Source organism: Coregonus lavaretus (genome assembly GCF_964263955.1).
Source record: "Coregonus lavaretus genome assembly, chromosome: 18".
NCBI classification, from domain to species: Eukaryota; Metazoa; Chordata; class Actinopteri; order Salmoniformes; family Salmonidae; genus Coregonus; species Coregonus lavaretus.
This window is the reverse complement of record NC_140005.1, coordinates 47,003,896-47,148,074: the sequence shown is the minus strand read 5'-3', so window position 1 is coordinate 47,148,074 and position 144,179 is coordinate 47,003,896. Positions and strand designations below refer to the sequence as shown.

The following is a 144,179-nucleotide window of genomic DNA, read 5'->3' as shown; positions in this document are numbered from 1 at the left end:
TAATAAGCATTTACCTGTGAAAGTAGACATTGATCTTGAAGCCTGTTTCAACAATCATCAGCTGATTCATAAGATAATTTTCAGAATGACAGTAAAGTGAACAGCTGTTGTGATAGCGTGCAAGGTTTTTCTAGAATGATTTGATGTCTTATACCTTATGAAAAGGATAGTCCAAACTATACAGGGTAAAGATGTAGACCTATAGCATTTTTTAAACAGGTTCAAAAGCTTAAAAGCGTTATTTCCTTGTAATTCAATTTATTCAATGGATTCGCCTGAGTGTCTCGCCAGCCAGGGTTAGGCAGCACTTTACAACATTCCAATGTTATAGTCTTGTGAATCTCTAATGCATATTTTTTTATTGAAAATAGGAACAAATCGGAGAGATGGACAAATACTGATTTCAAAACAAAATGGACTACATTCTCATTCATATTATAAAGACATGAGATGAGTATCAAAATTGTTTAAAAAAGTTGAACCTCGGATAGATCTTTAGTATAATAGCCTATACAGTAAACCAAAAATATTATTCTGTTCTTTTAAAATAGCCAACATTTTAAAAATCATAATGAGACTAAATTAAACGACATATGCCAAATGGATTTTGTGATTTTTTCCTATATTAAATGGACTTATTAGACTGTTAAAATGTAGGGTATTTTTTTATTTCTGTTTTCAGTTGGTAGGCCTACCCATGTGTCTCTCCTCACTCGGAAAGCCTGCCCACTGATGTCAATACCAAAGCTGATAATTGTGACATGATTGAATTGGAATGATGTGAATGATGATGATGATGATGATGATGATGGTGAGAGCCCAGTATAGCCTAACCCTTTAAACATAGGCTATTGTTAGTGTCTCTAAAATCACAAATGTCTGCCTTTTACCAGATACATTTATTTTCTCATTAAATGTTTTATTTTCATAACTGATGGAAATGTGGTAAGATAATATTCTGCCCATATTAACACATTTATTTTAGGCCATTTAAAGAACAGCTATGCATAATTTTATGAAAAGGAGCAAACAGAAACAACATTGTTTCACGTTCTTTAATAAAAGACTCAGAAACAGAAACACTATCAGATGCCAGATTTCTGCACCAGTATCACTGGCCTTATGACATCCTATGGTTACATTCAGCTAACGTATAAACCAGAAATAACCACTCTGCACTTGTTTAGATCTGGGATTGGATATAAGTAAGCAATTCCATAGTCTAGGTGGAGAGACTACCATATTGTTTATCCTATCCATTCTTTCAGACCAAGAAGGGCCTGTACTGCCTAGGGAAAAAGGGTTAGGGGTTGTTTTGGGATTCTGGACAAGGCTTCATTCAGGCTGTGAGCTCTACTACCAAGCGTTCACTTAAAATGGAACGGGGAGCCGTTCACATCAGCCACCACCGCTTATCCTGGTGCACCCTCTGGTGGAGAATTGCTCAGGTCTCGCCCAGTCATCTGAAAGGACTGAATCACAATCATTCTCTGGTCTAGTTTGAATCAAGTTTTACCTGGCTAGTGTTCAATGAAGTCAGGCCCTCGTGGAGATTAAAACTGGGGAGGGGACGTATTTAACTTTTTCATTGTTTTGGGATTTTGTGGAGATCTGAAATTGATTGGGGACTTGAGAAAATGAAAGGGGCTATATCATGTGGACAGTCAGGAGATAATCTGTTTGTGCCATTGTAAAGGATGTCACACTACACAATTTTAGCCCCAATTTAGCTGTCCCAGACAAGTTTTGGAGATCGGAGACAAAATCCTTACGTCGCTGCCTACTCGGGGCGCGCGGCTGTCACTGATGCTCGTTTAATGTAAACGGGTCAAAGATGCAATCTGAGGGCTACCAATCCCGTCTTTGAGCAGTCCCAGACCTCCCAATATTTTCAAACGTTTGATTTTATTGGTACAAAATCTGCAATGCTCTTGTAGTGTGAGATGTGTAGCGACAGGTTTTGAGAACGGTGATCAGCAATAGCCAATGAAAGCTCGCCAGAGAAGAAGCCAGTGAGATGATGACGTTGTATCGCATCACCCAGAAAGTGTAGACTCTCGAGCAGGAGCGATAACTACTAGTATGCATTTGTACTTGCTTTTAACCAAAACCAAAGTGACAAATCGTTACAGCTCTGAAGTTCACAAGCAATGTTATTCAATTCAAAATGTTGGCTAGAAATGTCATCTCTGTATGGCAAGTGTGAATGTCTGACTGAAAACTTTTATGAGGCTGCTTTGAGCCACAGCTCGTTCTAGCTACGCTAACAATCACATCATTGTTTTCGCGAGACTGCGTGGTGGTATGGAGAATCCTCACGACCAAGTACGACCAGTACCTTCTAAGATTTAGGCTGCCATGGATCAAATGGAGAGCAAGGTATGTGGTAGTACAGGTGGTGTAGAAATTGGTGGAAAATGAGTGATTGTAGGCTTACTGTTTAATTATTAATCTTAGACTTTAAACAAACTGGGCTGGTTTCCCCGACACAGATTAATCTTATTCAAAGGAGAATATCCCGGGAGTGTCCCAGAAACCAGCCCATTGTGTTTGATAATTTCTCATCTTTGCCTGTCTTCACTGAGCTCCTAAAATGGCCAGATGTGTCTTCCCCATATATAATGATAGAGGCCTCTAGTGGCCAAAAGCCTGTATTAGCATGGGCAGCACCATTGAGAACTTTCAACAGAGATGGTAGAGAAAGCGAGACACCCCACTCCCTAATTTGTTGGGGCAGGGCCACTCTGGTCTACTTATTGCCCCGCCCGTGGATGGGGTGCCTCAAAAGCGCAGACATCTCACTGGCTCATTTTGTCTGGTCGGGGCAGGGTGGGTGGGGAGAGCAGGGAGGGGACAATAAGTAGACCTGAGTTCTGGAGAGAGAGTCCAGAGAGATCTGGACAACAATGAGTACATAGCTGCAAGAGTCATTTTAAAAGCACAAACCTCACTCCTGGTAGCCACTGTCCACCTACAATAACCCCCTCAGAAAAGCTGATCACTGCTCCATCACAAAACAACTTTCACACTATCATCATGGGAGATTTTAATGCCAAACACACCGATTTTAACTGCAACACCACAAACCACTCAGGAAGAGCACTAAGGGCCATCCTTGACAGTACAAACCTCACCATCATCAACAACAACAAACCCACACACATCCACTCCTCCACCTCCACTGCAGACATCCTCAACCTTGTCCTCTGCTCCCCGGATCTGGCTGCCAAACTCCTCAGCTTCTCCGTCAGCCATGACTTCAGAAGTGACCACTTTCCCATCCTTGCCTCCTTTCCACTTCAACTACAACAAGCACCTGCAAAACCAAAGTACATCTACAAGAAAGAAAACTGGGAGAACTAGAGAAAATGCATTGCAAACAAGATAACAAACATTACAGTGACAACAGAGACCACTCAGGTGCTACTGCGGGCAACCTATCCTGCAAATGAAAACCCACAGTCAAGCCATCCGTGCTGTAGAAATTGCATGCACGCATGTACTGCACATTATGGTATCACACGGAATATGCTTGACAGGGAGAGATGCTCCAATGTCTGAATGTCTTTTAAACAGATTTAGTGTCGCCAGTAAATTGTGTGATGATGATGTGATATTTTATACCCAGTAACTTCATTCAAAAAGTGACGCAAATTGTATTGACTTTATTGACTTTCTTTTTTGTTTTCGGTAGCAACACGCATCATACACGGAAGCACATATGCCTCCCAGGCTGTAGTTCAGTTAGACCCTCTTCAGTGATTGAGATTCCACATAACTATGATTGCATTTGGGTATCACGAAATACACTACATGACCAAATGTATGTGGACACCTGCTCATTCCAAAATCATGGGCATTAAGATGGAGTTGGTCCCCCCTTTGCTGCTATAACAGCCTCCACTCTTCTAGGAAGGCTTTCCACCAGATGTTGGAACATTGCTGCGGGGACTTGCTTCCATTCAGCCACAAGAGCATTAGGCAATTAGGCCTGGCTCGCAGTCTGCATTCCAATTCATCCCAAAGATGGTCGATGGGGTTGAGGTCACGGCTCTGTGCAGGCCAGTCAAGTTCTTCCACACCGATCTCGACATAATGGACCTCGCTTTATGAACGGGGGCATTGTCATGCTGAATGTCATTGTATGCATTAAGATTTCCCTTTACTGGAACTAAGGGGCCTAGCCCGAACCATGAAAAACAGCCCCAGACCATAATTCCTCCTCCACCAAACTTTACAGTTGGCACTATGCATTGGGGCAGGTAGTGTTCTCCTGTCATCTGCGAAACCCAGATTCGTCCGTCGGACTGCTAGATAGTAAAGCGGGATTCATCACTCCAGAGAACACGTTTCCAATGCTCCAAAGTCCAATGGCGGCGAGCTTTACACCACTCCAGCCGATGCTTGGCAGTGCGCATTATCTTAGGCTTGTGTGCGGCTGCTCGGCCATGGAAACCCATTTCATGAAGCTCCCGACGCACAGTTCTTGTGCTGACGTTGCTTCCAGAGGCAGTTTGGAACTCGGTTGTGAGTGTTGCAACCGATGAGAAACTATTTTTACGGGCTACGCGCTTCAGCACTCGCCGGTCCCGTTCTGTGAGCTTGTGTGGCCTACCACTTCGCAACTGAGCCACTGTTGCTCCTAGACCTTTCTACTTCACAATAACACCACTTACAGTTGACTGGGGCAGCTCTAGTAGGGCAGAAATTTGACAAACTGACTTGTTGGAAAGGTGGCATCCTATGACGGTGCCACTTTGAAAGTCACTAACAATGTTTGTCTATGGAGAATGCATGGCTGTGTGCTCGATTTTATACACCTGTCAGCAACGGGTGTGGCTGAAATAGTACATACTTTTGTATATAGAGTGTATGTCAGAAATACAGTCTTGAAGCAAAAAAACATCTAAGCACTTTATAAAGGCACATATCTGATTTAAAAGCATATTCTGATTGGATTTTTATAATGATCATAACCTATTGTCAAATGTGATCATGTTTAAGATTTGAATGGTTATGATATTAATTGAAGAGCAAATTCAAATAGATTGGCAAGTAATTACTGGGTTTCATCTCATATTCCATAATATACATTGAGTGTACAAAAGATTACTAGAACACCTTCCTCCATATTGGAGATTCAATTAAAGGACCGTTTCAAATATGTAGTCAGCAAACTCAATGTATTTATGTAGTATAAATACTCAATCAATCCAATTTATTTATAAAGCCCTTTTTACATCAGCAGTTGTCACAAAGTGCTTAAACAGATACCCAGCCTAAAACCCCAAAGAGCAAGCAATGCAGATGTAGAAGCACAGTGGCTATGAAAAACTCTCTAGAAAGGCAGGAACCTAGGAAGAAACCTAGAGAGAAAACAGGCTCTGAGGGGTGGCCAGTCCTCTTCTGGCTGTGCCGGATGGAGATTCTAAAAGTACATAGGCATTAAGGCCAGATTGTTCTTCAAGATGTTTAAACGTTCATAGATGACCAGCAGGGTCAAATAATAATCACAGTGGTTATAGAGGGTGCAACACGTCACCACCTCAGGAGTACATGTCAGTTGGCTTTTCATAGAGAAGCATTCAGAGGTCGAGACAGCAGGTCAGGGACAAGGTAGCACATCCGGTGAACAGGTCAGGGTACCAACCACTCCACTATCTATGTTATGCACCGCCCCTTAACCCCTAAACCACTCATATATATTATTCATGCAGACATTGTAACCTATCAAAAGAGGGTACGCAATACGCAATAATGGCATTTATCCCATAGTAAAGACTCAATTAACCCTTTCCAGCCCATCCTTCAAAATTTGATAGGTTACAATGTCTGCATTCATGATATATGACTGGTTTAGGGGTTAAGTGGTGGGAATTATCTTTTCTCTCAAAAGGAAAAACTCAAAACGAAAATGGTTCATTTGACACTGCTGCCACGGGGAGGCTCCTCTCCCCCACTCAATCTGACAGGTTATGAACAACTTTAGCAGCTCCATCATTCAGATTTGGACAACTATATCAAGGTAACAAACTGTATATCATTTGTTTTTACACTGAACAAACATATAAATGCAACATGTAAAGTGTTTGTCCCATGTTTTATGAGCTGAAATAAAAGATCCTAGAGCACAAAAGCACAAAAAGATTATTTCTCTCAAATTTTGTGCACAAATTTGTTTACATCCCTGTTAGTGAGCATTGCTCCTTTGCCAAGATAATCCATCCACCTGACAGTTGTGGCATATCAAGAAGCTGTTTATACAGCATGATCATTACACAGGTGCACCTTGTGCTGGGGACAATAAAAGGCCACTCGAAAATGTGCAGTTCTGTCACACAACACAATGCTACAGATGTCTCAAGTTTTGAGGGTGCGTGCAAATGGCATGCTGACTGCAGGAATGTACACCAGAGCTGTTGCCAGATAATTGAATGTTAATTTCTCTACCATAAGCCTCCTCCAACGTCGGTTTAGAGAATTTGGCAGTACGCTCAACCGGCCTCACAACTGCAAACTACGTGTATATGGCGTCTTGTGGGCGAGCGGTTTGTTGATGTCAGCATTGTAAACAGAGTGCCCCATGGTGGCGGTAGGGTTATGGTATGGGCAGGCATAAGCTACGGACAATTGTATTTTATCGATGGCAATTTGAATGCACGAGATCCTGAGGCCCATTGTCGTGCCATTCATCCGCCGCAATCATCTCATGTTTCAGCATGATAATGCACGACCCAATGTCGCAAGGATCTGTACACAATTCCTGGAAGCTGAACATTTCCCAGTTTTTCCATGGCCTGCATACTCACCAGACATGTCACCCATTGAGAATGTTTGGGATGCTCTGGATCGACGTGTACGACAGCGTGTTTCAGTTCCCGCCGATATATCCAGCATTCCACAGGTCACAATCAACAGCCTGATCAACTCTATGCAAAGGAGATGTGTCGCGCTGCATGAGGCAAATGGTGGTAACACCAGATACTGACTGGTTTTCTGATCCATGCCCCTACTTATTTATTTTTCTTCTGTGACCAACAGATGCATATCTGTACTCCCAGTCATGTTAAATCCATAGATTAGGGCCCAATGAATTTATTTCAACTGACTGATTTCCTTATATGAACTGTAACTCAATAAAATCGTAGAAATTGTTGCATGTTGCATTTATATTTTTGTTTAGTATAATGTTCATATTTAACACCTTTTTTGGGGTAGGCACAAAACTATTTCCATATTTCCATTCATTTTTTAAAACCGGTACCGGTTACTTTCAGATGAGTCCCGTGACACTTGTGGGGGTTGTAGAGCAAAATGGAATCTCCCATTTCCACAGTGGGGTCACATTAGTTTGTAGCCCAAAAGGTTTGGACACTACAAACAGAAGTTGGCACATCGACGGTACCGACTTCAGACAAGTCCCCTGACACTTGTGGGGGACGTAGAGCAAAACGGAGAACACCATTGTGTTCGTGAGACATTTTCGTGAGAAGACCGATTTTCGGGATGTCTCATGATCTTACAAACATCGTTCTAGCTCTGCCACCTTTCACCGCAGATGTGTACAGTGGGGAAAAAAAGTATTTAGTCAGCCACCAATTGTGCAAGTTCTCCCACTTAAAAAGATGAGAGAGGCCTCTAATTTTCATCATAGGTACACGTCAACTATGACAGACAAATTGAGGGAAAAAAATCCAGAAAATCACATTGTAGGATTTTTAATGAATTTATTTGCAAATGATGGTGGAAAATAAGTATTTGGTCACCTACAAACAAGCAAGATTTCTGGCTCTCACAGACCTGTAACTTCTTCTTTAAGAGGCTCCTCTGTCCTCCACTCGTTACCTGTATTAATGGCACCTGTTTGAACTTGTTATAAGTATAAAAGACACCTGTCCACAACCTCAAACAGTCACACTCCAAACTCCACTATGGCCAAGACCAAAGAGCTGTCAAAGGACACCAGAAACAAAATTGTAGACCTGCACCAGGCTGGGAAGACTGAATCTGCAATAGGTAAGCAGCTTGGTTTGAAGAAATCAACTGTGGGAGCAATTATTAGGAAATGGAAGACATACAAGACCACTGATAATCTCCCTCGATCTGGGGCTCCACGCAAGATCTCACCCTGTGGGGTCAAAATGATCACAAGAACGGTGAGCAAAAATCCCAGAACCACACGGGGGGACCTAGTGAATGACCTGCAGAGAGCTGGGACCAAAGTAACAAAGCCTACCATCAGTAACACACTACGCCGCCATGGACTCAAATCCTGCAGTGCCAGACGTGTCCCCCTGCTTAAGCCAGTACATGTCCAGGCCCGTCTGAAGTTTGCTAGAGTGCATTTGGATGATCCAGAAGAGGATTGGGAGAATGTCATATGGTCAGATGAAACCAAAATATAACTTTTTGGTAAAAACTCAACTCGTCGTGTTTGGAGGACAAAGAATGCTGAGTTGCATTCAAAGAATACCATACCTACTGTGAAGCATGGGGGTGGGAACATCATGTTTTGGGGCTGTTTTTCTGCAAAGGGACCAGGACGACTGATCCGTGTAAAGGAAAGAATGAATGGGGCCATGTATCGTGAGACTTTGAGTGAAAACCTCCTTCCATTAGCAAGGGCATTGAAGATGAAACGTGGCTGGGTCTTTCAGCATGACAATGATCCCAAACACACTGCCCGGGCAACGAAGGAGTGGCTTCGTAAGAAGCATTTCAAGGTCCTGGAGTGGCCTAGCCAGTCTCCAGATCTCAACCCCATAGAAAATCTTTGGAGGGAGTTGAAAGTCTGTGTTGTCCAGCGACAGCCCCAAAACATCACTGCTCTAGAGGAGATCTGCATAGAGGAATGGGCCAAAATACCAGCAACAGTGTGTGAAAACCTTGTGAAGACTTACAGAAAACGTTTGACCTGTGTCATTGCCAACAAAGGGTATATAACAAAGTATTGAGAAACTTTTGTTATTGACCAAATACTTATTTTCCACCATATTTTGCAAATAAATTCATAAAAAATCCTACAATGTGATTTTCTGGAATTTTGTTTCTCATTTTGTCTGTCATAGTTGACGTGTACCTATGATGAAAATTACAGGCCTCTCTCATCTTTTTAAGTGGGAGAACTTGCACAATTGGTGGCTGACTAAATACTTTTTTTCCCCACTGTAAGTGCGACACTGGCAGATCCGATGCAAAAAAACAGATATCTCTACCTTAAACAGAAGGATTTTGAGGGGATTTTTTTAATTATGTAATTTAGATTGACGCACAGATGCGTCAATCGATTCGAGGTGGATTTATATAAATGTATTGAGTCTCCAATATCGGAAAAATGCCCTTATTACGTATGCAATGTATGTGTATTTTCTAAATGGTACGGTTTTGGAAATGTACCACTAAGGACTCAAACTCAATGTAAATGAATCAATCTTTATTTTAATGGCCGGAGTGGTTCACAAACTCAATCCAAGATTGATGAAAACTCTAAAAAGGGCGTTCCCTTTCAGTCTTTATATACTGCTACACAAACAAGTCATATAAGCATGATTTACATGATTCATTATTCACGTTGGTTCCTGCATGTGACTGACGAGGCTTCTTCTCTCAAAGCTGGGACCTAGAAACTGAGACAGTCCTTTTGGTTCCCAAAGCAATGTTCTGGGTGTACTGTCAATTGGTCTGAGGTGGAGGTCACAGTCACCTGCACCAAGATAGAGTGAAAGGAGATGCTGTGTACAATTCAAGGCTATCTCTTCAGACAATAAAAAGTTCCCCTCACAGTACATATTTGAAACAGTATGTTAAACTTCAAATGAGTAACCAATATAGTGCATTCGGAAAGTATTCAGACCCCTTGCCTTATTCTAAAATGGATTAAATTGTTTTTTTTCCTCATCAATCTACACACAATACCCCATAATGACAAAGCAAAAACCCGGAAATATTATATTTACATAAGTATTCAGACCCTTTACTCAGTACTTTGTTGAAGCACCTTTGGCAGCTATTACAGCCTTGACTGTTCTTGGGTATGACGCTACAAGCTTGGCACACCTCTGTCAGGTTGGCTGGGGAGCGTCGCTGCACAGCTATTTTCAGGTCTCTCCAGAGATGTTCGATCGGGTTCAAGTCCGGGCTCTGGCTGGGCCACTCAAGGACATTCAGAGACTTGTCCCGAAGCCACTCCTGCGTTGTTTTGGCTGTGTGCTTAGGGTTGTTGTCCTGTTAGAAGGTGACCCTTCGCCCCAGTCTGAGGTCCTGAGCGCTCTGGAGCAGGTTTTCATGAAGGATCTCTCCGTACTTTGCTCCGTTCATCTTTCCCTTGATCCTGACTAGTCTCCCAGTCCCTGCCGCTGAAAAACATCCCCACAGCATGATACTGCCACCACCATGCTTCACCGTAGGGATGGTGCCTGGTTTCCTCTTGACGTGACGCTTGGCATTCAGGCCAAAGTGTTCAATCTTGGTTTCATCAGACCAGAGAATCTTGTTTTGGAAAACTCTGAGTGGGCTGTCATGTGCCTTTTACTGAGGAGTGGCTTCCGTCTGGCCACTCTACCATAAAGGCCTGATTGGTGGAGTGCTGCAGAGAGGGTTGTCCTTCTGGAAGGTTCTCCCATCTCCTCAGAGGAACTCTGGAGCTCTGTCAGAGTGACCATCGGGTTCTTGGTCACCTCCCTGACTAAGGCCCTTCTCCCCCGATTGCTCAGTTTGGCCAGGCGGCCAGCACTGTCTCTGAGCTCTACGGACAATTCATTCGATATCATGGCTCTGACATGCACTGTCGACTGTGGGATCTTATATAGATAGTTGTGTGCCTTTACAAATCATGTCCAATCAATTGAATGTACCACAGGTGGACTCCAATCAAGTTGTAGAAACATCAAGGATGATCAATGGAAATAGGATGCACCTAAGCTCAATTTTGAGTCTCATAGCAAAGGGTCTGAATACTTATGTAAATAAGGTATTTCTGTTTCTAAAAACCTGTTTTCACTGTGTCATTATGGGGTATTGTGTGTAGATTGATGAGGGAAAATGAAATGTAATCAATTTTAGAATAAAGCTGTAACGTAACAAAATGTGGAAAAAGTGAACAGGTCTGGATACTTTCCGAATGCACTGTATTATGGAATTTGAGATGAAATGCAATAATTACCTGTATTAGCAGTCTATTTGAAAGCTCTTCAATTAAAATCATAACATTTTACATTTTAGTAATTTAGCAGACACTCTTATCCAGAGCGACTTACAGTTAGTTAGTGCATACATTTTCATGCTGGCCCCCCGTGGGAAACGAACCCACAACCCTGGCGTTGCAAGCGCCATGCTCTACCAACTGAGCTACAGGGGACTACATAACCATTCAAATATTATACATTATCATATTTGAAAGGTTATGATCACTATAAAAATCTAATCATGGCTTTATTAATCAAAATATGATTTTAATCAGATCTGTGCCTTTATAAAGGGATTAGATGGTTCTTTGCTGCAAGACTGTATTTCTGACCTATTTCATGACATCCGAAACCAATCATAGTTATGTGGAATCTCAATGAAAAGGGTCTAACTGAGCTACCGCCTGGGAGGCATGTGCTTCCACGTATGATGCATTTTTGGGGACAAAGTAAAAACAATTTGCCTCACTTTTTAAATGAAGTAACTGGGCATAAACATATCACATCATCATCACACAATTCACTGGCGTGTGACAACACTAAATCTGTTTAGAAATAATATAATAATATAATATAATATAATAATATAATATAATATGCCATTTAGCAGACGCTTTTATCCAAAGCGACTTACAGTCGTGCGTGCATACATTTTTTTGTGTATGGGTGGTCCCGGGGATCGAACCCACTACCTTGGCGTTACAAGCGCCGTGCTCTACCAGCTGAGCTACAGAGATCGGATCGTCGCTCCCTGTCAAGCATAAACTCACACAGTGCATATCCAAAATAGAAAACTGATCAAACGTGGTGTGTCAAACTTAAAAAAAAAACACAGTGCATCCTCTTCACAAGAAACACCAACACAAAACTGAAGAAGCCCATCAATGTCACACTGCATGGTGAACAGGTTACTGTTGGTAAAGAAGCAAAGTTCCTTGATTTCACCTTCCAACAAAATATGCACTGGACCACACACATCAGCAACATAGAGAGGAAGGATGTAAAAGAATTAACCACCTCAAAGCCCTCTGTGGAAAGAAAAATGGAGCAGCACCGGAAACAGTTTTAAAAGTTTAAATCAGCTACTTAAATCAATCCTTGAGTATGCATTTCCTGTCTGGATTACAGCCTCCACACATCAAATAAACAGACTACAAAGAATACAGAACCGAGCAATAAAACTGGCATACAAATTACCCCGCTTCATCAACACTCAATACATCCACCACATATCCAGAGTCAAGACCATTGTAGAAAGACAAGCAATAATAGGACAGAAATACTTGAATAGAGCAATCAACAACCCATCACTCAAGAGAACCATACAAGAAGCACAATGGGCCACAGAAACACCACTATGAACCATGCTGCAGATGTCAAAGCCGGACTGAAACCTACACTAAGCCAACACAACCCTATATCCCTAACATAACCCCACCAAGCCAAACATAACTGACTCCAACCACACATGACCATAATTTCCTCTTTTTCTATATAGTTTTCGCTATTTATCCAACGTAACTTCTATTTTAGATAGGTACTAGCCTATCTTTAATTCACCTACTTTAAATGTACTTACAACTTAAACATGCTTTTTATTCCTTTAGCACCAAACTATATGATATTTAATATAACTAACCCTACCCCTTATTCCCTACCCCTACCCTAATTGGTTTCGTATCTTCTACACCAGGGATCAACTATATAGATTCAGCCGCAGTCTGATTTTTTTTCTTGAGCGGATGGTCGGGGAGCCATAACATAATTACAAATCATTTGACTGTAAATTGACCGCAAGAATCCCAAACAGATATAATATTTGACTAAAACATAATCATTTCAAACCTTGCTTACATTTGTTTACGATCACGTGTCTCTCTATTATGCATGGGAATACTTGGGAACAGATTTCTCTATTTAAAATCCCTTGGAGATTATCTCCTGGTGTTTTTACAATCTTTCATGTCCAACAATAAAAAATAGTTGGTGAACACTGTTCTACACCCCCTCCCCGCCTTTATAATCATCTATTATCTTATCTACTTTCTTAGTTATCTCTTATCTTTTAACCTAATATAGTTTGTTTTAAATAAAATCATGTCAGGAAATCACATCAGATGAACGCATACAGGGAAACTACTTGACCCTAGAGCACAAATCACATTTAAAACCACACTTAAGCAGGAAATGCCTTGATCTAACCACCCCCTCCCCTCCTTGATCCTTGTCTGGCTTGCCTCTTCCTCCCAAGATAACTATAGCTCTGAGCTGTCCCATCAGGCCCAGTTAGTCATAGTCTCTCATGCGGGAAAGCATGCTCACGTGAGAGAGGGAACGCCCACTTACACAGACAGGAACCTTTACCATTTTTTCCAATAGTTAACTGCCTGAGTAAGAAATCTTCATTTATCCACCATCTTTGTTTTTATCATTTCGAAGTCATCAACTGGGTGAGACTTCCTATGGGTTAAGGAAGGATCACATGACTCCATCTGGGTCATCAGGAGGGATCAGCCAATGAATAATACTCATGGGCGGCAAACATTCCAAAACTGCAGGTGGCAGTAAATTGCCAACCTTGGCTTTATACCAGTTCAAACAGCACACTACAGGTGGCAGTATGCACCCTTTCAGTTTGTTTGCCAACTCATATAAGTAGTAGAAGAAGTAAATGTACTACTTCCAAATGGAGATTGCCTCAATGGCACTGCCAAACATGATCTATTATATTGACAAGATAGCCGAGTGACTGCTCTAACAATGGAAATACATGCCCTCAATGAAAGCCAATGAGAACAACAGGCACAACTAAGTCTTGCCGGAATGCCACGTGCATCCACTTAAAAATCAGGACATTAGTAACAGCCTAAACATTACAAAATGTATTTCGATCAAATAAGCCTCAAATAATTAAACACTCTCTCATAGACCTCCATACAAAAATGGGTTTATCTCACGCGGACAGATTTTGGACAGAGTAAACCCTCTCTCTTCACCTCTTCCTCTCTGGCGCAGCCCGTGTGCTCACAGACGCCATAATGGAAACGATATGGGATGCTTGCTCTTTCATTCTCTATGGTGTTACCATAGGAACTGACAAAGTGGCATTTAGCTCAGCATTCTTGGAGGATTGGGGAATCAGCTCAATGATATCATTTAGAGTCATAGGGGTTTCCCGGATACATTTTTGGATTTAAATGAATGAATGATATTGTCATGCCCTGGCTCTGGGGACTCTTATATGTTGAGCCAGGGTGTTAGTTTCTATGTTTAGTATTCTATGTTTTGTTCTAGTTCGTGTAGATCTATGTTGGCCAGGGTGGTTCCCAATCAGAGGCAGCTGATTCTCGTTGTCTCTGATTGGGAACCATACTTAGGCAGCCTGTTTGGCACAGTATATTGTGGGATCTTGTTCCGGAGAGGTTTGTGTTTTGTTAACCTTAGGACGTCACGTATCGTTTTGTTATTGTTATAAAGTACTCATTAAAAGATGTACGCATATCACGCTGCGCCTTGGTCCACTTCTTACGACGATCGTGACAGATATACTGTATAGCCATTCATTCCTGAAGAATATAACTTATAAATCCCTCATGAGCTTAGTTCAACTAATGTGCCCCATCAGAACTATTCATTTGTTTTACTCCATTGTTTATGAACTGTATATCTTATAATAATTATTATAATAATATGCCATTTAGCAGACGCTTTTATCCAAAGCGACTTACAGTCATGTGTGCATACATTTTTACGTATGTGTGGTCCCGGGGATCGAACCCACTACCCTGGCGTTACAAGCGCCATGCTCTACCAATTGAGCTACAGAGGACCATCTTTAAAACAGTCCTTGCACCCATAGCTCTGCCTACTAATTTGAGAGTGGTTACATTTCTCCAGCCCCATCCTTCAGCTGATTTCCCCTTTAAGTATAGTCCTGCATGACTAAAAAGCTATTTCAATTTAGTTTTTAATCATTCTTTTTCAGATCTAGAAATGTGATTTGTTGTCAGGTCCACAGGTCATTTCTGTGTGAACTCAATTTCACCTCTTAATTGGTCAACATCACAATGATAGGAGTGTGATGAATCTTGCCATTAAATCACCTGTCAAGTGGTTCGTGTTTCTGAACACGCTGGCAATATGCATGTCAATTTGCATGTTAATGTACAATCAACGTGTGAAACCTGATGGGAATGACTCATTATCAGGAAGGAAGCAACTACAGTGAGGGAAAAAAGTATTTGATCCCCTGCTGATTTTGTATGTTTGCCCACTGACAAAGACATGATCAGTCTATAATTTTAATGGTATGTTTATTTGAACAGTGAGAGACAGAATAACAACAAAAAAATCCAACAAATGTCAAAAATGTTATGAATTGATTTGCATTTTAATGGGGGAAATAAGTATTTGACCCCTCTGCAAAACATGACTTAGTACTTGGTGGCAAAACCTTTGTTGGCAATCACAGAGGTCAGACGTTTCTTGTAGTTGGCCACCAGGTTTGCACACATCTCAGGAGGGATTTTGTTCCACTCCTCTTTGCAGATCTTCTCCAAGTCATTAAGGTTTCGAGGCTGACGTTTGGCAACTCGAACCTTCAGCTCCCTCCACAGATTTTCTATGGGATTAAGGTCTGGAGACTGGCTAGGCCACTCCAGGACCTTAATGTGCTTCTTCTTGAGCCACTCCTTTGTTGCCTTGGGCGTGTGTTTTGGGTCATTGTCATGCTGGAATACCCATCCACAACCCATTTTCAATGCCCTGGCTGAGGGAAGGAGGTTCTCACCCAAGATTTGACGGTACATGGCCCCGTCCATCGTCCCTTTGATGCGGTGAAGTTGTCCTGTCCCCTTAGCAGAAAAACACCCCCAAAGCATAATGTTTCACCTCCATGTTTGACGTTGGGGATGGTGTTCTTGGGGTCATAGGCAGCATTCCTCCTCCTCCAAACACGGCGAGTTGAGTTGATGCCAAAGAGCTCGATTTTGGTCTCATCTGACCACAACACTTTCACCCAGTTCTCCTCTGAATCATTCAGATGTTAATTTGCAAACTTCAGGCGGGCCTGTATATGTGCTTTCTTGAGCAGGGGGACCTTGCGGGTGCTGCAGGATTTCAGTCCTTCACGGCGTAGTGTGTTACCAATTGTTTTCTTGGTGACTATGGTCCCAGCTGCCTTGAGATCATTGACAAGATCCTCCCGTGTATTTCTGGGCTGATTCCTCACCGTTCTCATGATCATTGCAACTCCATGAGGTGAGATCTTGCATGGAGCCCCAGGCCGAGGGAGATTTACAGTTATTTTGTGTTTCTGCCATTTGCGAATAATCGCACCAACTGTTGTCACCTTCTCACCAAGCTGCTTGGCGATGGTCCTGTAGCCCATTCCAGCCTTGTGTAGGTCAACAAACTTGTCCCTGACATCCTTGGAGAGCTCTTTGGTCTTGGCCATGGTGGAGAGTTTGGAATCTGATTGATTGATTGCTTCTGTGGACAGGTGTCTTTTATACAGGTAACAAGCTGAGATTAGGAGCACTCCCTTTAAGAGTGTGCTCCTAATCTCAGCTCTTTACCTGTATAAAAGACACCTGGGAGCCAGAAATCTTTCTGATTGAGAGGGGGTCAAATACTTATTTCCCTCATTAAAATGCAAATCCAATTTATAACATTTTCGACATGCGTTTTTCTGGATTTTTTGTTGTTGTTATTCTGTCTCTCACTGTTCAAATAAACCTACCATTAAAATTATAGACTGATCATTTCTTTGTCAGTGGGCAAACATACAAAATCAGCAGGGGATCAAATACTTTTTTCCCTCACTGTAGATTACCTCATATCTCTTCCCCAACCCTCTTTCCTCAGCCCTCCCTCCTCTTCCTCAGGCTGGATAGGAGTTGGATTTAAGAGTTGTTTAGGGCTCTTTCTTAATTGTCTTTCTTAGAAAAATCTAGTCCCTTTTTCTTCTTTGCCTCCTTCTCAAAACACATTGGAGGAGAAGATCCAAGGTCTCTCCCCTCAGACCTTCTACTCTAATGAGATTTCAGGAGGCAAAGAAAGAGAACGTAAGTAATGGAGGAAAGACAATTCAGAAATATTGTTAATACTAAAGGGACATAGCCAAGTAGGACAACATTGTTATTGTATAAGTAACTGATATACACTACATTACCAAAAGTATGTGGACACCTGCATGTCAAACATCTCATTCCAAAGTCATGGGCATTAATATGGAGTTGGTCCCCCTTTGCTGTTATAACAGCCTACACTCTTCTGGGAAGGCTTTCCACTAGATGTTGGAACATTGCTGCGGGGACTTCCTTCCATTCAGCCATAAGCATTAGTGAGGTCAGGCACTGATGTTGGGCGATTAGGCCTGGCTCGAAGTTGGCGTTCCAATTCATCCCAAATGTGTTTGATAGGGTTGAGGTCAGGGCTCTGTGCAGGCCAGTCAAGTTCTTCCACACAGATCTCGACAAACCATTTCTGTATGGGCCTCGCTTTGTGCACGGGGGCATTGTCCTGCTGAAACAGGAAAGGGCCTTCCCCAAACTGTTGCCACAAAGTTAGAAGCACAAAATCGTCTAGAATGTCAATGTATGCTGTAGTGTTAAGATTTCCCTTCACTGGAACTAAGGGGTCTAGCCCGAACCATGAAAAACAGCCCCAGACCATTATTCCTCCTTCACCAAACTTCACAGTTGGCACTATGCATTTGGGCAGGTAGCGTTCTCCTGGCATCCGCCAAACCCAGATTAGTCCATCAGACTGCCAGATGGTGAAGCATGATTAATCACTCCAGAGAACACATTTCCACTGCTCCTGAATTCAATTGTGGCGAGCTTTACACCACTCCAGCCTACGCTTGGCATTGTGCATGGTGATCTTAGGCTTGTGTGCGGCTGCTCGGCCATGGAAACCCATTTCATGAAGCTCCCAACGAACAGTTATTGTACTGACGTTGCTTCCAGAGGCAGTTTGGAACTCGGTAGTAAGTGTTGCAACCGAGGACAGACCATTTTTACGCGCTTCAGCATTCGGCGGTCCCGTTCTGTGAGCTTGTGTGGCCCACTTCGTGGCTGAGCCGTTGTTGCTCCTAGACGTTTTCACTTCACAATAACAGCACTTACAGTTGACTGGGGCAGCTCTAGTAGGGCAGAGATTTGATGAACTGACTTGTTGGAAAGGTGGCATCCTATGAAGGTGCCACGTTGAAAGTCACTGAGCTCTTCAGTAAAGCCATTCTACTGCCAATGTTTGTATATGGAGATTCCATGGCGGTGTGCTTGATTTCATAAACCTGTCAGCAACCATCTGACTAGTGTTATCAAAGTGAAATATCTGTGAATCATCATGCAGTAATCACCAGCCAAAGTTGCGGGAAATAAATGGCTTTTCTTTTCTTTTTTTTCAAAGTCATTTTATTGAAGTATGGAAGGAGAAAAGTGAGGCATTGGTTTGCTGTAGAGACAGAACACTTCTCGGAGAGCTACTGGCTGCTGGCTTTTGCTCCAGCCCTGTTCTAACATAGATTATTCTACTAATCAGCTGCTCATCTGGACCTTGATTAGCTGAATCAGGTGTGTTAAAGCAGATCCAGTAGCTCTACAGGAGGTTTGGCCAATGAAATGGCAATCTGGGCATGTTGTACAACCTAATGTGAAAGACTTTGGTATTCTGCTGACAACTGTTGTATGAAATAAAGGTACCCATGTATCAGACTCTACCCCGTTTCAAACGGACACAACGCATCTCAGTGTCAACCAATACACTTGTCAATGACCAAAAGTGCCTCAAGATCCTCTCAACAGTGAATTTTCCCTATTAAACAATCAATTTCCGAACACTCAAGTTTATATCTCTGTGTCAACCAATATACTTGTCAATGACCCACCAAGCTCATCTCCTCACACTCCGCATGGCATTTGAAACCAAGTAGGAGAACATTGCTAACTCTCTACAGCTGACCGTGTCCTTGAAAGTGTGTGTGTGTGTGTGTGTGTGTGAGGATGGGGGCAACTACATTTCTTCAAGCTGGTGTAAATGGTTGTTCATCATTGGTCCATCAGGAGATTGTATCTGGAAAAGTATAGGTCTATACTTCCATCAGATGCCTGACAATGAAGTGCTACTGAGAGCAAAGTGTGGACCAACGCATTTACCAGTTTTCTCTTGACGTCTCTCTGTATCAGACCACTACCTGGGGTAACAAGCTAGAAACGTTTTCAGACACAGCCTCTCTCTAGCTGTCACTCCCTTTCCTCCCCCAAGTCCCCCCCCCCCCAACGATAGGTCCCCTGATTACGCTAGCTGTCGGAGACTGGCGGTAATTGCGGCTCTGTGATGGTAGCTGTTTTTGTGTTCTCCTCCATCTTTAATTAAAGTGGCATTATGTTGTCACTCACCAGGCCGCCGCTCTTGATTGACGCGCCGCCTTATTATTTCCCCCTGGAGATAGGACTTTAATGCCATGCTCGTTGGTTCCATCCACTTATAAATCAAAGCTTGAGGAACCGGCATGGCTGTCGTGGAGATTAAAACTGGTGGGAGACGACCTAAAGTTCTGTGTTGTTTTTGATTTTGTGGAGATCTGAAGTTGATTGGGGACTTGAGAAAATGAAAGGGGCTTTAGCTCGTGCACAGCCAGGCGAGAATCTGTTTGTGCCATCTCTTGTTGTCTTGTTGTTGACTTGCTTTGATGGTATTGCATGATAATATTGACCTACAAGGTGACAGAAATTATGATGAACTGAAGGGGAAGATGGCCTCAACCAAGCTCTAAAAGCATTAAAGGGACATTATACTCCAAAATCAAAGGTTGTCAGATGTTTTCAGGCTGCAAAAGTCGCCTAGATGAGTCAAGATGAGTAATAAGGAGTCCACATCCCACAGCATCAGTTGTGTAGATCCAGCTTTAAGCCGCAACTAGCCAGTTAGTAGCCTGGTGCCTGCTAACTTGTTATGCGCCACGCCTCGCATTTGTAACTTGTTAGCAAACGTGTCGGATCAGCAACTGTAAATAATTTTGCTAGCTAGCTATGTAACATATTGACAAGGGTTGACATTGGTTATGATTATGACCTTGGATGCATTTCAATCACAAGATTCAATGACACAAGATAGGATTCCAAACAGATGTAAATAACAAGTATTGCATATCCAGCAAGCTAGCTACATTTACTAGCAAATATTGAGGAGAAACAATAATACAAAAATGTACTGTTGTAAAACTCTAAAACTGAAGCTGGTTTTACTATGCCTGATAGACATGGATGTATGTAGATACTGTCTGCCTACCTACCTAAGCTAATTTGTACAGTCTGGTCACTGTGCAAAGGTTGAGGGTTATGCCCTATTTCTTTCTATTAGGCTAGATATTGTTGTAAATGTAATCTCTGTGCACATTGCACATGTACAGTGCATTCGGAAGTTACAGCCTTATTCTAAAATGGATTAAATTGTGTTTTCCCCTCATCAATCTACACACAATACCCCATAATGACAAAGCAAAAACATATATATATATTTTTTTGTTGCAAAAAAGTATTCAGACCCTTTACTTGGCACACATTTATTTGGGGAGTTTCTCCCATTCTTCTCTGCAGATCCTCTCAAGCTCTGTCAGGTTGGATAGGGAGCGTCGCTGCACAGCTATTTTCAGGTCTCTCCAGAGATGTTCGATCGGGTACAAGTCCGGGCTCTGGCTGGGCCACTCAAGGACATTCAGAGACTTGTCCCGAAGCCACTCCTGCATTGTCTTGGCTGTGTGCTTAGGGTCGTTGTCCTGTTGGAAGGTGAGCCTTCGCCCCAGTCTGAGGTCCTGAGCTCTCTGGAGCAGGTTTTCATCAAGGATCTCTCTGTACTTTGCTCCGTTCATCTTTCCCTCGATCCTGACTAGCCTCCCAGTTCCTGCCGCTGAAAAACATCCCCACAGCATGATGCTGCCACCACCATGCTTCACCATAGGGATGGTGCCAGGTTTCCTCCAAACGTGACGCTTGGCTTTCAGGCCAAAGAGTTCAATCTTGGTTTCATCAGACCAGAGAATCTTGTTTCTCATGGTCTGAGAGTCCTTTAGGTGCCTTTTGGCAAACTCCAAGCGGGCTGTCATGTGCCCTTTACAGAGGAGTGGCTTCCGTCTGGCCAATTGGTGGAATGCTGCAGAGATGGTTGTCCTTCTGGAAGATTCTCCCATCTCCACAGAGGAACTCTGGAGCTCTGTCTGAGTGACCATCGGGTTCTTGGTCACCTCCCTGACCAAGGTCCTTCTCCCCTGATTGCTCAGTTTGGCTGGGCGGCCAGCTCTAGGAAGAGTCCTGGTGGTTCCAAACTTCTTCCATTTAAGAATGATGAAGGACACTGTGGTCTTGGGGACTTTCAATGCTGCAGAAATGTTTTGGTACACTTCCCCAGATCTGTGCCTCGACATAATCCTGTCTCGGAGCTCTACGGACAATTCCTTCAGCCTCATAGCTTGGTTTTTGCTCTGACATGCACTGTCAACTGTGCGACCTTATACAGACAGGTGTGTGCCTTTCCAAATCATGTCCAATCAATTTAATTTACCACAGGTGGACTCCAATGAAGTTGAAGAATCCTCTCAAGGATGATCAATGGAACTGTGATGAGGTGATGTTGAAGGAGTCAGGAGCAGGAGGGTAAATCACAGAATAACAGGCTTTATTCCACAAATCACAAAGTACGCAGTAACGCATCAAAACACTCCAGTGCGCAAAATAGGCGCACTGGATGGGCGGCAGGTAGCTTAGTGGGTAAGAGCGTTGTGCCAGTAACCGAAAGGTCGCTGGTTCTAATCCCCGAGCCGACTAGGTGAAAAATCTGTCGATGTGCCCTTGAGCAAGGCACTTAACCCTAATTGCTTCTGTAAGTCGCTCTGGATAAGAGCGTCTGCTAAATGACTAAAATGTAAATGTAAAAATGAAAATACAAGGCACACAGGGAAATATCCCAGCAATACAAAATACAAGGAGCTCCACCGAGCTTCAGTACTCTCCACAATAAACAATCACACACAAATACAAGGGGGCAGAGGGAACACTTATTCATGTACCAGGTGTGTGTAATCAACAAGACAAAACAAATGGAATGATGAGATGAGGAGCATTAGTGGCTAGAAGGCCGGTGACGACGAACGCCGAAGCCTGCCCGAACAAGGAGAGGAGGCAGCCTCTGAGGAAGTCGTGACAGTACCCCCTGACGCACAGCTCCAGCAGTGCACCGACACTGGCCTCGGGGACAACCAGGAGGATGCAGAGCAGGGCGAGCCGGATGGCGACGGTGGAAATCCCGCAACAGGGAGGGATCGAGGGTATCCCTCACCGGGACCCAGCACCGCTCTTCCGGACCGTACCCCTCCCACTCCACAAGGTACTGAAGTGCCCCCACCCGACGCCTCGAATCCAGGATGGAATGGATGTAGTACGCCGGGGCCCCCTCGATGTCCAGAGGACCTCCCGCACCTCAGACTCCTGGAGTGGACCAACCACCACCGGCCTGAGGAGAGACACATGGAACGAGGGGTTAATGCGGTAATCTGGAGGGAGTAGTAACCTATAAGTAACCTTGTTTATTCTCCTCAGGACCACAAACCGCGGGCTCAGCTTCCGGCAGGGCAGGCAGAGGGGCAGATTCCAGGTCGAGAGCCAGACCCGATCCCCCGGTACAAAGACCGGGGCCTTACTGCGGTGGCGGTCAGCGTTGGCCTTCTGGCAACGCATGGCGCGTTGGAGGTGAACGTGAGCAGCTTTCCACGTCTCCTCCGTGCGCTGAAACCAGTCATCCACCGCAGGAGCCTTGGTCTGGCTCTGATGCCACAGTGCCAGAACCGGCTGATAACCTAAAACACATTGAAATTGCGTTAGGTTAGTGGAGGAGTGGTGGAGAGAGTTCTGGGCATATTCGGCCCATGGCAAGAACACCGACCCCTCCCCCGGTCGGTCCTGGCAGAAGGAACGCAGGAACCTACCACATCCTTATTCACCCGTTCCAACTGCCCATTAGACTCGGGGTGAAAACCAGAGGTCAGGCTGACAGAGACCCCCAGACGTTCCATTAACGCCTTCCAGTCCCTGGATGTGAACTGGGGACCCCGGTCAGACACGATGTCCTCTGGCACCCCGTAGTGCCGGAAGAAGTGTGTAAACAGGGCCTCCGCAGTCTGCAGGGCCGTGGGGAGACCGGGCAGAGGAAGGAGGCGGGCAGGCTTTGGAAAAGCGGTCCACAACGACCAGGGGAAGAGGGGAAGATCAGTAAGGAAGTCAATACACAAGTGGGACCATGGCCATTGTGGAACTGGTAAGGGATGTAACTTACCCGCTAGGAGGTGCCTAGGTGCCTTACTCTGGGCGCACACCGAGCAGGTGGAGACATACACCCTCACGTCCTTAGCCGAGGTAGGCCATCAGTTCTTTCCGGTAAGGCAGCGCACTGTACGACTGATACCTGGGTGACCAGAGGAGGGGGACGTGTGTGCCCAATAGATCAGACGGTCACGGACAAGAGATGGCACGTAATGCAGCCCAGCTGGATACTGAGGTGGAGATGGCTCTGTGCGTAACGCCCGCTCTATGTCCGCGTCAATCGCCCACACTACCGGCACCACAATGCAGGAGGCCGGGAGTATGGGGGTGTTGTCTATGGTTCTCTCCTCTGTGTCATACAGCCGTGACAGTGTGTCTGCCTTCATGTTCTTCGTACCCGGGATATAAGACAGAGTAAAATCAAACAGGGTGAAGAATAGGGCCCACCTGGCCTGGCAAGGGTTCAGCCTCCTCGTTGACCGGATGTACTCCAGGTTATGGTGGTCAGTCCAGACGAGGAAAGTGTGTTTCGCCCTCTCGAGCCAGTGCCTCCACACGGTCAGTGCTCGGACAACAGCCAACAGATCCCGTTATCCCCAACGTCGTAGTTCTGGTCTGCCGGGCTGAGCTTCTTGGAGAAGAAGGCACAGGGGCGGAGCTTGGGTGGTGTGCCCGAGTGTTTTTTATTTATTTATTTTTATTTCACCTTTATTTAACCAGGTAGGCCAGTTGAGAACAAGTTCTCATTTACAACTGCTACCTGGCCAAGATAAAGCAAAGCAGTGCGATAAAAACAACAACACAGAGTTACATATGGGATAAACAAAAACATACAGTCAATAACACAATAGAAAAATAGAAAATATATATACAGTGTGTGCAAATGTAGTAAGTAATGGAGGTAAGGCAATAAACAGGCCATAGTGCAAAATAATTACAATTTAGTATTAACACTGGAGTGATAGATGTGCTGAAGATGATGTGCAAATAAAGATACTGGGATGCAAATGTGCAAAAATAAATAACAATATGGGGATGAGGTAGTTGGGTGGGCTAATTACAGATGGGCTGTGTACAGGTGCAGTGATCGGTAAGCTGCTCTGACAACTGATGCTTAAAGTTAGTGAGGGAGATAAGAGTGGGGATTTGCCTAGCAGTGATTTATAGATGACCTGGAGCCAGTGGGTTTGGCGACGAATATGTAGTGAGGGCCAGCCAACGAGAGCTTACAGGTCACAATGGTGGGTAGTATATGGGGTAGTATATGGGACAGCGTTGAGATAGGACAGCGCCTATCCCTACCTCGGACGCATCCACCTCCACTACGAATGGTAGTGTCGGATCAGGATGGGCCAGTCCCGGGGCTGAAGTGAACAGAACCCTCAGGTTACTGAAGGCGCTGTCAGCCTCAGCAGACCAGCGGAGCCGGGACGGCCCACCCTTCAACAGAGATGTGATGGGAGCTACGATCTTACCAAAGCCCCGGATAAACCTCTGATAGTAGTTGGCAAAGCCAATAAAGCGCTGCACCGCCTTTACCGTTGTTGGAGTCAGCCAATTACGCACGGCTGAAATGCAATCTCCCTCCATCTCCACACCTGAGGTGGTAATGCGGTAACCAAGGAAGGAGACTGACTGTTGGAAAAACAGACACTTTTCTGCATAAAGGTCATGTTCCAACAGTCGGGCCAGCACTTTGCGAACCAGGGACACATGCTCGGTGTGCATAGCGGAATACACCAGAATGTCATCGATGTAGACCACTACACCGCGACCAAGCATGTCCTGAAACACCTTGTTCACAAAGGACTGGAAGACGGATGGAGCATTCATCAAACCGTAAGGCATCACCAGGTATTCATAATGCCCGTGGTTGTGCTGAATGCTGTCTTCCACTCGTCCCCCTCTCGGACATGCACCAGGTTGTACGCAGTTCGGAGATCAAATTTTGTGAAGAAGCACGCCCCATGCATTGACTTGATCACAGATGGAATGAGGGGTAGAGGATAACTATAACGTGTTGTCCCCTTGTTCAGTGCTCAGTAATCAATGCAAGGGCGTAGACCTCCATCTTTCTTCTTCACAAAAAAGAAACTCGAGGAGGCGGGTGAAGTGGAGGGACGTATGAACCCCTGGCGCAGGGACTCGGAGACGTATGTCTCCATAGCCTCCGTTTCAGCCTGCAACAGGGGATACACATGACTCCTGGGAGGCACAGCGTCTACCTGGAGGTTTATCGCGCAATCCCCCGCCCGAAGAGGCGGATGGCCATGTCCACCAGTTGATTGAAAGACAACATGGTGTCCCGGCAGGCTAGCTCCCTTCGGATGTCCTCTCGTAGATGACACCGGAAGTGGTCGATGAGGGCACGCTTGTTCCACTCAGACCCAGCCGCTAGAGTCCAAAACTCCAGGGCGAAGTCCTGCGCGGTCCTCGTCCTCTGCCTCAGGTGGACCAGCCGCTCGCCCGCCTCTCTACCTTCGGGCGGGTGGTCGAAGACTGCCCGGAAGAGGCGAGCGAACTCCCCGTAGTTGTCCAATCTGGCTCCTCCTTCACTCCAAACCCCGTTGACCCACTCCAGGGCTTTCCCCGAGAGACAGTAGACGAGGGCGGACACCTTCTCCCACTCCGATGGAGCGGGCTGACGGTTGTGAAGTAGAGGTCCAGCTGCAGGAGGAATCCCTGGCAGCGGGCAGCTGTCCCATCATACTCCCTTGGTCATGATAGTTGAATCCCTCTGAGTGCTGTGGTGTGGGTGGCTGGATCCGGTCGCTCAGCTGGTCTCGAAGGATCGGGTCCTCTCCTCTCCAGGTTGTCCAATCCATCGTTTCTCCCAAGCTGGCTAGCATATCAGAATGCTCCCGGACCCGTGTCACAACTCCTGGCATGTTCGCTTCTCCTGCTGACTCCATGTTCGGGTGTGTGATTCTGTGATGAGGTGATGTTGAAGGAGTCAGGCGCAGGAGGGTAAATCACAGAATAACAGGCTTTATTCCGCAAACCACAAAGTACGCAGTAACGCGTCAAAACAGGCGCACTGGAAAATACAAGGCACACGGGGAAATATCCCGCCGATTCAAAATACAAGGAGCTCCACCGAGCTTCACTACTCTCCACAATAAACAATCACACACAAAGACAAGGGGGCAGAGGGAACACTTATACAGGTACTGATGAGGGGATATGAACCAGGTGTGTGTAATCAACAAGACAAAACAAATGGAATGATGAGATGAGCCTGCCCGAACAAGGAGAGGAGGCAGCCTCGGAGGAAGTCGTGACAGGAACAGGATGCACCTGATTTAGCTTGTCATTATGGGGTATTGTGTGTAGATTGATGAGGGATTTAAAAAAAAAAATCAATTTTAGAATAAGGCTGTAACGTAAAAAAATGTGGAAAAAGTTTAGGGGTCTAAATACTTTCCGAATGGACTGTATGCATGTTCAACTAGTCTAACTTAATGTTGATGTTATGCTGGCACGGGTTCAACTGTTGTTCAAACTGAGTATAATTTTGTTAGTTTTTTTGTCTTACAGACAACCTGGGCATCTTCATGGAGTGGATTCTAGATACAAAAACAGAATTCCTTTGTCTGCGTGTGTCATTGTAGCTGAACTGTATCCCTCTCGGAGGATTAGACATTATATTCGATTTCAACATGAGGAGCTGAATGGCAGTTTGATCAAAACACTCCTCCCACAGCTTTACAAGTATTCCCTGAACTTACTGTATGTTCCTTTGGAATGGCAATTTCATCATGACCACCTCTCCCATCATCTGCTGATCACCAGTTCTCTTAGCTACAGATTGTTACACCAGATAATGTGATATAACCAAAGATTTTTGGTAGCCATTACTGGAAATTATAGGAGACGTACTGTTTGTTGTAGCACAGAGAATTTTCGACCAACCTTAGCGATGCCGTCTTCGTCCTCGATTCGGGAAACAGGAGTCTCATAAAATGTCTGTGTCCAGTTGCAGGGGGTCATTGTGAAAATAAATAGATTTTTTTTGCTCCGTAAAGTAATCCAACAAATTGTCTATTTCAAGTCTTCTCACTCATTGATCGAGACAGGTCTCTGTCATCATAACATGCAGCACTTTGGGGTGTACACCCACCTGTCTCGATCAATGAGAGAAGACTTTAAATAGACAAGATGCTAAAAACATTGGGTAAATCACATTATCTGGTGTAACAATCTATAGCTACAGTTCTCTGCACTTGTGTGTTTCTACACCTGAGACACACTTGGACACTGTAATGAAGATGCTGTGAGTCGAGAAGCAGGTGAAACGTTAAATAAAACAACAAGCATGGAACGAGACCACATAACAGTAGCTTCTTCGCATAACCACAGGAACAATACTGACTGGAGAAGAACCTAAAGGAGTGCCAGATATAGGGGAGGTAATAATTGAGGTAATGGAGTCCAGGTGTGCCTCATGATGACGTGCAGGTGCACGTAATGATGGATGCCAGGTCTGCGTAATGATGGTCCCAGGACCACTGGTTAGTATACCGGTGACGTCGAAGGGGAGGAGCAGGAGTAGATGTGACAGTACCCCCCTGCCGAGGAGCGGGCCGGTCCGAGCGGTGAAGGTGGAAATCACGTATGATGTTGGGATCCAGAATGACCCCCTCGATGTCCAGGGGGGGCGGAGGGGTGTTGTGGAGGACAGCATCAGCTAGGGGACCAGGAACCACTGGCCTGAGAAGGGAGACATGAACAGAAGGTAAGATATGTTAGTCCCTGTGAAGCTGTAACCTATACGTCACCTCGTTGACCCTCCGGAGAACCTTGAACAGCCCCACAAACCGTGGACTCAGCTTCTTGCAGGGCAGGCGGATTGGGAGGTTCCTGGTAGAGAGCCAGACACAATCCCCAGGGTGGTACATGGGGGTCGCACTGCGGTGGCTGTCTGCCTGCTCCTTTTGACAGTGGATGGCGCGCTGGAGTCACACAGGCATCGCTCCACACTTCTTCTGCACGCCTGAACCACTCATCAACTGCAGCAGCTTCTGACCCCCTTCTAGAACACACTGGAAGTGGGTCAACCCAGTGGAGGAGTGACGTAGCGAGTTCTGGGCGTACTTCACCCATGGAAGGAATCGAGCCCACTCTCCCTGTCGGTCCTGACAATGACTCCTCAGGAACCTCACCAGCTCCTGGTTCATCCTCTCCACCTACCTGTTGGACTGAGGCCTATACCCGGAAATGAGGCTGACCTTGATCCTGAGCTTCTCCATAAAGGCTCTCCATACCCGTGATGTGAATTGGGGGCCATGGTCGGAGACGATGCCGGAAGACCTGCTGGAATAGTGCCTCAGTGACCTGGAAAGCAGTAGGGAGACCAGAAAGAGGGATTAAACGACAGGATTTTGAAAATCTATCCACAACCACCAAAATGGGGGTGAAACCGTCAGAGGAGGGGAGATCAGTAACAAAGTCAATGGATAGATGGGACCAGGGAGCTGAGGCACGGGAAGGGGAAGGAGTTTCCCTGCTGGAGTGTTCCAGGGGGAATTTGGTTTGGGCACATACGGAACAGGAGTTGACGTAGCGAATGACGTCCTGCGCCAAGGTGGGCCACCAGTACTTCTCCTAGATTGATTGGGTAGTGCGAAAAATACATGGATGTCCAGCGACAACAGCTGTATGTGCCCAGGTCAGCAGCCGATCCCTTATCCCCGTGGGAATGTAGATGTGCTCGGGAGGACAGTTAGTGGGTGCGGGCTCCCTCTCCAGAGCTTGGAAAATGTCCACATCTATGTCCCAGACCACAGGAGTTACGACTCGGGAGAATGGGTTTGTAGGTGCACTTAGGACCCTCTCCCGAATCGTAGAGACGGGACAGGGCATCGGCCTTGGAGTTTTTTTAACCTGGGCAATAGGTCAGAGTGAATTCGAACCTTGTGAAGAAAAGGGCCCACCTTGTTTGGCGTGGATTCAGCCCCCTCGCTGTCCGTATGTACTGCAGGTTCCGATGGTCGTTGAGGATGACGAATGGTTCCTTGGCGCCCTCCAGCCAGTGTCTCCACTCCTCTAATGCAAACTTCACCGCCAGGAGCTCTCGGTCACCGACGTCGTAATTCCTCTCTGCAGGGGACAGTTTCTTAGAGTAATATACACACGGATACAATTTCTGTGGATTACCCTGTCGTTGAGACAGAACTGTCCCCACGCCCACCTCTGAAGCGTCCACCTCCACCACAAAGGATATCGTGGGATCTGGGTGTTTGAGCAATGGGGCAGAGGTGAAACGTCCCTTGAGTAGACGTAAGGCCTCGTCGGCTGCTGGGCTCCACACCAACCTACGGGGACCACCCTTGGTGAGAGGGGCGGCAACAGAGCTGAAGTTCCTGATGAACCGGCGGTAGAAGTTGGCAAACCCCAAAAAACGTTGTGACCCCTTTATGGTGGTCAGGACTGGCCATGACTTGACCGAATCTACCTTCTTGTCATCCATCCTCACTCCCTGCGGGCTGATTTGGTAGCCTAAGAAGGAGACAGGCTTCTGATAAATCGGCACTTCTCAGCCTTGACGAACAGGTGGTTAGCCAGGTGGTGTTCCAGGACTGCTCGAACGTGAGTGATGTGTCCTCCAGGGTAGCCGAGTAGACCAGGATGTCATCGATATACAAGACCACCTGGCGTCTGAGCATGTCCCTGAACACCTCGTTAACGAATGCCTGGAACACTGACGGAGCATTGGCTAAACCAAAAGGCATCACCAATTACTCGTAGTGACCAGACATCGTGCTAAACGCAGTCTTCCACTCATCCCCCTTCCGGATGCGGATTAGATTGTATGCACTCCGCAGGTCCAGTTTGGTAAAGAACCGTGCCCCGCGGAGCTGTTCAATGGCTGCCGGCACCAACGGGAGAGGGTAACGGTACTTCATGGTGATTTAATTGAGTCCTCTGTAATCAATACATGGACGTAACACTCCATCGTTCTTGGCCACGAAGAAGAAACCAGCAGACACAGGAGAAGTGGACGTGCGGATTAAACCTTGCTGGAGCGCCTCTTGGATGTAATCCTCCATGGCCTGGGTCTCAGCCACCGACAGAGGGTAGAGGCTTCTGTGCAGAGGCGCAGACCCTGCCAGTAGGTCGATGGCACAATCCCAGGGGCGATGAGGAGGAAGAAAGGTGGCGCGGGTCTTGGAGAATACCTCCAATAGGTCTTGGTATACCTCTGGGATGTTGGGCTGAAGGGCAACTACATGACTCTCAACCGACGTGGAACCACAGGGGATGGGGAAGCAGGTCCTCTGGCATTCGGGTGACCAGTCTGTGAAACGTTTAACAAAACAACAAACATGGATCAAGACCACATAACAGTAGCGTCTACACATAACCACAGGAACAATACTGACTGAGGAAAGAACCTAAGGGAGTGCCAGATATAGGGGAGGTAATAAGTGAGGTAATGGAGTCCAGGTGTGCCTCATGATGACGTGCAGGTGCGTGTAATGATGGATGCCAGGTGTCCGTAATGATGGATCCCAGGACCGGTCGTTAGTATACCGGGCAAAAACTAAAACCTGCACCCCTTGGGGTCCCCAGGTCCGAGTTTGGGAAACGCTGTCTTATGCTGAACCACACTGGCTGTGTTTACACAGGCAGCCCAATTCTGATATTTGTTCCACTAATTGGTCTTAATCACATCAGATATTTTTTTCAGAACTGATCTGGTGAGTCAAAAGACCAGTTAGTGAAAAAAACATCAGAATTGGGCTGCCTGTGTAAACGCAACCATAGTCCTTTATCCGGCTTCGGTACACTGACAATGGTGGGCTGGGGAAGGTGAGACTCTGTGCTAATGGCGATGGTCTTGTCCTGTCTGCGGTGAACTGCCAGCTGGATAAGACTCTGCCGAAAGATTTGCTGGTACTGCACACCTCCTGGAAAGATATGGTTGTGGTCTTAGCATTTTACACTTTTTGTGATGTACTGGGCCATCACCGCCTGGTATGGCAAGGCACTACAGAGAGTAGTGCGTACGGTCCAGTACATCAATAGGGCCAAGCATCCTGCATTCCAGGACCTCTATACCAGGTGTTGTCAGAGGAAGGCCCAAAAAATTGTCAAAGACTCCAGCCACCCTAGTCATAGACTGTTCTCTCTGCTACCGCACGGCAAGCGGTACCAGAGCGCCAAGTCTAGGTCCAAAAGGCTTCTTAACAGCTTCTACCCCCAAGCCATAAGACTCCTGAACAGCTAATCAAATGGTTACCCGGACTATTTGCATTCCCACTATTTGCATTGCCCACTGACAAAGAAATGACAAGTCTATATTTTTAAAGGTAGGTTTATTTGAACAGTGAGAGACAGAATAACAACAAAAAAATCCAGAAAAACGCATGTCAAAAATGTTATAAATTGATTTGCATTTTAATGAGGGAAATAAGTATTTGATCCCCTCTCAATCAGAAAGATTTCTGGCTCCCAGGTGTCTTTTATACAGGTAACGAGCTGAGATTAGGAGCACACTCTTAAAGGGAGTGCTCCTAATCTCAGCTTGTTACCTGTATAAAAGACACCTGTCCACAGAAGCAATCAATCAATCAGATTCCAAACTCTCCACCATGGCCAAGACCAAAGAGCTCTCCAAGGATGTCAGGGACAAGATTGTAGACCTACACATGGCTGGAATGGGCTACAAGACCTTCACCAAGCAGCTTGGTGAGAAGGTGACAACAGTTGGTGCGATTATTCACAAATGGAAGAAACACAAAAGACCTGTCAATCTCCCTCGGCCTGGGGCTCCATGCAAGATCTCACCTCGTGGAGTTGCAATGATCATGAGAACGGTGAGGAATCAGCCCAGAACTACACGGGAGGATCTTGTCAATGATCTCAAGGCAGCTGGGACCATAGTCACCAAGAAAACAATTGGTAACACACTACGCCGTGAAGGACTGAAATCCTGCAGCGCCCGCAAGGTCCCCCTGCTCAAGAAAGCACATATACAGGGCCATCTGAAGTTTGCCAATGAACATCTGAATGTTTCAGAGGAGAACTGGGTGAAAGTGTTGTGGTCAGATGAGACCAAAATGGAGCTCTTTGGCATCAACTCAACTTGCCGTGTTTGGAGGAGGAGGAATGCTGCCTATGACCCCAAGAACACCATCCCCACCGTCAAACATGGAGGTGGAAACATTATGCTTTGGGAGTGTTTTTCTGCTAAGGGGATAGGACAACTTCACCGCATCAAAGGGACGATGGACGGGGCGATGTACCATCAAATCTTGGGTGAGAACCTCCTTCCCTCAGCCAGGGCATTGAAAATGGGTCGTGGATGGGTATTACAGCATGACAATGACCCAAAACACACGGCCAAGGCAACAAAGGAGTGGCTCAAGAAGAAGCACATTAAGGTCCTGGAATGGCCTAGCCAGTCTCCAGACCTTAATCCCATAGAACATTTGTGGATGGAGCTGAAGGTTTGAGTTGCCAAACGTCAGCCTCAAAACCTTAATGACTTGGAGAAGATCTGCAAAGAGGAGTGGGACAAAATCCCTCCTGAGATGTGCGCAAACCTGGTGGTCAACTACAAGAAACGTCTGACCTCTGTGATTGCCAACAAGGGTTTTGCCACCAAGTACTAAGTCATGTTTTGCAGAGGGGTCAAATACTTATTTCCCTCATTAAAATGCAAATCAATTCATAACATTTTTGACATGCGTTTTTCTGGATGTTTTGTTGTTATTCTGTCTCTCAATGTTCAAATAAACCTACCATTAAAATTATAGACTGATCATGTCTTTGTCAGTGGGCAAACGTACAAAATCAGCAGGGGATCAAATACTTTTTTCCCTCACTGTATAAGAAATCCCGCTATGCCCCCAGACTAACCATCAAACAGGCAAAGCGTCAATACAGGACTAAGATTGAATCCTACTGCACCGGCTCTGATGCTCATCGGATGTGGCAGGGCTTGCAAACTATTACGGACAACAAAGGGAAACCTAGCCGCGAGCTGCATAGGCTAAATGCCTTTTATGGTCGCTTCGAGGCAAGCAACACTGAAGCATGCACGAGAGCGCCAGCTGTTCCGGATGACTGTGTGATCATGCTCTCCGTAGCCGATGTGAGCAAGACCTTTAAACAGGTCAACATTCACAAGGCCACTGGGCCAGACGGATTACCAGGACGTGTACTCAGAGCATGCGCGGACCAACTGGCAAGTGTCTTCACTGATATTTTCAACCTCTCCCTGACCGAGTCTGTAATACCTACATGTTTGAAGCAGACCACCATAGTCCCTTTCCCCAAGAAAGCACTGGGAACCTGCCTAAATGACTACCGCCCCGTAGCACTCACATCGGGAGCCATGAAGTGCTTTGAAAGGCTGGTCATGGCTCAAATCAACACCATCATCCCGGAAACCCTAGACCCACTCCAATTAGCATACCGCCCCAACAGATCCACAGATGACACAATCTCAATCGCACTCCACACTGCCCTTTCCCACCTGGACAAAAGGAACACCTATAGAGCATTCGGAAAGTATTCAGACCCCTTGGATTTTTCCACATTTTGTTACGTTACAGCCTTATTCTAAAATTGATTAAATAAATAAATATCCTCATCAATCTACACATAATACCCCATAATGGCAAAGCGAAAACAGGTTTTTAGAAATGTTAGCAAATGTATTAAAAATAAAAAACTGAAAACCTTACTTAAATAAGTATTCAGACTTGAGATGTTTCTACAACTTGATTGAGTCCACCTGTGGTAAATTCAATTGATTGGACATGATTTGGAAAGGCACACACCTGTCTATATATGGTGCCACGGTTGACAGTGCATGTCAGAGCAAACACCAAGCCATGAGGTTGAAGGAATTGTCCGAAGAGCTCTGAGACAGGATTGTGTCGAGGCACAGATCTGGGGAAGGGTACCAAAACATTTCTGCAGCATTGAAGGTCCCCAAGAACACAGTGTCCTCCATCATTCTTAAATGGAAGAAGTTTGGAACCACCTAGACTCTTCCTAGAGCTGGCCGCCTGGCCAAACTGAGCAATCAGGGGAGAAGGGCCTTGGTCAGGGAGGTGACCAAGAACCCGATGGTCACTCTGACAGAGCTCGAGAGGTCCTCTGTGGAGATGGGAGAACCTTCCAGAAGGACCACCATTTCTGCACCAATCAGGTCTTTATGGTAGAGTGAACAGATGGAAGCCACTCCTCAGTAAAGGGCACAAGACATCCCGCTTGGAGTTTGCCAAAAGGCACCTAAAGGACACTCAGACCATGAGAAACAAAATTCTCTGGTCTGATGAAACCAAGATTGGCCTGAATGCCAAGTGTCACATCTGGAGGAACCCTTGCACCATCCCTACGGTGAAGCATGGTGCTGTGAGGATCATTCTGTGGGGATGTTTTTCAGTGGCAGGGACTGAGAGACTAGTCAGGATCGAGGGAAAGATGAACGGAGCAAAGTACAGAGAGATCCTTGATGAAAAGCTGCTCCAGAGTGCTCAAGACTTCAGATTGGTGAAAAGGTTCACCTTCCAACAGGACAATGAACCTAAGCACACAGCCAAGACATGCAGGAGTGGCTTCGGGACAAGTCTCTGAATGTCCTTCAGTGGCCCAGCCAAAGCCCGGACTTGAACCCGATCGAACATCTCTGGAGAGACCTGAAAATAGCTGTGCAGCGACGCTCCACATCAAACCTGACAGAGCTTGAGAGGATCTGCAGAGAAGAATGGGAGAAACTCCCCAACTACAGGTGTTGCAAGCTTGTAGTGTCATACCCAAGAAGACTTGAGGCTGTAATCGCTGCCAAAGGTGCTTCAACAAAGTACTCAGTAAAGGGTCTGAATACTTACAGTACCAGTATCAAAACTATGAAATAACACATCTGGGATCATGTAGTAACCAAAACAGTGTTAAACAAATCAAAATGTATTTTATATTTGAGATTCATCAAATAGCCACCCTTTGCCTTGATGACAGCTTTGCAAACTCTTGGCATTCTCTCAACCAGCTTCACCTGGAATGCTTTTCCAACAGTCTTGATGGAGTTCCCACATATGCTGAGCAATTGTTGGCTGCTTTTCCTTCACTCTGCGGCCCGACTCATCCTAAACCATCTCAATTGGGTTGAGGTCGGGGGATTGTGAAGGCCAGGTCATCTGATGCAGCACTCCATCACTCTCCTTGTTAAAATTGCCCTTACACAGCCTGGAGGTGTGTTGGGTCATTGTCCTGTTGAAAAACAAATGATAGTCCCACTAAGCCCAAACCAGATGGGATGGCGTATCGCTGCAGAATGCTGTGGTAGCCATACTGGTTAAGTGTGCCTTGAATTCTAAATAAATCAGTGTCACCAGCAAAGCACCCCCACAACATAACACCTCCTCCTCCATGCTTTACGGTGGGAAATACACATACAGAGATCATCCATTCACCCACAACACATCTCACAAAGACATGGCGGTTGGAACCAAAAATCTCCAACTTGGACTCCAGACCAAAGGACACATTTCCACCGGTCTAATGTCCATTGCTCATGCTTCTTGGCCCAAGCAAGTATCTTCTTCTTAATTGTGTCGTTTAGTAGTGGTTTCTTTGCAGCAATTCGACCATGAATAACTTATCCTCTGCAGTAGAGGGAACTCTGGGTCTTCCATTCCTGTGGCGGTCCTCATGAGAGCCAGTTTCATCATAGCGCTTGATGATTTTTGCGACTGCACTTGAAGAAACTTACGAAGTTCTTGAAATGTTACGCATTGACTGACCTTCATGTCTTAAAGTAATGACGGACTGTGTAATTTCTCTTTGCTTGTTTGAGCTGGTCTTTTTTAGTTACTACAGTGGGGGAAAAAAGTATTTAGTCAGCCACCAATTGCGCAAGTTCTCCCACTTAAAAAGATGAGAGAGGCCTGTAATTTTCATCATAGGTACACGTCAACTATGACAGACAAAATGAGATTTTTTTTCTCCAGAAAATCACATTGTAGGATTTTTAATGAATTTATTTGCAAATTATGGTGGAAAATAAGTATTTGGTCAATAACAAAAGTTTCTCAATACTTTGTTATATACCCTTTGTTGGCAATGACACAGGTCAAACGTTTTCTGTAAGTCTTCACAAGGTTTTCACACACTGTTGCTGGTATTTTGGCCCATTCCTCCATGCAGATCTCCTCTAGAGCAGTGATGTTTTGGGGCTGTCGCTGGGCAACACAGACTTTCAACTCCCTCCAAAGATTTTCTATGGGGTTGAGATCTGGAGACTGGCTAGGCCACTCCAGGACCTTGAAATGCTTCTTACGAAGCCACTCCTTCGTTGCCCAGGCGGTGTGTTTGGGATCATTGTCATGCTGAAAGACCCAGCCACGTTTCATCTTCAATGCCCTTGCTGATGGAAGGAGGTTTTCACTCAAAATCTCACGATACATGGCCCCATTCATTCTTTCCTTTACACGGATCAGTAGTCCTGGTCCCTTTGCAGAAAAACAGCCCCAAAGCATGATGTTTCCACCCCCATGCTTATAATAATATAATAATATGCCATTTAGCAGACGCTTTTATCCAAAGCGACTTACAGTCATGCGTGCATACATTTTTGTGTATGGGTGGTCCCGGGGATCGAACCCACTACCTTGGCGTTACAAGCGCCGTGCTCTACCAGCTGAGCTACAGAGGACCAGTAGGTATGGTGTTCTTTGGATGCAACTCAGCATTCTTTGTCCTCCAAACACGACGAGTTGAGTTTTTACCAAAAAGTTATATTTTGGTTTCATCTGACCATATGACATTCTCCCAATCCTCTTCTGGATCATCCAAATGCACTCTAGCAAACTTCAGACGGGCCTGGACATGTACTGGCTTAAGCAGGGGGACATGTCTGGCACTGCAGGATTTGAGTCCCTGGCGGCGTAGTGTGTTACTGATGGTAGGCTTTGTTACGTTGGTCCCAGCTCTCTGCAGGTCATTCACTACGTCCCCCTGTGTGGTTCTGGGATTTTTACTCACCGTTCTTGTGATCATTTTGACCCCACGGGGTGAGATCTTGCGTGGAGCCCCAGATCGAGGGAGATTATCAGTGGTCTTGTATGTCTTCCATTTCCTAATAATTGCTCCCACAGTTGATTTCTTCAAACCAAGCTGCTTACCTATTGCAGATTCAGTCTTCCCAGCCTGGTGCAGGTCTACAATTTTGTTTCTGGTGTCCTTTGACAGCTCTTTGGTCTTGGCCATAGTGGAATTTGGAGTGTGACTGTTTGAGGTTGTGGACAGGTGTCTTTTATACTGATAACAAGTTCAAACAGGTGCCATTAATACAGGTAACGAGTGGAGGACAGAGGAGCCTCTTATAGAAGAAGTTACAGGTCTGTGAGAGCCAGAAATCTTGCTTGTTTGTAGGTGACCAAATACTTATTTTCCACCATAATTTGCAAATAAATTCATAAAAAATCCTACAATGTGATTTTCTGGAGAAAAAAAATCTCAATTTGTCTGTCATAGTTGACGTGTACCTATGATGAATTACAGGCCTCTCTCATCTTTTTAAGTGGGAGAACTTGCACAATTGGTGGCTGACTAAATACATTTTTTCCCCACTGTACATGAGGCCATGTGTTATTTCATAGTTTTGATGTCTTCACTATTATTCTGCAATGTAAAAAATTGTAAAAATAAAGAAAAACCCTTGAATTTAAAAACATTTTTATTTCACCTTTATTTAACCAGGTAAGCCAGTTGAGAACAAGTTCTCATTTACAACTGCGACCTGGCCAAGATAAAGCAAAGCAGTGCGATAAAAACAACAACACAGAGTTACATATAAAAACAAAGTAAAAAAAAATACAACAGAAAATATATATACAGTGTGTGCAAATGTAGCAAGTTATGGAGGTAAGGCAATAAATAGGCTATAGTGCAAAATAATTACAATTAGTATTAACACTGGAATGCTAGATGTGCAAGAGATTATGTGCAAATAGAGATACTGGGGTGCAAAAGAGCAAAATAAATAACAATATAGGGATGAGGTAGTTGGGTGGGCTAATTTCAGATGGGCTGTGTACAGGTGCAGTGATTGGTAAGGTGCTCTGACAACTGATGCTTAAAGTTAGTGAGGGAGATAAGAGTCTCCAGCTTCAGAGATTTTTGCAATTTGTTCCAGTCATTGGCAGCAGAGAACTGGAAGGAATGGCGGCCAAAGGAGGTGTTGGCTTTGGGGATGACCAGTGAGATATACCTGCTGGAGCGCAGACTACGGGTGGGTGCTGCTATTGTGACCAATGAGCTAAGATAAGGCTGGGATTTGCCTAGCAGTGATTTATAGATGGCCTGGAGCCAGTGGGTTTGACGACGAACATGTAGTGAGGACCAGCCAACAAGAGCGTACAGGTCACAGTGGTGGGTAGTGTATGGGGCTTTGGAGACAAAACGGATGGCACTGTGATAGACTACATCCAATTTGCTGAGTAGAGTGTTGGAGGCTATTTTGTAAATGACATCGCCGAAGTCAAGGATCGGTAGGATAGTCAGTTTTACGAGGGCATGTTTGGCAGCATGAGTGAAGGAGGCTTTGTTGCGAAATAGGATTGAGTAGGTGTGTCCAAACGTTTTACTTGTAGCGTATGGAAATGTTATATTTCAGTTTTTTTTTGTATAAAAACATGGTTTTGCTTTGTCATTATAGGGTGTTTTGTGTAGATTGATGAGGGGAAAAAACTGAATCCATTTTAGAATAAGGCTGTAATGTAACAAAATGTGGAAAAAGTAAAGGTGTCTGAATACTTTCCGAATGCACTGTATGTGAGAATGCTGTTCATTGACTTCAGCTCAGGGTCCAACACTCCAGTGCCCACAAAGCTCATCACTAAGCTAAGGACCCTGGGACTAAACACCTCCCTCTGCAACTTGATCCTGGACCTCCTGACGGGCCGCCCCCAGGTGGTAAGGGTAGGCAACAACCCTTCTGCCACACTGATCCTCAACACGGGGGCCCCTCAGGGGTGTTTGCTTAGTCCCCTCCTGTACTCCCTGTTCACCCACGACTGCGTAGCCAAGCACAACTCCAACACCATCATTAAGTTTTCTGACGACACAACGGTAGGTGGTAGGCCTGATCACCGACGACGATGAGACAGCCTATAGGGAGGAGGTCAGAGACCTGACAGTGTGGTGCCAGGACAACAACCTCTAACTCAACGTGAGCAAGACAAAGGAGATGATCGTGGACTACAGGAAAAGGAGGGCCGAACACGCCCCCATTCACATCGACAGGGCTGTAGTGGAGCGGGTCGACAGTTTCAAGTTCCTTGGTGTCCACATCACCAACAAACTATCATTGTCCAAACACACCAAGAAAGTCGTGAAGAGGGCACGACAATGCCTTTTCCCCCTCAGGAGACTGAAAAGATTTCTGAAAAGTTAGACTGAAAAGTTATACAGCTGCACCATCAAGAGCATCCTGACCGGTTGCATCACTGCCTGATATGGCAACTGCTCGGCATCCGACTGTAAGGCGTTACAGAGGGTATTACATACGGCCCAGTACATCACTGGGGCCAAGCTTCCTGCCATCCAGGACCTATATACTCGCAGTGTCAGAGGATGGCCCAAAAAATTGTCAAAGACTCCAGTCACCCAAGTCATAGACTGTTCTCTCTGCTACCGCACGGCAAGTGGTACCAGAGCGCAAAGTCTAGGTCCAAAAGGCTCCTTAGCAGATTCTACCCCCAAGCCATAAGACTGCTGAACAATTAATCAAATGGCCACCCGGATTATTTGCATTGACCCCCCCCCCCCCCTCTTTGTTTTTACACTGCTACTACTTGCTGTTTCTTATCTATGCATAGTCACTTTACCCCTACCTACATGTACAAATTACCTCAACTAACCTGTACCCCCGCACATTGACTCGGTACCGGTACCCAGTAATACAATGTAAGGGCCATGTGAGAATCTCTGGTAATTTAACCGATTTCTGAAGTTATTTTTGCACATTTGACATTGTCTGTAGGGAGCAAAATTGCTGGGACCATGGCTGGCAAGTGAGCTGCATCACGTACGCCTAAAATAACATTGCGGGACTGTGGTTGGGTTTGGGACCAGTTCTTGCGGTAGCGGGTGGGAGTCGGACAGAAAGCCAGTGGGTGCGTCCACTGGCTGGAACGACCAGGCCCTGTTGACGGTTTTCCGCAGCGGGCTAAAGGCGGACGTCCAGACTGAGCTGGCCTGTCGCGATGAGGACCTCACGCTGGACCAGCTCATCGCCATGGCCATCCAGGCGGCCATGGCGATGAGCTGGTCCAGCGTGAGGTCCTCATCGCGACAGGCCAGCTCGGTCTGGACGTCCGCCTTTAGCCCGCTGCGGAAAACCGTCAACAGGGCCTGGTCGTTCCAGCCAGTGGACGCACCCACTGGCTTTCTGTAATCTCCTGCGTGCCTGCGTGCCCTTTCTGTAATCTCCTGCGTGCCCGTCGTCACTCATCCCGGGGGTTCGGATCTCTCCCAGGAACCTCCAGCGAGACTGAGCCCATGAAGGTGGGCACTACGCACCTTCCCCCTGCGGAACATCAACGCCGCCGTCTACAGGGTCTCTGCTCCTACTGCAGTTGACCACCCCTGGAACACCTGTCCCAGAAGGAGAACCAGGCGAGGAAGCGACAGGCCGAGGAAGGTGTAGATGTGCCTTGCTCCTCTCTGTCCACCCAGCCCATCCTTCTCCCTTTCACCTTCCCTGACTATCCTGGTCCCCCACTGAGTCCTGGCCTAGTGGACTCAGGTGCTGCAGGCAATTTCCTAGACCAGTCAGTGGCCTTATCATTACGCATTTCTCTACTCCCTTTACAACCCCCTATCCCAGTCCATGCCCTAGACAACCGTCCCCTAGGAACAGGACTGGTGTGCCAGACCACGATTCCCATTTCCCTCATAGTTGATCACAACCACCATGAACGCATCACTTTCCTCATCTTAGACTCTCCTGCACACCCCGTAGTTTTAGGTTTCCCCTGGCTACAGTTGCATAACCCCAGTATATCGTGGACAGCGAGGAGGTTGTTGGGTTGGTCGCAGGAGTGTCTGGGGGGGGGGGGGGGGGGGGTCTCTCTGTGTCAATCTGTGCCACCTCCGTGGAAATTCCAGACCAGGCCACCCATGTCCCCATCCTGGAGGAATACCCGGGACCTGACACCCATTATTCCCCTGTCCCGCATTGTGGCTCCTGTCGGGTGGAATGTGGACGCAGACATCCGTCGAGCAGTGCGACAGGAGCCCTCACCTGCCCACTGTCCCGAGGGACGTATCTACGTGCCCTCTGATGTGCGGGACCGTCTCCTCACCTGGGCACAAACAGCACCTGTGTCGGGGCACCCGGGTATAGCCTGTACTATCGACTGTCTCTCCGCCAAATACTGGTAGACCACCTTGGCCCGGGACGTCCGGGTTTACATCTCTTCCTGCTCCACCTGCGCAAAGAGCAAGACACCTAGACACCTCCCCTATGGCAAACTCCACCTGCTGCCGGTTCCACAATGACCCTGGTCCCATCTCTCCATGGACTTTGTCATAGACAAAGTTGTGGATCGGTTTTCCAAAGCCTGTCATTTGATTCCTCTGCCTGGTCTCCCTACGGCCCTGCAGACCGCAGAGGCTCTCTTCTCTCACGTCTTCCGGCACTACAGGATCCCAGAGGACATCGTGTCTGACCATGGTCCTCAGTTCCCCTCCTGTGTCTGGAAGGCCTTCATGGAACGACTGGGGGTCACGGTCAGCCTCACCTCCAGGTACCATCCGCAATCTAATGGGCAGGGTAGGTACCTTCGTAGTTACTGTCAGGACCGGCCGGGGGAGTGGGCTCCGTTTCTGCCTTGGGCAGAACACGCACAAAACTCCCTCCGTCACTCCTCCACTAACCTCACACCCTTTCAGTGTCTTCTAGGCTATCAGCCGGCCCTGGCACCAGAGTCAGATTGAGGCTCCTGCGGTGGAAGATTGGTTCTGGTACGCCGAGGAGGTATTGAACACAGCACACACCCGTCTCCAGCACGTCGTCCTCCGACAGAAGGCGCAGGCCAATCGTCACCACAGTGTGGCCCCAGTGAAAGGGTCTGGCTTTCTACGACGGACCTGCCCCTCCGCCTGGCTGAGCCCGTGGTTTGTGGGGCCGTTCAAAGTCCTCAGGAGAGTCAATGAGGTCACGTACAGATTACAGCTCCCCGTCAATTACCGTAATTCACCCTCATTTCATGTATCTCTCCTCAAGCCGGTGGCATCTGGTCCCTTGGCTAGTGCTGGACGCCACGACGCACCACCCCCTCCCTTGGACATCGAGGGGGCCCCGGCGTACTCCGTCCGCAGCCTGTTGGACTCACGGCGTCGTGGGGGGCTTCTCCAGTACCTGGTCGACTGGGAGGGGTACGGTCCTGAAGAGCGTTGCTGGGTTCCGGCAGGTCCTGGATCGTTCTCTCATTCGGGACTTCCACAGGCGTCGTCCCGACCTACCCGCACCGCGTTTCCGGGGTCATCCCCAAGGTCGGCGGGGGGGGGGGAATGTCACACCAGCCTTCACTTTGGCTCCCCCTCCTGTCCAGCTCAGGTGTTCGGCATTGCCGTCCTTCTAGCTGCTGCCGAACCTATTGCTGGCAAACGCCCTTCAACCCCGGACCCTATGCCATTTGTCTTTGTCGGTCATTGTAAATGTTACTTGTTTTCCTGAGAGGAATCTCTCCTACTATTTCCTGAGTACTTTATATTTTGCACTTTGTATTCGCCCTGTGCCTTTTTGTTTATGAAGATATATTTTGAGCACAACAACGTTTGATCTATGTTGCTTAAATAAATTCAGTAGTTCTAAACTTGCGACTGCCTACTCCTCTCTACACCAGTGACAGCGGGAGCGGGATGAAGAAATCGGTCCCGCACAGACCTCTACTGTGCATCATGACAGTGAAGCCTGTAAAGTTAGAGCTGTTTATTACTGTGTCAGTGTGAAAAGTAGGGAATTAGCTAGCGAAACTGACAGAGCAATAACATTACATTGACATACTGACTAATACAACTAACATTGTACTTAAAAAAATGTCAGAATATCAATCTTCAATCGTTTGGCCGATGGTTTCATTGTTTGATTCAGGTCTAGTTTGATTGAGGCCAAAATAATAGCTAATGTTAGCCAACTTTTGGCCAGCTCTCTCTAAGGCGGCAGGTAGCTTAGTGGCTAAGAGCGTTGTGCCAGTAACCGAAAGGTCGCTGGTTCTAATTCCCGAGCCGACTAGGTGAAAAATCTGTCGATGTGCCCTTGAGCAAGGCACTTAACCCCAATTGCTCATGTAAGTCGCTCTGGATAAGAGCGTCTGCTAAAATGACTTAAATGTAAATAACAGTACATCAACTGGCGAAAGCTTGCCAAGTTAATTTACTTCTAAAACATGACAAAACAAAGGCTACAAAACATTTCCATGCTGTTAGATAGTAATAATAGCCACCTCATATTGCTATCTGACAGATAACTAGAGGCTAGAGCTGACCTGGCTGTGGTAGCTACTCACTAGTGTAGCTTATTCATTCACCTCAGTCGAGATGGGATGAAACATTAGCTAATGTTACACGTCAGTTACAATACTAGCTCAGCACTGCGAATAAACACTAGGTTCGTTTTTTTTTCTGTTAAGTTAAACAGCAGCTACCTTGCCAGCAACATCAGTCAACTAAAGAGTAGCCAGTTTCTTTTCAGTACCTTTTACAACAAGGTGAAAGAGCGCAACACGTACAAACTGAACTATACTCAACTCTCCCGTGCTCAGTGGTGGCTGTGTGGTCCTAAATCCAGTCGTTTAAACAGGTTAACATGCAGTGAGGCCACCTCTCACTTAAATTATATTGGACCATTCCCAATGAAATCTTCATTCACATCATGGTGGGAACGGGTGAAGACCCATTACAACACGTATAGTCTTGAAATACGAGATGTATGGCAAGTACTTTTGCTCTCAATTCCAAGTGAAATTGCCCACAGAGCCACGGATGATTTTTAAGGAGGGCACTATTGTCAACCAGCTGTTTGACAATGAAACCAATGCAGACATCTTAGAGCGGCTCAAAGCAAACTTGCTCACTCATCTCATGCAGACTGGACTAGGGTCATGGCCTGTAAGCACGGCACAAGATAACCTTTCGAACAGTACGCAGAGCGACTGTGGAAACTTTTCTATGAATATTCTGGCCATGAAACCCCAGCATGTGACAATGACATGCTACGGACAATGCTAACACGCAACTCAGGCTCTCACCTGAGTAAAGCGTTAGATTTGGGGGGTCCTGCAGATAACACATTCCAAGGAATTGTTACATGGGCCACTAATATTGAATCCAGGACAGAATATCCTAACCAGGCATGTTACGTTGCATTTAACTATGTTATCCCTAAACAGCACACTAAACAGTGTACTCACTGCAAATGAACAGGACATGTAGCAAAAACTTGTTGGGATCTGGGGTGGGGCCGTGCCCCCATTTCAGCCAAGCTGTAGACTTACACTTCCAGTCAATGTACTGCCTGTTACAGGATGGGTCATCTAGCATCGAAGTGTTGGAACCTTGGATTCGGGAATCCACCTTCTTTATGCGTCTTAAAGTAGACACAGAGCAAATGTTTCAGACTTGAATAGGACTCGTCTGTCCCTGGTGGTGGCCGAATCTGTGCCTCTCTCCAGCAAGCAGACAGGCCAAGCTACAGAGCTCAGCCATTTTTCTTATTCATTGAAACTCTAATTTGTGAAGAATTCCTTATTTTTTTTACATTTTTAATCGACAACGCGATCGTTGAACGGACCGCAGTGGTTTTTGGAAACGTGGGAGTTTATTATGCTACGGTTGTGCATACAGTCGTGGTCAAAAGTTTTGAGAATTACACAAATACTCATTTTCACAAAGTCTGCTGCCTCAGTTTTGATGATGGCAATTTGCATAGATTCCAGAATGTCATGAAGAGTGATCAGATGAATTGCAATTAATTGCAAAGTCCCTCTTTGCATGAAAATGAACTTAATCCCCAAAAAACATTTCCACTGCATTTCAGCCCTGCCACAAAAGGAGCAGCTGCCATCATGTCAGTAATTATCTCGTTAACACAGGTAAGAGTGTTGATGAGGACAAGGCTGGAGATCACTCTGTCATGCTGATTGAGTTAGAATAACAGACTGGAAGCTTTAAAAGGAGGGTGGTGCTTGAAATCATTGTTCTTCCTCTGTTAACCATGGTTACCTTCAAGGAAACACGTGTCGTCATCATTGCTTTGCACAAAAAGGGCTTCACAGGCAAGGATATTGCTGCTAGTAAGATTGCACCTAAATCAACCATTTATCAGATCATCAAGCACTTCAAGGAGAGAGGTTCAATTGTTGTGAAGAAGGCGTCAGGGCACCCAAGAAAGTCCAGCAAGCGCCAAGACCGTCTCCTAAAGTTGATTCAGCTGCGGGATCGGGGCACCACCAGTGCAGAGCTTGCTCAGGAATGGCAGCAGGCAGGTGTGAGTGCATCTGCACGCACAGTGAGGCGAAGACTTTTGGAGGATGGCCTGGTGTCAAGAAGGGCAGCGAGGAAGCCATTTCTCTCCAGGAAAAACATCAGGGACAGACTGATATTCTGCAAAAGGTACAGGGATTAGACTGCTGAGGACTGGGGTAAAGTCATTTTCTCTGATGAATCCCCTTTCCGATTGTTTGGGGCATCCGGAAAACACCTTGTCCGGAGAAGACAAGGTGAGTGCTACCATCAGTCCTGTGTCATGCCAACAGTAAACCATCCTGAGACCATTCATGTGTGGGGTTGCTTCTCAGCCAAGGGAGTGGGCACACTCACAATTTTGCCTAAGAACACAGCCATGAATAAAGAATGGTACCAACACATCCTCCTATAGCAACTTCTCCCAACCATCCAAAAACAGTTTGGTGACGACCAATGCCTTTTCCAGCATGATGGAGCACCTTGCCATAAGGCAAAAGTGATAACTAAGTGGCTCGGGGAACAAAACATCTACATTTTGGGTCCATGGCCAGGAAACTCCCCAGACCTTAATCCCATTGAGAACATGTGGTCGATCCTCAAGAGGCGGGTGGACAAACAAAAACCCACAAATGCTGACAAACTCCAAGCATTGATTATGCAAGAATGGGCTGCCATCAGTCAGGATGTGGCCCAGAAGTTAATTGACAGCATGCCAGGGCAGATTGCAGAGGTCTTGAAAAAGAAGGGTCAACACTGCAAATATTGACTCTTTGCAATAACTTAATGTAATTGTCAATAAAAGCCTTTGACACTTATGGAATGCTTGTAATTATACTTCAGTATACCATAGTAACATCTGACAAAAATATCTCATAACACTGAAGCAGCGAACTTTGTAAAGACTAATACTTGTGTCATTCTCAAAACTTTTGACCACGACTGTAGGACAGGTTTCAACTTTAGCGATTACAATATATTAACATCCTCTCAATGGGTGGTGTGAGCGGGTAATTATAGAGCAAATGATCCTGCAAACCCTCTCTGATAAATATCCGGACTAGTTTGAGAAACAGTGCAGACTCTACCCCAATGTTTTAAACTCAAAATGTAGTTTCTTGGAGTTTAGACGCTCGGACTAACTCTAATTCTAACATAGGCGGGTAGGCTTGCGTCAATGTAATCCCAAACATACAGTACCAGTCAAAAGTTTGGACACACCTACTCATTGAAGGGTTTTTCTTTATTTTTACTATTTTCTACATTGTAGAATAATAGTGAAGACATCAAAACTATGAAATAACACATATGGAGTCATGTAGTAACCAAAAAAGTGTTAAACATATCAAAATATATTTGATATTCTTCAAAGTAGCCACCCTTTGCATTGATGACAGCTTTGCAGACTCTTGGTATTCTCTCAACCAGCTTGATGAGGTAGTCACCTGGAATGCATTTCAATTAACAAGTGTGTCTTGTTAAAAGTGAATTTGTGGAATTTTTTTCCTTCTTAATACGTTTGAGCCAATCAGTTGTGTTATGACAAGGTAGGGGTGGTATACAGATTATACATTTACATTTACGTCATTTAGCAGACGCTCTTATCCAGAGCGACTTACAAATTGGTGCATTCACCCTATAGCCAGTGGGATAACCACTTTACAATATGTTTTTTTTGTTTTGTTTTTTTTTAGGGGGGGGGGGGCGGGGGGGTAGAAGGATTACTTTATCCTATCCCAGGTATTCCTTAAAGAGGTGGGGTTTCAAATGTCTCCGGAAGGTGGTGAGTGACTCCGCTGTCCTGGCGTCGTGAGGGAGCGTGTTCCACCATTGGGGTGCCAGAGCAGCGAACAGTTTTGACTGGGCTGAGCAGGAACTATGCTTCCGCAGAGGAAGGGGAGCCAGCAGGCCAGAGGTGGATGAACGCAATGCCCTCGGTTGGGTGTAGGGACTGATCAGAGCCTGAAGGTACAGAGGTGCCGATCCCCTCACAGCTCCATAGGCAAGCACCATGGTCTTGTAACAGATGCGAGCTTCAACTGGAAGCCAGTGGAGTGTGCGGAGGAGCGGGGTGACGTGAGAGAACTTGGGAAGGTTGAACACCAGACGGGCTGCGGCATTCTGGATGAGTTGTAGGGGTTTAATGGCACAGGCAGGGAGCCCAGCCAACAGCGAGTTGCAGTAATCCAGACGGGAGATGACAAGTGCCTGGATAAGGACCTGTGCCGCTTCCTGTGTAAGGCAGGGTCGTACTCTCCGAATGTTGTAGAGCATGAACCTGCAGGATCGGGTCACCGCCTTGATGTTAGCGGAGAACGACAGGGTGTTGTCTAGGGTCACGCCAAGGCTCTTCGCACTCTGGGAGGAGGACACAACGGAGTTGTCAACCGTGATGGCGAGATCATGGAACGGGCAGTCCTTCCCCGGGAGGAAGAGCAGCTCCGTCTTGCCAAGGTTCAGCTTGAGGTGGTGATCCGTCATCCATACTGATATGTCTGCCAGACATGCAGTATAGCCCTATTTGGTAAAAGACCAAGTCCATTTTATGGCAAGAACAGCTCAAACAAGCAAAGAGAAGTCCATCATTACTTTAAGACATTAAGGTCAGTCAATCCTGAAAATGTCAAGAACTTTAAAAGTTTCTTCAAGTGCAGTCGCAAAAACCATCAAGCGCTATGATGAAACTGGCTCTCATTAGGACCGCCACAGGAAAGGAAGACCCAGAGTTACCTCTGCTGCAGGGGATAAGTTCATTAGCGTTACCAGCCTCAGAAATTGTAGCCCAAATAAATGCTTCACAGAGTTCAAGTAACAGACACATCTCAACATCAACTGTTCAGAGGAGACTGAATCAGGCCTTCATGGTTAAATTGATGCAAAGAAACCACTACTAAAGGACACCAATAATAAGAAGAGATTTGCTTGGGCCAAGAAACACGAGCAATTTTCATTAGACCGGTGCAAATCTGTCCTTTCATCTGATGAGTCCAAATTTGAGATTTTTGGTTCCAACCGCTGTGTCTTTGTGAGACGCAGAGTAGGTGAACGGATGATCTCCGCATGTGTGGTTCCCACCGTGAAGCATGGAGGAGGAAGGTGTGATGGTGTGGGGTGCTTTGCTGGTGACACTGTCTGTGATTTATTTAGAATTCAAGGCACACTTAACCAGCATGGCTACCACAGCATTCTGCAGCGATACGCCATCCCATCTGGTTTGCACTTGATGGGACTATCATTTGTTTTTCAACAGGACAATGACCCAAAACACACCTTCAGCTGTGTAAGGGCTATTTGACCAAGGAGAGTGACGGAGTGCTGCATCAGATGACCTGGCATCCACAATCACCCGACCTCAACCCAATTGAGATGGTTTGGGATGAGTTGGACCGCAGAGAGAAGGAAAAGCAGCCAACAATTGCTCAGCATATGTGGGAACTCCTTCAAGACTGTTGGAAAAGCATTCCAGGTGAAGCTGGTTGAGAGAATGCCAAGAGTGTGCAAAACTGTCATCAAGGCAAAGGGTGGCTACTTTGAAGAATATCAAATATATAAGGTATTGATAGGAGTTTCCTATGTTTACATTTATTTGCTTGTTGTTATAATGATGATTAACTCTACCCTTACACAGCAAATATGGCATGTCCGACCGATTCGATTTCAGATTTTTCTAACATTTTTGCTAATCACTTACACTATGGAAAGCCGATTCCTTGGATGAATTTTGTAGCTCTAGATCGACGTGCCTTCCATTTGCACGGTAAGGGGGAATCACATTAGCCCGGCTGGTTTTCCATACAAAACTCAGCTCTCATTATGAAAGTGGATTTTATTGAATTTTTAATGGGAGATTATGATTATCCCACTTTTGAACTGACATTGATAGAAGTCCTTGGCCAAGGCAACGCCTTCACTTTGTCCCATATAGGTCAATGTTTGTCTACGTTATATGTTCCATGTCTTGTTGAATGTTTTTATCCTGTCTTGAGAATAACACAACGTTTTGCTTAAGAATATACTGACAAGTTAGCCACTGATTCCTTCCAAACCACTCATTATTGAATTTGCAATTTCCAACTTGTTGTGTAATGTTTATGTCCAATGGCCGATGAGCACTGATATGTTTTATCTATAATTTATCTTCATATGACAAGGATTGAAAAGGATTTGCCAGTAGATTGTCGACATGATTCATGATGATGACTGCTTTTCTAGATTGCTAATTAAGATTGAGAATATGATGTTGACATGATCAGTCCAATCAAAGTTACCATAGATATAACGTGATTTGACTTAATTTTATCTGTGGCCAATGACCTTGAGCCTTCTTGGATGGGCACTTCTAATGTAACTATGGCAGCATCCAAGGGGCTTGAATTTTCGAGCTCTCCCTGTAGATTTTGCAGTGACGTAGTGTCCCCATGAGTGACAGAACACTGAGCCAATCACGGTGCAACTACAAAACATTACCAACCCCTACCCTCCGTATTTTCTGCTGGCTGCCCCACCACCACAGAAAGCACTGAGCTAGGCTGAAACACCTGCATTTTGGAGCTGCTATATTAACTAAAACTTTTTTTTTTTTTTTTACATCATTTGCAAACTGATATGTGACGTATTAATGCCAAAATAACATGCACTTTTTATTTATTTATTGCTAAACAGGTGGGGCTCTGCCCCCTGAATGACGGGTCGCCACTGTGTGATAACCAGAATGCATTGTATGATGTCAACAAACATGGCGCCATACATAGCTGGCAAATAGCTTAGCATTAGCTCATCATACTCAGTACAACCTTCAAAAAAGTATTTTACACACATTATATGTGTCCATTAAAATCTATGCAAGAATCGGAATGCATGATTTGTCACCAGTACATGAAAACATTGGAATAAAACAGTAAATACATTATGCTCCATACATACATATGGTTTGCTAAAGTAAAAACGACAACACGATATACAGAAAGTAAGGCACTTACTTTGATAGGAACACACACGTCCAAAGTTATTATTTGTAAGGAAAACAATAATGAAGGCAATGCAGGTGCCAGCCAGAAAATGTGCCAGGGGGAAAACATTTGCGCAAGGCCTGTTCTGACTAGAGATGCACAATGTCTTCATACTTGATCTGGGGAAGTGCTTGGGCTCTCAGTAAAGCCTCAAACATAAATTGTCCGCCACAGTGAAATGGCCTACTTCTTATGCGAATTAATGAGGAGGCAGAACACACCTCAATTCAAACAGTTAGAAAATAATTGGAAATTGACAAGTTGAAACATAGCCTATAGATAACTAGCAGGCAGCATGCTTTGGTTTGAGGGCAGCGCGGGTTAACTGTCCTGTTGCGTAACAATCACATTTTGGAACAGTGAGTGCATTGTGACATCACGCACATAAAGAAACTCACGCTGGGGCAACTGTTAGAGATATTTGGAACTCGCATGAAAAGGTTAAAATACTTTCCTCTGTGCGGTAAACGTGGCCTTTCATTTGGTGCGTTAATTCAGCAAGTGCAACACAGAATCAGAATGTTGGTATTTCAGTATTCCACAGGAGAATATCATAGCAGGCGAGTTCCGAGTTGATGTCACAATGCCTGCGGTGTCATGTAAAAATCTTCCCAGCAGGAAATAGTTCCCAATCATTCTGATTGTGTTGTGATTGTGACGTCATGTTGTAACATTTCTCACAGCGTGAAAATGTTCCCAGTTCAATAATTGCACACTTTGTGTGGATGGCCAAGCTCGTGTGGATGTCTCTCTCACCCTTCCTCACCCTTGATTTAGCTGTCTAGCATAATTAGCTGTCAATTGGTTGAGATGGCTTGTTCTCAGAGGTGTGCAGTTTTAGCTTGTTTGTATAGCTAAATAAACAAATATAAAAGCTAGGTTTTAGCCAAAGTATAAACACCTGTTTCACATCTCCACTAGTTACTTTTTATAACCAAAATGTATTGAGCTAGCTCTCTGCCATTCCTTGCATCACATGATTTGCTACATTAGCTAACTAGCACAACTTTACCCACCATCTCTCACAATCCTTGAGTGGAAAGTAAATGGCAGCATTGCAAATAAATACAATGCTAATTTGTAGTAAAACCAAATCAACTATCAACACTACTGCCAAAGATCTATATAACTAACCCATGGTACTGCAATTTCTCCAAAATAATCTGTTTTTGCTGTCATTTGTCACTTGAGTGGCCTCTACTGTCGTAATGTGGAACTGAAGACTCGACTGTGTTGCGAGTGTGTCTTCCAAGTTTGTTGCCAGAATATTGTCAAGGAGAAAGCAAGTCTTTGATGTCATTTATGGCCATATGCTTAATTAGTAGGTTGATAACAGAAATTGACAGTGAAATATTTGAGTGAACAGATTTTATTCCAGGGTATAAGGGGAAAATACATTACAGGCTATCCAAAAGAAAACTATCATCCTCCCCCCTGGCAGTTATCAGACCAAAAGCATGAGATGTTAAATCTGCATAAACAAGTCTTAGCAATCTGCTGTCTTATAGCAGATGTTTGACTCTTTAAAAAGCCAATAAAATGAGTAGGTACGACCCCCACCCCACCAAATTGAGATGCTGACCAACAAAAATAAAAGTCATACTTTTCTGTATACTTCCAACCATTTAGGGAAATAGAATGAACCAAGGTCAGCACTATGGCTGTATTTACACAGGCAGCCCAATTCTGAACTATTGGCATAAACATTCATTGGGAAAATAATCAGAATTGGGCTAGACAACATTTATTCCCCATGCTAATAGCCAAGCATTTGGTTTGGTACAGCAGGGGTTAATATAAGCCTGTGTGCCTATCCGACCTATGTTGCAGTCTTTTTGTTTGTCATCTCCACCGTGCTATACATATGAACGTGACAAGACTGACAGCTTCTCAGATCCAGGCAAATTCATTTTTCAGGATCATTATTATAATGGATATATCCAAAGAATTTGCAATAGAAACTAAGGTAAAACAAATGATAATGCACAGTTTGCTGTCATTTCAGCTGCTTGATGTGATTGTGTTACACTGCAACTCTGAATTTCCGCGATATGGATTTAATTGGCTAGCTAGCAAAGGAGAAGTAACGTTAGCTTGTCATTACTTGAGACTGAGGAAGATAGAAAAATAGAATTTACCTAGTAGGTACACTATATATACAAAAGTATGTGGATACCCCTTCAAATTAGTGTATTCGGTTATTTCAGCCAGACCCGTTGCTGACGTGTATAAAATCGAGCACACCGCCATGCAATCTCCATAGACAAACATTGGCAGTAGAATGGCCTTACTGAAGGGCTCAGTGACTCAACGTGGCACCGTCATTGGATGCCACCTTTACATCAAGTCAGTTCGTCAAATTTCTGCCCTGCTAGAGGTGCCCCGGTCAACTGTAAGTGCTGTTATTGCGAAGTGGAAACGTCTATGAGCAACAACGGCTCAGCCACACAAGCTCACAGAAAGGGACTGCCAAGTGCTGAAGCGTGTAAAAATCGTCAGTCCTCGGTTGCAACACTCACTACCGAGTTCCAAACTGCCTCTGGAAGCAACATCAGCACAATAACAGTTTGTCGGGAGCTTCATGAAATTGATTTTCCATGGCCGAGCAGCCGCACACAAGCATAAGATCACCATGTGCAATGCCAGGCGTGGGCTGGAGTGGTGTGGTGTAAAGCTCACCGCCATTGGACTCTGGAGCAGTGGAAATGTGTTCTCTGGAGTGATTAATCACTCTTCACCATCTGGCAGTCCGATTGATGAATCTGGGTTTGGCGGATGCCAGGAGAACGCTACCTGCCCCAATGCATAGTGCCAACTGTAAAGTTTGGTGGAGGAGGAATAATGGTCTGGGGCTGCTTTTCCATGGTTGGGCTATGCCCCTTAGTTCCAGTGAAGGGAAATCTTAACACTACAGCATACATTGACATTCTAGACGATTCTGTGCTTCCAACTTTGTGGCAGCAGTTTGGGGAAGGCCCTTTCCTGTTTCAGCATGACAATGCCCCAGTGCACAAAGCAAGGTCCATACAGAAATGGTTTATCGGTGTGGATGAACTTGACTGGCCTGCACAGAGCCCTGACCTCAACCCCATCGAACACCTTTGGGATGAATTGGAACACCTACTGCGAGCCAGGCCTAATCGCCCAACATCAGTGCCCGACCTCACTAATGCTCTTGTGGCTGAATGGAAGAAAGTCCCCGCAGCAATGTTCCAACATCTAGTGGAAAGCCTTCCCAGAAGAGTGGATTTCAAAACTTCACGCCAGGGTAAGCCCTACACGAAACACAGCTCTTATTAAGTGTTACTAAAATCTCCTATGGGAAAAACAAATGGTGGAAGAACTATTGGAAACGTTTCCTTGTTTGACTGCTAGGTTTTATGACTCATACTGTGGTACTCTATTGCACCTGTCAACTTCTATCAGATCTCCACAAGCATAGAATTACATACAGAATCAAAAGTAATTTAGTAGGATCTACAGTATGTCCACAAGTGCATATGGTGTGGTGTCTAGGGGTCCGTTCCGGATTGGCCAGAAGCTCGCCACCATCTCTATACCTACCATTTAGGGTTCATCATTTGATCTAAAGTCTTGCCCAGTTTGTGAATCTGATTCCATTAAATGTACATTTAATTGCATAAATGCTTTATTAATTCATGCGTCGGTTATTGAATTCTGTCTTGTCATCAAATCTAAAACGCTGGAGTAGAGAGCTGAAAGTAAAATTTTAGCTTTAGAGTCCAAACACATGGAGAAAGTACTGTAAATGGAGTGAATATGGATGGGATGGTTAAATATGTAATTAAATCAGAGGAATCAGCTGCTTCTTGAAAAGTAAAAAGAAATGTCGGCCTTTACCTTGTCAGGTGCGACATCATCATCAACTTAAACATCACATTCAACAACAAGGGTTTAATTTCGTATAAATATATATTTATTTCACTTGAGCAGCATATTATGTAGAGTAACCTTCGGGGGACATCACAAAATAAACTTGTGTGCATTGAGATGCCTAGGATAGTCTCTGTGGTTTTCCCCTGTAGTCTGAGGGGGGAGGTTGGGGTTGGCATACCCCTTAGTGGGGGTGGGAGTGTGAGGGCGAGGAGGAAGGCCGGGCCGGGAGTTGAAGCTGGGACTGTGAGGGGGACTGGGGCTGTAGCGGAGGGGACTTGGAGTTCGGGCTGCCCTCCTTGACCTCTGTGTCGAGCTGGGCGGGGCACTCGAGGTGGACGCAGTGGAACACCTGACGGACAGAGAGAGGTTATAGTACATTTTACATTTTAGTCATTTAGCAGACGCTCTTATCCAGAGCGACTTACAGGAGCAATTAGGGTTAAGTGCCTTGCTCAAGGGCACCGACAGATTTTTCACCTAGTCGGCCCTGGGATTAGAGCCAGCGACCTTTCGGTTACTGGCACAACGCTCTTAACCACTAAGCTACCTGCCGCCCCATAGTACAGATAAAAATAATAAAAAATACAGTGCTGTGATTTTCATTGTGTTACATAGACAGTATGTTTACATTTGGTTACATTTAAAGCTATGCATGTTAGATTGTTAAATGCTTTTCTACATGGTTGTGGTCAGACAGCATATTCAAATGACCTGAGAAAGAAAGGCAGGTGTGTTACTTTGTTTGATATTGATGAAAAATTAGGTGGTATGTAGAAGGGAGAAAGGGTGAGAGCAAGAAAGAGAGAGGGGGACAAATGGAAGAGGGAAAAAGAAAATAAGGAAAGAGACAGCTATGGGACACCATTAGGGGTGTGTGAGAGTCATCGAGGTTCAGCTCACTTCCCGAGCCTGCTCGTCTCTCCCCACCTCGTTGGATGTGTTGTGGGTCCCCACGATGCGTACAAAGGAGGCGGGCTGCTTGTCAAACACCAGCGTCTGCCAAGACCTTCAAAACCAAGACAAACAGTGTTGATATTTTGATACTTTTGTCCTGCGAAGAGGATGGACCAATAAATAAATAAAATGTTGATATGTCTATGGTTATGTCCCGATTTGCACCCTATTCCCTACAGGACCTGGTCAAAGGTAGTGCACTATGTAGGAAATAGGATGCCACTTGGGATGCATCTTGTCATTTTATATTTGACAAAGTGTCCAATTTAATGAGAGCAGAGTAGCTGGAGTTTGAACAAATCTTTGTTCAATCAATGGAAACAAAAAGTTTAGTCGTTAAATATACACTCCCGTTCAAAAGTTTGGGGTCACTTAGAAATTGCCTGTTTTCCATGAAAACATAGATGAAATGAGTTTGAATAGGAAATATAGCTAAATGAATAGGAAATGTAGTCATTGACAACGTTAGAAATAATGATTTTTAATTGAAATAATTGTGTCCTTCAAACTTTGCTTTCGTCAAAGAATCCTCCATTTGCAGCAATTCCAGCCTTGTAGAACTTTGGCATTCTAGTTGTCAATTTGTTGAGGTAATCTGAAGAGATTTCACCCCATGCTTCCTGAAGCACCTCCCACAAGTTGGATTGCCTTGATGGGCACTTCTTACATACCATACGGTGAAGCTGCTCCCACAACAGCTCAATAGGGTTGCGATCCGGTGACTGTGCTGGCCACTCCATTATATACAGAATACCAGCTGACTACTTCTTCCCTAAATACACTGCTCAAAAAAATAAAGGGAACACTTACACAACACAATGTAACTCCAAGTCAATCACACTTCTGTGAAATCAAACTGTCCACTTAGGAAGCAACACTGATTGACAATACATTTCACATGCTGTTGTGCAAATGGAAGACACAACAGGTGGAAATTATAGGCAATTAGCAAGACACCCCCAATAAAGGACTGGTTTTGCAGTTGGTGACCACAGACCACTTCTCAGTTCTTATGCTTCCTGGCTGATGTTTTGGTCACTTTTGAATGATGGCGGTGCTTTCACTCTAGTGGTAGCATGAGACGGAGTCTACAACCCACACAAGTGGCTCAGATAGTGCAGCTCATCCAGGATGGCACATCAATGCGAGCTGTGGCAAGAAGGTTTGCTGTGTCTGTCAGCGTAGTGTCCAGAGCATGGAGGCGCTACCAGGAGACAGGCCAGTACATCAGGAGACGTGGAGGAGGCCGTAGGAGGGCAACAACCCAGCAGCAGGACTGCTACCTCCGCCTTTGTGCAAGGAGGAGCACCGCCAGAGCCCTGCAAAATGACCTCCAGCAGGTCACAAATGTGCATGTGTCTGCTCAAACGGTCAGAAACAGACTCCATGAGGGTGGTATGAGGGCCCGATGTCCACAGGTGGGGGTTGTGCTTACAGCCCAACACCATGCAGGACGTTTGGCATTTGCCAGAGAACACCAAGATTGGCAAATTCGCCACTGGCGCCCTGTGCTCTTCACAGATGAAAGCAGGTTCATTCTGAGCACATGTGACAGACGTGACAGAGTCTGGAGATGCCGTGGATAACGTTCTGCTGCCTGCAACATCCTCCAGCATGACCGGTTTGGCGGTGGGTCAGTCATGGTGTGGGGTGGCATTTCTTTGGGGGGCCGCACAGCCCTCCATGTGCTCGCCAGAGGTAGCCTGACTGCCATTAGGTACCGAGATGAGATCCTCAGACCCCTTGTGAGACCATATGCTGGTGCGGTTGGTCCTGGTTTCCTCCTAATGCAAGACAATGCTAGACCTCATGTGGCTGGAGTGTGTCAGCAGTTCCTGCAAGAGGAAGGCATTGATGCTATGGACTGATCCGCCCGTTCCCCAGACCTGAATCCAATTGAGCACATCATGTCTCGCTCCATCCACCAACGCCACGTTGCACCACAGACTGTCCAGGAGTTGGCGGATGCTTTAGTCCAGGTCTGGGAGGAGATCCCTCAGGAGACCATCCGCCACCTCATCAGGAGCACGCCCAGGAGTTGTAGGGAGGTCATACAGGCACGTGGAGGCCACACACACTACTGAGCCTCATTTTAACTTGTTTTAAGGACATTACATCAAAGTTGGATCAGCCTGTAGTGTGGTTTTCCACTTTAATTTTGAGGGTGACTCCAAATCCAGACCTCCATGGGTTGATACATTTGATTTCCATTGATAATTTGTGTGTGTTTTGTTGTCAGCACATTCAACTATGTAAAGAAAAAAGTATTTAATAAGATGATTTCATTCATTCAGATCTAGGATGTGTTATTTTAGTGTTCCTTAATTTTTTTGAGCAGTGTAGTTCTTGCATAGTTTGGAGCTGTGCTTTGGGTCATTGTCCTGTTGTAGGAGGAAATTGGCTCCAATCAAGCGCCGTCCACAGGGTATGACATGGCGTTGCAAAACGGAGTGATAGCCTTCCTTCTTCAAGATCCCTTTTATCCTGTACAAACCTCCCACTTCACCACCACCAAAGCACCCCCAGACCATCACATTGCCTCCACCATGCTTGACAGATGGGATCAAGCACTCCTCCAGCATCTTTTCATTTGGTCTGCGTCTCACAAATGTTATTCTTTGTGATCCGAACACCTCAAACTTCGATTTGTCTGTCCATAACACTTTTTTTTCCAATCTTCCTCTGTCCAGTGTTTGTGTTCTTTTGCCCATCTTAATATTTTCTTTTTATTGGTCTGAGATATGGCTTTTTCTTTGCAACTCTTCCTAGAAGGTCTGCATCCCGGAGTCGCCTCTTCACTGTTGACGTTGAGACTGGTGTTTTGCGGGTGAGGCGTCTGTTTCTCAAACTAGACACTAATGTATTTGTCCTCTTGCTCAGTTGTGCACCGGGGCCTCCCACTCTTTCTATTCTGGTTAGAGCTAGTTTGCGCTGTTCTATGAAGGGAGTATTACACAGCGTTGTACGAGATCTTCAGTTTCTTGGCAATTTCTCGCATGGAATAGCCTTCATTTCTCAGAACAAGAATAGACTGACGAGTTTCAGAAGAAAGTTATTCGTTTCTGGCCATTTTGAGCCTGTAATCGAACCCACAATTGCTGATGCTCCAGATACTCAACTAGTCTCAAGAAGGCCAGTTTTATTGCTTCTTTAATCAGCACAACAGTTTTCTGCTGTGATAACATAATTGCAAAAGGGTTTTCTAACGATCAATTAGCCTTTTAAAATTATCAACTTGGATTAGCAAACACAACGTGCCATTGGAACACAGGACTGATGGTTGCTGATAATGGGCCTCTGTACGCCCTATGTAGATATTCAATTTTTTTTTTTTATCAGCCGTTTCCAGCTACAATAGACATTTACAACATTAACAATGTCTACACTGGATTTCTGATCAATTTGATGTTATTTTACTGGACAAAAAATTGCTTTTCTTTCTAAAACAAGGACATTTCTAAGTAAACCAAAACTTTTGAACGGTAGTGTATATCAGTGACTGACTCATCGTTGTCTTTTCTTGTTACATTCTAGAGTAATTGTATGACCGACAGATCTTTAGTTTGATCGATGGAAACAAACATGGTCATAAAAACTTAAGTGACTGTCTTTTCTTTTTTAAGGCCAATCTAAAATTGTTAGATAGTATGCTACTCCTGCAACATTTAAGTAGTTGTAGAGCAACCAAAACCTTGACAGTCAAAAATGTAGGCTTGTGATGATGCCAGTATCAAGGAAACCAAAGAGGTCATAAGAAAATAAAAAACATGAAGCAGATTTAATTTCTTGAGGAAAGCAGACCTAATGTTGGAAACTAACATCATGTTGAGTCACATTTGTTTACTTTCCAAGCTATAGCACATACCATTTGACATAAAGCAGGTTTTTAAAAGGACCAAATAGTTTGGTCTGCTTCAAGTTCTTTTTTTGGTAACGAGATACTGGTATCTTCACAACCCTATAAAAAAGGCTCCATTATTTTTTCTTGTCCATGTTTCCCTACAGTGGAAACTTACATTTTACAGTTGTCCACAAAAAAAACATAACAGTAAGCAAATAACAGAGAGAAAGACAGGAGAAGACTACATTGAAACAGGGGGATTCGCATTCTCACCTGCAAGCCACTTTGGTACGGTCCACCACCTTGGTCCACTGCTGCTGGTTGGTGGACAGCTCGATATAGTAACTGTAATTGCGGTTATCACAGTCCCAGAGCAGCAGTCTGTCCAGAAACACACACAACAAACCATTGAACTGATATTGAGTGCAGGGTCTCTGTCACTCCCCCTACCTGAGGGAGCCCACCATGTAGGGCTGGGCCAGCTGGATGACAATGGACTCAACTCTGGCTAAAGTAGTGCACTATATAGGGTGCCATTTCAGGCACAGCCCCCTTACCTGAGTGAGCCCAACATGTAGGGTTGGGCCAGTTGGATGACGATGGCCCCTGAGCCAAGCTGGTGGCAGGTGTAGCCCGAGTCCCAGTCGTAGTTGGAGGTGTCCCCGTTGAGCAGGGCATTGCGGCTCCGGCTCACACCCTCGATCACACTGGCCCCGCACGCGATGGTGGCCACGTTATGGTCGGGGACTTGAGTAGGGGGTGGAGAGGGGAATGGAGGAAAAGAGGTGAGTGAGTGATTTGGCTAGTAGCTTAATCACCTTGGGCTGCTAAGGTCCAAAAGAGGTTTCTTACATAAAATAGGTCCAGTTTCCCAGACCCCAGATTAAGCCTAGTACTGGGACCATATTCACAAAGTAACAGAGTAGGAGTGCTGATATTGGATACATTTTTTCCTTTTAGATCATAATGAATAAGATTATATGGACAAGGAGGACCAGATACTTGATCAGCACTCCAACCCTGAGACATTTTGAAAACAGGTGCTGACTAGAAAGCATGCTCAATTATATGTGCTTTTTAGTCCAGGAATAGGCTCAACATATACTGAACAAAGATATAAACGCAACATGTAAAGCGTTGTTCCCATGTTTCATGAGCTGAAATAAAAAGATCCCAGATCTGTTCCATACACACAAAAAGTTTATTTCGCTCAATTTTTGGGCATAAAATTGTTTATGTCCCTATTAGCGAGCATTTCTCCTGTGCCACCACCTGACTGGTGTGGCATATTGTCGTGACGTGACTTTCATTATTCTGATGACTATTATTTATCGAATAATTACCTACTATGTTTAATTGTTACTAGATTAAATTAAATCATGTAACAATTAACTCATTAGGAATTTGCGGCACCGCAGGAAAAGTTGTTTAACGAGTTACTGTTTCCCAAATTAACTCTAAAGATACCTAGATATCTATCATTTCTTAGTCATTTATTAATCATTAACTTAATATCAGTCTCATTCTGAAAGTCGTAGACTCTTTAAATCTGCACAAACCCGGGTCTTACTGATCATTCTGTACCACACAAATGTATTAAATTATTTATTTACTAACTAATTAAAAATTATAACACAAGATAAACACGTATAGGTTAGGGATTACAATTTAATACAATGAAAATGGGTCCCTAGCGGACTAACCCAATATGACACTTGTTACAACAGATGGCAAGTGAGTGAGTGAGAGTGAGTGTGAGAGAGACAACACTTGACTACACATCGAACTACGCTCACAGTAATCCTAATACCTTGCCCCGAACTGACACAAGAGGTCACAATGTCCTTCTTAGCTGTCTGATTACTTTCACTCGTTCTGGAAGTGGTCTTCTGAGGATGGCTAATCAGCCGTGTCGATGATCCCCAGTGGAGTGATGAGAGCAGTGTAGTAGACGATGGTTTGAAGAGAGTAACAGGACGGTCCCACTTAAATTCACCTTCTTAGATACAGTACTTAGAACAGCTACTCAGCCATAACATTGATTGTTAGAGAGGCGACTTTGTAGTTTTCACCTCGTGTTGATTTTCAGGGTCGGGACCAATATGAACCTCCCTGTAGCTTGAGGTCTGTCTAGTCTCCCTGGTCTGTAGCGTTTAAACCATTTTGCCATATTCAGCTCGCGCTGCATGTCGGCTGGTCTGGTTTGTTAATTCTTAACTCAGTCTTTTATGCACTCAGGTAAGCTCCCGTGGGCGTGGCTAGTTACTGGGGCAAAGTATTTTGAACACTATGATTTCATTGGAGAAACAAAATCATCAAAAATATTATCTTCTTCCTGGATATTTCCTACACATTGTAACGGATGCAAACTTGAAATGCACAGTATGAAAGCTCATCAAGGTACAATATTTTCATTGTAAAGTTTTAATGACATCACAAAATAGACATTAATCTTCCAAATTCCCTCTCTCATCATTCCCAACATTCGGATGTTGAAATATACTGTTCCAGTGTCCACCTTTGGACGTTTAGAGTTTTGGGCGGCAATTCAGAGACATTCAGATCGCCAATACCAGGGACCAACTAGGAGTCATTTGCTCCAAACCATTTGGCGAAGGGGTGATAAACACCAACCCCCCTATCAATCCCTCCTTTGTTCTGCGAGAGATCTGTAGACTGTTGCTTCTCTGTATTCTGATCTTGGGCTTCACACGTGGAACCATCACATGAGTCATGACAATATCAAGAAGCTGATTAAACAGCATGACCAATACACAACTCTTCTGCCTATGGAACCCAGATGTGCCTGTACGCCTCTCTCGCTCTCTACCTACCTCTATTTCAACCTCTAAATGCCCGGCTATGAAAAGCCAAGTGACATTTACTCCTGATGTACTGACCTGTTGCAACCTCTACAGCCACTGTGATTATTATTTGACCCTGCTGGTCATCTATGAAAGTTTGAAAATCTTTGAGAAAAATCTGCCCTTAATGGCGATGTACTGTTATAATCTCCACCCGGCACAGCCAGAAGGGGACTGGCCACCCCTCAGAGCCTGGTTCCTCTCTAGGTTTCTGCCTTTCTAGGGAGTTTTTCCTAACCACTGTGCTTCTACATCTGCATTGCTTGCTGTTTGGGGTTTAAGGCTGAGTTTCTGTATAGCACTTTGTGACATCTGCTGATGTAAAAAGGGCTTTATAAATACATTTGATTGATTGATTGATTGACAGGTGCACCTTGTGCTGGGGCAATAAAAGGTCACTAAAATGTGCAGTTGTCACAACACAGATGCCTCAAGTTAAGGGAGCGTGCAATTGGCATGCTGACTGCAGGAATGTCCACCAAAGCTGTTGCCAGATAATGTAATGTTCATTTCCCTACCATAAGCCGCCTCCAATGTCATTTGAAAGAATTTGGTAGTACATTCAACCGACCTCACAACCGTAGACCAAGTGTAACCACGCCAGCCTAGGACCTCCACATCAGTCTTCTTCACCTGTGGGATCGTCTGAGACCAGTCACCCAGACAGCTGATGAAACTGTGGGTTTGCACAACCGAATAATTTCTGCACAAACTGTCAGAAAAGTCTCAGGGAAGCTCATCTGCGTGCTCGTCATTCCTCACCCGGGTCTTGACCCGACTGCAGTTCGGCGTCGTAACCGACTTCAGTGGGCAAATGCTCACCTTCGATGGCCACTGGCACGCTGGAGAAGTGTGCTCTTCAAGGATGAATCCCGGTTTCAACTTTACCGGGCAGATGGCAGATGGCACCGTATGGGCGAGCGGTTTGCTGATGTCAACGTTGTGAACAGAGTGCCCCATGGTGGCGGTGGGGTTATGGTATGGGCAGGCATAAGCTACGGACAATGAACATAATTCCATTTTATCGATGGCAATTTGAATGCGCAGAGATACCGTGACAAGATCCTGAGGCCCATTGTCGTGCCATTCCTCCACCGCCATCACCTCATATTTCAGCATGATAACGCACGCCCCCATGTCGCAAGGATCTGTACACAATTCCTGGAAGCTGAAAATGTCCCAGTTCTTCCATGGCCTGCATACTCACCAGACATGTCAACCACTGAGCATGTTTGGGATGCTCTGGATGGACGTGTACGACAGTGTGTTCCAGTTCCCGCCAATATCCAGCAACTTCGCACAGCCATTGAAGAGCAGTGGGACAACATTCTACAGGCCACAATCAACAGCCTGATCAACTCTATGCGAAGGAGATGTGTCGTGCTGCATGCTGCAAATGGTGGTCACACCAGATACTGACTGGCTTTCTGATACACGCCCAATCTTTAGTTTTTTTAAGGTATCTGTATTCCCAGTCATGTGAAATCCATAGATTAAGGCCTAATGCATTTACTTAAATTGCCTGAGTTCCTTATATGAACTATAACTCAGTCAAATCTTTAGAATTTTTGCATGTTGCGTTTATATTTTTGTTCCGTATAGGTTCAGTAAACCAGCCCTTAATATCTCTATGGACGTTCAGTATTGCCGTACCTAAACAAACAAAACTATCTCCAGATCAGTTTTCATCGAAATCCTTAATAGAAAAGCTATGAAAATATCCCCAACAACTGACAGAAAAACGTCCTCACCCAGGAGTCCTTTCTCCAGAATGTATCGTCGCTGTGTGAACATGCACTCGAAGGCCACCAGGTGGAACACCTTGTTCACGGTGTTGTGTGTCCCCACGATGCGTACATACCTGTGAGACACAAAACAGCTCATGAGTCAAGAAGCGGAACTGTATCTACGTAAAGACACCATATCATACAACAAGTCTATAGGTGCATTATGCTAGATCCTCATATTTAACCAAATACATCCACAGTTGTCATTTTACCCCCCATTGAAAAAATTCAACTTCATTAATTTAACCAGGCAATTCAGTTAAATACACATTCTTATTTACAATGATTTTCAAAATTCTAATTCATAACAGAGGGGGAAGCAAGGTTTTGCTTTGCGGTCCTGTCTCTGTGTGTTAGTTTACCTGCAGACACGCGCTGTGAAGAATAGACTCTGCCAGGAACGACAGAGGAACTTGGAGTGGTCCACAACACGCACCCAGTCCAGCTCATCCATAGACACCTCTACATAGTAAGAGTACGACCTAGATAGAGAGAAAGAGTGATGTACAATATCACAAATGTATGCTTAGGGCCATACTAATTTCTTGTCACAATCCAACAGATGCATTAATATATGGAAATAGAATCCATCAAAATCAATTTCAAAAGAAGAAAATACTAGCAGAATAGTGAGCATTCAGACTGCCTAACATGAATGAAGCATTTCACCCAGGTTTGAAAGGTGTTACGGGGTCGTCTTTTTTTGCAGTTGCAATGCATAGATCAGATCTAGAACCGGCTGAAGTGTTCATCTCAGGAACTGCATTAATATCATATAGCAATATTATGGGGATGCGCAATTGCAATAAAAAAACTTCACCACCAACTATTTTTGTCTAAAAACTTCACAATCCCCCTCCCCGATTCCCAATGGTGTTGTTACCGGTTGTCGCGGTCCCACAGCAGCAAGCGTACGTGGTTGACGATGTAGGGTTGGCCCAGCTTGACCTGGATGCCTGCGCGCCCGTGGCCGTCCTCCTCGATGGGGTGCCGGGAGAAGCCGTGGTCCAGGTCATAGTTCTGCGTGTCTCCGTCCAGCAGCGCTGACTTCAGCTCACCCTTCACCACCTGGGCGCCGTGCTTCATGGTGGCAATGTTCTCCTCAGGGACTGGTGGGGGGGGGTGGGGGGGAGGGGGTTGGTCAAGGGGCACAGTTTAGGTCACTTTTGGTATCAACGAGTGGTGCATTCAAAAGCATAGGAAAGCGGTGAAAAGGGGAAGCATAACCCCATCCTCACTGCAGATACCATCAGTTTCCATTAGCATTGCAAAATGCTACCCAGTTAATGCTGGACAAAGGAAAATCTTGTCAAATGTGAACTCGTCACGTTTACTAATCAATCTCTTTTCCATTTATACAATCAATTTATACAGAACAAAAATAAACGCAACATGTGATTTTCAATACAGGTGCTGACTAGAAAGCATGCTCAATTATATATGTGCTTTTTAGTCCAGGAATAGGCTCAACATATACTGAACAAAAATATAAAAACGCAACATGTTGTTCCCATGTTTCATGCGCTGAAATAAAAGATCCCAGAAATGTTCCATACACACAAAGCTTATTTCGCTCAATTTCTTTGCACAAAATTGTTTACGTCCCTGTTAGTGAGCATTTCTCCTTTGCCAAGATAATCCATCCACCTTACTGGTGTGGCATATCAAGGTGGTGATTAAACAGCATGATCATTACACAGGTACACCTTGTGCTGGGGACAATAAAAGGCCACTAAAATGTGCAGTTCTGTCACACAACGCCACAGATGTCTCAAGTTTTGAGAGCGTACGCAATAGGCCTGCTGACTGCAGGAATGTCCACCAGAGCTGTTGCAAGAGAATGTAATGTTAATTTCTCTACCATAAGCCACCTCCAACGTATGGCCAGCAGGCCACACAACCGCAGACCACGTGTAACCACGCCAGCCCAGGACCTCCACATCCGGCTTCTTCACCTGCGGGATCGTCCAAGACCAGCCACCCGGACAGCTGATGAAACTGTGTGTTTGCACAACCGAAGAATTTCTGCACAACCTGTCAGAAACCGTCTCAGGGAAGCTCATCTGTGTGCTTGTTGTCTTCCCCAGGGTCTTGACCTGACTGCAGTTCTGCGTCGTAACCGACTTCAGTGGGCAAATGCTCACCTTCGATGGCCACTGGCGAAGTGTGTTCTTCACGGATGAATCCCGGTTTCAACTGTCCCGGGCAGATGTCAGATAGCATGTATGGTGTCGTGTGTGCGAGCGGTTTGCTGATGTCAACATTGTGAACAGAGTGCCCCATGGTGGCGGTGGGGTTATGGTACGGGCAGGCATAAGTTACGGACAACGAACACAATTGCATTTTAAATCGATGGCATTTTGAATACACAGAGATACCGTGACGAGATCCTGTGGTCCATTGTCGTGCCATTCATCTGCCGCCATCACTTCCTGTTTCAGCATGATAATGCACGGCCATGGCGCAAGGATGTGTACACAATTTCTTCTATGGCCTGCATACTCAGATGTCACCCATTGAGCATGTTTGGGATGCTCTGGATTGACGTGTACGACAGCGTGTTCCAGTTCCCGCCAATATTCAGCAACGTCGCACAGCCATTGAAGAGGAGTGGGACAACATTCCACAGGCCACATTCAACAAACAGCCTGACCAACTCTATGTGAAGGAGATGTGTCGCGCTGCATGAGGCAAATGGTGGTCACAACAGATACTGACTGGTTTTCTGATCAACGCCCCTATCTTTTTTTTAAGGAATCTGTGACCAACAGATGCATATCTGTATTCCCAGTCATGTGAAATCCATAGATTAGGGCCTAATGAATTTATTTCAATTGACTGATTTCCTTCTATGAACTGTAACTCAGTAAAAATTCTTTGAAATTGTTGCATGTTTTTTAAATATTTTTGTTCAGTGTACTTTCAACAAGTAGACACACCACCACAGTTTTACCAAAGATTTTGATATCCACGTTCATTAGTGTTATTATGGCTGGATAGTTGGCCGGTTACTCACTGAGCATGCCTCGGTAGTTAAGGTCCATGTCGCGGCTCTCAGAGCGTGTCTGGATGGCGTCGAGCAAGTTGTCGGGACTGACGAGGCCAGAAGGACGCACCACGTTTAGCATCTCCATCAGGCTCATGAGGGGCAGGCGCACTGCCGACATCACTTCCTGTGCTGCCACCTCGTTGTTGCCGTTGTGCCGGCACCAGCGGCACAGCGCCTGGAAGATCTCCCGCTCGGTGGCGGCGAACGAGTCCCGCCGCACCACGGCCAGAAGAGCAGTCTGCACGGAGGGGGAGAAAGGACATGGACCTGTTTCATCTAAATCCATCAGACCTGCTTTCATCCATCCACCATAACATAGTGTCATCTTTTATACATCCATGAATCATACTTTCTTTCATCCATCCATCCTACCATACCTTCATCATAACGTCTTTCAACTGTTCATTCGTCCAGCCATCCAATCTCATCATACCTTTTCAACTTCTTTCATACATCATACAGTTTTACCTTTTATCCACCTATCCATATACTTTATTACTAGGTGTTTCTACATCATCCTTCCATTCCACTGTCTCACCTTAGAGAGAGTGAGGAAGCAGTCTGACGCCAGCACCTCAGGCGCCTTCCGGTCCATATAGGCAAGGCACGCCTGCGCCAGGCCCCCCAGGCAGTAGAGGCTGGCCACATCGTACACCATGCATACGTTCTGCGTGTGCAGCGCCGTGCGCAGGAACTCACAGGTGCTGTCCTCTAGTGGCTGGAGGCCATAGCGGTGCGCCAGGCCCAGGAAGTCCAGTAAAACGTCCTCGCGGGCTGTACTCAGGCTGGCACGGCCCGTGTACAGGTACTGCAGGAGCATGGAGAACGCCTCGGCCTGCGTGTCCTCCAGGGGCACCTCGGCCTGGGGCTGGGACTCCTTCATGCCATTAAAGAGCATGGCTCTGCGGAGGGATGGAAGAGGGATGGACGCTTGTCAGGTTTGTGTAAATTAGTGGTAGGGAGCTGGGTGCACCTTCAAGCACTGCAGCACCTGATTCAAATAGGCTAGTTGGGTCAATCCCATATGGATATATTGGTTATGATACAAGGACCAGGGTTGTGTTCATTAGGCACCAAACAGGGAGGGATTACCTTGACCAATAGGCTAGAATGCGCTAATCTTTGTGCCCTAATGAACACGACCCAGCCTTGCCTACTCATGGTTTAGACTTCAGAGACAATGACTAAAGTAACCTGTATTCACTAGTAGGGTTGGCACAATTACTGTATAACTGTGTAACCAACGGTTATGGATGAAGACCGTCATGAAAACAAAATAACCCTCATAACAGCTGACAAACGGGACGGCCGGGGATTAGTGCGGTTGAGTCAGTTTCTGCTGCAACATGGACTCTACACTAACATGGACATGAAACTTTATTGCTCCTTACTGAAACAAGCAAGATGTTGAACCAAACAAGTCTTCAGTTGCCTAGGCAATGCCCCCTCCTGCAGCAGCAGCACATGCAGTCAGGAACCGAGGAGAGGATAAAATGTGGGTCTTAAAAATATAATCTTTAAAAACATATGACCTTGACCGTGGTAATTTGGCTGACCAATAACCATCACAGCGCTAGTTACCTGAAATATTGGCACCGTGACGCCAGGATGACCCGGTGGGCAGGGAAGCGCTTCCCCTCGACGACAAAGGTGACATCGCTGTACTCCTCGCCGGACACCAGGGCGCCCAGGTGCTCTGACAGCAGGTGCAGGTGGTCTATCTCTGACACGGAGGTCAGTGACCGCAGGGGGTGGCTGTTACTCATGGCACGCAGCAAGACGGCACCTTCACATCTGGAGCGAGCGAGAGAGAGGAGTAATTTTACATTCACTTATTGTTTTTCCAATGCATTTCAGTTTAATCAAAGCCAAGTGTGACTGAGTGGGTTAGAGAATGTTATTGAACACATTCTTGGCATTGGCTACAAAGTGATCAGAATTCTTGAATGAATCACGGATTATTCAGAATCACAACTGCAATTTGAATTTCATGAACTTGAAATACAGTATGGCCATTTCCTGCAAAGTAACAATTAGGATAGGTTAATACAGGCCTTTAAGACACCACATTTAATAATTACAGTGTGTCAAGGGCTCCAGAAAGTCAAAGGCTCAAGTCAAGAAAGTAACCTTGTTATTGAGGAAGTAGCTACCGTTAACACAATTCACTTGTCAAATGTACTGTAGGTAATGCTACTCGTGACGTCCAAGTACTGATCAATTGGCATTTGGCAATGAAACAAGGGGTGTGAGATGGCAATGATGACATAGCTATCTGATGGAGAACGTACAGTAAACTCTTATCACAGCCATACCACAGATAGAACAATGACGCAGATATTTCACAGGATGTATAAATGTGAAGCATCCGCTTGGCGTTTCCACTCACTACCAAATATGGTGATGCAAAGAAGCCCAGAAGATGGATTTTGGCCAACATTCTGCTAATTTTCCATCTATGAAACATTTGATCTCCATACAGTTTTCTGTTTCCCAAAACTAAAATCTGTAACAGAGTGGAACGCGTTTTGTAAACTTCACCCTTTGCCAGTAAAAAAAAAAAAAATTGTTTAGAAGGAGTGCAAGGCTAATTGATTTATTGCACACGCGCACTTCAGAGTAGGGGTTCCCTAACGGAAATATGCAAATAAATGCTAGAATGCACCAATGGGATCTCACAAGCTCGTGCTTGGCTCTGCCCACCTCCTTGCTTGTTCTGCCACCTATGATTAATTTGCTACCAATGGAAACGAAAGGCTATAGTCTATCTTGGGTTAGTTATAAATATCTTTGGCCATACCACAACTGTTAGCTAACTAGCTATCAAATTGTTGACAACATTACATTAGCTACCTGATACTGTACTAGATAACATAACTTGTACAAGTTGTTGTTTTTGTATTACATCTCACAAACATTGTGCAAAACAATATACAACAAAAAGACCCCCAAAAAAGTACATTACACTATAGACAAGTTACATTGACAAACACTAGACACTTCATTGATAATTTGCTATTTATACCTTTTAGGGATGTTATATAAAATCAATGAGAAAAATATGTGACGTTTTTTTCTTTTTTTCTCTCCCATGAACTTCATTTTATGGATGAAAAATGTTCCCACGAAAATTTTTACAAATTAACCATGTATTGGCAGTCAAAAGTTTGGACACACCTACTCATTCAATGGTTTTTCTTTATTTTCCCTATTTTTACATTGTAGATTAATAGTGAAGACCTCAACACTATGAAATAACACACATGGAATCATGTAGTAACCAAAAAAAGTGTATATTTTATATTTGAGATTCTTCAAATAGCCAACATTTGCCTTGATGACAGCTTTGCACACTTGGCATTCTCTCAACCAGCTTCACCTGGAATGCGTTTCCAACAGTCTTGAAGGAGTTCCCACATATGCTGAGCACTTGTTGGCTGCTTTTCCTTCACTCTGCGGTCCGACTCATCCCAAACCATCTCTATTGCGTTAAGGTCGGGGGATTGTGGAGGCCAGGTCATCTGATGCAGCAGTCCATCACTCTCCTTCTTGGTAAAATAGCCCTTACACAGCCTGGAGGTGTGTTGGGTCATTGTCCTGTTGAAAAACAAATGATAGTGGGACTAAGACCAAACCAGATGGGATTGCATATCTCAGCAGAATGCTGTGGTAGCCATACTGGTTAAGTGTGCCTTGAATTCTAACTAAATCACAGACAGTGTCACCAGCAAAGCACCCCCACACCATAACATCTCCTCCTCCATGCTTTACGGTGGGAAATACACATGCAGAGCTCATCCGTTCACCCACACCGCGTCTCACAAAGACACAGATGTTGGAACCAAAAATCTCCAATTTGGACTCCAGACCAAAGGACAAATTTCCACCGGTCTAATGTCCATTGCTCATGTTTCTTGGCCCAAGCAAGTCTCTTCTTCTTAGTGGTGTCCTTTAGTAGTGGTTTCTTTGCAGCAATTTAACCATGAAGGCCTGATTCACACAATCTCCTATGAACAGTTGATGTTCAGATGTGTGTTACTTGAACTCTGTGAAGAATTTATTTGGGCTGCAATTTCTGAGGCTGGTAACGCTAATGAACTTATCCTCTGCAGCAAAGGTAACTCTGGGTCTTCCTTTCCTGTGGCGGTCCTCATGAGACCCAGCTTCATCATATCGCGTGATGGTTTTTGCAACTGCACTTGAAGAAACTTTCAAAGTTCTTGAAATGTTCAGGATTGACTGACCTTCATGTCTTAAAGTAATGATGGACTGTCGTTTCTCTTTGCTTGTTTGAGCTGTTCTTGCCATAATATGGACTTGGTATTTTACCAAATAGGGATATATTCTGTATACCACCCCTACCTTGTCATAACACAACTTATTGGCTCAAACGTATTAAGAAGGAAAGAAATTCCACAAATTAACTTTTAACAAGACACACTTGTTAATTGAAATTCATTCCAGGTGACTACCTCATGAAGCTGGTTGAGAGAATGCCAAGAGTGTGCAAAGCTGTCATCAAAGCAAAGGGTGGCTACTTTGAAGAATATCAAATATCAAATATATTTTGATATGTTTAACATTTTTTTGGTTACTACATGATTCCATGTGTTATTTCATAGTTTTGATGTCTTCACTATTATTCTACAATGTAAAAACTAGTAAAAATAAAGAACCCTTGAATGAGTAGGTGTGTTCAAACTTTTGACTGGTACTGTACCTCTTAATCCAGTTCACCTTTGTAGTCTGATTAAACAGCGTAAATTCTAAAACTTTAAGACCACCACTACAAATATTGTTGATAATGACATCATTCTTGAATTTGTGTGGCTTATTTTTCCAAATGAAATTGAATAATTTGTTGAGTGTTGTACACGTAGACTTGGGAATCTCTAAAGTTGTAAAAAGATAAGAAGCTCGAGATAAATCCTCTTGCCTTTGAGAGGAGAGCTCTACCCTGAAGAGATAAATCACTTGCCAACCATGAATTAATTATTTTTTATAGATTCAATAAAGGGATTTACAGTGCATTCGGAAAGTATTCAGACCACTTCCCTTTTTCCAAATTTTTGCCAAAAGGCACCTAAAGGACTCTCAGACCATGAGAAACAAGATTCTCCGGTCTGATGAAACCAAGATTGAACTCTTTGAACTGAATGCCAAGCATCACATCTGGAGGAAACCTGGCACCATCCCTACGGTGAAGCATGGTGGTGGCAGCATCATGCTGTGGGGATGTTTTTCAGCAGCAGGGACTGGGAAACTAGTCAGGATCAAGGTAAAGATTAACGGCGCAAAGTACAGAGAGATCCTTTATGAAAACCTGCTCCAGAGTGCTCAGGGTCTCAGACTGAGGCGATGGTTCACTTTCCAACAGGACAACGATTCTAAGCACACAGCCAAGACAACGCAGGAGTGACTTCGGGACACATCTCTGAATGTCCTTGAGTGGCCCAGCCAGAGCCCGGACTTGAACCCGATCGAACATCTCTGGAGAGACCTGAAAATAGCTATGCAGCGACGCTCCCCATCCAACCTGACAGAGAATCTGCAGAGAAGAATGGGTCTGCCAAGCGTCACACCCAAGAAGACTCGAGGCTGTAATCGCTGCCAAAAGGTGCTTAAACAAAGTACTGAGTAAATTTCATCAATTTTAGAAAAGACTAACAAAATGTGGAAAAAGTCAAGGGGTTTGAATACTTTCCGAATGCACTTTACATTAATTTATTTCATTAGTATTTTGGGTAATCTTGACACCTAAATAGGTTACAACATCCTTGACAGAACTTTAACATATTCTAGGACACTGCTTCTTTAAATGCTAACATTTCACATTTTGCAATATTCAATACCAAACCTGCCACTTGAGAGAATTGCTCTACTGTATGTAGGGCTACTGGAAACTGATTTTCATTTTTCAAAAAGAGTGCTGTATCGTCAGCTAACTGGGAAATCTTCACCTCTTCATCACATACAATTCTTTCAAATTGACTCTTGGTGACCATTGAATAAACCATTTCTGAGATCTTGACAGCCCTGACGAATCCTTCTATGAATATCAAATCTAGGTGAGGTTCCACAGGAAAGTTTAACACAACTATTACCACCATTAAAGAGTTTTACTATATACCAGTATCAATGCATGGACCAGTTTGGGTTTTTACTTTACCTTCTATAACGGTATTTCAATGTTTGTTTTGTTAAAGGTGATACGCAACTCAGGCGGGTGTAATGTCCATTTTTATAGTTCACTCTGTTTGCTACTCGTCTTTCTCTCTCCTCCTGCTGCTGCTTCCCACACCCTATCACTCAAGGAGAGAGCAGTTGCTCGACCACAGAGTCAAACACTTTATTGCCGTTCACTCTTCAGTAAGCATGGTCAGATAGATGCAGAAAGATGGTGAAAACAATGCTGCTTTCCACAAGTGTTCTACAATTACAATATTAGTTTGAGTATCTTACTGTCTGCAAACTACGGTCTGCTAGTTTTATTTTTCTTAGCAAGTTGTGACTAAAATAAATCTTGTTAGTACATTTAGCTAGCTAGCTAAGAGTCAGAGCAAACATGCATAGCAAATACAGCCTGGTACCAGTGCTGGTGTAGGCCTAGATAAGCATATTGTTTGTGCAATGGTATCTTAAAATCGGAGAGGAATAGGTGAAACATGAATATATTAGCTAGCTGGCTAAGACAACATGGAATGTAACATAATTAGGGTCCCCTGGAAACATTGCCCAACACTTCATTTTTTATTTAACCTTTATTTAACCAGGTAAGCCAGTTGAGAACGAGTTCTCATTTACAACTGCGACCTGGCCAAGATAAAGCAAAGCAGTTTGGATCCTACCCGGTCAATAATTCCTCCCTGGCTTATTCATTCGTTGTCATGTCAAACAATGCATTCAAGGTGCTGCCCACTATAGAATTAGAATAATAATTATAATTCCATGATTCCAACAGTTCAATTAACTAGGCCTAGATTTTTGCCCATATCATGCAGCCCTGCGTGGCACAGTGTGGAAATGATAACAAAAGTGCAGGAAATGCAGATTCTATTTTTTTTTACGTTGGATTGAACAGTATAAAAAAAATCTGAATGGAGAAATCCCTTATAGTTTATTTGTTGCCACCCTAGGGTCATGAACTACTCATAATACATATTCAAAACTTTTATTAGCCAAAAACATAAAATACCGTCAATATTTTTAAATATCATATATATTTTGGCCATATCTCCCAGCCCTCATTCTATTTCATATAGCCTCTTGTAAAACACTCACCATGGTCACTAATTACTCCATTTTAAAACTACAACCTTGTGATCTGGCAAAACTGCTGGCAAAATATAAACTTCAGTAGTATATGGTTTAAGACTGGAGGATATCATCCATAAGTCAATTCTAGACTAAGGAAAAATCTTTGTTACGCCAAGTAAATTGTACATCTGATGGATTTTCTTACCCTCCAGATATCAACCATATCTAAATTCGGATCAAAATGTCAGCCTATCAATTTCGTTATACATTAGCATGTTTAAATCCTCAACAACAACAAGTTTTGATGTAGAATATCTTTCCAACAAACATTTTAACCATTAGTAAATTTCTTCATTCTTCATCATTTGGGGCATTTCAGAAATATCCATATACACAAAACATTAAGAACACTTACTCTTTCCATAACAGACTGACCAGGTGAATCCAGATGAAAGCTATGATCTCTTATTTATGTCACTTGTTAAATCTACTTCAAAATCAGTGTAGATAAAGGGGAGGAGACAGGTTAAATAAGGTTTTTAAGACTCAAGACAATTGAGACATGGATTGTGTTTGTGTGCCATTCAGAGGGTGAATGGGCAAGACAAAATATTGTCTTTGAACAGGGTATGGTATTAAGTGCCAGGTGCACCGGTTTGTGTCAAGAACTGCAACGCTGCTGGGTTTTTCATTCTCAACAGTTTCCTCTGTGTATCAAGAACGGTCCACCACCCAAAGGACATCCAGCCAACTTGACACAACTGTGGGAAACATTGGTGTCAACATGGGCCAGTATCCCTGTGGAATGCTTTTGACACCTTGTAGAGTCCATGGCCAATCGAATTGAGGCTATTCTGAGGGCAAAAGGGAAGGTGTTCTTAATGTTTTGTACACTCGGTGTATATTACACAGTATAAATTGTCTATCAGAATATCAATAACCACTGTCCTTTAGTGTCTGCTTTAGAAACTAAAACGTTGCCTTTAAAATTGTGGGCTAGAATGTCAATCCCCGCTGAATGATTAGAGCCGTTCGCTAACCACTGTCACTACCCCATTGGACTTTTCCAAAAAGTATTGTCTTCCGAGCATGAATGCGTCTCTTGTACAAAAATAAGGCTTTACAAAATAGAAAAAAAGCTTTCCTCTTCACCAAATTGAGTATGCCTCTGGCGTTAACAGTAATCAGCTTCAAATCCATTAAAAGTCAAATAAAATGAGATAAAATAAGAACCCTCTGCAAATCCAACCTTTCCCTCTCTGGGATTAAGGAATTTAACGGTTTACAAAAAAAAAAAAAAAACCTCGCTGTACGGAATGCAAACAGGACCATTTAGTTTTATGTTTTCCTCCCAAGGCGATGGGCAACAGCCACAGCATTCTCCATGTAGTTCTTTCCAAGCCCAGGTGCCACATTCAGGCAGATATCTATCACCTTTCCTTTTACATTTTCGTTGGTCTCCTCTGGAACCCCGTTTCTTGATGTCTTGAATCTCGCTGAACGCAAAATTCACAGACGCTTTGTGCGCTTCGATGCATAATGCATTCTCCTTCACCATCTTCTCCAGGTTGTCAGCCCTCTCGTTTATTTTAGCCATAACTCCTTGGATGATGTTCGCCTGCAGATCATAAAGGGGAGATCCTTTCGCTTCATCTTCTGGGCAGGGCTGTATTTGAGTCTGTTCACTGCGGTATCCGAGTCACTCAAAACCCCTTCCCCATCAGTAAGCATTTCGTCCTCAGATGAGTCAGGGCCAAGGGATGTCTGTCTTGCGCTCAAGTAATCATGTTCGCTAGCTAGGCTAGCTAGCGTTTCTATTCTTGACAGCATCCTTGTGGCTAGCTTTGCCTTTTCTTCTTCTTCGATGAGGTTTAACGGCGGTTGGCATCCAATTTGTTGCATTACCGCCACCTACTAGACTGGTGTACAACTCCCTTATATTTTGCTTGGAAAATAAAATAAAATAAAGAAATACCCTACAATCTAACAGTACACTCACAAATTCAAAATTATTATTAATAATTAACACCACCCCACTCCACTATTTAAATATATTCATTCCTACCTCATGCCCTCAACCTGAGATGATGGAACATCAACACTTAACACTCCCTGTAACTCTTCTGATGTCAAGTCTCGCACACCCAAATTCCTCTCTGCAGCTGCCACCACAACCTCAATTTTCTTAGACTTACGTTCCATCCATGCAGTACAATTAATAACCATTGCTACAAATGCTAAAAATCCAATCTTACTGAAACATATATCACTTGTTGGCCTATCCCTCTGCATTGGTACACCTCTACTACTCTCACCACTCCTCCCCCTTGACCCACCTTCCTCTACTTACTTCACTGCCTCAGCATATGACAACTTCTTCACTACTCTTACCCTGGAAACCTCAACATGCCTTTCTCGCACAGGACATTTCTGATCCCCAGCCCCATGGGCACCCCTTTAATTACCACATACCACTACTTTCCCCAATGCTACACATTCCTGTGTCTCATGCCCTTCTGCACACTTCTCACACCTTGGAATCTCCCTCCTACACACTGCTGCCACACGCCCATAAGTTTGACACCTGTAACATCGTAATGTATTTGGCACATAAGCTCGTACAGGATAACTTATATACGCTAACTTCACTTTATCAGGCAAAGACTCAACTTCAAAACTCAAAAGAACAGACAATGACGACTCTGTTTCCCCACTCTCGCCCCCCTGTTTGTGTCGCACCAAACAACGAGCATCACACACACCGGGAATCTTCCCCTTCAGTTGGTCAACTTTTACATTTACTGCTACCCCAGTAATCACTCCTTTCAATGGCGCCCTTTTCTTGAGAGCGAAACAATTCACCATTCTTTCCCCCATTTGTCTAAATGTGAGCGCCTTCTCCCTCTGACCAACAGAAACAAACAATTATCACTAGACCATTTCTGGTTAGCGTCACCGATTCCACTTTACCCATTTTACGTCATTTAGCCGACGCTCTTATCCAGAGCGACTTACAGTTAGTGAGTGCATACATTTTTTTCATACTGCCCCCCCGTGGGAATCGAACCCACAACTCTGGCATTGCAAGCGCCATGCTCTACCAACTGAGCTACACGGGGCTTGCCCAAAGCTCTTTTCACCCAACTTGAAACCACAAATAGATCAGCCAAAAGGCAAGGCTCCACTTTTTCCAAAAACTTCACTCCTACTGTCACAGACTCATTTTCATCTTGACCCTCTGTGCAATCCTCGGGCTCCGAGTCCTTCCCCACAACTTCCACTTCCGATAATTCACCCTCATTCACTTCCATTTCTCCTCCTGTCTTCGGCTCACTTTGCTTACATTTCCTACCATTCTTCTTTAACAAACCTTTTTTTCTCTTAGACCTCCTCTGCCTCTTTTCCCCTCCATTCCTCCTCCGTCATCCAGGTATACGTTTCCTTATGATAATATAATCTGTTTTTTATTATCTGTTTTTTGCTCTCTGAACGGACTCCATTTCGCTTTGACTTTTCCCTCCTACTCCGACATGTTAGCAGGTTATTTCCACTAATAGAGGATTTTTTTATAGTCTTACTTTTAAACCGTTTTTCACAGCTTCAGAAGTTTGAGAGGGTTATTCAAGGTCAAATTAGGCGACTGCACTTGTCGCCATCTTGACGTTAGTCACCCCATACTTAGTAACTTCGCAACTGATGTAGCTGCCGTCTAACGTTAATTAGCCCGTTTATTTATCTCACTGACATTTGCGCGTAGCTCAGTCACTGACCCTATTAAATAGCCATACGCCGCGGGAAGCTTATATTAAATAAATTGCCTGCGTTAGCCAGCTAGCTCTGGTTAGCTAGCTTGCTCTGCCAAAGCTAGCTAACGTAACTAACAAAATCGATTTCCTTACCTGAGCCAAAGTAGTTATCTTGTCTGCCCCTTTCAAGTGACAGCACCTTCTTTTAGCAAATCTGAACAGTCAGTGGCAAACGTCAAATAACATAGATGCAAATTCAAGCACAGGGATTTTGGTTGCAAACAAGTAGCTATGGATGCTAACCGGATGTTGTTTAGTAATAAAATGCGGCAGTTACGTAATCAGTCATTTATGAGAGCCTCTTGTGGCGAGGATACATAAATATCCTCCCTAACAGCAACATTTGTGCTCGGAAAAAATATTTCTAGCACTAAGATTAATGCATTGTTATATTGCCTATAAAGCATTTTGAAATTGACTCAGCTAAAATATTGTACATGGTTTTTGTAGATGATTAGCTCGTTTTTTTGTGTTGTTTTTACCCTTAATTTACCAGGTAAATTGACTGAGAACACATTCATTTACAGCAAAGACCTGGGGAATAGTTACAGGGGAGAGGGGGGATAAATGAGCCAATTGGAAACTGGGGATGATTAGGTGGCCATGATGGTCAGATTGGGAATTTAGCCAGGACATCAGGGTTAACACCCCTACTCTTACAATAAGTGCCATGGGATCTTTAGTGACCACAGATAGTAAGGACACCCTTTTAATGTCCCATCCAAAAGACGGAACCCCACAAAGGATAATGTCCCCAATAACTGCCCTGGGACCAGAGGAAAGAGTGCCTCCTACTGGCCCTCCAATACCACTTCCAGCAGCATCTGGGCTGCAGTCCAAAGGCAAAGTAGGAAGCCCTCGGCCCTATACCCTCAGCCCTTGAATTACGTTTTACATCGTCACATCCGAGTATACCTTAAATGTCCATTGCCAAAGCGAGGGAGAGCAATGATCTGAGAGGCAATTTCCTTGGTGGAAATCTTGAAGTTAAAAACAACCAACCTAAAGCTATTAATGTACCTAGCAAGCTAACGTAGCTAGCTAGCACTCCTGTCAGGTAGCTAGCTACAGTTACCCATAGCTGGCTAGCTATTTTTATAGATTGGTCATTTATTCCAATACATTTCAGAATTCCCAAAAATATGTTTATGAAGCTAGCTATGTTTTATAGGCCCCTCACTTTCAACCCCACAAGTGATACAAGTTCTTCCCTCAAGCTAAATCGAGGGGACAACGTTTGTGAATTGGACCTCCACTTAAGATGGCAATCAAACTGCATCCAGTTTCGACTGAGATTCCCTGAGGGAAAATGGCTAGCGCGAGGGCTGAAGGGGTAAAATTAACATGTTTGGACTGCAGCCTTGGTCTCCCATCCAGGGACCGACCAGGACCAACCCTGCTTAGCTTCAAAACCCGAAACGTTTGATCCAAGTTAAACAATTTAAAGGTAATGCTACCAAATACTCCTAACTGACCTAAGACAGGGACTTTTTACTAGGATTACATGTCAGGAATTTTGAAAAACTGAGTTTAAATGTATTTGTCTAGGGTGTATGTAAACTTCCGACTTCAACTGTAGTGTATCACTTGTTGGCCTATCCCTCTGTGCTGGCACAGATCTACTACTCACACAAATCCTCTCAGGATCCTTCCCCCTTGACCCATCTTCCTCTACTTTCTTCACTGCCTCAGCATAGGACACCCACACAACATTTTTGCAGAGGAGATCTTAGTCATCGCGGAATTTTGCATCTGACTGTTTGGTGCATTATTTCTCAAGTGAAAATATGTGCATGAGGATGAGTCGTCTCTCGTTGAATGACAACAGGCACTTCATTAAAGAATCCCTACTGTTGACCAATCGGCGACGAGGTGGCGTAGACTTTCCTCAGTAATTTTTTGGATGTGCCCAAACAGCCAAAAACATCACAAAATGTAGTCATAATATATGCAAAACTGTTCCGAACTGTTTCGGCTGGGAAGCATGCAGACCTTACCCAGTGCCCTCCCAAACCCTGAACAAATGTGATAAGCACATTGTTTACAGATGTCCTTGCTTTGTCTATTTTGGATGGCCTGCCAGCCCTCCACCGGCAGGCCCGTCTGAAGTTTGCCAATGAATATCTGAATGATTCAGAGGAGAACTGGGTGAAAGTGTTGTGGTCAGATGAGACCAAAATCTAGCTCTTTGGCATCAACTCAACTCCCCGTGTTTGGAGGAGGAGGAATGCTGCCTATGACCACAAGAACACCATCCCCACCGTCAAACATGGAGGTGGAAACATTATGCTTTGGGGGTGTTTTTCTGCTAAGGGGACAGGACATTTTCACCACATCAAAAGGGACGATGGACGGGCCATGTACCGTCAAATCTTGGGTGAGAACCTCCTTCCCTCAGCCAGGGCATTGAAAATGGGTCGTGGATGGGTATTCCAGCATGACAATGACCCAAAACACACGGCCAAGGCAACAAAGGAGTGGCTCAAGAAGAAGCACATTAAGGTCCTGGAGTGGCCTAGCCAGTCTCCAGACCTTAATCCCATAGAAAATCTGTGGAGGGAGCTGAAGGTTCGAGTTGCCAAACGTCAGCCTCGAAACCTTAATGACTTGGAGAAGATCTGCAAAGAGGAGTGGGACAAAATCCCTCCTGAGATGTGTGCAAACCTGGTGGCCAACTACAAGAAACGTCTGACCTCTGTGATTGCCAACAAGGGTTTTGCCACCAAGTACTAAGTCATGTTTTGCAGAGGGGTCAAATACTTATTTCCCTCATTAAAATGCAAATCAATCTATAACATTTTTGACATGCGTTTTTCTGGATTATTTTGTTGTTATTCTGTCTCTCACTGTTCATATAAACCTACCATTACAATTATACTTTTTTCCCCTCACTGTATGTCTATGTAAAAACCTTATGGCAAACTGTACAGCATGTAAAACGTCTTCAAAAGGCCTGATATAATCTTTGTAGTGACTCACCTCATATGAGGCTGTGTTGTGCAGGGAGATGAGCCCCCTTTGAGCTGAGTGTTGTCGTCAGCCCCGTGCTCCAGGAGGGCAGCATCTCCTTCCAGCAGGTCCTGGATGCCCGAGTCTCCCTCATTCACCATGTCCAAAGACATGTTACCGTCACAGTTATTATTGGTGGGGATACACACAGACAGATGGATGAGTCATTAACATTTTATCGTTATACATATTCCACAGGTCAGCTACGTTGACCGATGCCCTGTTTCTCACCAACAGCTCAGCGACCTCATAGTTACAGTAGGAGCAGACACACAGGGACACTAGAACACAGAACATTCAATTTACTGTATGTATTTAGTGAAAAACTAAATTCAATGCTAAAGATGTGTTCAATGCAGAACTAAAGCCAACTCAAAAGACAGTAGGGTGTACTAGTCAGACAACACATAACCACATGTAGAGAGTAAAATATAAAAAAGAGAATCTTTGCATTTAACCAATATGCTGTACTACTGTCCCATTGATTTTCTGCCAAGTTTGTCCGTCTCGGATCCTCTCTGCTCAGCAAAACTGTGGGAACTTTGCCTGGTGACATCAGCGGCCTGCAGCTCCACTTTAGTCAGCTAGGCAAAGTCTCTGGAGCTCCGGCAACAGGCAACCTGGAACACACAAGTGGAAGTAGGATAAATGGCATGTGATTAACAACGTTAGCTGTCACACTCTAATGAAGGAATTTGAAAAGTCCATCCCTGTTTACGTGAGAAGCTAGAGGAGTGTGAAGGGTTGTCTGTGCTGAAGATGCAGCAGTGGTGTCGGGCGTCAGGAGACTGGAACACACAGGAGGACCTCAGGTAAGTGGCATGTGAACATAAAAACAAACTGTAAATGACACTCCAATAACTACACGCCAATAAAAATCTTCCCTCTTTGCAGGGCTTCCTCCTGGGTGGCGTCATGCCATTGTGTCTGTTGCCTCCATTCTTCTTGCAGATAAGATACCAGCCAATTACAGGCCACCAGGTGGGTAGAGCTGCCACACTGCGTCCTAGTCAGGTCACCTGAATATAACGAAAGCTACCAAAACACAGCACACCCAGTGCCACACAATAACATTAACACTGGAGCAGTATTCATAGTTCAAGTCACACTCAATGTCCAATAACTACTCACTCTGTCATGTTGAATAGTTATGTTGCAGCTGTGACAGTCACACCTGGATCCACACAGTAGGTGGTCCTGCAGAAGGGAGAGGGAAAGGGCACACACACAGGTGGTTATCTGAACATTTTAAAGAAATGATAAATGAACGGCCTGTCTTGTTTGAAGCCCACTCACCACGTCAAGGTACAGGCCATGAGTGGGCTGTTTGTCTTTGTCTACTATGTTAGTTAACAACATAGATGCGGTTAAGAGATTAATGGAACAAATGCAGGATGCCGTCATTGGCGCACATTCGACACACAGTGGATATTTAGTTTTTTCCTTCTCCAATTTTAACTTATTTCGACATGTTTCCAGTTTGTCTCCTACTGACCTCAGGTTACGCTTGAGTGTTCTGGGAGATTCCATCCATCACAGTGTAGTTGTGTTCAGGAACACAAGTTGTGTCCGGAACGGCATAACTATGATCGATAGAGTCTGACGCCACACTTTCCTCACATACATCTACCATCACAGCTATATAATTGTGATGTAGGCCTACATCTGACAAAAGTAGTATCATCATGCATATCCAGCATCACAGTGATATCGCTGTGATCAATGTCTGCATCATCATTATCAACTCCCTCTACCTCATCAAGATCCTCAACCTCAGCACAGTATGTGTGATCATATGCAGCATGATAAACATTGCCACTTACCTCTGTACTTACCTTACTCCTTTGTTTTTCCCTGGGGCCTTGTGACCGCTTTTGTTGATGAACTGGAAAAGGAGAAAATAGTGGGCACAGCAATCCGGGTGAGGATGACTCTTCCCATGTCATCACGCCGAAAACACTCATTTTCAAAGTGATGGGCACAGAGTTGAGTGTCGGGTGGGTTCCCAATCCATCCACCTGACATTTTCTACCCACTGCTATAGCCTTGGCCTGTCATGAAATGGAAACCTGTGGAAAAATAGTGTATTTAATAGTAGGCTAGAAAAGGAAGCAATCCTTTTTCTTATTAGTTGCATAGCTGTTTCAATTTATACTAAACATTTCACAAAGAAAGGCTAACATCCCTGGTGACAAATTAAACAGACAGTGAAATGGTTACTAGTAGAAGTACATAGTGTCCCAACATAAAATAATGTAATGTTAAGTTGCGTCAATTCAAATCTGGTATAGGAACAAAAAGAGGTCAATACACGTCTTCTAAAATAGACTAGTATTTTAATTAATGCAAGACACTTCAATGGTAAATATGATGTTCCTATATACGGGTCCACTGAAAAACCACATAGGGCAGTCAGAGAACTGGTCCATTGTTATAAGTTCTTCTTTAAATACTCTGACAGAGATAGTTCCCGCTCCCTGCTGGCCTATCAGAGTAGAGACTGAGCGTGGTTTAGACTTACTCAGCCTATCGTTGGCACATAGGCTGGTCCCAGCCCCTTGGCGCTTCACTGTTGCCAGGCATTAGTTATTTTGCAACTTGTCCAGAGAGTCAGCACTTTTGCAGTACACATGTCCTTGAGTGGTCTAACAAAGAGGCTGTGTTTGTGTAAGTGAGTCACAAGCCTTATCTCACCCTACTCCCTAACACAGGGGTGTCAAACTCATTTTAGCTCAGGGGCCACATGGAGGAAAATCTATTCCCAAGTGGGCCGGACCGGAAAAATCATGGTATATATAACTTAAAAACAACAACTTCAGATTGTTTTCTTTGTTTTAATACGATCAACATACAACATAAAGCTGGAGCCTGAGGACAGTGTGTCCAAAATAGTACAAGCACAACATCACTATTAATCATAAAACACGTCAAGTTTATTTGAAAATTCTAAAGAAAAAGAACACAAACACACAATGCCTCAGTGATTAACAGAACTGTTTCACAGATCACAGAACTATATCAGGGGGTCATTTCTCAGGCAGAAATGTAGATAAAAAGAATGAAATCCTGTTCCCCAAACAAGTGCAAGAACCACAGAGTCAAGAATAGGTTAAATATACAAATAAAATAAAATCAATTAAAAACAATAGCACATCAACATAAAAACATATAAACATAAAGCTGGAGCCTGAGGACAGTGTGTCCAAAAGCACAACATCACTATTAATCATAAAACACCTCAAGTTATTTGAAAGTTCTGAGGACAAAGAACACACAAACACACAATGCCTCAGTGATTCACAGAAGTATATCACAGATCACAGAACTATATCAGGGTGTCTCATGTAGCACTTTAAGTGGGGTTGCATAGTTTATTTGACTCCTGATACCTGGCATCTTTTAGCTTTCACCAGCGCATCAATATCAGGCGTCACATCCTGAGTGGCAGCCAACTTCAGGATGTGATTCAAGTGCTTGTGCGTGAGCCTTGAGCACAGCTTTGTTTTATTTATGCTCATTACAGAGAAAACTTGCTCACAAAGATATGTGGTTCCAAACATGCACAACAGTTTTGCAGCGAGGGCTGTCAAGTTGGGGTAACCTGGCAAGAGATTCTGATTAAATGTGTCCAAGCCAGCTGCGGCAAATTTTCCCTTCAAATCCGAGTCACACTGCAAGTCTATTTCAAGTTGGATGCTGACGGGCAGATCAAAGGGATTCACGGTGAATGGCGAGCAAAAAACGTTGAAGTCTTTCTCCAGTTCACCAAAAATCTGAAAGCGTTGCTCAAACTCCCGTAACAGTCCCATTATTTTATCTTTGAACCGCTTCATGTCTGCCACATGTTGGGTCGCGCACACATTTTTCAAACAGGGGAAGTGAGCTGCATCACCACCGGCAAGTTGCGTCTCCCACAATGACAGCTTCAACTTGAAAGAACGTATGCTGTCATAATACTGCGTGACAACTTTGTTGCGCCCTTGCAGCTGTTTGATCAAGTTATTCAGGTGCTCTGTAACATCCACCATAAATGCAAGGTCCTGCATCCATTCTGCGGAATGGAATTCTAACACTGGTTTGCCCTTTTCTTCCATGAACTGTTCAATTTCTTCTCGTAAATCAAAGAAACGCCTCAGCACCTCGGCTTAACCATCTTACCTCAGTGTGGTATGGCAGGCCATAGATGTGGTCTTTCTCTCTGAGAAGGCTGTCAAACTGACGGTGATTCAGGCTTCTGGATCGGATGAAATTAACAGTTTGGATGACCACCTTCATGACGTTATCCATCTTTAATGACTTGCAACACAAAGCCTCCTGGTGCAAAATACAGTGAAAAGTCAAAAAATCACGTCCTCCATTTGCAGATTGCCCTTTCTCTCTGAACTTTGTCACAACGCCTGCTTTTTTCCCGATCATTGAGGGCGCACCATCTGTAGCCAGGCTGACAGCGCGGGACCAGTCCACTCCGACCCTGTCCAGCGCGCCGACGAGTGCGGTAAAAATATCAGCTGCTGTCGTTGTATCTGTCATCGGCACCAACTCCACGAACTCCTCGGTGACGGTCAATGTGTCATCAACTCCGCGGATGAAAATGGCCAGTTGTGCAACATCTGTAATGTCCGTGCTTTCATCAATTGCAACCGAAAACGCAATAAATGACTTTACTTTTTGCTTCAACTGGCTGTCCAAATCCACTGAAAGATCGGAAATCCTGTCTGCAACTGTGTTTCTTGTCAGGCTGATATTTACAAAAGCCTGACGCTTTTCAGGGCACACAATCTCCGCTGCCTTCATCATGCATGTTTTTACAAATTCACCCTCACTAAATGGTTTTGAAGCCACTGCGATTTCATTAGCAATGAGGTAGCTAGCTTTCACTGCAGCGTCACTGATGTCTCGGCTGTGAGTAAACACAGACTTGACCTACTTGCTCTGCCCCGGTATAAACAGTTTGCTTGCTTAACACAATTGCTATTGCGCCATCCAGTGGACGCAATTGGAACAGCAGTTTATTTTATTGAAAAATTGCAGCGCATTTTTATACTTTACAAAATCATCTCGCGGGCCGGATTAAACCCGTTTGCGGGCCTGATCCGGCCCGTGGGCCGGACGTTTGACACCCCTGCCCTAACAGTTCCTCTCATTAATCACAGCTTGTTATGTTGACCAATTTATATCAGTACAGTACAAACCTATTATGTTTAATAATGAATGCTTTCTTATTAAGCTAACAGCACATCTAAAATAAGAGAATAATTTCCCACAGTAACAAGAGCGCATTCTTCTAGTGTAGGTCCATAATTGATTCGAAAAGGTTGTAGCCTACTCTATACCCATTTGAAGACAAAAAAAGCCCCCCACCACATCATTTGTGACCAAGTGTTCATCTGATTTGTGTCAAACAACTTTGCTGTCAGGCAATGTAGATACAATGACCAATGTATTTAACTACACTCAGCCCAATTGTAGTTAATATTAACGACCTAGCAAGATAGTGAGATATTAATGGTGTTTACCTAGCCAGGTAAGTGACTGAACGCTAACGATATTTAGCTAATGCAAATTTGAAGCAGGCTACTAGCTAACGTTTGCTAGCTAGCTAGCTATCCTCAATTACATTGATTGTGGGCTAACCAAGTTAGCAAATCACAAGGCAAACTGACAAGATAGCTAAAATAAACGTTATTTTCAAGATTATTTAGCCAGCTAGTTATTACACAAAATCATAACTACAAATCGATCACCAACTTACGGAAGTCCAGAGAAGGAATAAATAAATAAAAATTCCTTAGTTTTGTCGAGATCACGAAAACAATTTATTGTGATCACGACATAAACGTTGTTTTGTCAAGATCACGAGAAACTCTATAAATAGGAGTGGACGTATTAATGATAGATTGACAGTATGGCTGATGCGGCAGAGCCCATGGTGGATCAGCACATCCGTTTTTATTTTGAATAGGGATTAACCAAAGCAGAAATTGCATTCTGTCTGTCAATTATAGATGGCTTCCAGTTTTGGCTCCAATACATTCCAATTTTAAAGACATGTAAAAGTGTGGTTGCACTACTATTTTAAATGGATTGAATGTGGAATGTTCAGTGCAAGGAAAGTTAACATTGAGGTCTGTGGTTGCAGACTACCAATTCAAATTGACCAATGTTTACCAGACTACCAATAAAAGTTCATTTTAATCTCTTTAATAGTTTTAACAGGGAGGTTGGCCTGTCAAGATTAATATTCTGACGTTTAAGTGCAATGTGAGTTGTATTAGTCAGTATGTCAATGTAACTTTATTTATCTGTCAGTTTCCCTAGCTAATTCCCTACTTTTCACACTGACACAGTAATAAACCGCTCTAACGTCACAGGCTTCACTGTCATGATGCACAGTAGAGGTTGTGCGAGACAGATTTCTTCATCCCGCTCCCGCCTGCACCCGCTGTCGCAAGAACTGGTCCAAACCCAACCGCAGTCTCGCAATGTTATTTTAGGCGTATGTGACGCAACTCACTTGCCAGCCATGGTCCCAGCAATTTTGCTCCCTATCGGCAATATCAAATCCGCAAAAATAACTTCAGAGATAGGTTAAATTACCATAGTCTCACATGGTCCTTACATTGTATTACTGGGCTATGTCAGCCAATATGTTAGACATAGTTGGAGACTTGCACTTTCTCTCGAGTTATTTTTTATAGCCTACCTTTTAGGAGTGGGAAAATTTTCAGACGGAGAAATATAGGTGTGTATACATAGTCTATAGCCTACTCTATTTAATTGAGAACGCGCACCTGTTCTCGTAGGTGTTGCTACTGAACTGGAAGCAGCGAGAATGATGACAGCGACACTTGCTACGTTTTGCATAGTCCTATAGGATAAAGCCTACCTTTTAGGTGGACGATTTGCAGGCAGAGACAAATAAATGGGTAATCCATACTTATTGAAAATGGAAAGGCGCAATACTCGCTCACCATAGTAGCCTAACCTATGTGCGCGTTGTACCTTTTCCTTTTCAATCATGACAAAAAAATTTGATTGCACTTTGGTTGAGCGCCCGCCACTTTTTTTCATTATCAATATTTATTTATACACTGTAGTAAACTACAGTCTAATCATATTTAAGATAATTTCATATTCAACTGCCACGTGATTCTCCGCCCATGTAGACAGCCTACTCTATTTCAATGAGACCACACATACTATTCACACTTGAACTCTCACGCCCAACTAGGAGAGGTACTGCAGTTGAAGCAGCGAATTCTGTGTGTGAGTACTGCCAAAAAAAAGTGCTTTTAATACAATAGGTAGGCTAACGCATACAAAGCAGAAAGAGGACCGTTTCAAAAATAATCTGTGAGACAACAAAAAATATTTTCATCTCAAAATCGTCTGTCTGACTGCCCGCTCCCGACTGCAGCATGAAAAATGCAGACCGCGTCGCAATGATCTCTGTCGGGACCCGCAAGTCCCGCAGGCATCCAGCCCTCTAGTGCAGTCAGTACACAACACTATGCTCATCATGTCTTCGCAGGATCAGATGGTGACAGGGGTCCCCACAGGGTCAGACAGTCATGGAAGACCAGTATACGGAGCTCAATTTTGCAGTTTATTCAGTGAATGATACAAAGTTCCATCTTGAATTGATGGGTAGACCTACAGTAGCTACAGGACAGCAGTTTAAGCTTAAAGCTACAGTCTGGGATCTGGGCATTATGGTCATTTCAATAATTGAACCATTGATTATATTCTTGGATTATATCATGTATAAATGTACACCAAGGTAATTCTTTGTCATGCCTAATTTTAGGAGGATCAGATGGTGACAGAGGTCTCGGCAGTCAGGCATCCAGGGAAGACCAGTCTGTGACAGAGGTGAAGTGATTTTTTGCAGATAAACACTTTTCTCTCTGTCCAGCAAACACTGGACAAGCCAGATGCTATTTTAAGGCAGTCAGACAAACCTCCAAAGTTGATTTCCAAACTGTATCAAGTGTTGAGGCTTTTCCTGATGACACGAAACATGTAAAACAAAAATGTGAGGAAGACCTGGGAGACGCTATTGATGATGATACAGATATGTTAGAATGACCAGTCACGTTCATATCATCTCCGACATAAATTACTGCAGTTTAAGACCATCCATAGAATGTACCTAATGCCAGTTAAACAATCATGCACTCAGACATTGTATTATTCTGCTGGAGGTCTAAAGAACAAAACGGGACATATTTGCATATGTTGTGGTCTTGTGAAGGCTGGAAAAGAGTATCTCAGCATGTCTACAGATTCTCCCTTCTCCCTGTTTTTGTTTGGAAATGTTGCTACTGGAGACTTATCAGAAGAAACTGTGTAACCTAGCATTTATAGTGGCTAATAGATGCATTGCCATTAATTGGAAGGTTGTTTATCCCCCCACAATGTATGGAAGAACTGTTAAGTTATGTACAGTATCACTAGATTTGTTTTAAGATTAAGGGTATACTGTGAAACTTCCATAAGGTCTTTCTGGATGCCTTATATGGAATACTGTATGACAAAAGGAGTCTGTACTGAAAACATGCGCACGTCAGGGGAGGTACTGTACCTATTCAGACAATCCCTAGCTGCTGGGCTGCTCAGTCCTGGCCCTGGGGGTCTGCTGTACTGTTGTCGCTCTGGCCTTGGCCTAACACACCTGAAACCAATAATTAATGTTTCACTAAGATCCTAAAGCTGAGTGGGGTGTGTTGGGGCGCTACAGGGCCGTGGACCCCTAGGGGCAGGACTGGGTGACCCAGCTATATTGAGTGCAAGTAAAAAGAGCTCTACAGTACTATTAGGCATATGATATTAATTATATGGAGGGTGTACTAGAATCTGAGAATAGAAAGATTCAGAACTTTTGTGAAACAGCACAGTTGAAAAAATATGGCAATGGTGTTCAGAGATAGATGGGAGGGGTTGAGTGGAGCTGAAGGATGGGACTAAAAACAAACAAAAGATAACTTCTGTAAAATGTATATATAAGCTGGAAGTAGAAGCCTCAGTGTTGTTGTCCATTAGTTTAATCCAATTAGGGGAGAATATATATATTTACAAAGAAATATGGGGGATTGGAAATGATGCAGACAATTACATTGATGTAAGCCACAATCTGCAATATTAAAGCTGTCACTTCTAAAACCAAAGTTGCGCCCGTTAGTTATATCAACACGCTTTGGTAAATTGGCATCGGATCACTTGACTATAATGTTGCATATACATTATTAATCTTACAAAATCAAAGTTAAAAGCATCTAGGCCTGTGTTAATTGCCCAATTTAGGCATATTTTAACATGTTATTGCACTCCAAATGGATATTTGAAATAACATGATGTAGGTTAATTAAATAATCGAAATAAATTTGATAATTTATTAGCCTGTGGTTATAGGGCGGCAGTTAGCCTAGCGGTTATAGTGTTGGGCCAGTAACCGAAAGGTCACTGGTTCGAATACCGAACTGTCAAGGTGAAAATTCTGTCAATGTGTCCTTGAGCAAGGCACATAACCCTAATTTGCTCCAGAGTAAAATGTCTCTTCTCAGCACTCACAACCAACTTTTCTACTCTGAGACTCTTTGTGGATACAGCCCCTGGGCCCGGTTTCCCAAAAGCATCTTAAGGCGAAGTTCATCGTTAGAACCATAGGATCCTATGGTTGTAACAATTAACTTAGCCTTAAGATGCTTTTGGGAAACCGGGCCCAGGACTAGTAAAACCGAAAAGACAGGTTTGTTGATTGTATAAGTCTGCAGAAAAGGTAGACTCCACAATATGACATCTTCATTAGACAGCATGGTGGTGGCATCCACAGCAGAAATCCAATCTGCCAAGACTACCACTAAATTAAAGAAAAAGACAACAGTAACTGTAGCTTTGAACAGTGGCATTTAGCTTTACTGCACATTAGAAGGTTAAGTTAGGCGTCGCTGAAGACAAACAAAATGTCAGCCGAACCTATGCTAGGCCATTAAACTCAATGAGAAATCAAACCCTAGTTCTTTACGATTGTCCCTTTGCCCAATGCCGGGCTGCATTTCATTGCCACGAGCTCTCATGACAATAGAAAAGTGAGCCTTGTCCTTCTGTCCCCGTCACTGCTACTCCCATAAGTATCCTTTGTGGAACTGGGTTGGTTTTCCTAAATTGTTGGCAAAATCTACATCCCAAATGACGCCACGGCACTGTATCCCGTCGGGAAGGAACCCTTGTTGCCTCTTTAAGAGGTGATGGAGACCATGTTGTTGGGGCTGAGAATCTCGATCCAGTAGCCATCAGGGTCCTGTACAAATGCTAGCCCCTTCATTTTACCTGAGAGAAGAGCAGAGTAGAGGGCGATAGAGGGGTAAAGAGAGAGAAGAGAATGGAGTAGTGTAGAAGACAACACCATGAGATAATATGATCAGGAGCATTTCTATGTCAGGATACACATTGGAGCAAGAGTAGAATAAACATCCAAAGAGCACACGAGCTGAATGAAAATATTTCCAGAGGAAGAAATATCCTAAATGAACTAATTGTTGCATCTAAGAAAAGTTATTTATAGAATAATTGCATTGTCCATTTACTTTATTGAATTTACAATAAATAACTTTTCTTGTAAGCTCCAGTAAATGACATTGTCTTTCTCTGCCTAGTTTCACACATAAATAACCATAAAAACACAAGGCTGATGGATTTCCCTGTGACTGAAGCGATACACATTAAAAAGGTGTTAGTCATACCCGCCAACAGTAACACCTGGGCCACGTTCAGCAAGGCACAACGTTTTGAACTTTGATATGTCATGTAGAACAAACATGCCTCTCTGACATGTTGAATAAGAAATCACGTGCCCTCAATGTGGCCATGAAGTGGTAATGTTATTGACCAAAACTGCCTCCAAGTGCCTCCATTGATTTCACATAAAAGTATCTATCATGTTGCCAATTTAAATAAGACAGTTCTAGTAATGTTTACATGTAGCCCAATCTGATGTTTTAACTACCTGACATGACAGAGTATGACTGTACAGAGAACTCTAGACAAATATAAAATGACACTTAAATGGTGATTCCCTCACCTGTTTGGCAACATGCTAAGCTATGAACACTAACACCATTGAGAATACCAGCAGCTTAGCTAGCACAACAATCCTCAAGAGTTTTTGTTTATGCATCTGGCATAAATATCTTTCAATGAAACCAAGCAAATGTTTCACACACACCCGGATATTGCTTACAAAAAAGCCAAGGATGAGTAGTACTGTGGGGCTACTCTTACCATCATCGGGCTTCTTGACAAAGGTGACTGCTTGCTCTTCAAACAGCTTGCAGGCAGCATAGACGTCAGGCACCGCAATTCCAATGTGCCCTATGATGAGTGAGAGAGAACATAAGACATTGCTGACTAACTAGTTTACGTCACTTATGCGGTTATTCAATCAACTCAATTCAACGACTTTCATAAATACCCCCAGCTGTTCTCCAAGTCTTGAACAAAGACTTTATCCATTGGGATGAATAACAAGCCAAAACATATATAAATGGCAGGGTGGGTAACAAGGAAGCTTGCAGATATAATGCTTTATAACTTTTTATAAGCATGCATGGGCCTTTAAAGTTTAATGTCTTACAGATATACAATAAGAAAAAAGTGGGTCAAACATGTCAATGTGAAGTCTTACAATGCATTATAACTGACAAATAATGGATTATTCCAGCAGACTTTATGTAAAGCGGGGGATGATTACTGAGCTTCAGTGTAGAGTACAGACTCACCAAAGCCACGAGGGTCCGAGTTGCCGTTGTGGTAAGACTGGCTATCATCACTCTCAGAGCCCCAGTTACTAGGAGGCACAGAAAAAATAATTCAATACAACTTTATTGATCAATTACAGGAATGTAAGAACACAAAAATAAATGACATTTTAATGTGGCATGAACACAACCCGTCAAGACATGTATCTGATTGTCAAACAAATAACTTCAAAAAGTAGGCATGTTCGTCCATTCCAAAATAATTCCAGCATCCAAACTGCATGTCTACTCACGCCATTTGATGAATGGAAATAGACATCTGTTACAAAATAGACATGTGTGTCTGGCTGACAAATTGACATTTTTTGTAGCCTGATAAGTTGGGACACCTGAAAGGGGGCTGAAACTGTCCCGGGAAAAACAGTATGGTCACCCTAAACACACAAGGTCAATTTATTACGCTAGGCTACAATGTGTATTACCGTGAACTTCAAATAGGCCTACCGGTAGCCAGTGTATTTTTTAAATTAAGTGGGTAAACTAATTGCCGCTCACGGTGAAAAAGTAACACTCCCTATGCTTTAAAAAAAAAAAAATGTTTAAAGGGTGGGTAAATTTAAACACGAACATGCAGAATAGGTAGCCTACATTCAATATGATACATGAGTTGAATCAAAGCATGTTTTACACCCTCGTTCATGAGTTGTCCATAATTAATGAGTTAATGCTTGGAGTCTTCACAGATCGTGTGACATAACACTACATTTCTTTCCTTATATTAATGACAGTGTCATTTGTCATTATTAAGCATTTAGCAATTTAATTAGAACATTGAACTTAAACCCTGTACGAATCAGATATCTTGGAGATCACGGAAAAAGCACTGTAAGTGTAACTATACCTACGTAACAATACATTATGTTTTGCCGTAAAAACAGTTCTCATGGGCACACAAATCCAAAATAATGTATGCCATTGTAAAATTGAATGCTTCTAACTGAAAGAGTCAACTATTGGCCTACTGTCATTAACGTATACTTGTTGGATGGATTGGATGCGCATTGGTGTCTAGCTGTAGGCTAGTTGTCTAGTAATATTGTCAATAATTATCAGGTAATCCAGTAAAACAATTTTTTTACCCGCGCGCACCTGAAAAACAAAGCAATGAGCGCTATAAACAGCTGACTTAAAAAAGCAAACAATGATAAATCAACAGATGCATCTAATACATTGGAATGAAGGCCATTTTTTATCAAGGATGCATAGCAAATGAGGAAAATCTATGCGAAGGAGCTCAGCTGAGGCAAAATATTCAGCACTACTGAATGGACAGTGCCACCACATACATAAATGGTTTAAACCATAACAGAGGTGGGGGTGTTCATTTCATTTTCATATTTACCACTGCATTTTAAACAAATAGGATAAATGGTTAAATTGGCATTATTTAGAGACCCCTCAAAGTTGGACTTTTGTTGCATTTAGGGGAGCCAACGTCTCATTCAGGGGAGCTGAGCCCCCCTGGCTCCTCCGTAATTCGCACCATGCCAGCACTAACAAAACCATTTCAAGGAATCAACTTATGATTGTCTTCGTTCTGAACCGCGATCATCAGCCTGTGGTATTTTTATGGTTCGTGGTTCTTTGCTAAAATGAAACCCTGCCCTGCACATCCTGTAGTACCTCTCTAGGACTGGAGTAAGAGTCCCCTATCATAAACCTTCTGATCATGCCCAAGCCTCTTGTGAATAGTGAGGAGTGCTTTTGCGATTTAATGCCTATCGCCCAAAATCCAAAGCGGCCTTACTGGGTGAGCTCAATGGTGGCTCGTCTGGAGAAGGTCCAGGCCGTTCTTTCTTTCACGTCGCCAGGGATCTCCTTCTTGTCCTCGTAACCCAGGAAGTAAAGGGAGAAGCGCATGGAGGGGAAGTCAAACTTTTGCAGTAACCTGAGGGAAGAGACAAAAGGTACCCATGTTGAATGACTGCATTTGAGGAGAAAAGAGCACTATATATTGGAAAATGACAGACTGAGCAAAATAAATGTTGCTAAGTATCTGCTCTATACTGATGCGTCAGGAGGATTGTAGTGTTTTACCATTTGCTTATTGTCAGCGTGGGTGCCAGTAGGTAGCCTCATGAACCAGCCTGACAGCTGCGCTCAATACGTGTTGAGCTCAGAGTTCAGGCTGGTTTCAGGGTTATGCCATTTGTTTAACCTCTTAAGGATCTGACCCTTTTTTTCAATTTTTGCCTAAAATGACATACCCAAATCTAACTGCCTGTAGCTCAGGACCTGAAGCAAGGATATGCATATTCTTGATACCATTTGAAAGGAAACACTTTGAAGTTTGTGGAAATGTGAAATTAATGTAGGAGAATATAACACATTAGATCTGGTAAAAGATAATACAAACAAAAAAACATGCATTTAATTTTTTTTGTTCCATCATCTGTGAAATGCAAGAGAAAGGCCACAATATAATATTGCAGTTTAGGCGCAATTTAGATTTTGGCCACTAGATGGAAGCAGTGTATGTGCAAAGTTTGTATCAAGTCTGCCCAAACGTGCCGAATTGGTCAATTGATACATTTTCAAGTACATTACTATAGAGAACATACAAAAATGATATGGTAATACAAAATGTAAGTTTACACACTCCCAGTAATGTAATACATGATGGATCATTAGCTTATACACTAACTTTCACACATCTAGATGGCCGGGCAGGGTGGGTGTGGAGCCAGAGACTCCATAAAAATGGATTTTGTCAAACAAAACTATGCTACATTTAATCTCTGGGACCCTTAGGATGACAAATCAGAGCAAGATTACTGAATGTAAGTACATTATTTACCTTCAGAGGTGAATGTATCAAACCAGTTGCTGTGATAAATGTTTTGTTGTGCACTCTCCTCAAACAATAGCATGGTATTTCTTCACTGTAATAGCTACTGTAAATTGGACAGTGCAGTTAGATTAACAAGAATGTAAGCTTTCTGCCCATATAAAGACATGTCTATGTCCTGGAAAGTTTGCTGTTACTTACAACAGTCATGCTAATCACATTAGCGCACGTTAGCTCAACCGTCCCGTATACGGGACACCGATCCCGTAGAGGTTAATGCTTTAACCAACTTGTCATCGTCATTCCAAGACCAATGTAGCATTGCTGAGTGCAGGACCAGTCAGGTACCAAAGCTAGTTTATCGTAGCATTTTGCCCAAAATAACTCACTTTATTAAGTAATTGTTTACTAAATAAGTGCCTCCAGCTCGTTCTATTTTTATAACTGTTCGTCCTAAATCAATATACTTTGGCTTTTACATAAAATTCATCTAGTTAACATTTTATTTGAGAGAGCAGAGGTACTGTATTTCTTGTGATCCAATGACCAGACACATAACATTGGTGGGGATATGGTTGGCACTCACGTCATTCCCATGATCCGGGTATAGAAGTCCAGGGATTTCACCGGATCCTTCACCCTCAGCATGGTCTGCTGCATCATGAAATCCTGGAACACCACAGAATTCACAATTCTATGAATTATTCCCAATTCTAGGACTCATGTTTCACCTCAAAAAGAAGTGAGCATTGAAAAACAGGTACATCTGTAAATGAATTTACATCGTTTGTCAGTTCCACCTAGTAGGCTATTTGTAGGAATCCTCCAATCAGAGGGCAGATATTGGTCTGCTATTCCAAAGTATTTAGGAAAACATGGCTGTGCTGAGGCAAGAGAAAAAAACAACTCCCATGTTGAATTGAAATGTTGACCATTCACCTCTCATATGTTGCTCCACTACAATATTTTGTAATGATACGTTAATACAGACATACTGTGTTCAGATTCTCATGTTTAACTGCCACAAATGTAATTGATTTAGCATGCTAACTGCAACCCATGCTAAGTCAATGGGACAAACAGGCTAATTCGCTAGCTAGCCAGCCATGTAGATTGTACATTTTAGTTTTAGATTGTCTTTTGTATGTTTAACTAGCTTGCTAGCTTTACACTTCCTTGTTTAGAATTGTGAAGTAAAACGTTTTCTAAATCTAGATATCCTTTTGTCTGCATTGCCATTGACTTGACTGGCAGTAGGTAGAGTGGATGCCCAGGGCAGCAGTAAGACCTCTGTTGCTTGTCTGTTAGGTAATACATTCCAGTACAGATGTGGCAGGCAACAACAAGCTATAGGCGATTAGTAAATAAATGGGGACATTTAGTTAAGTTAATTTATGCGTCATATGAAATCTATTATTCATGTCCATGTGCTAATTGCTCAAGTGTCTCATATCCCATTCAGTTGCCAGCAACATTGCCTAAAAAATGTCCAATGTATCAAGGCCTTGAGAGCTGGTCTCTCCTCCGTTCTAGCAAGACACACACAGTACACACGCCACACTCACTGCCACTCCACGAACCCAAAGGCTCTTATGAGAGCCACCTAATAAATTAAAATAAATGTGTGTGTCGGGAGGGGGCTGTCAAAACTTTTGACGAAAGAATGGTCAAAACATCTCCTCCAGGAGGCGATCCTGCAATGTTCTGATCCACAGGTGGGAACTCTAACCATTACACTGGATCCCGTTCTCAACACTGACTTCGACAGACCATTTAAAAATCTGGAAGCATTCGTTCCAAATTGATTTAGTTAATTCACTCAGTAGTGATTGCACGTTTATTTATTTTGCTTGGTTAAAATACAATAGTCTAAAACAGTTGATTTGTTGAAAACTGACTCATTTAATCGTGCAGTTAACCAAGTTGGCAAGCATTTTTTTATTTTGACTACACGCTGCTGCAACATGATCTCATTATTTCGTATTATTCTGTAAGTATATCCAATGTAAACCCAAAATACTCCTTTTAGTATGATATGTTACGTGTCGTATGGTACGCTACCGGTCATAAGTTTTAGAACACCTACTCACTCCTTCAAGGGTTTCTTTATTTTTACTATTTTCTACATTGTAGAATAATAGTGAAGACATCAAAACTATGAAATAACACATGGAATCATGTAGTGTTCAAAAAATCTAAATATATTTTATTTGAGATTCTTCAAATAGCCACCCTTTGCCTTGACAGCTTTGCACACTCTTGGCATTCTCTCAACCAGCTTCATGAGGTAGTCACCTGGAATGCATTTCAATTAACAGGTGTGCCTTCTTCAAAGTTAATTTGTGGAACTTAATGCGTTTGAGCCAATCAGTTGTGTTGTGACAAGGTAGGGGGGGTATACAGAAGATTGTCTTTTACCAAATAGGGCTAAGTCCATATTATGGCAAGAACAGCTCAAATAAGCAAATAGAAACAGTCCATCATTACTTTAAGACATGAAGGTCAGTCAATACGGAAAATGTCATGAACTTTGAAAGTTTCTTCAAGTGTAGTCGCAAAAACCATCAAGCGCTATGATGAAACTGGCTCTCACGAGGACCGCCACAGGAAAGGAAGACCCAGAGTTCTCTGCTGCAGAGGATAAATTCATTAGAGTTACCAGCCTCATAAATTGCAGGCCAAATAAATGCTTCAGAGTTCAAGTAACAGACACATCTCAACATCAAATGTTCAGAGGAGACTGTGTGAATCAGGCCTTCATGGTCGATTCTTGTGATGGCGCCGGATGGGATGGCTGCCGTTTTATGGACTCTTAACCAACCGTGCTATTTTATGTTTTTTCTGCATTGTTTGTAACTTATTTTGTACATAATGTTGCTGCTACCGTCTCTTATGACTGAAAAGAGCTTCTGGACATCAGAACAGCGATTACTCACCGGCAGAGCCCATGGTGGATCAGCACATCCGTTTTTATTTTGAATAGGGATTAACCAAAGCAGAAATTGCATTCTGTCTGTCAATTATAGATGACTTCCAGTTTTGGCTCCAATACATTCCAATTTTAAAGACATGTAAAAGTGTGGTTGCACTACTATTTTAAATGGATTGAATGTGGAATGTTCAGTGCAAGGAAAGTTAACATTGAGGTCTGTGGTTGCAGACTACCAATTCAAATTGACCAATGTTTACCAGACTACCAATAAACGTTCATTTTAATCTCTTTAATAGTTTTAACAGGGAGGTTGGCCTGTCAAGATTAATATTCTGACGTTTAAGTGCAATGTGAGTTGTATTAGTCAGTATGTCAATGTAACTTTATTTATCTGTCAGTTTCCCTAGCTAATTCCCTACTTTTCACACTGACACAGTAATAAACCGCTCTAACGTCACAGGCTTCACTGTCATGATGCACAGTAGAGGTTGTGCGAGACAGATTTCTTCATCCCGCTCCCGCCTGCACCCGCTGTCGCAAGAACTGGTCCAAACCCAACCGCAGTCTCGCAATGTTATTTTAGGCGTATGTGACGCAACTCACTTGCCAGCCATGGTCCCAGCAATTTTGCTCCCTATCGGCAATATCAAATCCGCAAAAATAACTTCAGAGATAGGTTAAATTACCATAGTCTCACATGGTCCTTACATTGTATTACTGGGCTATGTCAGCCAATATGTTAGACATAGTTGGAGACTTGCACTTTCTCTCGAGTTATTTTTATAGCCTACCTTTTAGGAGTGGGAAAATTTTCAGACGGAGAAATATAGGTGTGTATACATAGTCTATAGCCTACTCTATTTAATTGAGAACGCGCACCTGTTCTCGTAGGTGTTGCTACTGAACTGGAAGCAGCGAGAATGATGACAGCGACACTTGCTACGTTTTGCATAGTCCTATAGGATAAAGCCTACCTTTTAGGTGGACGATTTGCAGGCAGAGACAAATAAATGGGTAATCCATACTTATTGAAAATGGAAAGGCGCAATACTCGCTCACCATAGTAGCCTAACCTATGTGCGCGTTGTACCTTTTCCTTTTCAATCATGACAAAAAAAATTGATTGCACTTTGGTTGAGCGCCCTCCACTTTTTTTCATTATCAATATTTATTTATACACTGTAGTAAACTACAGTCTAATCATATTTAAGATAATTTCATATTCAACTGCCACGTGATTCTCCGCCCATGTAGACAGCCTACTCTATTTCAATGAGACCACACATACTATTCACACTTGAACTCTCACGCCCAACTAGGAGAGGTACTGCAGTTGAAGCAGCGAATTCTGTGTGAGTACTGCAAAAAAAAAGTGCTTTTAATACAATAGGTAGGCTAACGCATACAAAGCAGAAAGAGGACCGTTTCAAAATAATCTGTGAGACAACAAAACATATTTTCATCTCAAAATCGTCTGTCTGACTGCCCGCTCCCGACTGCAGCATGAAAAATGCCGACCGCGTCGCAATGATCTCTGTCGGGACCCGCAAGTCCCGCAGGCATCCAGCCCTCTAGTGCAGTCAGTACACAACACTATGCTCATCATGTCTTCGCAGGATCAGATGGTGACAGGGGTCCCCACAGGGTCAGACAGTCATGGAAGACCAGTATACGGAGCTCAATTTTGCAGTTTATTCAGTGAATGATACAAAGTTCCATCTTGAATTGATGGGTAGACCTACAGTAGCTACAGGACAGCAGTTTAAGCTTAAAGCTACAGTCTGGGATCTGGGCATTATGGTCATTTCAATAATTGAACCATTGATTATATTCTTGGATTATATCATGTATAAATGTACACCAAGGTAATTCTTTGTCATGCCTAATTTTAGGAGGATCAGATGGTGACAGAGGTCTCGGCAGTCAGGCATCCAGGGAAGACCAGTCTGTGACAGAGGTGAAGTGATTTTTTGCAGATAAACACTTTTCTCTCTGTCCAGCAAACACTGGACAAGCCAGATGCTATTTTAAGGCAGTCAGACAAACCTCCAAAGTTGATTTCCAAACTGTATCAAGTGTTGAGGCTTTTCCTGATGACACGAAACATGTAAAACAAAAATGTGAGGAAGACCTGGGAGACGCTATTGATGATGATACAGATATGTTAGAATGACCAGTCACGTTCATATCATCTCCGACATAAATTACTGCAGTTTAAGACCATCCATAGAATGTACCTAATGCCAGTTAAACAATCATGCACTCAGACATTGTATTATTCTGCTGGAGGTCTAAAGAACAAAACGGGACATATTTGCATATGTTGTGGTCTTGTGAAGGCTGGAAAAGAGTATCTCAGCATGTCTACAGATTCTCCCTTCTCCCTGTTTTTGTTTGGAAATGTTGCTACTGGAGACTTATCAGAAGAAACTGTGTAACCTAGCATTTATAGTGGCTAATAGATGCATTGCCATTAATTGGAAGGTTGTTTATCCCCCCACAATGTATGGAAGAACTGTTAAGTTATGTACAGTATCACTAGATTTGTTTTAAGATTAAGGGTATACTGTGAAACTTCCATAAGGTCTTTCTGGATGCCTTATATGGAATACTGTATGACAAAAGGAGTCTGTACTGAAAACATGCGCACGTCAGGGGAGGTACTGTACCTATTCAGACAATCCCTAGCTGCTGGGCTGCTCAGTCCTGGCCCTGGGGGTCTGCTGTACTGTTGTCGCTCTGGCCTTGGCCTAACACACCTGAAACCAATAATTAATGTTTCACTAAGATCCTAAAGCTGAGTGGGGTGTGTTGGGGCGCTACAGGGCCGTGGACCCCTAGGGGCAGGACTGGGTGACCCAGCTATATTGAGTGCAAGTAAAAAGAGCTCTACAGTACTATTAGGCATATGATATTAATTATATGGAGGGTGTACTAGAATCTGAGAATAGAAAGATTCAGAACTTTTGTGAAACAGCACAGTTGAAAAAATATGGCAATGGTGTTCAGAGATAGATGGGAGGGGTTGAGTGGAGCTGAAGGATGGGACTAAAAACAAACAAAAGATAACTTCTGTAAAATGTATATATAAGCTGGAAGTAGAAGCCTCAGTGTTGTTGTCCATTAGTTTAATCCAATTAGGGGAGAATATATATATTTACAAAGAAATATGGGGGATTGGAAATGATGCAGACAATTACATTGATGTAAGCCACAATCTGCAATATTAAAGCTGTCACTTCTAAAACCAAAGTTGCGCCCGTTAGTTATATCAACACGCTTTGGTAAGTTGGCATCGGATCACTTGACTATAATGTTGCATATACATTATTAATCTTACAAAATCAAAGTTAAAAGCATCTAGGCCTGTGTTAATTGCCCAATTTAGGCATATTTTAACATGTTATTGCACTCCAAATGGATATTTGAAATAACATGATGTAGGTTAATTAAATAATCGAAATAAATTTGATAATTTATTAGCCTGTGGTTATAGGGCGGCAGTTAGCCTAGCGGTTATAGTGTTGGGCCAGTAACCGAAAGGTCACTGGTTCGAATACCGAACTGTCAAGGTGAAAATTCTGTCAATGTGTCCTTGAGCAAGGCACATAACCCTAATTTGCTCCAGAGTAAAATGTCTCTTCTCAGCACTCACAACCAACTTTTCTACTCTGAGACTCTTTGTGGATACAGCCCCTGGGCCCGGTTTCCCAAAAGCATCTTAAGGCGAAGTTCATCGTTAGAACCATAGGATCCTATGGTTGTAACAATTAACTTAGCCTTAAGATGCTTTTGGGAAACCGGGCCCAGGACTAGTAAAACCGAAAAGACAGGTTTGTTGATTGTATAAGTCTGCAGAAAAGGTAGACTCCACAATATGACATCTTCATTAGACAGCATGGTGGTGGCATCCACAGCAGAAATCCAATCTGCCAAGACTACCACTAAATTAAAGAAAAAGACAACAGTAACTGTAGCTTTGAACAGTGGCATTTAGCTTTACTGCACATTAGAAGGTTAAGTTAGGCGTCGCTGAAGACAAACAAAATGTCAGCCGAACCTATGCTAGGCCATTAAACTCAATGAGAAATCAAACCCTAGTTCTTTACGATTGTCCCTTTGCCCAATGCCGGGCTGCATTTCATTGCCACGAGCTCTCATGACAATAGAAAAGTGAGCCTTGTCCTTCTGTCCCCGTCACTGCTACTCCCATAAGTATCCTTTGTGGAACTGGGTTGGTTTTCCTAAATTGTTGGCAAAATCTACATCCCAAATGACGCCACGGCACTGTATCCCGTCGGGAGGGAACCCTTGTTGCCTCTTTAAGAGGTGATGGAGACCATGTTGTTGGGGCTGAGAATCTCGATCCAGTAGCCATCAGGGTCCTGTACAAATGCTAGCCCCTTCATTTTACCTGAGAGAAGAGCAGAGTAGAGGGCGATAGAGGGGTAAAGAGAGAGAAGAGAATGGAGTAGTGTAGAAGACAACACCATGAGATAATATGATCAGGAGCATTTCTATGTCAGGATACACATTGGAGCAAGAGTAGAATAAACATCCAAAGAGCACACGAGCTGAATGAAAACATTTCCAGAGGAAGAAATATCCTAAATGAACTAATTGTTGCATCTAAGAAAAGTTATTTATAGAATAATTGCAATGTCCATTTACTTTATTGAATTTACAATAAATAACTTTTCTTGTAAGCTCCAGTAAATGGACATTGTCTTTCTCTGCCTAGTTTCACACATAAATAACCATAAAAACACGAGGCTGATGGATTTCCCTGTGACTGAAGCGATACACATTAAAAAAGGTGTTAGTCATACCCGCCAACAGTAACACCTGGGCCACGTTCAGCAAGGCACAACGTTGTGAACTTTGATATGTCATGTAGAACAAACATGCCTCTCTGACATGTTGAATAAGAAATCACGTGCCCTCAATGTGGCCATGAAGTGGTAATGTTATTGACCAAAACTGCCTCCAAGTGCCTCCATTGATTTCACATAAAAGTATCTATCATGTTGCCAATTTAAATAAGACAGTTCTAGTAATGTTTACATGTAGCCCAATCTGATGTTTTAACTACCTGACATGACGGAGTATGACTGTACAGAGAACTCTAGACAAATATAAAATGACACTTAAATGGTGATTCCCTCACCTGTTTGGCAACATGCTAAGCTATGAACACTACCACCATTGAGAATACCAGCAGCTTAGCTAGCACAACAATCCTCAAGAGTTGTTGTTTATGCATCTGGCATAAATATTTTTCAATGAAACCAAGCAAATGTTTCACACACACCCGGATATTGCTTACAAAAAAGCCAAGGATGAGTAGTACTGTGGGGCTACTCTTACCATCATCGGGCTTCTTGACAAAGGTGACTGCTTGCTCTTCAAACAGCTTGCAGGCAGCATAGACGTCAGGCACCGCAATTCCAATGTGCCCTATGATGAGTGAGAGTGAACATTGCTGACTAACTAGTTTACGTCACTTATGCGGTTATTCAATCAACTCAATTCAACGACTTTCAGAAATACCCCCAGCTGTTCTCCAAGTCTTGAACAAAGACTTTATCCATTGGGATGAATAACAAGCCAAAACATATTTAAATGGCAGGGTGGGTAACAAGGAAGCTTGCAGATATAATGCTTTATAACTTTTTATAAGCATGCATGGGCCTTTAAAGTTTAATGTCTTACAGATATACAATAAGAAAAAAGTGGGTCAAACATGTCAATGTGAAGTCTTACAATGCATTATAACTGACAAATAATGGATTATTCCAGCAGACTTTATGTAAAGCGGGGGATGATTACTGAGCTTCAGTGTAGAGTACAGACTCACCAAAGCCACGAGGGTCCGAGTTGCCGTTGTGGTAAGACTGGCTATCGTCACTCTCAGAGCCCCAGTTACTAGGAGGCACAGAAAAAATAATTCAATACAACTTTATTGATCAATTACAGGAATGTAAGAACACAAAAATAAATGACATTTTAATGTGGCATGAACACAACCCGTCAAGACATTTATCTGATTGTCAAACAAATAACTTCAAAAAGTAGGCATGTTAGTCCATTCCAAAATAATTCCAGCATCCAAACTGCATGTCTACTCACGCCATTTGATGAATGGAAATAGACATCTGTTACAAAATAGACATGTGTGTCTGGCTGACAAATTGACATTTTTTGTAGCCTGATAAGTTGGGACACCTGAAATGGGGCTGAAACTGTCCCGGGAAAAACAGTATGGTCACCCTAAACACACAAGGTCAATTTATTACGCTAGGCTACAATGTGTATTACCGTGAACTTCAAATAGGCCTACCGGTAGCCAGTGTATTTTTTAAATTAAGTGGGTAAACTAATTGCCGCTCAAAAAAAAATAAAAAATGTAAAGGGTGGGTAAATTTAAACACGAACATGCAGAATAGGTAGCCTACATTCAATATGATACATGAGTTGAATCAAAGCATGTTTTACACCCTCGTTCATGAGTTGTCCATAATTAATGAGTTAATGCTTGGAGTCTTCACAGATCGTGTGACATAACACTACATTCCTTTCCTTATATTAATGACAGTGTCATTTGTCATTATTAAGCATTTAGCAATTTAATTAGAACATTGAACTTAAACCCTGTACGAATCAGAGATCTTGGAGATCTCGGAAAACGCACTGTAAGTGTAACTATACCTACGTAACAATACATTATGTTTTGCCGTAAAAACAGTTCTTATGGGCACACAAATCCAAAATAATGTATGCCATTGTAAAATTGAATGCTTCTAACTGAAAGAGTCAACTATTGGCCTACTGTCATTAACGTATACTTGTTGGATGGATTGGATGCGCATTGGTGTCTAGCTGTAGGCTAGTTGTCAATAATTATCAGGTAATCCAGTAAAACAATTTTTTTACCCGCGCGCACCTGAAAAACAAAGCAATGAGCGCTATAAACAGCTGACTTAAAAAAGCAAACAATGATAAATCAACAGATGCATCTAATACATTGGAATGAAGGCCATTTTTTATCAAGGATGCATAGCAAATGAGGAAAATCTATGCGAAGGAGCTCAGCTGAGGCAAAATATTCAGCACTACTGAATGGACAGTGCCACCACATACATAAATGGTTTAAACCATAACAGAGGTGGGGGTGTTCATTTCATTTTCATATTTACCACTGCATTTTAAACAAATAGGATAAATGGTTAAATTGGCATTATTTAGAGACCCCTCAAAGTTGGACTTTTGTTGCATTTAGGGGAGCCAACGTCTCATTCAGGGGAGCTGAGCCCCCCTGGCTCCTCCGTAATTCGCACCATGCCAGCACTAACAAAACCATTTCAAGGAATCAACTTATGATTGTCTTCGTTCTGAACCGCGATCATCAGCCTGTGGTATTTTTATGGTTCGTGGTTCTTTGCTAAAATGAAACCCTGCCCTGCACATCCTGTAGTCCCTCTCTAGGACTGGAGTAAGAGTCCCCTATCATAAACCTTCTGATCATGCCCAAGCCTCTTGTGAATAGTGAGGAGTGCTTTTGCGATTTAATGCCTATCGCCCAAAATCCAAAGCGGCCTTACTGGGTGAGCTCAATGGTGGCTCGTCTGGAGAAGGTCCAGGCCGTTCTTTCTTTCACGTCGCCAGGGATCTCCTTCTTGTCCTCGTAACCCAGGAAGTAAAGGGAGAAGCGCATGGAGGGGAAGTCAAACTTTTGCAGTAACCTGAGGGAAGAGACAAAAGGTACCCATGTTGAATGACTGCATTTGAGGAGAAAAGAGCACTATATATTGGAAAATGACAGACTGAGCAAAATAAATGTTGCTAAGTATCTGCTCTATACTGATGCGTCAGGAGGATTGTAGTGTTTTACCATTTGCTTATTGTCAGCGTGGGTGCCAGTAGGTAGCCTCATGAACCAGCCTGACAGCTGCGCTCAATATGTGTTGAGCTCAGAGTTCAGGCTGGTTTCAGGGTTATGCCATTTGTTTAACCTCTTAAGGATCTGACCCTTTTTTTCAATTTTTGCCTAAAATGACATACCCAAATCTAACTGCCTGTAGCTCAGGACCTGAAGCAAGGATATGCATATTCTTGATACCATTTGAAAGGAAACACTTTGAAGTTTGTGGAAATGTGAAATTAATGTAGGAGAATATAACACATTAGATCTGGTAAAAGATAATACAAACAAAAAAACATGCATTTAATTTTTTTTGTTCCATCATCTGTGAAATGCAAGAGAAAGGCCACAATATAATATTGCAGTTTAGGCGCAATTTAGATTTTGGCCACTAGATGGAAGCAGTGTATGTGCAAAGTTTGTATCAAGTCTGCCCAAACGTGCCGAATTGGTCAATTGATACATTTTCAAGTACATTACTAGAGAGAACATACAAAAATTATATGGTAATACAAAATGTAAGTTTACACACTCCCAGTAATGTAATACATGATGGATCATTAGCTTATACACTAACTTTCACACATCTAGATGGCCGGGCAGGGTGGGTGTGGAGCCAGAGACTCCATAAAAATGGATTTTGTCAAACAAAACTATGCTACATTTTATCTCTGGGACCCTTAGGATGACAAATCAGAGCAAGATTACTGAATGTAAGTACATTATTTACCTTCAGAGGTGAATGTATCAAACCAGTTGCTGTGATAAATGTTTTGTTGTTGTGCACTCTCCTCAAACAATAGCATGGTATTTCTTCACTGTAATAGCTACTGTAAATTGGACAGTGCAGTTAGATTAACAAGAATGTAAGCTTTCTGCCCATATAAAGACATGTCTATGTCCTGGAAAGTTTGCTGTTACTTACAACAGTCATGCTAATCACATTAGCGCACGTTAGCTCAACCGTCCCGTATACGGGACACCGATCCCGTAGAGGTTAATGCTTTAACCAACTTGTCATCGTCATTCCAAGACCAATGTAGCATTGCTGAGCGCAGGACCAGTCAGGTACCAAAGCTAGTTTATCGTAGCATTTTGCCCAAAATAACTCACTTTATTAAGTAATTGTTACGTTTACTAAATAAGTGCCTCCAGCTCGTTCTATTTTTATAACTGCTCGTCCTAAACCAATTTACTTTGGCTTTTACATAAAATTCATCTAGTTAACATTTTATTTGAGAGAGCAGAGGTACTGTATTTCTTGTGATCCAATGACCAGACACATAACATTGGTGGGGATATGGTTGGCACTCACGTCATTCCCATGATCCGGGTATAGAAGTCCAGGGATTTCACCGGATCCTTCACCCTCAGCATGGTCTGCTGCATCATGAAATCCTGGAACACCACAGAATTCACAATTCTATGAATTATTCCCAATTCTAGGACTCATGTTTCACCTCAAAAAGAAGTGAGCATTGAAAAACAGGTACATCTGTAAATGAATTTACATCGTTTGTCAGTTCCACCTAGTAGGCTATTTGTAGGAATCCTCCAATCAGAGGGCAGATATTGGTCTGCTATTCCAAAGTATTTAGGAAAACATGGCTGTGCTGAGGCAAGAGAAAAAAACAACTCCCATGTTGAATTGAAATGTTGACCATTCACCTCTCATATGTTGCTCCACTACAATATTTTGTAATGATACGTTAATACAGACATACTGTGTTCAGATTCTCATGTTTAACTGCCACAAATGTAATTGATTTAGCATGCTAACTGCAACCCATGCTAAGTCAATGGGACAAACAGGCTAATTCGCTAGCTAGCCAGCCATGTAGATTGTACATTTTAGTTTTAGATTGTCTTTTGTATGTTTAACTAGCTTGCTAGCTTTACACTTCCTTGTTTAGAATTGTGAAGTAAAACGTTTTCTAAATCTAGATATCCTTTTGTCTGCATTGCCATTGACTTGACTGGCAGTAGGTAGAGTGGATGCCCAGGGCAGCAGTAAGACCTCTGTTGCTTGTCTGTTAGGTAATACATTCCAGTACAGATGTGGCAGGCAACAACAAGCTATAGGCGATTAGTAAATAAATGGGGACATTTAGTTAAGTTAATTTATGCGTCATATGAAATCTATTATTCATGTCCATGTGCTAATTGCTCAAGTGTCTCATATCCCATTCAGTTGCCAGCAACATTGCCTAAAAAATGTCCAATGTATCAAGGCCTTGAGAGCTGGTCTCTCCTCCGTTCTAGCAAGACACACACAGTACACACGCCACACTCACTGCCACTCCACGAACCCAAAGGCTCTTATGAGAGCCACCTAATAAATTAAAATAAATGTGTGTGTCGGGAGGGGGCTGTCAAAACTTTTGACGAAAGAATGGTCAAAACATCTCCTCCAGGAGGCGATCCTGCAATGTTCTGATCCACAGGTGGGAACTCTAACCATTACACTGGATCCCGTTCTCAACACTGACTTCGACAGACCATTTAAAAATCTGGAAGCATTCGTTCCAAATTGTTTTAGTTAATTCACTCAGTAGTGATTGCACGTTTATTTATTTTGCTTGGTTAAAATACAATAGTCTAAAACAGTTGATTTGTTGAAAACTGACTCATTTAATCGTGCAGTTAACCAAGTTGGCAAGCATTTTTTTATTTTGACTACACGCTGCTGCAACATGATCTCATTATTTCGTATTATTCTGTAAGTATATCCAATGTAAACCCAAAATACTCCTTTTAGTATGATATGTTACGTGTCGTATGGTACGCTACCGGTCATAAGTTTTAGAACACCTACTCACTCCTTCAAGGGTTTCTTTATTTTTACTATTTTCTACATTGTAGAATAATAGTGAAGACATCAAAACTATGAAATAACACATGGAATCATGTAGTGTTCAAAAAATCTAAATATATTTTATTTGAGATTCTTCAAATAGCCACCCTTTGCCTTGACAGCTTTGCACACTCTTGGCATTCTCTCAACCAGCTTCATGAGGTAGTCACCTGGAATGCATTTCAATTAACAGGTGTGCCTTCTTCAAAGTTAATTTGTGGAACTTAATGCGTTTGAGCCAATCAGTTGTGTTGTGACAAGGTAGGGGGGGTATACAGAAGATTGTCTTTTACCAAATAGGGCTAAGTCCATATTATGGCAAGAACAGCTCAAATAAGCAAATAGAAACAGTCCATCATTACTTTAAGACATGAAGGTCAGTCAATACGGAAAATGTCATGAACTTTGAAAGTTTCTTCAAGTGTAGTCGCAAAAACCATCAAGCGCTATGATGAAACTGGCTCTCACGAGGACCGCCACAGGAAAGGAAGACCCAGAGTTCTCTGCTGCAGAGGATAAATTCATTAGAGTTACCAGCCTCATAAATTGCAGCCCAAATAAATGCTTCAGAGTTCAAGTAACAGACACATCTCAACATCAAATGTTCAGAGGAGACTGTGTGAATCAGGCCTTCATGGTCGATTCTTGTGATGGCGCCGGATGGGATGGCTGCCGTTTTATGGACTCTTAACCAACCGTGCTATTTTATGTTTTTTCTGCATTGTTTGTAACTTATTTTGTACATAATGTTGCTGCTACCGTCTCTTATGACTGAAAAGAGCTTCTGGACATCAGAACAGCGATTACTCACCTTGAACTGGACAAATAATTTTTATTTTATGAGTTGGACGATAGGGATTTGCTCCAGACACCCGACAGTGCCCTCATCCCCGTCATTCGCAGTAGAAAGAAAAGGAGATATCGCGGAAGAAGATCAGGGATCTTGGTAAGGAGCCGGCGACGAGTGGCTAATCTGCCTTTGCTATCGATACTATTGGCCAATTTACAATCGCTTGATAATAAAATGGACGAACTACAGGCATGAATATCCTACCAACGGGACATTAAAAACTGTAATATCTTAAGTTTCAACGAGTCGTGGCTGAACGATGACATGAATAACATACAGCTGGCGGGTTATACACTGTATTGGCAGGATAGAACAGCAGCCTCTGGTAAGACAAGGGGTGGCGGTCTATGTATATTTGTAAACAACAGCTGGTGCACGATATCTAAGGAAGTCTCGAGGTTTTGCTTGCCTGAGGTAGAGGATCTCATGATAAGCTGTAGCCCACACTATCTACCAAGAGAGTTGTCATCTATATTCTTCGTAGCTGTCTATTTACCACCACAAACCGACGCTGGCACTAAGACCGCACTCAATGAACTGTATACGGCCATAAGCAAACAGGAAAATGCTCATCCAGAGGTGGCGCTCCTAGTGGCCGGGGACTTTAATGCAGGGAAACTTAAACTACTCCACACACAGAGACGCGTACAAAGCTCTCCCTCGTCCTCCATTTGGAAAATTTGACCATAATTTGATCCTCCTGATTCCTGCTTAGAAGCAAAAACTAAAGCAGGAAGCACAAGTGACTCGGTCAATAAGAAAGTGGTCAGATGAAGCAGATGCTAAGGTACAGGACTTTTGCTAGCATAGACCGGAAGAATACCGGAACATATTCCAATGGCATTGATGAGTACACCACATCAGTCACTGGCTTTATCAATAAGTGCATCGATGACGTCGTCCCCACAGTGACTGTACGTACATACCCCAACCAGAAGTCATGGATTACAGGCAACATCCGCACTGAGCTAAAGGGTAGAGCTGCCGCTTTCAAGGAGCGGGACTCTAACCCGGAAGCTTATAAGAAATCCCGCTATGCCCTCCGACGAACCATCAAACAGGCAAAGCGTCAATACAGGACTAAGATCGAATCGTACTACACCGGCTCCGACGCTCGTCGGATGTGACAGGGCTTGCAAACTATTACAGACAACAAAGGGAAGCACAGCCTCGAGCTGCCCAGTGACAAGCCTACCAGACGAGCTAAATGACTGCTATGCTCGCTTCGAGGCAAGTAACATGCATGAGAGCATCAGCTGTTCCAGATGACTGTGTGATCACGCTCTCTGTAGCCGATGTGAGTTAGACCTTTAAACAGGTCAACATTCACAAGGCCGCAGGGCCAGACGGATTACCAGGATGTGTACTCCGAGCATGCGCTGATCAACTGGCAAGTGTCTTCACTGACATTTTCAACCTCTTCCTGTCTAAGTCTGTAATACCAACATGTTTCAAGCAGACCACCATAGTCCCTGTGCCCAAGAACACTAAGGTAACCTGCCTAAATGACTACCGACCCGTAGCACTCACGTCTGTAGCCATGAAGTGCTTTGAAAGGTTGGTCATGGCTCACATCAACACCATTATTCGAGAAACCCTAGACCCACTCCAGTTTGCATATCGCCCCAACAGATCCACAGATGATGCAATCTCTATTGCACTCCACACTGCCCTTTCCCACCTGGACAAGAGGAACACCTATGTGAAAATGCTATTCATTGACTACAACTCAGCATTCAACACCATAGTGCCCTCAAAGCTCTTCACTAAGCTAAGGACCATGGGATTAAACACCTCCCTCTGCAACTGGATCCTGAACTTCCTGACGGGCCGCCCCCAGGAGGTAAAGTAAGATGATTGTGGACAACAGGAAAAAGAAGAGGAACGAGCACGCCCCCATTCTCATCGACGGGGCTGTAGTGGAGCAGGTTGAGAGCTTCAAGTTCCTTGGTGTCCACTTCACCAACAAACTTACATGGTCCAAGCACACCAAGACAGTCGTGAAGAGGGCATGACAAAACCTATTCCCCCTCAGGAGACTGAAAAGATTTGGCATGGGTCCTCAAAAGGTTCTACAGCAGCACCATCGAGAGCATCCTGACTGGTTGCATCACTGCCTGGTATGGCAACTGCTCGGCCTCCGCCCGCAAGGCACTACAGAGAGTAGTGCGTACGGCCCAGTACATCACTGGGGCCAAGCTTCCTGCCATCCAGGACTATACCAGGCAGTGTTAGAGGAAGGCCCTAAAAGTTGTCAAAGACTCCAGCCACCCTAGTCATAGACTGTTCTCGCTGCTACTGCACGGCAAGCGGTACCAGAGCGCCAAGTCTAGGTCCAAGAGGCTTCTAAACAGCTTCTACCCCCAAGCAATAAGACTCCTGAACATCTAGTCAAATGGCTACCCAGACCATTTGCATTGCCCCCCCACCCCTTTTACGCTGCTGCTACTCTGTTTATTATCTATGCATATTCACTTTAATAACTCTACCCCAATTACCTTGACTAACCGGTGCCCCCGCACATTGACTCGGTACCGGTACCCCCTGTATATAGCCTCACAATAGGTATTTTTTTGTGGGTTTTGTTGGTATTCTTTCTTAAAACTGCATTGTTGGTTAAGGGCTTGCAAGTTAGCATTTCACTGTAAGGTCTACACCTGTTGTATTCGGCGCATGTGACCAAGATAATTTGATTTGAATATTTGATTTGATTTGAATTGCTACAAAGAAACCACAACTAAGAGGACACCAATAAGAAGAAGAGATTTGCTTGGGCCAAGAAACACGAGCAATGTACATTAGACCAGTGGAAATGTGTCCTTTGGTCCAAATTTGAGATGTTTGGTTCCAACCGCTGTGTCTTTGTGAGACGTGGTGTGGGTGAACGGATGATCTCTGCATGTGTATTTCCCACCGTAAAGCATGGAGGAGGAGATGTTATGGTGTGGGTTGCTTTGCTGGTGACACTGTCTGTGATTTATTTAGAATTCAAGGCACACTTAACCAGCATGGCTAGCACAGCATTCTGCAGCGATACACCATCCCATCTCGTTTGGGCTTAGTGGGACTATCATTTGTTTTTCAACAAGACAAATGACCCAACACACCTCCAGGCTGTGTAAGGGCTATTTTACCAAGAAGGAGAGTGATGGAGTGCTGCATCAGATGACCTGGCCTACCACAATCCACCGACCTCAACCAAATCGAGATGGTTTGACATGAATAAGACCGCAGAGTGAAGGAAAAGCAGCCAACAAGTTCTCAGCATATGTGGGAACTCCTTCAAGACTGTTGGAAAAGCATTCCAGGTGAAGCTGGTTGAGAGAATGCCAAGCGTGTGCGAAGTTGTCATCAAGGCAAAGGGTGGCTATTTGAAGAATCTCAAATTAAACATATTTTGATTTGTTTAACACTTTTTTGGTTACTACATGTGTTATTTCATAGTTTTGATGTCTGCACTATTATTCTACAATGTAGAAAATAGTAAAACTAAAGAAAAACCCTTGAATGATTAGGTTTTCTAAAGCTTTTGACCAGTAGTGTATATATTAATTTGTGGATGTCCATCATCCATTTCGCAGTGATATGTTATAAATTGCAATTTGTACAATATGTTACACATTTCCAATGCATATTATATGTTAAGAATTTCAAATCAAATTCTCTTTGTCACATGCGCCGAACAGGTGTAGACCTTACAATGAAATGCTTACTTACAAGCCCTTAACCAACAATGCAGTTAAGAAAAATGTTTTAAGTATTTCCTAAAATAAACTGAAGTTAAAAATAAAAATAATTAAAGAGCAACAATAAAATAACAGCAGCGAGGCTATATACAGGGGGTACCAGTACAGAGTCAATGTGCGGGGGCACAGGTTTTTTGAGGTAATTGAGGTAATATGTACATGTAGGTAGAGTTAGTGACTATGCATAGATAATAAACAGAGTAGCAGCAGCGTAAAAGAGGGGCGGGGACAATGCAAATAGTCCAGGTAGCCATTTGATTAGCTGTTCAGGAGTCTTATGGCTTGGGGGTAGAAGCTGTTAAGAAGCCTTTGGACCTAGACTTGGCGCTCCGTTACCGATTGCCATGCAGTAGCAGAGAGAACAGTCAATGACTAAGGTGGTTGGAGTGTTTGACAATTTTTAGGGCCTTCCTCTGACACCGCCTGGTACAGAGGTCCTGGATGGCAGGAAGCTTGGCCCCAGTGATGTACTGGGCCATACGCACTACCCTCTGTAGTGCCTTGCGGTGGGAGGCCGAGCAGTTGCCGTACCAGGCCATGATGCAACCAGTCAGGATGCTCTCGATGGTGCAGCTGTAGAACCTTTTGAGGATCCGAGGACCCATGCCAAATCTTTTCAGTCTCCTGAGGGGGAATAGGCTTTTTTCGTGCCCTCTTCATGACTGTCTTGGTGTGTTTGGACCATGATAATTTGTTGGTGATGTGGACACCAAGGAACTTGAAGCTCTCAACCTGCCCCACTACAGCTAGGTGGCTACCGCTAATGTTAGCTAGGATAGGGGTTAGGGTTAAAAGTTGTTAAAGTTTGGGGAAGGATTAGCTAACATTAAGTATTTGCAAAGTAGCTAAAAAAAAAAAAAGTAAGTAGTTGCAAAGTTGATAATTAGCTAAAATGCTAAAGTTGTCCATGATGAGATTAGAACACGCAACCTTTGGGTTGCTAGACATACGCTTTACACGCCCATCCTTTCACCCCGACCAACCACCCTCGTTTTTGCCTCATGTAACCGTCGGTCTTATGTAACCATACCAAACATAGCTTACATTTACTACGTTTCATCTAGTGTATGAGACCAGGCTGGCACCCAGCATGTCCTGCAAGCAATGATTCTGATGTTGTTTTACCCTGGTGCACCATGTGCAGCCCCGACTACATTTTACTTGTGCATGGCGACTTCAGATTTTCTGTGAACACACTTTAACCTCTACGGGATCGGTGTCCTGTACACAGGACGGTTGAGCTAACGTGCGCTAATGTGATTAGCATGACTGTTGAAAGTAACAGCAAACTTTCCAGGACATAGACATGTCTTATATGGGCAGAAAGCTTAAATTATTGTTAATCTAACTGCATTGTCCAATTTACAGTATGTTCCTGGGAGTGTGTAAACTTACATTTTGTATTACAATATAATTTTCATAGGTCCTCTATAGTTATGTACTTGAAAATGTATCAATTGACCAATTTGGCACATTTAGGCAGACTTCATACAAAATAGTCCAGTATTGCAACGCTTCACTGGATCAATCTGAAATTTTGCGCACACACTGCTGCCATCTAGTGGCCAAAATCTAAATTGCGACTAAACTGCAATATTATATCGTGGCCTCTCTTGCATTTCAAAGATGATGGAACAACAAAATTGAAAACGCATGTTTTTTTGTTTGCATCATCTTTTACCAGATCTAATGTGTTATATTCTACATCAATTTCACATTTCCTTTCAAATGGTATCATGAATATGCATATCCTTGCTTCAGGTCCTGAGCTACAGGCAGTTAGATTTGGGTATGTCATTTTAGGCAAAAAAAGATTAAGGGTCCGATCCTTAAGAGGTTAAAATAACTTGACACTGTGTTGATCAGTCAGCACAAATTTGAATTATAAGAATGACAAGACGGCAAGAGAGAGTTTATGCAGGAGCTGGAATATATTCTACACGTTTGAAACAGCGATGCTCTCAGTAGAGCCTGGTAAATTGATGCTAGCATGCACAGCTGAGGTTCATTTACATGTGCGTTTGGGGTTCAACCGTTTACTATATGCGGTTCATAACTAGCTTAAAATGTGTATTCTCGGCTATGGTTTGTGTGGTCTTGGTTCTTCGTCGAGGAAATGTAGCGTAGCTACCTGCAGTGTTTGTCCTGTCTGAAATCTGGCTACCCCGTCTTACCGGTCCGTAGCTTGGTCTGTGCAATGCAAATGAATGTGAGCAACATGGCAGTTTCCATGTTTGGTGGTTTTAAACTTAACATAATTAACGTTAACTAGCTATGTTTTGTGTAAGAAAGTATGATATATTGTGGTGCATACACGTTAGCTAACGTTGCCTATTGTGGGGTTCTATTTTCTCATAATTGGATCTGTATGTGATGAATAGCTTAGAAGGAATGCATTAATGATAAGCATGGGTTTGTACTATACTGATATAAATTGTTTCACATAACAGGCTGTGATTCATGTGAGGAACGTTAGGGGGTAGGACAGATAAGACTTGTATTTCTTACAGATACAAAAACTGCCTCTTTGTTGTCTGTGAACCGTTGTCTGTGAACCGTCCTTGAACTAGGTACTCACAGTACAGTGGAATGGTGTCTTTTGGGTGCTAACTCCACAGGTTGTTATGATAAAAACGTATGCCTGGCAACAGTGTGCAACAGGTGGAGCGCCAAGAGGCTGGGACCAGCCGGTGCGCCAACGGATTGGCTGAGTAAGTCTAAACCACGCTCAGTCTCTACTCTGATTGGCCAGCAGAGAGTGGGAACTATCTCTGTCAGAGTATTTGAAGAAGAACTCAGAACAATGGATTAGTTCTCTGTCTGCCCTGCATGGTATTTCAGTGAGCCCGTATACAAACCATCATACTTATCATACATACATTTTGCATATAATAAATTTAGCTTGGATTGAATATCTCTTGATTATGTTTTCTCTTATTCCAATACCAGATTTGAATTACGCAATTTCTAACACTACCTAGCTAGCTAACGTTAACTGGCTATCATAGCAGCCAAGGACGTTCGCTAGCTTGTTTGTGCTCCGATTACAGGCAAGTGTCTAGATCAGTAGTTTACACATTGTGACTTCAGTCTTATATGAAAAACCTTATTTGGCAAAGTATAGCAAGCTAGCTTTCCTTGCTTGTTGGTTAACGTTACCGCCTAGCCAATCAATCAAATTTGATTTATAAAGCCCTTTTTACATCAGCAGATGTCACAAAGTGCTATACAGAAACCCAGCATAAAACCCCAAACAGCAAGCAATGCAGATGTAGAAGCACGGTGGCTAGGAAAAACTCCATAGAAAAGGCAGAAACCTTGGAAGAAACCTAGAGAGGAACCAGTCCCCTTCTGGCTGTGCCGGGTGGAGATTATAACAGTACATGGCCATTAAAGCCTGATTTTTCTCCAAGATGTTCAAACATTCATAGATGACCAGCAGGGTCAAATAATAATCAGTGGTTGTAGAGGTTGCAACAGGTCAGTACATCACGAGTAAATGTCACTTGGCCTTTCATAGCCGGGCATTTAGAGGTTGAAATAGCAGGTGCGGTAGAGAGAGAGTTGAAAACAGCAGGTCTGGGACAAGGTAGCACGTCCGGTGAACAGGTCAGGGTTCCATAGCCACAGGCAGAAGAGTGGAAACTGGAGCAGCAGCACTACCAGGTGTACTGGGGACAGCAAGGAGTCATCAGGCCAGGTAGTCCTGAGGCATGGTCCTAGGGCTCAGGTCCTCCGGGATGTCAGCTCTCATCCGACTGGTGCAACTTTACGTTAGCTAGCTAGATAATCAAAACAAAACTACATTCATTGGCTAGCTACCTTTACTTGCCTGTTCGTTAGCTAGCTAGCGTTCAGCTTATACTGGTTTTAGCTACTTTCTGTCAGAGGCTAGGAGGCTGGACTTTGTACAAACACGCTAACGTTAGCTAGGTAACCTAGCTAATGAAAATATCGGTTTGCATTTGTTGTTTAACCTCAGCTTGAATACCACCATATAGTTAAGAAATAAGGCCCGAGTAGGTGTGGTATATGGCCAATATACCACGGCTAGGGTTGTTCTTAAGCACGACGCAACGCGGAGTATTCAGGGCTCGAACCACCCAGTTTATAACTAGCTTTATACAATAGCCTAGGGTTGTTCGCATACACTTCTTATGACTGGCAGCGTCGTGCAAGCAGCGGTGTTATTTCTGAGCAACCGACCTGGTGTTATACAACTCTGCTTCTGCTAAAAGAATATGCTAGTATTATTATTAACGCTACAAAAGGTAGCACGTCGTTTCATAATAGCCGGAAATGTGCACGAGTGCGATATGATAATTTTTATAAGAACTGTTGCAACTACAAATACTGTAGAGGGGATTTTGTAGTAGCATGATATACAGTCAAGTATCAGTAATACAGGGCCGCTCTGGCCTACTTTCCCACTCAATGATGGGCATAACACAAGCTCTAAACACACGACTTGTTTGTCACAGACCTAGGCTAGGTCTGGCTGGCAAAGAAACATAATAATAATCCCAAAACTGCATCATTACATAACAAAAATGACTTAATGTAATGTGTGTAATGCAATTTAGTAAGTACATTTGCTGCCTATCTATAAGTGTGTGTCAATAGCTGAAGAAGAGTGGGAGAAAAATCTACACTACTGTGTGAGTTACTGTGTTGCAACTGCATACACTATCAGTGCTGGCAGAGACAACAAACATACATGGTAGGATGTACCACTCCAAAGTTCAAATGTCACTTCGAAGTATAGAGTTTCGTAGTCAATAGAACTGCGGACGGTGTATGAGTAGAGTGCACTAAACCTATAAATAAGCCGCAAACAGTAAAAGCAATTTCACTTTTGCAAACGTTGCTTCTGGCAGAAGACATTCACCTGGGCTCACAAACTATGAAACTGCATAACCGGCCTATGGGCCTAACTTTAGTATGAGAGTTCCATTTGGGCAGAATTCAAGAGTGGGCTGCTACCTATACTTACTCACCTTCGTAATTGGGTTTCCATCTTTGCAAGCTGCTGCCGCGGCCTCGTCTGATAACCCTTGGTCGGTCATTGTGCTGGGATATGTACCTCTAGAAGAAGACAGAGGAGTGCTAGGTTGTCGGTGTGTGCGTCGAGCAAGGCGCGGCCACTGAATGGAGGAAGCGAAGAAATGAAGAACCACTCCAAAAATAGCTAGACTGGGAGCGTCTAGCTACGTCAGACAGAAGGGGTAAAACTAACCCAGAAACGTCACAGGGGCTAAAAAGCTGAAGCAACCGTTTAGAACGTTTTCACCATATATGGCAGTAAGAGGAAGCCCAGTCGCGGGTAGTGGGAGAGGATGGAACTAAGTGAAACTGGGCCGACATTCTGCTACTTTTCTCATCGATGAAACATCTGATCTCAATACATTTTTATGTTCCCAAAACTAGAATATGTTACGAACACAGTGCACTAAGTTTTATAGACAATTGCGTTGTTTAGAAGGAGTGCGAGGTCGAATTGAGTTTGTGCACACGCGCACTTCACTGAGCCGAAATATGCAAATACTGCTACAACGCGCCAATAGGATCTCGCAAGCTCGTGTTTGGCTTTGCCACTTCCTTACTTGTTCTGCCCACTATGCTTCATTTGCTCCCGCTGTAAACGACACAGGTGAACTATCTTGGGTTAGTTATACATATCTTCGGCTACGTCGTATTATGTTTGACTGTACAGTAATTTAAAGCGCCGTAGCTCAATATCTGTCTAATTTGTACTTTGCTATATTAACACGGCTCATGAAAGAATTAAAGCCTTTTATTAATTTGCAGTAACTTTTCCGTGGTATATGGAATAATGAAGACAGCAGGAAGTTAGTTTATTCGTTTTGCCACAAGATGACTGCATAGTACAACTAAATACCATTCAGCCTAGTAGGCTAGTGCATGCACAGGTGAAATGAGTTACAAATAGAACCTAGTGTATAATAGTAGATCAGCCTGAAAGGAGTGCTTGATTTTTTTGTGTGTTAAAGGCTGTCATCCATGCTAGATCTGATGTCACATTACGTTTAGATTTTTAAGAATATTTTCAATGGTCAAAGGTGAAATCTGGTGAAAATGGGTATAATGGAAATAATATTTAGAATCATATACACCTTTATTCACCACGTACATTTGCATGTACCAGGATTTTTTAAATAAAAAAAATAAAAAATGTATTAGGGGATAGATCAGCTTTAAAATTGCAGATAGATTATAACTTCCATCAATGTAATTGACTGCATCACTTCCAATCCCCCATGTTTTTTTCTCTCACACATTTATATATATATATATATATATATATATATATATACACATACAAATACAAATAAATACAGTGAGGGAAATAAGTATTTGATCCCCTGTTGATTTTGTACGTTTGCCCACTGACAAAGAAATGATCAGTCTATAATTTTAATGGTAGATTTATTTGAACAGTGAGAGACAGAATAACAACAACAAAATCCAGAAAAACGCATGTCAAAAATGTTATAAATTGATTTGCATTTTCATGAGGGAAATAAGTATTTGACCCCCTCTCAATCAGAAAGATTTCTGGCTCCCAGGTGTCTTTTATACAGGTAACGAGCTGAGATTTGGAGCACACTCTTAAAGGGAGTGCTCCAAATCTCAGCTTGTTACCTGTATAAAAGACACCTGTCCACAGAAGCAATCAATCAATCAATCAGATTCCAAACTCTCCACCATGGCCAAGACCAAAGAGCTCTCCAAGGATGTCAGGGACAAGATTGTAGACCTTCACAAGGCTGGAATGGGCTACAAGACCATCGCCAAGCAGCTTCGTGAGAAGGTGACAACAGTTGGTGCGATTATTTGCAAATGGAAGAAACACAAAAGAACTGTCAATCTCCCTCGGCCTGGGGCTCCATGCAAGATCTCACCTCGTGGAGTTGCAATGATCATGAGAACGGTGAGGAATCAGCCCAGAACTACACGGGAGGATCTTGTCAATGATCTCAAGGCAGCTGGGACCATAGTCACCAAGAAAACAATTGGCAACACACTACGCCGTGAAGGACTGAAATCCTGCAGCGCCCGCAAGGTCCCCCTGCTCAAGAAAGCACATATACAGGCCCCTTTGAAGTTTGCCAATGAACATCTGAATGATTCAGAGGAGAACTGGGTGCAAGTGTTGTGGTCAGATGAGACCAAAATTTAGCTCTTTGGCATCAACTCAACTCGCCGTGTTTGGAGGAGGAAGAATGCTGCCTATGACCCCAAGAACACCATCCCCACCGTCAAACATGGAGGTGGAAACATTATGCTTTGGGGGTGTTTTTCTGCTAAGGGGACAGGAGCGCTTCACCGCATCAAAAGGGACGATGGACGGGGCCATGTACCGTCAAATCTTGGGTGAGAACGTCCTTCCCTCAGCCTGGGCATTGAAAATGGGTCGCGGATGGGTATTCCAGCATGACAATGACCCAAAATACACAGCCAAGGCAACAAAGGAGTGGCTCAAGAAGAAGCCCATTATGGTCCTGGAGTGGCCTAGCCAGTCTCCAGACCTTAATCCCATAGAAAATCTGTGGAGGGAGCTGAAGGTTCGAGTTGCCAAACGTCAGCCTCGAAACCTTAATGACTTGGAGAAGATCTGCAAAGAGGAGTGGGACAAAATCCCTCCTGAGATGTGCGCAAACCTGGTGGCCAACTACAAGAAACGTCTGACCTCTGTGATTGCCAACAAGGGTTTTGCCACCAAGTACTAAGTCATGTTTTGCAGAGGGGTCAAATACTTATTTCCCTCATTAAAATGCAAATCAATTTATAACATTTCTGACATGCGTTTTTCTGGATTTTGTTGTTGTTATTCTGTCTCTCACTGCTCAAATAAACCTACCATTAAAATTATAGACTGATCATGTCTTTGTCAGTGGGCAAACGTACAAAATCAGCGGGGGATCAAATACTTTTTTCCCTCACTGTATATATACACATATCCTTTAAAAAATATATATTTCCCTTTATTTCTTTCCAACCCCACCATGATGTCCATCCGGTTTGCTTCTATATGCCATATCTTTCTAACTGTGCTCTTTCACAAAAGCTCTCAACCTATAACCTATATACTTATTATGGACACAGTATGCTTTACATTAGTTATCTTGTTGTTATTAGTCCCATCCTTCGACTCCATTCAACACCTCCCATCTATCTCTTAACACCATCCATATTGGTCTGAGAGTCCTTTAGTTGCCTTTTGGCAAACTCCAAGTGGGCTGTCATGTGCCTTTTACTGAGGAGTGGCTTCCGTCTGGCCACTCTACCATAAAGGCCTGATTGGTGGAGTGCTGCAGAGATGGTTGTCCTTTTGGAAGGTTCTCCCATCTCCACAGAGGAACTCTGGAGTTCTGTCAGAGTGACCATCGGGTTCTTGGTCACCTCCCTGACTAAGGCCCTTCTGTTTGTGCCAAACATGACAAGGAGTGGCATGATGAGCAAATAGACTGGTAACCTTGCTAGCATTTACATTTACAATACTGGATACATTAATGTTTTACAGAGGTTTGAGTAGCAAGAAGTCTACTTACAAGACATTGGAGAAAGCAGTACCTGGAGACATAAGAATCACACTCAGATTACCAGACAACAGTCAGATATGATCTGTAGATTTCTGTGTGTGCGGAGTATGAACTGTTGTTATGGAGCAGAACTGGCCTCATTTTCAGAGACTGTTTTATATTTTACTTACAGGAGGCTGATTGATGGGATATGTGCCTCTGCCCCACACCACCACTCCAGGAAGTCCAGCGAGGTTGTCCTCACACTGTACTGGATCCTGAAACAACAGAAATCAACCATAATGGCAAGGTATCTTTTGATCATAAAGTTGAGAACTCTTGTTGTGGACCAGAGACGGTTACCTCGTCTGATTTTCTGATCTTGCAGTCTACGATCTCTGACAGTCAATGTCCACTAGCAACAATGGGCGCCTCCATACAGACCTTCTCCAGATCCTTCAGGTTTCGGGGCTGTCGCTGGGCAATGCGGACTTTCAGCTCCCTCCAAAGATTTTCTATTGGGTTCAGGTCTGGAGACTGGCTAGGCCACTCCAGGACCTTGAGATGCTTCTTACGGAGCCACTCCTTAGTTGCCCTGGCTGTGTGTTTTGGGTCATTGTCATGCTGGATGACCCAGCCACGACCCATCTTCAATGCTCTTACTGAGGGAAGATCTCGCGATACATGGCCCCATCCATCCTCCCCTCAATACGGTGCAGTCGTTCTGTCCCCTTTGCACAAAAGTATCCCCAAAGAATGATGTTTCCACCTCCATGCTTCACGGTTGGGATGGTGTTCTTGGGGTTGTACTAATCCTTTGTCATGCCCTGGCTCTGGGGACTCTTAAATGTTGAGCCAGGGTGTGTAGTTTCTATGTTGTGTTTTCTATGTTTAGTTTCTAGATCATTTAGATCTATGTTGGCCAGGGTGGTTCCTAATCAGAGGCAGCTGTAGCTCGTTGTCTCTGATTGGGGACCATACTTAGGTAGCCTGTTTGCACTAGTGGGTTGTGGGATCTTGTTCCGTATAGGTTTGTTGTGTGTAACCTTAAGACTTCACGTATCGTTTGTTTGTTGTTTTGTCGTGTTTGCACAGTTATAATAAACATGTACGCTTATCACGCTGCGCCTTGGTTCGACCAATCTTTAAACGATCGTGACATCCTTCTTCTTCCTCCAAACACGGCGAGTGGAGTTTAGACCAAAAAGCTATATTTTTGTCTCATCAGACCACATGACCATCTCCCATTCCTCCTCTGGATCATCCAGATGGTCATTGGCAAACTTCAGACGGACCTGGACATGCGCTGGCTTGAGCAGGGGGACCTTGCATGCGCTGCAGGATTTTAATCCATGACGGCGTAGTGTGTTACTAATGGTTTTCTTTGAGACTGTGGTCCCAGCTCTCTTAAGGTCATTGACCAGGTCCTGCCGTGTAGTTCTGGGCTGATCCCTCACCTTCCTCATGATCATTGATGCCCCACGAGGTGAGATCTTGCATGGAGCCCCAGACCGAGGGTGATTGACCGTCATCTTGAACTTCTTCCATTTTCTAATAATTGCGCCAACAGTTGTTGCCTTCTCACCAAGCTGCTTGCCTATTGTCCTATAGCCCATCCCAGCCTTGTGCAGGTCTACAATTTTATCCCTGATGTCCTTACACAGCTCTCTGGTCTTGGCCATTGTGGAGAGGTTGGAGTCTGTTTGATTGAGTGTGTGGACAGGTGTTTTTTATACAGGTAACGAGTTCAAACAGGTGCAGTTAATACAGGTAATGAGTGGAGACCAGGAGGTCTTCTTAAAGAAAAACTAACAGGTCTGTGAGAGACGGAATTCTTACTGGTTGGTAGGTGATCAAATACTTATGTCATGCAATAAAATGCAAATTAATTACTTAAAAATCATACAATGTGATATTCTGGATTTTTGTTTTGATAACATGATATGATAACAATTACAGACCTCTACATTCTTTCTAAGTAGGAAAACCTGCAAAATCGGCAGTGTATCAAATACTTGTTCTCCCCACTGTATGTGCCCAATGCTACTGAAAGATATTAGATGCTACTTGAAAGATATGGTACATGCTATCAAAAAAAAAAAAAAACACGGCACTCTTCATGTAATTAGTTACAAAAACTTAAATATGAAGGTCATGCTATCGAAACGTTTCCGAAACGTGACAAAACACGAGTTTGAGTGCCTTGGTCCTCTTAGTTTTTATTTATTTAACCCCATTACCAAAGAGCACCTTCTAGCTACCAAATTCTACTATCGTATCCCAGCAGCCCTTCCCTTCCTTATTTTCTCTACATGATACAGTATATGCTACTTGAAAGATGTGCTACTTTATTTCCTGGAGCCAACTTCTTTACATGCTCAATTGATTGTACAGCACTTTGAGATGCAATTGTTTGAATTAGAGATATGTTTTTAATTTTTTATTATTACTACTTGTGGCACCAATAAAGCTTTGGGCTGCATGTTTCCCAGACACAGATTAGGCCTAGTCCTTGACCAATAATTTTGGTCCAGAATAATGCTTAATCTGTGTCCAGGAAAGCGGACCAAAATCTTTTAATTATTGTTTTTACAGTGTCTCTATGTTTTCTATTGTTTAGCCTGTGCCAGCAAAACACATTTCCCTATGGGATAATAAAGACTAACTTGAACCTTGAAATTGTCTATGCGTAAATATTTCACTTACCAAAATGTTAAAATAACATACATTATATGTGGCTTTGATCTGTAGAGAATAGAATAGTGATCCGTAGATAAGTGCATGTCTTCACTACTAATATCCTTCACAATAAGAGACAAGAAAATGCAAAGGACACATGAACATAGACTGTTGTATTAATGGCTGTTTACTCATTGCTCAATGGTGTTATAACCTTCAAGATATAAAATGTTCCTCCGCACAGGACATGTAAAAAAGCACCTATCAGAAAGCTTCCTGAGTACAGGGGTGTGTTCAGTTCGATTCAACGTTTGCTACCTTGCGTGACAGTTTGATGGGCGTGGAGCTTTCTCATAGGTGCTTTCTGACAGGCGCTTTCAGGCGTAGAAAAAATAAATAAATAAATTCTCAAAGGTTAGAAAAGCATTGAGCAAGGAGCAAACAGCCATTAATACAAGAGTCTATCTACAGCCAGAAATAACTTTTGGATATCCTAGCAGCAGTAACTCACCAGCATTACGACCAGGAATACGACTTTCCCGAATTGGATCCTTTGTTTGTACCCCCCAGGGCAATTGAACTTATCCCAGAGGCTGCTCCAAGACGCCGCCGGCGGAGAAGAGGTATTCGGAGTGGACTTCTAGTCCGACTCAGGAGGCGTGCACACCATCCACCGCTTCCGAGTATATTACTTGCTAATGTTCAGTCTCTGGACAATAAAGCAGACAAGCTCAGGGCGAGGATCTCCTTCCAGAGAGACATCAGGGACTGTAACATACTCTGTTTCACGGAATCATGGCTCTCTCCTAATATACTGTCCCCATCCATACAGCCAGCTGGGTTCTCAGTACATCGCGCAGACAGGAATAAAGAACTCTCCGGGAAGAAGAAAGGCGGTGGTGTATGTTTCATGATTAACTACTCATGGTGTGATTGTGATAACGTACAGAAACTCAAGCCCTTTTTTTCACCCGACCTAGAATACCTCACAATCAAACTGGAAACCATATATCCTGAGGCCGCATTTATTGTAGTTGGGGATTTTAACAAAGCAAATTTGAGGAAAACGCTACCGAAATTCTATCAACACCTTGACTGTAGTACTCGTGCTGCTAAAACACTCGACCACTGCTACTCCCTCTTCCGGGATGGCTAGAAGACTCCATTTTGTTCCTCCCTTCCTGTAGGCAGAAACTCAAACAGGAAGTACCCATGCTAAGGTCTATTCAATGCTGGTCTGACCTATCGGAATCCATGCTTCAAGATTGTTTTGATCACGCAGACTGGGATATGTTCCGGGTAGCCTCTGAGAATAACATTGACGTATACACGGACACGGTGACTGAGTTCATCAGGAAGTGTATAGTGGATGTTGTTCCCACTGTGAATATTGAAGCCTACCCAAACCAGAAACCGTGGATAGATGGCAGCATTCACGTAAATCTGAAAGCTCGAACCATGGCAAGGTGACTGGGAATATGGTTGAATACAAACAGTGTAGTTATTCCCTCTGTAAGGCAATCAAACAGGCATAACATCAGTACAGAGACAAAGTGGAGTCGCCATTCAACGGCTCAGGCATGAGACGTATGTGGCAGGGTCTACAGACAATCCCGGATTACAAAGGGAAAACCAGCCACGTTGCGGACACTGACGTCTTGCTCCCGGACAAGCTAAAAAACCTTCTTTGACCGCTTTGAGGATAATACAGTGCCACCGACGCGGCCCGCTCCCAAGGACTGTGGGCTCTCGTTCTCCATGGCCGGCGTGAGTAAGATGTTTAAGTGTGTTAACCCTCGCAAGGCTGCCAGCCCAGACGGCATCACTAGCCGCGTCCTCAGAGCATGCGCAGACCAGATGGCTGGAGTGTTTACGGACATATTCAATCTCTCCCTATCCCTGTCTGCTGTCCCCACTTGCTTCAAGATGTCCACCATTGTTCCTGTACCCAAGAAAGTAAAGGTAACTGAACTAAATGACTATCGCCCCGTAGCACTCACTTCTGTCATCATGAAGTGCTTTGAGAGATTAGTTAAAGATCATATCACCTCCACCTTACCCAACACCCTAGAACCACTGCAATTTGCATACCGCCCCAATAGACCCACAGATTATGCAATCGCCATCGCACTGCCCTATCCCATTTGGACAAGAGGAATACCTATGTAAGAATGCTGTTCATTGACTATAACTCAGCCTTCAATACCATAGTACCCTCCAAGCTCATCATAAAGCTCGGGGCCCTGGGTCTGAACCCCGCCCTGTGCAACTGGGTCCTGGACTTCCTGACGGGCCGCCTCCAGGTGGTGAAGGTAGGAAACAACACCTCCACTTCACTGATCCTCAACACAGGGGCCCCACAAGGGTGCGTGATCAGCCCCCTCCTGTACTCCCTGTTCACCCATGACAATCATCAAGTTTGCAGATGACACAACAGTAGTAGACCTGATTATCAACAATGACGAGACAGCATACAGGGAGGAGGTGAGGGCCCTGGCGGAGTGGTGCCAGGAAAATAACCTCTTCCTCAACGTCAACAAAATTAAAGAGATGATCGTGGACTTCAGGAAACAGCAGAGGGAGCACGCCCCTATCCACATCGATAGAACCGCGGTCGAGAAGGTGAAAAGCTTCAAGTTCCTCTGCGTACACATCACTGACAATCTGAAATGGTCCACCCACACAGACAGTGTGGCGAAGAAGGCGCAACAGCGCCTCTTCAACCTCAGGAGGCTGAAGAAATGTGGCTTTGCCACTAAGACCCTCACACATTTTTACAGATGCACAATTGAGAGCATCCTGTCGGGCTGTATCACCGCCTGGTACGGCAACTACACTGCCCACAACCGCAGGGCTCTCCAGAGGGTGGTGCAGTCTGCCCAACGCATCACCGGGGGCACACTGCCTGCCCTCCAGGACACCTACAGCACCCGATGTCACAGGAAGGCCAAAAAGATCATCAAGGACATCAACCACCCAAGCCATGGCCTGTTCACCCCGCTATCATCCAGAAGGCGAAGTCAGTACAGGTGCATCAGTTCTGGGACCGAGACTGAAAAACTGCCCTTAGAGGCTGCTGCCCTATGTACATAGACATGGAATCACTGGTCACTTTAATAATGTTTACATACTGCTTTATTCATTTCATATGTATATACTGTATTCTATTCTACTGTATTTTAGTCAATGCCACTCCGACATTGCTCGTCCTAATATTTATATATTTCTCAATTCCATTCTTTACTTTTAGATGTGTGTGTATTGTTGTGAATTGTTAGATACTACTGCACTGTTGGAGCTAGGAACACAAGCATTTTGCTACACCCGCAATAACATCTGCTAAATATGTGTATGTGATCAATAACATTTGATTTGATTTGAAGTGATTGAAGCAAACAATAGCCATGGATTGGTAACAAAAAGGTTTTTGATTCACAAATGAAAATATCAAGACCCCGAACTGGTGCTGGTTCGAGAAGAACATTGTTACTGCAGTTGCTTCATGTTTCTCTCCTCCTCCTTCATAGCCAACTCAACATGAAGGATTTGCATCTTCATATCATGCTCTTATTTTACACTGAACTAAAATATAAACGCAACATGCAACAATTTAGAAGATTTTACTGAGTTAAAGTTCATATAAGGAAATCAGTCAATTGAAATAAATTCATTAGGCCCTAATCTATGGTTTCACATGACTGGGAATACAGATATGCATCTGTTGGTCACAGATACCTTAGAAAAGTAGGGGCGTGGATCAGAAAACCAGTCAGTATCTGGTGTGACCACTATTTGCCTCATGCAGCGCGACACATCTCCTTCGCATAGAGTTGCTCAGGCTGTTGATTGTGGCCTGTGCAATGTTGTCCCACTCCTCTTCAAAGGCTGTGCAAAGTTGCTGGATATTGGTGGGAACTGGAACATGCTGTCGTACACGTCGATCCAGAGCATCCCAAACATGCTCAACGGGTGACATGTCTGGTGAGTATGTAGGCCATGGAAGAACTGGGACATTTTCAGCTTCCATGAATTGTGTACAGATCTTTGCAACGTGGGGCTGTGCATTATCATGCTGAAACATGAGGTGATGGCGGCGGATGAATGGCACGATAATGGGCCTCAGGATCTCGTCATGGTGTCTTTGTGCATTCAAATTGCCATAGATAAAATTTAATTGTCTTCGTTGTCCATAGCTTATGCCTGCCCATAACATAACCCAACCGCCACCATGGAGCACTCTGTTCACAATGTTGACATCAGCAAACAGCTCGCCATCTGCCCGGTAGAGTTGAAACCTGGATTCATCCATGAAGAGCACAATTATCCTGCGTGCCAGTGGCCATCGAAGGTGAGCATTTGCCCACTGAAGTCGGTTATGACGCCAAACTGCAGTCAGGTCAAGAACCTGGTGAGGACGACAAGCACACAGATGAGCTTCCCTAAGATGGTTTAAGACAGTTTGTGCAGAAATTATTCAGTTGTACAAACCCACAGCTGTCTGGGTAGCTGGTCTCAGACGATCCCACAGGTGAAGAAGATGTGGAGGTCCTCGGCTGGTGTGGTTAGAAATGGTGTGCGGTTGTGAGGCCGGTTGGATGTACTGCCAAATTCTCTAAAACAACGTTGGAGGTGGCTTGGAGAAATTAACATTCAATACTCTGGCTACAGCTCTGGTGGACATTCCTGCAGTCAGCATGCCAATTGCACTCTCACTCAAAACTTGAGACATCTGTGGCATTGTGTACATTTTAGAGTGGCCTTTTATTTTCCCCAGCACAAGGTGCACCTGTGTAATGATCATGCCGTTTAATCAGCTTCTTGATATGCCACACCTGTCAGGTGGATCTTGGCAAAGGAGAGATGCTCACTAACAGGGATGTCAACAAATTTGTACACAAAATTTGAGAGAGATAAGCTTTTTGTCCGTTTGGAACATTTCTGGGATCTTCTATTTCAGCTCATGAAACATGGGACCAACACTTTACATGTTGCGTTTATATTTTTGTTCAGTATAAATACATTAGTTTGCGCTCATGAAATTCCATGGCCAGTTTCTCATGCATTCTCAGCCTCTTTGTCTTTGTCCTCCGGCCCGGGTTAGTGACACAATCTTCCTTACTGGCTGCTGCAGATGTAGCGGGCTGACCATCCTGTTAAGACAAGTGCCCTCCAAGCTATGGTGATCATCTGCCTCTAGAAAATGATTACATTGCTGCATTAGAGAACATTATTTATTCAAGAGTTGAGTTCATTACATAATTTTTATTATGGGAGTGCAAGAGATGACTGACAACATGACATATTCCCTGCAGTCCGGGGATGGCACATGTTGAATGAATGTGTCCTACCAAATGAGGATTGGAATGGTCCCCCATCTGAACTGTCCAAATGGTCATCATTGGGGACACCTTCCAGGAGTTGCAGGCTATCAATGATCCCACTCAACAAGTCCCCCAGCTCATGTCTCTGGTCTTACCAGTCTTGAAACGCTCCCTATGAGCAACAGCATTTGTCTTCTTTAAGTTGATTTTTTATGTTTTTCCCCAGGACCTTAGAAAGACAGAAATATTAGTAATTATGTATGATATTGTTTGTTACATTTCTGTCACACAAATAGATTTAGGCCCCATGGTGTTGTGTTACGCAAGAAAACAAACATTTCAAAGTGACTCTGAATTGTAAAAGTGGGCCAAGAATAAATACAGTATGTGAAGGAACATTTTATGTTTGTGCTTTTCTAATAACCAATTCGACTGGGTTCATGCAAGTGACTGATTGATCGTGCCTGGGAGGAATCCTCACTATCAGTATAAGCAATTTGGCAGTACACCCAGAACATTGTTTAAGAACCGAAAGGGGTGTCTCAATTTCAAGGTCTCAGCTTGGAGAAGAAGCCTCATGAGGTATTGGTCGGTCACATGCATGAACCAAACGTTATTGATGAATTAATTATGAATAATGAATAAGCTAAATCACGCAAATATAACTTGTCTGTGTAAGCAGTATATAAGAGAACTAACGGGACTGCCCCAATTGAGCTCCCAACCGACGTGTACTATGGTGCATTGAGTTTGGAACCTCTCCAATTTGCTGATAATAAAGAATGGTTCATTTAATATTGACTTCAGGTGTCCCTGGTGGTAATTTCCATGACAATTTGGTGTCATGAACAGGATGATTGATTTTGCCTGCGGAGCTTTCCAGTGAGGGTCTACGAGGAAAACAGGTGGCACATTTTATGAAGCGTGAGGGAAATTCCCATCTGACCAAAAGACGACGAACACCCGCTCAGACCAGACCCTTATTGTGAGCTGCCCAGGAGGAGAAACATCATCCGCGAACAATTGAGGGACACAGTGACTGAATTTCAGTAAGTCAATTTAAATGACTTTGTATTCAAATAAAATTATAAAACTAAACATAAAAATGAAGGAGGGTACCACTAGTCTTAAGTAATAGCACAAGGTGTTATTCTATATGTATGGGAAGCGGCAAGACTATAGAGACTATAGCATCTATGAATACATACAGTGGGGGAAAAAAGTATTTAGTCAGCCACCAATTGTGCAAGTTCTCCCACTTAAAAAGATGAGAGAGGCCTGTAATTTTCATCATAGGTACACTTCAACTATGACAGACAAAATGAGAATTCTTTTCTCCAGAAAATCACATTGTAGGATTTTTAATGAATTTATTTGCAAATTATGGTGGAAAATAAGGTCTTCACAAGGTTTTCACACACTGTTGCTGGTATTTTGGCCCATTCCTCCATGCAGATCTCCTCTAGAGCAGTGATGTTTTGGGGCTGTCGCTGGGCAACACAGACTTTCAACTCCCTCCAAAGATTTTCTATGGGGTTGAGATCTGGAGACTGGCTAGGCCACTCCAGGACCTTGAAATGCTTCTTACGAAGCCACTCCTTCGTTGCCCGGGCGGTGTGTTTGGGATCATTGTCATGCTGAAAGATCCAGCCACGTTTCATCTTCAATGCCCTTGCTGATGGAAGGAGGTTTTCACTCAAAATCTCACGATACATGGCCCCATTCATTCTTTCCTTTACACGGATCAGTTGTCCTGGTCCCTTTGCAGAAAAACAGCCCCAAAGCATGATGTTTCCACCCCCATGCTTCACAGTAGGTATGGTGTTCTTTGGATGCAACTCAGCATTCTTTGTCCTCCAAACACGACGAGTTGAGTTTTTACCAAAAAGTTCTATTTTGGTTTAATCTGACCATATGACATTCTCCCAATCCTCTTCTGGATCATCCAAATGCACTCTAGCAAACTTCAGACGGGCCTGGACATGTACTGGCTTAAGCAGGGGGACACGTCTGGCACTGCAGGATTTGAGTCCCTGGCGGCGTAGTGTGTTACTGATGGTAGGCTTTGTTACTTTGGTCCCAGCTCTCTGCAGGTCATTCACTAGGTCCCCCCGTGTGGTTCTGGGATTTTTGCTCACCGTTCTTGTGATCATTTTGACCCCACGGGGTGAGATCTTGCGTGGAGCCCCAGATCGATGGAGATTATCTGTGGTCTTGTATGTCTTCCATTTCCTAATAATTGCTCCCACAGTTGATTTCTTCAAACCAAGCTGCTTACCTATTGCAGATTCAGTCTTCCCAGCCTGGTGCAGGACTACAATTTTGTTTCTGGTGTCCTTTGACAGCTCTTTGGTCTTGGCCATAGTGGAGTTTGGAGTGTGACTGTTTGAGGTTGTGGACAGGTGTCTTTTCTACTGATAACAAGTTCAAACAGGTGCCATTAATATAGGTAATGAGTGGAGGACAGAGGAGCCTCTTAAAGAAGAAGTTACAGGTCTGTGAGAGCCAGAAATCTTGCTTGTTTGTAGGTGACCAAATACTTATTTTCCACCATAATTTGCAAATAAATTCATTAAAAATCCTACAATGTGATTTTCTGGATTTTTTTTTCTCAATTTGTCTGTCATAGTTGACGTGTACCTATGATGAAAATTACAGGCCTCTCTCATCTTTTTAAGTGGGAGAACTTGCACAATTGGTGGCTGACTAAATACTTTTTTCCCCACTGTAGACTACTGAGACTATAGGCACTGAGAGACTATAGATACGCGAGACTATAGATACTGTAGAGACCATAGAGCAGGCCTGGCCAACCCTGTTCCTGGAGTGCTACCATCCTGAAGGTTTTCTCTCCAACCCTAATCCAGCACACCTGATTCTAATAATTAGCTGGTTGATAAACTGAGTCAGGTTAGTTACTACTGGGGTTGGAGCGAAAACATTCAGGAGGACAGGGTTGGGCAGCTCTGCTATAGAGGAACCGGTGAAGATACATATGACGTGGAAGAAGACTAGAGCTAGTCCTATAGAGAAGACTAGAGCGAGGGCAAGTAACAGTACCATGCCCCGCTGACAGCTGTCTGTAGGCATTTATTTGAAGTGTCTACTTGGTCTGCAGCCACAGGTAATAGCATGAGGTGTTATTTTATATGTATAGGAAGATACATATGGTGCAGAGGAAGTAACGACAGGAGAATCGTTGAAGATGCACATGGAGTAATAAGGGAGATTACTGAGTGTGTTTGGTAATAGTACTAAGTGAATGTGGAAGTTGTGGGAGTGTGGAAAGGACTTGTTAAGCTGATTGAAATTTGGATAATAATTGGTAAACTGAGTTCAACAAAGGATTTACATTTGGGATAATAAGAGGAATGACATTTGGATATTAAGCTGATTGAAATTTGGATATTAAGAGGGTTGAAATTTGGATAATAAGAGCATTTGAAATTTGGATAAGAGGGTTGAAATTCAGATAAGAGATATTATTACTATTAAGTACTGAGTGAATGAGAGCTGTCAGGGGACTAGCTCCAGTGTGAAAGAGGTGCGTGTCTGAATAAATACCCCAACCAGTTCTATGAGTTTTTAGATCTATAACGTTATCTAGGGGTTCTGTCCACCACCGCCCGCCGATTTACAGGTAGTAAGCACTGACAGGAGAAGCCATTGAAAAGTTTGAGAGGGTAACAGCTGAGATGGGTAAGGGCTGTTCATTGATGCCCCCGGACACTGAGATTTCCTTGAGAACATGATATGTGTACCTCTCGGGCTTGCTGCACTGTGATCGTTGCTGGTGGTGTGGATATAAATACCTAAGTTGATTTATAACGTTATATAGGGATTCTGTATGTGAAGATATGAAAGGAGAGAGTACTATATAATATGCTGTTAAATAGAACACTAGTTTAAAAATGTAAACCCCTGTATGAATAGAACACTAGTGTAAAGGAGGAATTTGTGAAGAAGAGTAATGGGTTACTAGAGACTTGATAAAGTAATGATTTATAACGTTATATAGGGATTCTGTATGTGAAGATATGAAAGGAGAGAGTACTATATAATATGCTGTTAAATAGAACACTAGTTTAAAAATGTAAACCCCTGTATGAATAGAACACTAGTGTAAAGGAGGAATTTGTGAAGAAGAGTAATGGGTTACTAGAGACTTGATAAAGTAACAATGGGAAAAATAATTATAATAATATACAACTTGCACACCGACACGTAGACGTACGTAAGTGGTGTAAAAAGTATTCTGAGAAGTTCAGGGTGGTCCCTTTATGGATCATTTGATATAGATAAGGTTAAAGCATTGTATGACTGTTTAAAGGGTCTGGGAAATAAAGTCTCAGACAAAGATTGGCGCATATCCACTTTTGTTAAAGGTACGGGACCTGATTTAACCCTAACCAATAAAACTATAAATGCTTATGGGATTTCCTCCACCCCGGTAATACATTTTGAAACAAAACCCATGCCCTGTTAAATAGAACCAATGAATGTTGAACATGTAGACTTGTTAACTAAACTTAAGGCTACAATTTATTGTACTCCCGATGGAGTTTTCGTTAATATCCCAAATTATGAAGTTCTAAACCGATTCCTGAGTAGGCAAAATTGAACCACTCCCCGGGAAAGAGTCGGAAACTGGCTATGTTTCCCAGTCTATCCTGTCTCAGCTGCCAGACTTATTTTGGACAGAGCACTCCCACTCCATCTACAGTGGAATGAGACAGTTCCAGCCCAGTTATAATACATGTTGATCCCAGAAAGTTTCTCTTCCCTTCTGAATTGGCCGAATTGGCGCATTACATGTTAATCTTAAAATAATATACAGTAAGTTTGGACACACCTACTCATTCAAGGGTTTTTCTTTATTTTTACTATTTTCTACATTGTAGAATAATAGTGAAGACATCAAAACTATGAAATAACACATATGGAATCATGTAGTAACCAAATAAGTGTTAAACAAATCAAAATATATTTTATATTTGAGATTCTTCAAATAGCCACCCCTTGCCTTGATGACAGCTTTGCACACTCTTGGCATTGTGTCAACCATTGTGCTTCACCTGGAATGCTTTTCCAACAGTCTTGAAGGAGTTCCCACATATGCTGACACTTGTTGGCTGCTTTTCCTTCACTCTGCCGTCCGACTCATCCCAAAACATCTCAATTGGGTTGAGGTCGGGGGATTGTGGAGGCCAGGTCATCTGATGCAGCACTCCATCACTCTCCTTCTTGGTAAAATAGCCCTTACACAGCCTGGAGGTGTGTTGGGTCATTGTCCTGTTGAAAAACAAATGATAGTCCCACTAAGCCCAAACCAGATGGGATGGCGTATCGCTGCAGAATTATCCGTTCACCCACACCGGTTGGAACCAAAAATCTCCAATTTGGACTCTAGACCAAAGGACAAATTTCCACCGGTTTAATCGGTTTCTTGGTCCAAGCAAGTCTCTTCTTCTTATTGGTGTCCTTTAGTCGTGGTTTCTTTGCAGCAATTTGACCATGAAGGCCTGATTCACACAACTCCTTCATGTCTTTAAGTAATGATGGGCTGTCATTTCTCTTTGCTTATTTGAGCTGTTCTTGCCATAATATGGACTTGGTCTTTTACCAAATAGGGCTATCTTCTACACACCTGTTAATTGAAATGCATTCCAGGTAACTACATCATTACATTTACATTTACGTCATTTAGCAGACGCTCTTATCCAGAGCGACTTACAAATTGGTGCATTCACCTTATAGCCAGTGGGATAACCACTTTACAATATATTTTTTATTTTTTGAGGGGTGGGGTAAGGGGGGGTAGAAGATTACTTTATCCTATCCCAGGTATTCCTTAAAGAGGTGGGGTTTCAAGTGTCTCCGGAAGGTGGTGAGTGACTCCGCTGTCCTGGCGTCATGAGGGAGCTTGTTCCACCATTGGGGTGCCAGAGCAGCGAACAGTTTTGACTGGGATGAGCGGGAACTGTGCTTCCGCAGAGGTAGGGGGGCCAGCAGGCCAGAGGTGGATGAACACAATGCCCTCGTTTGGGTGTAGGGACTGATCAGAGCCTGAAGATACGGAGGTGCGTTCCCCTCACAGCTCCGTAGGCAAGCACCATGGTCTTGTAGCAGATGCGAGTTGTAGGGGTGTTTGGATCATGAAGCTGGTTGAGAGTGCCAAGAGTGTACAAAGCTGTCATCAAGGCAAAGGGTAGCTATTTGAAGAATCTCAAATATATTTTGATTTGTTTAACACTTTTTTGGTTACTACATGATTCCATATGTGTTATTTCATAGTTTTGATGTCTTTACTATTATTCTACAATGTAAAAAATAGTAAAAATAAAGACAAACCCTTGAATGAGTAGGTGTGTCCAAATATTTGACTGGAGTGTACATTTACTAAGTGTGAAGCAGAAAGTGAATACCCACATAAATTGGTAATAAATATTAAGAGTAACATTGTTAGGGTAGACTAAACTGAAAACAATGCCTTCCAATAAGGAGAAAGTTATCATGTTTGTTTTGTTTTTAAACCTTACAATAGGGGTAAAAGCAGAACATTGTTTGAGAGTGATCCGTGTGTATTAGCAGTAGTGATTGGGAGGGTCTTGAGAGTCCTAGTTGAAGGAAACAGATATGGAGACTAGTGAAAGTAACAAAGTGAACGGTAATATTAGGCTTTCAGGTAGCAGTCTAATAATGCAATATCTTAGTAATTTGAAGAAGTAAATGTTTCAATACAAGGTCACATGACGAACAGAGGGATTGAGCCTTGGGACATTATATTAGAGGCTGCCATCTGGTGTTTGGGTTAGAGATAAGCTTCCTGTGGACAAATAGATAACCCGCCAGTGAAAATATGTGCTACTCACTGAACTCAAACAGGCTGTAAGGGACACAGTGGGACAATTTGGGACAGAGGTACGAATAATAGAATAAGATATGTTTTTGACAATTTCCAATTATTATTACTCAATTCTATAGTTTGGTAACACCAGTGATTTAAGTAAGAAGGTAATGTCATCTAAAACAAGAATATGTTTCCATTACGTGGAACTGTGTCCAAAATTGAAGTAGATCCAAGTAAATGTTTTTAGTACCAAATATTGAGGTGATAAGCCAGTACCAACTTTTTGAAGGACCTAGCAGATTTGTTAAACAACAGGTTTCATATTTTGAGTAGTTGATGTCACAGGGACAGTCAGTACAGGACATAGAGTTGAAGTTGGAAGTTTACATACACTTAGGTTGGAGTCATTAAAACTCATTTTTCAACCACTTCACAAATTTCTTGTTAACAAACTATAGTTTTGGCAAGTTGGTTAGGACATCTACTTTGTGCATGACACAAGTAATTTTTCCAACAATTGTTTACAGACAGATTATTTCACTTATAATTCACTGTATCACAATTCCAGTGGGTCAGAAGTTTACATACGTTAAGTTGACTGCCTTTAAACAGCTTGGAAAATTCCAGAAAATGATGTCATGGCTTTAGAAGCTTCTGATGGGCTAATTGACATCATTTTAGTCAATTGGAGGTGTACCTGTGGATGTATTTCAAGGCCTACCTTCAAACTCAGTGCCTCTTTGCTTGACATCATGGGCAAATCAAAAGAAATCAGCCTCAGAAAAAATATAGTAGACCTTCACAAGTCTGGTTGATCCTTGGGAGCAATTTCCAAATGCCTGAAGGTACCACGTTCATCTGTACAAACAATAGTACACAACTATATACACCATGGGACTATGCAGCCGTCATACCGCTCAGGAAGGAGACGCGTTCTGTCTCCTAGAGATGAACATACTTTGGAGCGAAAAGTGCAAATCAATCCCTGAACAACAGCAAAGGACCTTGTGAAGATGCTGGAGGAAACAGGTACAAAAGTATCTATATCCACAGTAAAACAAGTCCTATATCGCGATAACCTGAAAGGCCGCTCAGCAAGGAAGAAGCCACTGCTCCAAAACCGCCATAAAAAAGCCAGACGACGGTTTGCAACTGCACATGGGGACAAAGATCGTACTTTTTGGCGAAATGTCCTCTGGTCTGATTAAACAAAAATAGAACTGTTTGGCCATAATGACCATCGTTATGTTTGGAGGAAAAAGGTGGAGCTTGCAAGACGAAGAACACCATCCCAACCGTGAAGCACGGGGGTGACAGCATCATGCTGTGGGGGTGCTTTGCTGCAGGAGGGACTGGTGCACTTCACAAAACAGATGGCATCATGAGGAAGGAAAATTATGTGGATATATTGAAGCAACATCTCTAGACATCAGTCAGGAAGTTAAAGCTTGTTCGCAAATGGGTCTTCCAAATGGACAATGACCCCAAGCATACTTCCAAAGTTGTAGCAAAATGGCTTAAGGACAACAAAGTCAAGGTATTGGAGTGGCCTTCACAAAGCCCTGACCTCAATCCTATAGAAAATGTGTGGGCAGAACTGAAAAAGCTTGTGCGAGCAAGGAGGCCTTCAAACCTGACTCAGTTACACCAGCTCTGTCGGGAGGAATGGGCCAAAATTCACCCAACTTATTGTGGGAAGCTTGTGGAAGGCTACCCGAAATGTTTGACCCAAGTTAAACAATTTAAAGGCAATGCTACCAAATACTAATTGAGTGTATGTAAACTTCTGACCTACTGGGAATGTGATGAAAGAAATAAAAGCTTAAATAAATCATTCTCTCTACTATTATTCTGACATTTCACATTCTTAAAATAAAGTGGTGATCCTAACTGACCTAAGACAGGGAATTCTTACAAGGATTAAATGTCAGGAATTGTGAAAAACTGAGTTTAAATGTATTTGGCTAAGGTGTATGTAAACTTCCGACTTCAACTGTATGTTAATACAACAGGTCGAAATGATTACAAGAAAGGGGCTCTGGGACTGTTTACTTTAGAAGGTGCCTATTCCGCTTAATGGGACACTGTATCTTCTGATGTGTCTGAATATGATTCTGTATACTCACGGTTTTATCAATACTTCCTTCCCAAGATGCAGTATGCTCGATTAAGAGTAAGAATTTTCAGGACTGATTAAGATGTAGCATAGTGCAAACTAAGTACGTGTATTTTCTGAATCAGTAATGCCGTAAACTAAACGGTTGTTCTGGTCTGTCCTCTCTCGAGGTTATGGTGAAGGTGACCACAGATGGTATCTAGATGCACGGAAGGGATAATTCGACCAAGAACAGTGTGAGCCTCACCCCCTCTAACCAGTTGTAGTAATGGCAACAATGGCGTTCACTATGGTCCTTCACCACTTCTGCCCGGAGACCTGAGTCCGAGCCAGCAACCTGTGCACAGCCTCCAGTCGAAGCTATCAACTGCCTTTTCTCTCCTGCCTTTTCTCTCAGGAGTGCGACATGAGTCCACGTGGAATGAGCATGGAGAGAGATCCCGTCCGAACTTCTCTCATGCTGCTGGTGTACTGGTAGGAAAATGGACAAGACATAATGGACCATAAAGGACAGTGGCGGCTCAGGTGAGAGATTCGTCTGCCTGGGGAAATCAGATTATTCCCCAGGTATTGGAATCGGGACATTATCAAGGGCCATCCACTTTGAACGTGCCATTGGGAGGACAAACTGAAACACTGAAGAAGAAAATGAAGAAACGCCAGAAGAATGAGTGCCAGGAGGGAGGGGGGGTGGTCAACCGTGCCCGTAATTGATTTAGGCTTGTCCAAAATGGTTTATTTGGGGTATCAGGTTGATTGTGGAGGTCTGTACACTACGAAATGTATAGTAATTTAGACACAAAAAAATGCATTGAGATACCGATCTGTCATTACCATGCCACTCGTGACAAAAGCTCCAGCTGAAATGTCATTGCCAGAATCCATAAATGAAATTGTGTAATGAAGCATATGTGTAACTGTATGAAGCAAAGGTCTTAAGTTAAAACATTCTACTGCAATGGTTTTATAGGGAAGAGCTATGGAAACAATCTGAGTCTGCAGATCCCTTGTGCGTATTTTAGATTGTACAACCCAGAGTGAAGGGTTTGAAAGGATGAAGTGTCTGGTTTTATGTGTTGATTTCGCTTACTTTAATAGAATTACCTCCTTTTGATAGAAGGTATACTTTAATGCTTACCTTGAAATGTTACGATAATTATCACAGAGTAATAAGAGGAGGGAATGTGGAGGAACATTTTATGTTTGCGCTTTTCTAATAACCAATTCGACTGGGTTCATGTTAAGTGACTGATTGATCATGCATGGGAGGAATCCTCACTATCAGTATAAGCAATTTGGTAGGACGCCCAGAACATTGTTTTGAGAACCGAAAGGTTCAAGGTCTCAGCTTGGAGAGAAGCCTTGTGAGGTATTGGTCGGTCACATGCATGAACCAAACATGAATGATTAATTAATTATGAATAATGAAAAAGCTAAATCATGCAAATATAACTTGTCTGTGTAAGCAGTATATAGGAGAACTAACGGGACTGCCCTAGCGGAGCTCCCAACCGACGTGTACTATGGTGCATTGAGTTTGTTGGAACCTCTCCAGCTTGCTGATTATAAAGAATGATTCATTTAATACTGACTTCAGGTGTCCCTGGTCATAATTTTCACGACAAGTATCTTACCTCAAGTTGTTGTAGCATCCTTTTGTTTACTTTTCATTTGAGTTGAATTCATTACAAATGGTAGTGCAGGGATTTTTCTTGTTTTCTGGTGATGAATCATGCTGTTTGTTCTCGATATTTGGGTGGTTTGATACAATTCGCTTCAAGAGGGTTTTTTCAAAGTCGCTGAAATTCTTTGAACGTTTTCTATTACCTCTGTCCATTGTTTGGTTTAGGTGACTTGCTCCAATTCCACACAATGCTTATGTATTAGTTTCCCCATCCCTGGTTTTTGACCCATCCTCTGGTCAGCACCAAGTGCACATCATTAATCTAATCAGGATTCACAAAGATGAACTGGTTAGTCCTTACTTACCTTATTCTAGGACTCCCTAGTCTATAACTAATTAATCTAAGTAGAATTAGCCTAGTTCTGACTTAAATTAAACTCTGTCTGGGATACCGCCCCTCAATGTTTAGTTGAGATCTAATGTGTGTAAAGTGACGCGGGAGGGCAAACTATCATCTAATGACACACTTACCTGCTCCAAAAGTGGTCTGAGGCTGTCATTACTTTACAAGCGTTTAAGTGCAACTTTAGTAACAATGGTTTTGGGAAACAGCTCAGGGCCCAGTTTCCCAAAAGAATTTTAAGGCTAAGTTCATCGTTAGAACCATATGGTTCGAATGATGAACTTAGCCATAGAAGCCTTTGGGAAACCAGGCCCAGAGATATAACAATGCTCCTACGAAGGTTTTAACTATGAACATAGCCTTAAGATGCTTTTGGGAAACCGGGCCCAGATCTAATTTGATTATCAATAGAACAACTTCACCTGACTTCAGAATATCAGGAATCACTGATTCATTTGTAAGCCAAATTAAAAACTCTGGGAAAGTGGAGTTTCACTTTTCCACACTGACCATAAAACAGACTTTCCTGATGTGCACTTGTTTGGATAAGCATCTACACAATCCACCCCTTTTCATATAAAGTGGACATAATTTACAGATAAAGAAGCTCTCAAATGATAATCTGGACAACACCCTGTCGTTCTCCGCTAACATCAAGGCGGTGACCCGATCCTGTAGGTTCATGCTCTACAACATTCGGAGAGTACGACCCTGCCTTACACAGGAAGCGGCACAGGTCCTAATCCAGGCACTTGTCATCTCCCGTCTGGATTACTGCAACTCGCTGTTGGCTGGGCTCCCTGCCTGTGCCATTAAACCCCTACAACTCATCCAGAATGCCGCAGCCCGTCTGGTGTTCAACCTTCCCAAGTTCTCTCACGTCACCCCGCTCCTCTGCACACTCCACTGGCTTCCAGTTGAAGCTCGCATCTGCTACAAGACCATGGTGCTTGCCTACGGAGCTGTGAGGGGAACGGCACCTCCGTACCTTCAGGCTCTGATCAGTCCCTACACCCAAACGAGGGCTCTGCGTTCATCCACCTCTGGCCTGCTGGCTCCCCTACCTCTGCGGAAGCATAGTTCCCGCTCAGCCCAGTCAAAACTGTTCGCTGCTCTGGCACCCCAATGGTGGAACAACATTGTAAAGTGGTTATCCCACTGGCTATAAGGTGAATGCACCTATTTGTAAGTCGCTCTGGATAAGAGCGTCTGCTAAATGACGTAAATGTAAATGTAAATAATGCATCTCCCAAAAACAGAAATCACCCGAGACTATACAGTCCCTTTATTATAGACAAGTTCTACAATTACATTAGTTGGAGTAAATCAGAGATTACAGTACAGGTATGTCACAGTCCATATTTTCATGTATGTAGTATTCCAATAGAATTAGGATGCTAGAATGGACATTAACCTTCTTATGGTGGGACAAAGGTCAGCCATTTTGGTCAGGGAGTTGGTCAACCATGGTTTGCCAGTGCTGTGATAAAATATTGTGTAAAATAATTAATTTGAAGAATGTATCTGCACTGTATGTTTGTTAGCTAGCTAGCCAGCTTTAGAGGAATGATTCAATACATTTTTCAAATTAACTGCCAATTTGCCAACATTACATTCAAACAATGCTGTCAATCCACAGCCTGTCTGAAATCAGTTGATGATAGTACTTAGACAAGTTGTAAATGCAACAAGTACTGATATTGTATCATATAATAGCACAATGTTGACATTTATGGCCTGTTTATATATATTTTAGAGCAGGGCTCTCCAACCATGTTCCTGGAGAGCTACCGTCCAGTAGGGTTTCGCTCCAACCCTATTCTAGCGCACCAGATTAAAATAATTAGCTGGTTGATAAGCTGAATCATTTTAGTTACAACTGGGGTTGGAGCAAAAACCTACAGGAGGGTTGCTCTCCAGGAAGAGTTGGAGAGCCCTGTTTTAGAGGCTATTTATACAGAGCATTTGCATAAAACCCGTATAAACGGTATTTATAATTATATTACAATATTTTACAATGTCCAATATTAATACACAATTTCTGATATATCACATGCCTTACTTCTATTTTCCTGCATAAGTAAAATCAGGATTATGCCTCTACTGCCATCAATTCCAATAAGACTGGTTTGGATTTCTCCCTGACCAATATAGATGTGGTAAAGAGGTCAATGGAACGCAGACTGTCGGGGATAGAAGGACGGCGGATTGGCGCACATTCAACAAATCTGATCTAACAAAGTGGATATTCGTCAAATAAGTCATTGTTTATGTA

The 144,179-nt window shown here is 43.4% G+C and overlaps 3 protein-coding genes across 8 annotated transcripts; all 3 read right to left on the bottom strand.

Moving 5' to 3' along the window:
* Positions 1-54,917: 54,917 nt before the first annotated feature.
* On the bottom strand, positions 54,918-88,753 carry LOC311145935 (BTB/POZ domain-containing protein 9-like). Of its 6 annotated transcripts, XM_084182335.1 has the most exons (13): positions 88,348-88,753; positions 82,593-83,530; positions 81,432-82,496; positions 68,971-69,183; positions 67,928-68,291; positions 67,357-67,627; positions 65,224-65,449; positions 64,703-64,822; positions 64,305-64,414; positions 60,247-60,436; positions 59,963-60,070; positions 55,795-55,900; positions 54,918-55,243 (listed from the first exon to the last, which is right to left on the bottom strand). In XM_084182335.1, exons 3-13 carry the CDS (start codon positions 81,572-81,574, stop codon positions 55,076-55,078), a joined length of 2,019 nt encoding a protein of 672 aa, XP_084038461.1. In that variant the 5' UTR covers positions 81,575-82,496; positions 82,593-83,530; positions 88,348-88,753; the 3' UTR covers positions 54,918-55,075. The 6 variants fall into 6 exon arrangements, with proteins under 6 accessions (XP_084038461.1, XP_084038459.1, XP_084038462.1 ...); XM_084182333.1 differs by having other exon boundaries at positions 81,432-83,530; XM_084182336.1 differs by having other exon boundaries at positions 55,822-55,900; positions 81,432-83,530.
* Positions 88,754-91,348: 2,595 nt separating this feature from the next.
* LOC311145599 (lactoylglutathione lyase-like) lies at positions 91,349-96,731 on the bottom strand. The gene is made up of 5 exons (XM_084181884.1): positions 96,652-96,731; positions 95,025-95,165; positions 93,239-93,306; positions 92,742-92,831; positions 91,349-91,790 (listed from the first exon to the last, which is right to left on the bottom strand). The coding sequence occupies exons 1-5, from the start codon at positions 96,726-96,728 to the stop codon at positions 91,699-91,701; spliced, it is 468 nt and encodes a 155-aa protein (XP_084038010.1). The 5' UTR covers positions 96,729-96,731; the 3' UTR covers positions 91,349-91,698.
* A 3,944-nt stretch (positions 96,732-100,675) lies between these two features.
* LOC311145239 (lactoylglutathione lyase-like) lies at positions 100,676-119,529 on the bottom strand. Its single transcript, XM_084181473.1, has 6 exons — positions 119,366-119,529; positions 108,234-108,316; positions 106,599-106,739; positions 104,855-104,922; positions 104,365-104,454; positions 100,676-103,411 (listed from the first exon to the last, which is right to left on the bottom strand). The coding sequence occupies exons 1-6, from the start codon at positions 119,432-119,434 to the stop codon at positions 103,320-103,322; spliced, it is 543 nt and encodes a 180-aa protein (XP_084037599.1). The 5' UTR covers positions 119,435-119,529; the 3' UTR covers positions 100,676-103,319.
* Positions 119,530-144,179: the final 24,650 nt, after the last annotated feature.

Bases quoted from the DNA above. Each gene is read 5' to 3' on its own strand.
- LOC311145935 (XM_084182333.1), bottom strand. From the start codon at position 81,574: ATGTCTTTGGACATGGTGAATGAGGGAGACTCGGGCATCCAGGACCTG. The intron at 67,628-67,927 runs GTGAGACAGTGG...CCCTCCGTGCAG, and splicing joins GCTTCCTCACTCTCTCTAAG to ACTGCTCTTCTGGCCGTGGT. The intron at 64,823-65,223 runs GTAACAACACCA...CTCTCTATCTAG, and splicing joins CTGTGGGACCGCGACAACCG to GTCGTACTCTTACTATGTAG.
- LOC311145599 (XM_084181884.1), bottom strand. From the start codon at position 96,728: ATGATGCAGCAGACCATGCTGAGGGTGAAGGATCCGGTGAAATCCCTG. The intron at 95,166-96,651 runs GTGAGTGCCAAC...CTCTTCCCTCAG, and splicing joins ACCCGGATCATGGGAATGAC to GTTACTGCAAAAGTTTGACT. The intron at 92,832-93,238 runs GTGAGTCTGTAC...CACTCATCATAG, and splicing joins CTCGGACCCTCGTGGCTTTG to GGCACATTGGAATTGCGGTG.
- LOC311145239 (XM_084181473.1), bottom strand. From the start codon at position 119,434: ATGACCGACCAAGGGTTATCAGACGAGGCCGCGGCAGCAGCTTGCAAA. The intron at 108,317-119,365 runs GTGAGTAAGTAT...GTGGTGTTCCAG, and splicing joins ATGGAAACCCAATTACGAAG to GATTTCATGATGCAGCAGAC. The intron at 103,412-104,364 runs GTAAGAGTAGCC...CTCTTCTCTCAG, and splicing joins TGTCAAGAAGCCCGATGATG to GTAAAATGAAGGGGCTAGCA.